The sequence below is a fragment of the Eublepharis macularius genome, chromosome 1 (genome assembly GCF_028583425.1).
Source record: "Eublepharis macularius isolate TG4126 chromosome 1, MPM_Emac_v1.0, whole genome shotgun sequence".
Classification (NCBI taxonomy): Eukaryota; Metazoa; Chordata; class Lepidosauria; order Squamata; family Eublepharidae; genus Eublepharis; species Eublepharis macularius.
This window is the reverse complement of record NC_072790.1, coordinates 221,743,238-221,873,072: the sequence shown is the minus strand read 5'-3', so window position 1 is coordinate 221,873,072 and position 129,835 is coordinate 221,743,238. Positions and strand designations below refer to the sequence as shown.

Below are 129,835 nucleotides of genomic sequence, written 5' to 3'. Positions count from 1 at the left end.
TCTTCCTCTAATTGCAGCTGGGCTGTTTTGTGTCCTTTTTTTTAAAGCACCATATGAGCATTTATTCCAACATTTCGTTTTTTAAAAAATGCACTCCATTCTAATAAAGTTGCAAAAGCACACCAGAGAGCGAGGAGAGCTTCTTGATGAGATCACAGGTGCCAGCAAATCAGTGCTGTGTACAGCCCTCTCTGTGGTAGCAAACTCATGGAAACTGACATTATAGAGCAAGGTGTTCACCCACCTGCAGTGCAAGGAGCCTGCCCCCAGCATGCTGCCTCCACTTCAGTTTCAGCTTTTATTCATTCCAAGAACAGTGATATAAGTTGCCCGAGATGTTTGGGGTTTGAGAGTGGTGTGGGGAGCCCCCTGTCCCCTCTTGGCCCAGGGGGTTGGACTACATGTTCTATTCTGCCCCTTTGTGATTATAATCAGTCTCCCCCAAATTGAATATTCCTTTTGCCACTGGACAGAATGCCCTCGCCTGGATAGATCCAGAGGAGTTAGCCGTGTTAGTCTGTAGAAGCAAAATAGTAAAGAGTCCAGTAGCATCTTTAAGACTAACCAACTTTACTGTAGCATAAGCTTTCGAAAACCACAGTTCTCTTCATCAGATGCATCTGATGAAGAGAACTGTGGTTCTTGAAAGCTTATGCTGCAGTAAAGTTGGTTAGTCTTAAAGGTGCTACTGGACTCTTTATTATTTTGCTCACCTGGATAGCCCAGGTAAGCCTGATCTCATCAGATCTCAGAAGCTAAGCAGAGTCGACCTTGGTTAGTAATTGGATGGGAGACCTCCAATGAAGACCAGGGTTGCAGAGGCAGGCAATGGCAAACCCCCTCTGTTAGTCTCTTGTCTTGAAACCCCCACTAGGGGTCGCCATAAGTCAGCTATGAATTGACAGCACTCTCCGCCACCACCGCCACCGGGCAGAATCAGAGGCACCCTTTGCATCCAGCTTCATGGAGGCCACCTGGCTGTGAATCTTTTGCCTCTCTGTGAGTGTATTAGAGGTTTGGGCAGTGGGGGTGGGAGGAAGGTGGATACTGGCAGCATTGGCATACATTTGCCTGTGCCAAGTCACAGTGTATCAAGTCTGTGAAGGGCCACAGCTGTGGCTTTCTAACTTCAGATGCTAAAACTAATGTGTGCTGGGATGAATAGAAGCATTTTTAAAAAAAAATATAGCCAGGCTCAATGGTCCTCAGAGCTTTCTCGTTAGCAGTTTTAGCCATTGTGCCCCTAGTTTACATTTTCCTAGTTCAGTTTCAAATTAGGAAGATGGGAACAGGCAGCTAAAGGCCAGCTCTACAGTTTTATATGGTTTGTCTGTGGCAATCAGCCTCTACACACTTTGCATTTTAGTGATCTCCACTCTCCCATCAAACCTGGGCTGAACACAGAGAAGTTCACAAACATAAAGGAGAGTTTAGGAGGTAATGATCAAAGACAACTGTGTGTGAGAGAAAGAAATCCCACACCATTGATACCTCCCAAAATGGGGTATGAATGAGCCAAGAATTGCTCTCATGACTTGCTTCAGCCACCTGCCCTGCCTCTTATTTATAATTGAGAGCAGGCTGTGAAAGGCGAGTTCACACTTGTGGGTTGTGATTGTAAGCCAGGAGTTAGTTACCTGTGTGAAAAGATCCATTGCACATCGAAAGACCACAGGCAGAACTTTAATAGCAGCTGTCATCACCTCAAATACAATATTTCTCCAAGCAGCCGCCATGAGACAAAGGTAAAAGCATGTGCGAGTCAGCCTGGGACTCATCAAAACTCCTGACCTTGGAGATGATAAAGCTAAGAGAGGTGTGAAGGTTTGTGTTCATTTGTGTTCTTCTGTGAGGAAGGAGAGAAGCCTAGGGCTTCTTGGCAAAAAGAGTGGGGGGCACCTCTTTTATTCCTTTCAGGCCCTGTTTTTCAGTCATGGATCTGGGAAATCCAAGACTGAATCTTAACTCTTTATGGAGCTTGCTGGGTCACTATCTCCCATCCTACAGTACCTCACAGTTTTTGTGAAGTTGTGGGAGAATTATGTTGTAAGATGTTTTGGGTCCCTGCTAGGTCTAAGTAAATCAAGGTCTAAGTAAATAAATAAATAAATAAATAGCTGTTTGATCCAATTTCCCAGAGAAAGGCAATCTTATTACACGTATTTCTCCATTGGTTTTGAATTCTGGAACTTTCTACTCCAAAGGGTATGAGGGCCACATGTATCTATGTTACGTTTCTTGGTGTCGCATGCAAGGCAACGGGGGAGGGAGAAACCTTTCTTCCAAATCACAGTTCTAGGTCTAATGAAAACAGAATGGAATTAATACTGGAGAAAAGGAGCTAAAGAGCCACAGAACAATACCCCCCCCACACACACACACACACACCGCAAGCTACCAAACGGCTGCTGTGAAGTTGATACAAACTAAATCACACCTGACAGAACCGATAGCTGTTTCTTTTGATAAGTTTACAAACAACATAGAACTTCATGTGATGAAATTTGTTGGGGATGTTATTAAAGAATTGGCGACAGGAGCTTGTGAAATCTGTCTTGGCAAATGAATGAATTCAAATTGGCTTCGACAGGACCACAGCCAGACAGGGCTAAAATGACGAAGCTGAAAGGATGAAACTTTGTGCTGAAATGGGCCTTGTGTAAACTTGAGTCTCCCCTTTTGATAAAGGAGATGAGGGTGATTGTGGCTTACATTGAACACGTTATCTGGGGAAGGAAATTAGGCAGTTCGTTAGCTGATGATGCTGTGAATACGTACCTATTTTCTCTTACATTCTGGACCAAGTATGTTTTATTTCATATACAGTATCCAAAAAGGAGCAATAAGATAATTTTTGTGATTAAAACTGTGTTATGTGATTAAACCAGAATCACAACTCGTCCCCTGGGGTCTAATTGTCACGGGTGAGACTGGAAAGAGATGGAACATTCTGGTGGAGAGGTGGCCCCTGACCCCGTGGGACTGACAGACCTCAGAGAATGAAGGAGCCTAGAATATCTCTGTCCTGTGGGGGAGGGACATGTGCCACAGTGGACTCAGGGCCTTGCTGGAATTCTCTACATATTTACAGTTTTCCAACTAACGAGACAAGCACAGGCACTTGACCAAAAACTGAGATAAAACTGAGGATCAGAGAAGCCAACTGAAGTCTGTTCCAGGCAGTGACAGGGAGACAAGATAATATGCCTTAAGCTTGCCATATCTGGGCTGGGAAATACCTGGAGGTTTGGTGGCAGAACCTGAGGAGGGTGGAGTTTAGGGAGGGAAGGGAGCTCAATGGGTATGTGATGCCATAGTCTCCAGGAGAAATGATCTATGTCATCTGGAGATCAGTTATAATTATGGCCAATCTCCAGGTCCCACCTGAAGGCTGGCAATCCTAATTATCAGGGAAAGGCATCTGGTCCAGGGAGTGATGAAACAAAAACATATATGAGCAAATCAAGGAAAGGAACCTGTAATTTTGGAGACTGAGGAAGAATTGGGGCCCCAATTTCCTGTGCCTATCTCTAAGGACTTAAGCAGTCATGATGAGCTATTCTCAGTTGACAGCGGAGTGGAGCGCATTCAGCAGTCATGCATATTGTACCAGATCAAGGGCCATTTTGGAAACATTACTCACACCAAAACTGAATGAGAGCCATAGACCTTGTTTTTGAAGTAGCATTGAACACATGAAGCAGCTTTATACCTAATCAGGCCATCAGTTCTAGCTCAGGATTGCCTCCATTGATCGCCTGTGGTGCTCAGGCAGAGAATGGCTTCCTCAGCACTTACTGCCTGGATTCCTTTACCCGGGAATGCCAATTTTGCGCCTAAAGCATGGGCTCTACACTGAGCTGTACAATCAAGGCTACCACAAGGTAATCCAATGAAGGCTAAACTGGATCACTTTTTATCACACAAGGTGAGCAGAATCCCAGGCTATAAAAGAGGGCTACCAACATTTCATTTCCGTCTCCCACTGCCAAGGACTCTGGGCAGGGCTATGGCTAGTGAAGCAGCCTTGAGTCCTAAAATCCTGGATCACCAGAATCAGGGGTTAGCATCTCTTTATTGTGCATCTCTTTATTGAGTTCAGGAGCAGGTGTAAGCAGGTCTTAGAGCGGAACTACAAGTGACAAAAGGCACAGATTGGATACTTGTCTGCTTCCCTCAAGTTTTGATGGGAAATGTAGGCAGCTTGGCGGAATGTTGGACAAGTGACAGTTGAAAAGTCCATTAGACAGCAGTCAGAGAGCGAAGCTGCGAGACCAGGATGCCTACATTTCCCATCAAAACTTGAGGGAAGCAGACAAGTGTCCAATCTGTGCCTTTTGTCACTTGTGGTTCTGCTTTTAGTCAATGTCGCAGAACTCCCAGAAAAGAGCTTTTAGGATTGTGCTAAAGTGTTACTCTTGGTACTCAAGTGTTTCTCTTGAGGACACTGCTGAGAGAGGCTCCAAATCTGCCCAGCTTTCTCAGATGGCAATCTTGCGAGAGTGCACAGTATATTTGTGCAAGAATATATACTGCCATTACCAGAGTCCCTCCCAAGCTGCAACTCTTCTTTCCACACACACACTGGTTCTACCAAAGGACAGACAATAAATACACTTTCCGTGCACTGCCATAAAAGGAATTATTGACTTGCAGACTGTAACTGTGCAACTATTTCAATGGACTGACAGGGCTATTTAATTCTCCCCCCCCCCATCCTCTTTCATGGTATTAACTGGTTAAGAGCTGCGAGATGTCATGAGTGTGGGGTACCCAGTAAGTGGGGGGCTCATCTGCAGCCTTGCCATTTGCCAGCTCCTGCCCAAACCCTTTTGCCTTTCCTTGGTTCAGCCTCTCTCCTATTGACCACCACCTCTCCTCCTTCTGTGCCCCCCATGATGATGCATTGTGTCTCCTTCCAATTCTCAGCCTAGTTTACAGAGGAAAGCAACACAGGAACGAATCAGTTGCCTCTTACCTTCTGGTTTTGGGGGGACATGCGCTGTGTGCCCCAGAGAGAATGCTGGGAAGAGGCCCTTGGCTGGTTGGCTGGCTGGCAGGCAGAAGAGATAGCTAGCTTGTCGGAGTGAGTTCATTTCCATCTCTGTCATGTGATGTACTGCGACTCGCTTTGAGGCTGTAATTTCAACATTTTATATCTGTCTTTGAGAGAGTAAAATGTGATTGAAACAGACGTAAAACGTCCTCCATAAAATTTGCCTTTTACACTGTGATATGGGACATAAAATGTGTTCCTTAATAGAGATGCCTGTGATGGAGCCCTGCCAGTCTTCTCTCTTTCTTCACAGTGCTGAAGCCACTCTGAGAGTAATAAATTAGAATCTGGGGCAGTAGGAAGCTGTTTGAAGAGCACAAAGGCCTGGGGTGTGACAGTGCCACAGCGCGAGGGAGACGAGCACACACTGGCTTTGGTTCCTGCCCTTTGGTTAAGGATCCAGAACCAAAAAGGATACATAGTTGGGTCAAGAGATATGCCAAGATTAATACAGAGAACAAGCAGAACAAACATCCGGATGAACAATCTCCTGTAAAAGCTGAAGTCAGCTAAAGACTGGAAACAAAAATACTATTTTACATTATATTTCTTTGGGGAAAAGCAAAATGCAACTCTAGGAATCATTATGGGACCACATTATGGGACAACGTTGACCCCCAAACAATTCCATGCTACCTTGAACAGGTGATGCATCAGTCCAAGATGTGAAGCAAGCAACAAAATGTCATTGCTGCAATTTACCACTTCTGGATTGGGGTTCTCCATGGTTTCCAACTCTAAGGTTCTTATAGAGAATTGTACATAATGTTTGAGATTATGGTTAAAAAGTCAGACAAACTGGGGAGCTCCGTAACCTTTCAACTGCAAGGAAAAGGGCCCCCTATGCCGGCGATCTTTCTTTCCTGGCAGGCACGTACAACGGGTGAAAATGTAACTTTTTTTTAAAAGGCAGCATGATTCTTCCCCCTCCCGTTGGCAAGACTTGGAAGGGATGCTGGTCCCACAGTGGAGTGTCTCCTCCAAAGTGGCAAGTGCTGCTTCAAAGGGGAGAATTTCCAGCACAGGGTACAATAAGAGCCTTTCCTTTCTCTTTGCAAAGTCCTTGATAAAAGAGGAGGGAAGGATGGCACTGCAAATTACTCAGCAGAAACAGTCTTTTTTAACCCATGGGAAGATTTGCCTTTTGGCATTGCCTTCTCCAAAATGGCAACTTGTGCATCACAAATCAACGCCAGTTCCAAGCATTTAGTGAAATACTGACTCCACATGCATCACTTAGAAATATCACTCACCTTGTTCAACCTGCAAGTGGGGGGGGGGGGTCCCATGAGCCAGTATTGTGAGAAGGTTGCAGTACTGGAATGTATGAAGCTTCCTGAGGGCTTGTCACTCTCTCTCTCAGCCTAACTTACCTCGCTGGGTTGTTGTGAAGCTAAAATGGAAGAGGGGAGAACAATGCAGCCTGCCTTCAGTTTCTTGGAGAAAAGGTGGGATAAAAAATGTAAAGAAAAGAAACTATTTGAATGTTCCCTCACATCATAAACTCCCTGCATGAGGAAAGCTAGCATGACATGGGCGATGCCAACACTACCCTTTTACATGCAATGCTATTTCTGTACGCACCAGGTTTTATGGGGGAGGGGGGTCTTTCTTTTTACAAGGGAAAGCATTCACACATGCAACTGCCCCATACACCTGCATGGTTCAGCCCCAGTGAGTTATTGTCATCTGGGCTGTATCATACAGATGTGCATGGGGGGTTGAGTGTGTCATTCTGTTGCAAACCTTACATCTTTCCCCACCACGGGGAGGATATCTCAATTACTTCACTTTATCCCTTTGTTGTATTTCTGTTTGCCTTGGACACCTAACAGCCAGTTATATGTCCCGGCAGCAGGTTTTAATACCATACTAACAGCAGACAAACACTGTGCCCTCAAGCTGTGCCCAATGACTGAATCTCTCAAATGAGAAATTCAGAGCAGTCATTCAACACCTGTTTGGCTGGCCGGGTGCCAGGTTACCATAAAAGCTCACTTCAATGATGGAGGCGGGTTGGATGCCAGGAGATAACCTTGAATTTGGCTTTTAATCACATTAGAAGCTAATGCCCTGGCCCAGCATGTGTTCCGTCTGTTTTACAAGAAGACAAAATTAAGCAGACATGATGGCAAGAAAGGAGTGACTGCCCTCCGGTCGAGCACAGCGAGGGAGGAAGATTCTGCACTCTGGAGGGCATACCGAAAGCAAGGAATCTCTATAATGCTGACACCACAGGCTCCAAATCCGGTTCTGCAGTCATTAATCCACAACCAGTTCCTCTTTCTCCACTTCTGCATCAGAAGTTACAAACCCCCATTTTAACCACAAGCATGAACGAAAGGTTAGGAATGGTTCGCCTTTTGGGAATTGTAGAACAGGGCAGTTCAAGCATGTGGAAAAGGTAAATCCATGTAAACAGCTCTTCAGCAGGCCTGGATATCTGTAAGACCCCAGCCCCAAACAGCTGTGTGCAGTGGCCCAGGAACACATTCTGGTTTTTTTTTTCCCCCTTGCCTGCTAGGGAGTGTAATAACAGTGTTGCAGACCACAAAACATGGCTGCCAAGTTGTATTTAGTATGGTAAGTTGTATTTGCTTCATCTGAAGGAGGCAGCACAGTGCAAAAATAGGTCTCTCCCCCCTCCCCTCCAATATTTCTTTATTTTTATTTTACAATCTGCCACATCATGACTGTTTGGGAAGACAGCAAACTCAGTAAAACAATACGTTCAAACCTATAGTCCCTAATACTAGGAGCCAGTGTGGTAGACTGTGAAGACCCGGGTTCAAATCTCCACTTCGCCATGGACACTTGCTGAATGTCCTTGGACCAGTCATGCTTTCTCAGTAGGATTCCCAATTGCCTGACCCAATCCCCCACCCTCAAGAAACTGAGGAACAGGAGAAAAAAATGGCCTCCATGGTGATGCTCTAGGAATCTCCCCTAGTTTCTCTACTATAGAGATGAGGGGAAATTCCTTGAGCGTCACCTGGAAGTGACATCACATCCTCTCCTTACTTTCCCTTCCACTACTGAGTGCATTACAATGCAGTTTGGCAGGGGAAGGGGGGAAGGGGGAGGAGCCCTTTGAAGGTCTAAAGGGGGAAGGTTGGTACATGGAAGCAAGCTGCCCTACATCATTCTGAAAGCAGAGCCAAGCTCTGCCCTCCCATTGGTGGGAATATCCAAATAGATACTCCACCCTCCTCATTTTCATGGATTTTGCTTTTCTCCACCTTAAAAGGGAAAGCCTGAGAAAGGACCACAATATCCACTGGCCATTGGCTTCCTGTGAGGAAAGATCCCTGTATGGAAGCAGTCATGGTCTTAACTTAAACAACGCTTATGGAAAATGTCCACAGTGAGATTTTGTGGTGTCTCTAACAGAAGGGAAGATGCTAGACTAGATGGACCCCTCATCCCTGTCCAAAGAGCATCTCTTAAGGTCTTCTACGGTGGCCTAACTCTTATAAGGGGAACCTGAAGAAACCCCCCTCTGTACAAATATTTTTAAAGCTTTTGGGGGTTATTGTATTCTTTCTGAGCTCAAAAGATATAAGCTTTTGCACAAGGCTGTTCAACTAAATACATTTTTCTTTAAAGTTTTGGGTGGGAGATTTCCTCCCCCCCCCCCCCCACTTCCCCAAATTATAAGCCTACATGGTTTCTGGGAAATACACCTCTATCCTGGGAAATTAATAACAAAATAAAGAAAATGTGATTTTTCTGTATCAGTTTTAGTGCCAGCGTCTAGGGCTCCTTTTTGATCAATCCATTTGCATGCCGTTTCTCAAAGGTCAGTGAGGCATAAATTGAGAATTTTTGATCTGTTCGCTTCCCACCAACCCAGCCGATTAAATCCATTGCAATTGCTGGAAACAGCTGGCAACATTCTGCTGGCAGTTTATTCTCCCGGAGCGGAGGTGGAAATAAAGTGACAGCTCCAAGCATGGCGAACAATTTATCCTGGCACTAAACCTTATATGCAGAAATAAACAGCTTCATTTGCCCATTTATTTATACTCCAATTTAGTTTATTGTGTGGAAGGGAGCAAAGCACAGAAGGGACAACCACTAAATCTGGAGTTCTTGCTCCCTATAAGCAGGGCTTTTTTTCAGCGGGAATGCAGTGGAACGGAGTTCCAGCACCTCTTGAAAATGGTTACATGGCTGGTGGCCCTGTCCCCTGATCTCCAGACAGAGGGGAGTTTAGATTGCCCACTGCTCCATGTGCGGAGGGCACTCTAAACTCCCCTCTGTCTGGAGATCAGGGGGCGGGGCCACCACCCATGTAACCAGTGCTTTTTTCCTGGGGGTACGCAGGGGTACGCAAACCCCTAAACATTTTGTGAATCTAACGAGAGAAAGTAAAAATTTTAAAATGTTGGAATTCCCTCTAAATCAACTGCAAACATATTATTATGGATATTTATGTGATTTGTTAAGTTTTATGTAGCGTATGTTGGCAACAAAGATGTTTAGTTATATTTAAACTCACTAGGAGCGCTGTTCGCCTTACAAAAAATGGAACGTCTTTGAGCATCGAACACGCCACTGAGATCGCTGGCATAATCGGTGATCGTTAGGGTGCAGACAAATACAAACAAGTCTTCTCTAAGCCACTTGGAGCTCTAGTAGTTGGAATCTAGCACGGTGATTGGTCAGTCTTGTTGCTACCCCCGATGGCGGTGACCAATTTGTGTATTTGTGTACGTTTCGTGCAAAGAGTGCAAAGAGTTTGTCTATACCGAAACTCTTTGGTTGTGCGCACTTGTCACTATAGAGGCCCTCCTTTGAGTTTGTTTAAGCCTTCAGTGTATGTAAATTCATGGTTTAAAAGGATGACATCTGGCGACGGACACCAAAAGCAAGCAGAGGAATCGGGAAGATGTTAGTGAACACAACCTGATGCCAATCTGGAAGTTATTATGAGCTGTGTAATATGAGGTAATGCATGTTCTTGGTAATTTTGTCCATTGACTGCATTTATTTTTTCTGATTTGAACTATAAAATGGTGATTTTCTGAGTCAAACTGAGAGTACCCCTAAACATTTTTTTAGAAAAAAAGCACTGCATGTGACCATTTTCGCCAAGGACAATTTAAACTTTAAAAAAGTCCCCCCTTGTTCCAGCTGACCCAAAGTGATGTCATTGTGTGGTCCTGAGTTCCACCACTGAGTTCCACCACCTCTTTTCCCAGAAAAAACGCCCTGCCTATAAGGATGCTCAGCAGCAAAAGGTGATAATTAGATGCCCCGCAGGACCACACCCATTTTTTAAACTGGTTGAGTTCCTTTCTCCCTTTTTTCCTTTGTATATTTATTTCGGTTATACCCTGCCTTTCTCCCTATGTAATGGGGACTCAAAGCAGCTTACATCACTCTCCTTTCCTGCGTTTTGTTACAACAACCCTGTGAGGTAGGTTGGTCTGAGTGTGAGCGACTGGCCTGTGATTACCCGGCAGGCTTCCACTCATGATAGAGTAGGGATTTGAACCTAGATCTCCCAATCCTAGTCCAACACTCTTATGTAGCCTACTTCACAGGGTTGCTGTGAGAATAAAGTGAAAGAAGGGAAAGGCCCATCCTGAGCTCCTTGGAGGAAGGGAAGGGCAGATTAAAGATGTACTAAGTACATCAAAAATGTAGTGCAATCCCAGGTGCATTTACTTAGAAGTACCACTGATCAGAGCAGCTTACTCCTAGGCAAGCAAGCACAGGAAAGGAGATATCTGTATAGCAACATGAATACACCAAACCAACATCCATTGAGTAGATAGACCCAGTGCCTGTTCTGCTCCATCCTGTCTCTTGAGTTTCCAAATAAACTTTATAACTCTTCATTATTCAAATTATGCAAATCTTGAGCAGAAGCTCTGAGAGTAGAACAGATGCCAAAGAAGAGAGCCGAGCTCCAGCACCTTTTAGTAACTGTGGTTCAGTGGGGATATGGGCAAATCATGTTTGACTGCCACTGAAGCTTCCTTCTCTCACAGCGTTCATGGGGGGTCATGCGCTGAAGTTGATTTGTGATAGAATCAGTACAGGCAAAGGTCTGAATACAATTACAGGAAGGACAATTTCAATAATTAACTTATGAAATCCAAGCCATAACAAAGGCCATGAGCTTCAAGGGCTTTTAAAAATGACTTCATTCTTGGAAGATACATCTCTCGATATTTTTTTTAAAATCATGCCCTTCTGCCAAGGAGTTAGGGTAGGATAGCGCATTCTCCCCTCCTGGGGTTCAGTTGACTCTTGCAGATGCTGTGAAGAACCTGGGGGTTGTGCTGGATCCAGCATTGCTGCTGAGAAGCAAGATAAGGCAACTGCAAAAAATGCCTTCTCCAAACTCAGTTTAGCCTGGAAGATGGCCCCCTCCACCTTGACAGGACAGATCTGGCCACTTGGATCCATGCCACAGTAACATCAAGACTAGACTACTGTTAATACACTCAACATAGGTCTTTCCTTGAATCAACTTAAGAGTCTCCAGTGGCTGCAGAACACCACAGCTCAATTATTATTAGGAGCCAGACAGCGCATGCATATTAGTCCTGCACGGCCGTCATTCCATTGCCTTCCTATCAGTTACTGGGCTCAGTTCAAAGTTTTGGCTCACACGTAAAAAGCCCTTCATGGTCTTGGTTCCGCCTATCTACAAGACTGTCTCTCTTCCTGTGTCCCACCACATATGGTCTTCTGCAGGTGCCACCCTGATCATGAGCAAAATCAACAGCTGCCCATCTGTGCACATTCTTTGTGTTGCCTCCACCTTATGGAATGGCCCCCTTGAAAAGGGCCGGAAAGCTTCTACTCTCCTGGCTTTCCACAAACGATGCAAAACAGAATTATTCAGGAGGGCTCTTTTACACAGGTTTTGTTCAGAGAGATACCTTGGAAAGGTATAGGGACTGTAGACTATGCTACTGGGTACCGTCTGTTGCTGTAAGTATGCTCCTACTGGATAGTTCTGCATCATGTAATATGTCATGTCAATTTGCTTATGTTTTGTTTCAGCATTGTTTTCAGCTCTGTATCAAATTTCAGTTTGTTTTCAAATTTCTGCCCACATTTCTTTTTCCTATTGTATGGTTTATTGAATGTCCCAGCCGTTGATTGTATTGACCTACACTGTGTATAATCTGCTTTGAGTCTCAGTGAGAAAGGCAGACTATGAATTGCGTCAAACAAACAAATAAATCCTCAGAACACTCCTTGGAGGTCACTCAGAGAGAGTTACCAGCCCAAAGTGACTTTGTGTCTGAATGAGGATTTGAACCCAGATCTCCTCCTGTCTGCCATGTTCACCACTAGTAGTTACACTGGCCGTTTAAGGAGGACAATAGGGTTGAGAGTGGAGGAACAGGCACAGTTATCTACCAAGGGGTAGTGAGACCAGGCCAAGAGCATGTCTGCAATCCCCTCCAGCTTTCTCTACTCGCCTCTGTGAAATCTGCAGAATTCCCTGCAATGAAAACCTGAGAGCCAGTTTGGTGTAGTGGTTAAGAGTGCAGGACTCTAATCTGGAGGGCCGGGTTTGATTCCCCACTCCTCCACTTGAAGCCAACTGGGTGACCTTGGGCTAGTCACAGTTCTCTGGAGCTCTCTCAGCCCTACCCACCTCACAGGGTGTTTTGTTGTGGGGATAATAATGACATACTTTGTAAACCGCTCTGAGTGGGCATTAAGTTGTCCTGAAGGGCGGTATATAAATCGGATGTTGTTGTTGTTGTTGGTGGTGGTGGTGGTGTTATTATTATTATTCATTTACACCTGATTTATTTATTTCAAGTATTTACACCTTGCTTCTTTAACTCAGCACCTCACAAGACTATAACACTTCACAGTGTAAAATCTAAACCTCACAGCAAAGTAACAGCAAAACAACTCACATGTACATACAGTTTACGTAGGAAACCGTGGACCAGCCAAACAAAACTGTCTTTGCCTACCTCCTGAACAACAAATTAGAAACCACATGGGGTCTCCCTCTGGAGGGCATGCGACAGTTTTGGTGCTGCCATTGAAAATAATAACAACAATAACAACAATATTTGATTTATATACAGCCCTTCAGGACAACTTTTGTGCGCCTTGTATAATTTACTGTAACTCTCTCATTTGGTTAATAGCTCTTAACCACTACACCAAACTGGCCAATGTGGTGTAGGATCTGGGAGACCTGCGTTCAATTCCCCGCTCAGTAATGAATCTTGCTTTGGGCCAGGCATTCTCTCTCAGCCTTGCCTACTTCACAGGGTGGTTGTGAGGATAAAATAGGGAAGAGAGAACTCAGCCTTGCAGCAACGTAGGATAAAAATGTGCTAGATCGAGAGACAGACAAGGCATCAGAAGATGACCAGAGTTTCGGCAAGGTGCAACAAATGAACCTGACACATAGCCAGGATCTTAGCCTGATCAAGTTGAGTGAGAAAAGTTGGACCTGACAACATTTCCTAAATAATTATAGGTGCCTAAACCCTGTCCCTCCGATTCATCTTTTTGTGCATGTGACTTTGGGTTTTTTTTCCTTATTTCATTAATTTTATTATATTCTGCTTTTCTTGTTGACACTCAAGGCAGCTCACAAAATATAAAATAAGAGAGCATAAAACACAGAATAAACAATGCAACAGGACTAGGATTACCATGCAAAAAGAAAAGGGTATGAGATACAATATATCATAAACAAATGCAGAAAATGGAATCACAAAAGTAGAAGACGATGCAGTAAGGACTTGATCGTCCTTACGATAAGCACTTGAACAGACTGCGATCCTGTTCCTTTTATAAAGAAACATCCCCCGTCCTGAACCATTCTATTATACGACAGCCCTATTCCTTTATTGAAACTGCCTCCTGAACATTTCTGTTTTACACTCTCTGAGGAATGACAGCAGCGTAAGAGGCTTGCTGACCTACTGGGTCAGGCCATTCCTCAAGGAACCCCACAAGACAGAATGCACATATATGGGCAGCTGTCAATCTTACTTAGGGTTCTCAGCTCTGGCTTGGGAAATTCCTGGAAATTTGGGGGCAGTGTCTGGGGAAGACTTCATGACCATATGATGCTATGGAGCCCACCCTCCGAAGCTGCTGTTTCCTCTATGGGAACTGATATCCATAGTTTGGAGATAATTGCAATTTCTGGAAAGTCCCTGGTCCCACCATGAGGTTAGTATGTAACCCCAATCTTACCCATTTGCGAAGTGACATCTTCAGAGGGCTTTGATCAGGTTAAGAGTCATGGGTTGGAGAGTCCTTGCTTAGTTTGTTTGTTGCCCGCCCACCTACTTCAATAGAGGGGGGTGGGGGTGAAGAATAGCACTGCAGCACAATGACTTGAGATGCATTTAGAGGAGCAAGCCTGTTTTGATCACGACGGGCAGAAGGTGTGCCTGTTGCTGTGCTTGCATCCTCCCTCCCTGCCCCTTGTGCATGGAACACACTGAAGGCCATAAATCAAGCCCAGATTTGCTGTGATGTCTGAATGCAGGCACCTGAGCCAACTGGGGTTTGTTTCTGACCCACAAACTTTCACTACAGTTCAGAATCCCATTTTGCAAGGAGGAAACAAACTCCAGTTGGCTCAGGTGTTTGCCTTTAGACCTCATGGTCGATGGGATCTTGATTCAAGGCTTCACAAACCAGAAAGCCTTCCATTACTCTTCCATTTGCAAGACAGTTGAGGGGGGTGCAGAAGCTTAAGAAGAAGCTGAGACAAAACAAGTGGCTGTTTATGAACGTAGCCCCTGTGTCTGCAGATGCTTCTATTCATGCCAATCAAAATTAGTCTTTTTTCTGCTACGGTGGTTCATATTTAAATTCTGCATCACTCCCAGGTAATTAATTAAGATGTTTCCTAGTGCCAAGAAAGATGCTGCTTGTCAAAGAAGAAGAAGAAGTGGAAGATGAGGAGGCAAATGCATTGTGACAGGCAAGGCGTCCAATAGCAGAAGGGCCCACTCACAATGATTCCAATTGTTCAAGCATCACTGGTTCAGCTTGCTTGCTTGCTTGTTTACTCTGCAACAAACATTTGTGCAGTTCATACCTATTTTTCTGATTCTCCAGTTGGGTGACCTTTTATAGCTATTTTGCTACAGGAAGCAACAACATAACTTTTTTAAAATGAAAAAAACAAGCCTCCTGGGCCCTTCCAAGACAATCCTAAATCCCCACTAACACTGGTAGTAATGCCAAGTGTATAGAGATTTCTGAATGTTCAATAGTAGACTGTGCTCAGACTACAATTTGTAAGGGGAACTTCTTATTGTAGGCTGCCCATTTCACCTTATAACTCTGCAACAAAAAGGGATAGATTTTTTTAAGCTGGTAACTAGCCAATTGCTATGGGTGACCCTTTCCCTATATAAGTCAGCAACAAAATAGGAAGGAGATTTTTTAAAAAATGAAAGTTGATAATTAGTACAGTGTTGCAATGGATCATTATCACACTATAGTGATCTAGCAAATCTTGTGTGTGTGTTTTAAACAAAGCTCTCAACTGAAAGGAAAGGAAGTGGTGACCATGGGGGAGCCCATGCAAGGAGACTGCAGGGAGAACAGTTATATCAATGCTCCATTGCCACTGCCTCTGCATTCTCAGCAGCAACAAGAGAACTGTTTCTTTGGGGAAGCTGCTTAGGTCAGAGCTTCAAGCATCAAAGGTACAGGAAGACGAGGAATGCAACATTAAGGAGTCAAGAGTTTCCTGCAACTTTATCCCCCCAAAAGCAGTGAATTAGATCTGAGAGTTTATGCTAATAACAAAGTAAAGATGATGAGCAAAGCTTTCCCCAAGGACAGCAACTTCTTCCTCTCTTTTTTTTTAAGGCAGAGAGAGGACCCTTCTAGCATGCGTTTATTTATTTTTATTTTACTTATTATATTTATATTCCGCTCTCCCTGCAGAGCAAGCTCAGAGAGGACTACATCACAATATAAAATGGGTAGCATAATAAAACCAGATTCAATTTATAAAATCCAGCGCCGCTCACATTGTCACTAAAACCTCACTAAAACCCATGGGGTGGGTGCAGGACCCCTATAAGAAAGGAAGGAATGGTTTTGTAGATCCTCAGTCATCATCACGGTGGACAAATAAGTAAAAGCAGCTCATTAATATCCCTCCTATGTAGCAGAATTCAGGATCTGGATGGGAATAGTTGGCCTAGAGGAATGAAGAACTAGGTAGGTAGGTAGGTAGGTAGGAAGGAAGGAAGGAAGGAAGGAAGGAAGGAAGGAAGGAAGGAAGGAAGGAAGGAAGGAAGGAAGGAAGGAAGGAAGGAAGGAAGGAAGGAAGGAAGAGATGTTCAGCCTCGTGGAGATAGAACAAGAAGCAATGAACTGTACAGAAAAGCAGAGTTAAATTAAGGATTAAAAAGCATTTGCTAACGCAGAACCAATCCAGATATTTCAGCCAGCTCATTCTTGCAAATCTGTTCACATGAATAATCTATTTATGTGAATAATCTATTTATGTGTAAAGAGCTTTTGCTCTTTAATCACAAAGAAAGAGCCACAGTCTCACAAAAAGCCACATGGATATATGAGGCTGTGGTGTACCGAGGCTGACCAGAGGAGCAGGGAGAAGTGAAAAAGCAAAAGTCGTATGGTCTGTCCCAGGGGATGGCCAGGGAAGACTAAAAAATAGAGTGGGCGGACTTCCGGTTTGGGATTCATGGAGGTCTAACGCAGCTCCATTTGCGGAGCTGACCGGATTGCCGTTTTAACCGGCCGGAGGGGTGAAAATAACCCGCGGCGACTGCTCTCAGGCGGGGAGCAGGCAAAGAACGCTCAAGACCCTAGGGTGAGCTAGATCTCGGACGAGGGGGGGCTCTACACAAGGAGTCTCCCCCCCGATCCTTGAGGTCCCACCTTGCGACGGGTCGGCTATAATCTCTGCGGCAATTTTGGGGCCAACTCGGCTGGCATAAGACCTACATACCCAAGCTTCGATCGGGGAGGGAAGTCGAGAGGAGAATTTAAGATCGAAACAGCGATTACAACCCGAGAAAGTTGAAGAGAAGGTAAAGATCGCTATCTCTTGAAACGGGACAGATTGACAAAAACAGAGAGGAAAGAAAGTAGATTTTTAAACTGCAACAGACTAGTGAAAAGGAGGTGAAGACTCGGCAGGAGTTGTATTTTAAAAGAGACTAAGTTTAAAGAAGTTATTACAAAAATCGGACTATTGTTTTGAATACCTGTGGTCTTGGAGCTGTGGGAAAAAGACACCATCGCGAGACCTGCTGTGGGAAGACGGGAGACAGGAAGTGTGTAATAACAATAGAGTGGCTGGAGGGAAGCGGCCCTTGCCAAGGGACAGGAAGTGGGGAATCGCCATTTTTGAAAGTGGAAGGGTCGTGGCTTCAGCGGAAGAGGAAGTAGGCCATCTTGGATTATAATAACATAGAGAAACCATAGAGAAAAGACGCCCGACATTTTGGATATAAAAAACTAATTTTGGCAAAGATTGGGACATTTGAAAAAAAAAGGAAAACGTTTAATTATACGCCACGGAGCTGAGGAAGAGAGCAGATTCGTGGGAGCGAGCTAAAGCAAGCCCCACGATGTCGAAAAAAGAGTGGCAATCGGCAATAGAAAATTTGGACAAAAAACTTATAGACATGATGAAAGAACTTAAGGACACGAAATTGGAGCTTATTAAAGAGGTTAAAGAAGTTACACAGACAGTAAAGTCGGAGCTGTCAGAAGTGAAAAAAGGCGTGGAAACGATTAGCAGTGAATTACAAGGAACGAAACAGAGAGTCAAAACAGTAGAAGACGCGATGGAGAATTTAATAGAAACGCAACAAACAGAGATGAGATCGGTAAAGGGGAGGATGTCAGTTGCAGAAACTAAACACATGGAGAAGCAGCTTCGTTTTCGTGGTCTGCCAGAAGTTGAAGGGAAATCAGCGCAAGAACAGATGACTGAGGTGTTGGCTGAATACCTGGGGAAGGAGGAGGAGGAAATTGTGGCTATCCTAGATGTGGCGTATCGTGTGAACTCGAGAATTGCAACCCAGAGGAAACTACCAAGGGATGTGATCGTGCAGTTTACAACTAGAAATATGAAAGAGAGGATTGTGACAAAACAATTTCAAGACCCATTGGAGATTGATGGCAAGACGATTATCATAATGAAGGAATTGCCCAGATCAGTGTTACTGGACAGGAAAAAATATAGAGTGTTAATTCAGACTTTGAAGGACATGAACATTAGGTACAGATGGGAGTTACCGGAAGGAGTGTCCTTTGAGTTTGGAGGGGCAAAAAAGCGTATCAGATCTGAGCGGGAGATGGAGAGATTTATTAAGGACAATGAAAAAGACTTACCAACAAAACCATGAATATGGAGAGTAAAGTATTATCTTGGAATGTAAATGGACTAAACTCACCGAATAAGAGAAAAAATATTTTTCATTGGCTACTAAAACAAAAATGTGATATTGTTTGTTTGCAGGAGACCCATATTAGAAAACAGGATGTAAAATATTTAAAATCTGGAAAATTGGGCAAAGAATTTGTAGCGGCTTCCAACAAGAAAAAAAGAGGAGTGGTGTTGTATATAAAAGAGGAGCTGCAGCCAAAATTTGTTATGAGAGATGTGGAAGCTAGATTTGTAGCAGTGGAATGTAACTGGAACTTAAAGAGAGTGTTGGTAGTCGGACTTTATGCACCTAACGGTGCAAAGGAAAGCTTCTTTGAGGACTTAAGGAAGCACTTAGACGATCTTGTATATGACCAGATAATTCTTGCTGGAGATTTCAATGGAGTGACAGATTTGGAACTAGACAAAAAGACTACAAAAGCACAAAAGAAAAGAGGATTATTGCCAAAGCTTTTTTTTGAGTTGATTCAACAAGAGACTCTCGAAGACGTATGGAGGAGAGAATATCCTAAAACCAGACAGTTTACTTTTTATTCTGCAAGGCATCTTACATTATCAAGAATTGATATGATCTGGGCCTCAAAGGACTTAGCGTTATGGACTAAGGAGGTAGGAATAATGCCGATGGTAGGCTCAGATCACAACCCAATTATGTGGAAATTTGGAAAAAGGAGAAAAAGGAAAGCCTGGAGAATAAATGAGGACTTGTTACAGGAAAGTGAGAATATGGAAACATTGAGAAGAGAGACTAAGTTTTTTATACAATACAACGTGAATAAAGAAGTACCAACCAATAAAGTTTGGGATGCGTACAAGGCGGTTGTAAGGGGCATACTAATGGACTTAAATGGCAGAGCAAGAAAAAAGAAAGAGGAGAACAGACAAGAGATTGAGGAGAAAATAAAAGCCAAAGAAGTACAGTTAAAAAAGAGACCAGGGAAAAAGAAAATATACCAGGAAATCAAAATTCTTCAAGAACAGCTAACAGCAATGAGTAATAAAGAATTGGAGTGGAATCTTAAAAGACTGAATCAAAAAGCGTTTGAGGGTGCTAATAAACCTGGGAAATATTTGGCATGGCAATTGAAGAAGAAAAGGGAAAAGAAAATAATAAATAAAATCTGTGAAGAAGATAAAACGTACTTGGAGCAGACTACCATTAGTAGAGCCTTCTATAAATTCTATGCTAAGCTGTATAATAAAAAAGAAGTAAACAAAGAATCAATAGCATCATATCTGGAGAAGACCAAACTTCCAGAAATCTCGGAAGCTTGGAGAAGTAAGTTGAACAGTGAAGTAACTGACGAGGAAATAAGCAAGGCAATACAATCTGCAAATCTAGGAAAGGCGCCAGGGCCAGATGGACTTACGGCTAAATTTTATAAGACAATGGCCAATGAACTGGCACCATTCCTAAAAGAGGTGATGAATGGAGTTTTTAGGGATCAAAGGATTCTAGATACTTGGAGTGAAGCGAATATATCATTGATCCCAAAGGAGGGCCAAGACCTGACCAACGTGAAAAATTACAGACCTATATCACTATTTAATAATGACTATAAAATTTTTGCGAAGATATTGGCGGAGAGATTGAAGGGGTGGCTCTCGGAAGTCATAGAGGAGGAACAAGCAGGCTTTTTGCCAGACAGACAAATAAGAGACAACCTAAGGACAGTGATCAATGCTATTGAATACTACGACAAGCGTTGTGACAAAGAGGTTGGTTTCTTCTTTGTAGACGCTGAAAAAGCGTTTGACAATTTAAACTGGGACTTTATGTTTGCCACTATGGAAAAGCTACAACTGGGAGAAAGATTCGTCAGAGCAATCAAGGAAATCTATAGAGACCAGACTGCAGCAATTGTAGTGAATGATGAACTGACCAAGAAATTGACGATTAGTAAAGGAACAAGACAAGGTTGCCCGTTATCTCCATTGTTGTTCATTTTAGTATTGGAGATTCTGATGATACAAATCCGACAAGATGAGGAAATACGAGGAATAAAAATAAAGGACTATTCATATAAGGTCAGAGCATTTGCAGACGACATAATGTTAATTGTAGAAGACCCACTGGAGAACATGCCAAAAGTGATAGACAAGATCAAGGAGTTTGGAGACTTGGCAGGTTTCTTCATTAACAAAAAGAAGTCAAAGATATTATGCAAAAACATGACTAAGCAGAAACAACAATTGTTAATGGAAACAACGGATTGTGAAGTAACTAGTAAGGTGAAATACCTGGGAGTTGAGCTGACTGCAAAAAATATAGATTTGTTCAAGAATAATTATGAAAAATTATGGACTCAGATAGAGAGAGACTTGATCAAATGGAATAGATTGAACCTGTCATGGTTGGGCAGGATTGCAGCAGTTAAGATGAATGTGTTACCAAGAGTAATGTTTTTGTTACAGACAATACCAATCATCAGAGACTCTAAACAATTTGAAAAATGGCAGAGGAAAATATCAGATTTTGTTTGGGCAGGCAAGAAGCCTCGAGTGAAAGTAAAAGTTTTACAAGATGCAAAGGAAAGAGGCGGAATGCAACTGCCCAATCTGAGACTTTACCATGATGCAATCTGCCTAGTTTGGCTAAAAGAGTGGATGACATTAAAGAATAAGAAACTATTAGCCCTAGAGGGATATAAAAAAATTTTTGGATGGCACGCATACCTATGGCATGACAAAGTAAAGGTCAACTCGATGTTCCTGCATCATTTTGTAAGGAGAAGTCTATTTACAATCTGGAAGAAGTATAGAACCTACCTACAAGAAGGAACCCCCTTGTGGGTGGTTCCATATGAGGTGATAGATCCGAGAGCTGTGGATAATGAACAACAATGTTTAACGTACAAAGAAATAACTAAGATTGAAGTATCTAAACTTAGAATAAAGACGCAAGAGGAACTATCACCTAACTATGATTGGTTCCAGTATAGACAGATTAGAGACTTATACAACTCAGACTTTGCAAAAGGGGGCATACGAACAGAGAACTCGGAACTAGAGCAGACCCTTCTTAAAGAAGACAAGAAAAGAATATCCAAGGTATACCAAGTATTGCTGAAATGGTATACTGAGGATGAGATAGTTAAAACACAGATGGTGAAATGGGCTATAAATTTCAATAAAGAAATAACAATGGAGGCATGGGAATACTTGTGGAAAACTACAATGAAGACAACGACATGTATCAATATTAAAGAGAACATTTTCAAAATGATCTATCGTTGGTACATGACACCAAAGAAGATTGCGCTAGGGAACTTGAATACTTCTAATAAATGCTGGAAATGTAAGAAACATGAGGGCTCCCTCTATCATATGTGGTGGTCGTGTGAGGTAGCTAGGCAGTTCTGGGGGGAAATAATAAGAGAAATGAGTGAAATTTTACAGTTTCAAATAAATAAGAACCCAGAACTCCTGCTGCTAAACTTGGGAATGGAGGGAATTCCAGCCCATCATAGGACGTTGATTTTTTATATGACTGCAGCAGCTAGACTTTTGTATGCGCAGAAATGGAAAGTACAAGAAGTACCAACTATTGAAGATTGGATCTACAAATTGCTGTATATGGCTGAAATGGACAAGATGACAAGAAAACTGAGAGATCTGGACTCAGGGCAGTTCAACACAGACTGGGAGAAGCTGAAACAATACCTGGAGAAGAAATGGGAGGTGGGAGGAAAACTGTGGCAGTTTGAGAACTACTGAAATATAATAAAAGTATAAAAGAGAGGGGTGACTTTACCGGGGGAGGAAGAGAAATGTGAATTTATAAGCAGTTAGATTAATTGATTGAGATATATATAGATATGTATAGGTCAACTGATAGAGAATAATTAATGATAAGGTTTAAACATGAGGATTGACTAACTAACAATATTTTCTTTCTTTGACAAGATTTATATGCACCAAACTGAATGTATAGAAGAGTTAAATTGATTGAGTATCTGAGGAGTTATATAGAATTACCATAAAAAGTTGAAATGAGTAATATATAGAGAACAAATCAAATTGTTTGATTTAAATGTGGGAAATTTTTATGGTTTATGATATATAGGTTTATATAGAATTACTCAAAACTGGAAAATGGGATAAATTGTTTGTCTAAAGACGTATAGTTTGGGTGTATAATAAGTAAAGGAGTTAAAGATGTACTGCTTAATATATTGGAGAATGTATATCTGTTTTAGACAGAGGAACTTAATAGAAGTAAGGGAAAAGGGACAGAGGGTGGGAAAGCTGTTGGAAGTCAACAAAAGGGGGGGAAAGGGAGGGGGTTAGAAAAGAAAAATTAGGGGAAAATTGACTGTAATGTAAAAATAAAAATGTTCTAACCCAATAAAAATTTTTCAAAAAAAAAAAAAAAAATAGAGTGGGCGAAAAGGGCTGGCTGTTCCTTCTCAGTACAGCCACTGTGAACCGCTCCTGCCACCCCATATCCCTCCAAAATGAAAGAAGGTGAGGCAGGTAGAGGCTTCAGTTGCCAAGAACATCATCATAATAGCCTCTGCCACAGCTCAGGCCACAACCACAGGCCACAGGTGTTGCTGGACCCCCAGGTGACTGTGAAGGAAGCTGCAGCCCACAGCACTGGATGCACACCTAGGGGAGGCATTCCCCTTCCCCATACTGCCACAAACTATCTGCCTCTGCCTGGGGTTGCTGCTGTGTGGGTCGCAAGGTACAGACAGGCCCTGTACAGCTTTTCCAGCTCAGCAGCCGGCCACTCTAGGAATAGCTGCCTGGTCCATGACCCCAGCCAAATACTGCCTCCCACTGGTGGGTTGACAGACTTCGCCTTCTCCTGCTCCACAGTTGCCCAGATGGCACCCACGTTGGCCCCCCAAGACCCTGATCATCAGCTTTCCTAGGGTCGGAAATGGCTGCTGGGGAGAAGAGGAAGCAGGGAATAGTTGTAATCTGCCAGCAGAAGTTTCTGGATCCACCTTTATGTTTGCCATTACTGCATTATTTTCAGGATGTGTTATACAGTTTTTATGTCTTCTAATTCTGTGATCCATGTTGAGTAAATGATATAAGTAATTGAAGTAAATAAGTAAAAATGCATAGCACAATAGAAACATGTGCCATCTTCCCATTGTAGTATACAACATACATAAAATTGTCATGCACCATGTAGGGAAGAGTATGAAATGAGAATCACTCCTAATGGCACATTTGGTTCTCCTTTCCTCAATACTGGTTTTCATTCTCTTCTTAACAACCCCTCTTTTGTTTTCTTCTACTGCTTTTGGACTCTTATTCACTGGCTGAATGGATTAATTTGGGTTAAACCGACAAGAACGAGCTTGCACGTTAGCCAACCCTAAAGCTGACAAGGAAGGGGGCTTCTTTGCAATGGGAGGATGTTTAAGTCACTTTGAAGCAACAATATTGGTGATCGAGGTGACAAGAGAGCTAAGCATGCAGGGTCAGAGCCACCCAAGCGGCAACCAATAACAGTTTAACGGACAGTTTAATTTACTAGGTAGTTCCTGACCTTATTCTATTATCAGTGGATTTAAAAATTCTTGCTATAGTTTGTACTTTGAAAACACCTTAATTGCTTTAGAAGCTGACAAGACAGGTTTTACAAAGATGCAGGATTTATGATTGCCAGTTTCCTTTTCAGAGGGCAAAGGGAGGAGTAATGTTTTGAGCGTGGTTCTTTGAACACCCATTTGCTGCTCGGGAAAACATACATATAGCCATTTGAGCTTTGAAAGCACATCAAGGGGAAATATGTGGGTCAGGCTGCCTTGGAAGCTGAATTCTGAGAAGAGGAACAACTGAGGCGGACTGGGAGGGAAAAACAACTCTTTTAGGACAAAATGAGGGGGACCTTTCTGCCATCCAGAGTTCCTTGGAGGAAGAGTGAGGTAAAATATTTATAGATAGATAGTCAGAGCCAGGTTGTAAGGAAAAGAGGAAAGCCACAGTGAACCCACAGATAACAATGGTCTGTCCACACACAATAGGTACAATCGTAGTTTCTTGGATTCCAAGTGAGATTTCTGTCCACCTGTATATTGGTTGCCCTTTTCAGACTGGAATTTTATTTATTGATCACTATTTATATTGGTGTGAGTTCTATTTTCTTTAAGAAAAACTTCTGTAGAGATTTATGCTCTACTTTTATCCTCAATGGAGACCCAAAGTAGCTTACGACATCATTCTCCCCTCCTCCATTTTAGCCACACAGTAACCCTGTGGAGTAGGTTAGGCTGAAAGAGCATGACCAGCCTAAGGTCACCTAGTGAGCTTCCATGGCAAAACAGGAATTCAAACCCAAGTCTCCCAGATCCAAATCCAACAATCTAACCATTGCACTACGCTGTTCGTCATGCATGCCGTCAAGCTCATATATGAGCCAGTGTATATTGTAGTGTAGGCATGGGTGCAATAACGTGTATATCAGATTCGGAAGCTGTTGGATGAATATGAAATCAAAAATTACTGCACTGTACAGCATCATGAGATCCAGCTGTACTAGTATTAATATGTCATGAAGACAGTGGTAGTGCATCTGCATAGCGTGCAGAAGGTCCCAGGTTCAATCCCTGGCATCTCGTGTTAAAAAGGATCAGAGAGTAGGTGATGTGAAAAACCTGTGCCCACCTAACACCCTGGAGAGCCTCTGCCAATGTATGAAGACAGTATTGACTTTGATGGTCCAAGGGTCTGATTCTGTATAAAACGGCTTCATCATGTTCCTATAGCGGCATGGGTTTATCGGTGAATCCAGTCATGAGTTTTTAGTTCTTAATCAGAAAAAAACAGTGCTTGTACATTTATGCCTTCCACTGGGGGAGGGGGCAGAGATAAAGCTGTGCGTATGTACAATTAACAGGTAATCTGCTGTAAATAACAACTGTGATGATAACGCAAACAATGCTGCACAATTAGCAGATTTAATTTTATCTGCTCCAACAAAAACAGGATTCTGGAGGGGGGGGCAGTCATTAGGTCTGTTTATTCTTGACTTGGAAGGGAAAGGCTTCAGACAAAACGGGAAATGCTATTAGGCATGTGAAACTTTGGTCACATGTTACAGTGAGAATATTTCGGTCTTATCAGTCCCTTCTCAGATTGCCTAGGGATCCTCATTGCGTGTGCAGCGTTATGATGAACGGGGGAGGCAGCTGCAAATGACTGGAAATTGTGAAACACACAGACATGTTTCAGCAGTTATTGCATCGCTTTGTGAAAAGGTGTGAAACTTTTGCAACAAAGATAAAGGCCCCTTGTTGCTCCCTCACTTGGAGTTCTGCTGAGTTATTTCCTCATAGTGATGATCCTCCTCAGAGCACTTACTTCAAGGAAAGGAAGAAAACACCACCCTGTGGATGCTCCATTGCTGCTGCTGCAGGGTCAGTTATGTCCACCTGCCACAGCTGTTAGCCGTCTTCTGCTGTCCATTGCTCCCAACGGCATCATCACTGAAAATGCAAGAGTTCCCTTGCCTTAGTAGCAGCGGTCGCCAGATCATTCTGCCTTCGATGAACAGATGTGTAAGATCCAATCTTCAGGTCTATTCGAAATGGCTAATCTTTGCTCCATTTTGTTATCCAAATGAAGTCTTCTGAACAAATCTGAAGAGGCTTTATTCATAGTGTCCTAAGGTCTCTGATTCAGGTTCCCTAGGTGAGGATTCTCCATTTCCATTTCCCTGTTGTCACTGCTGTGTATGGAGAGGATTTCGCACGAGCATCAAAGCATCCATATGGGAGTTTTGCGCACACTTTCCTCCATCAGCCTCTATTCCCCCTGCATTTTTCCTTCACCACTTCACTTTTGGAGGGCTTTTTAAAAAATCTGTAGTTGCCATTGAGCTATAGCGCAATAACGTTATAACAACTGAATATGTGACGCTGCCTTATACTGAATCAGACCATTGGTCCATCGGTATTGCCCACTCAGACTGGCAGCGGCTCTCCAGGATCTCAGGTCAAGGTCTTTTATGTCACCTACCCCTGACCCTTTCAGCTGGAGATGCGAGGGATTGAACCCAGGACCTTCTTCATGTTAAGCAGATGCTCTGAATCACAACCCCTGTATAATGAATATAGCCACCAATTGCCACAGCCTACCAGTTCTTCTGAACTCCTAGCTTTCATTTTTAAAAAGCCAGTCTCTACCCTTTTTGTTGTGTAGCTATATAATTGCTACAGCTCAACAGCAATTAACAATTTTCTTAAAAGTTCTCAAAAGGCCCTCTGGTGGTGCAGCAGTGGAAATGGCAACTGCGAAGGACTGTCAGAAGGGAAATGGTGCCTTTGAAAATACACACTTTCCCTCCAGATGGCTCGCTAACTCGATTGGCCTGTTCTTTCTGGAAAGATTGTACCAAATAAAGAAAAAAAATACACTGCATTTTAGAAGCCAAGATGGAGAACAAGCTCCAAGTGGAGGCAGCACATGCCTGCCTACATCTTGATCTTCCGTAAGAAAGAATTCTGATGCCACGTCTAACAACTCTGCACCCTAGATCATAAGAATATGAACTCTTTTTTCCCAGCAAGGAGTACCTTACAAGAGAGAAGAGATGCCCTTTGAGAAACATGCCTCGACATCCTTGTGCTGTTCACTGCAGGACATGGAGGCATTTCCTTATCTTCAAGGCTTCTCTATCCCTGAGCAAATCTTGACATGTTTATTTATTTATTTTCCTACAAAGGAGATGCCAAATGCAGGGGAGATAAAAGAAGGAGCACGAGGCAGGGAATCTATATTGAGTGTGTGTGGGGGGAGGGGCGGAATCAGACAAAGGGTGACATTCTCTTGGAGGGGGGACAGCCAATGCAATAAAAATGTTCCAAAGGAAATGCGCCCAGTACCGGTGGATTTTGCCAGTGTTGGGCAGCTCATAAATCCCAGACAGCATACCTGGCAAACAGTGCCCTTTGCAGGGCCTCTTACCTGATGGATGGTGACATTCCTTAATTAGCTGGTGGGGGGAGGGCTGCTGGAGCCCTTTCTATTAAGCCGACAATCATGTTGTCACAGGGGAAAAAAAGATTCATCTAACTGACGGTGACATTTGTTTCTCAAGCCTTCTGCTATGTATGATGGGTGTCCTAGTTTAATAAAACACTTTCCTTGTTCAATAAAACGCAATGAAAGATAGTCCTAGGTGGATGTTGTCTTGAAGAATGTTATGATGTGAATGCAGGAACTTTCTTCCAGTTTCTCTCTCTGGTCTTTTACGGTAATCTAACTTTGCAATGGGAACAGTGCCTTCAAGGTATTAGGGATCAGCCACACCTCATTCTATGGGGGCATTGTAGGGACATGCACTGGACTCAGCTGTCCACATGGTCCACCCAAACAGCTTTCCATACTTCAAGTTTCTCATTTGAGAGAAAGAAATATCTCTTCACTTTTCCAGGACTCTAAGCATCCAAGATATGGATGACCTAAGTCTGTTGCTGGCTATTAGCCAGAATAGCCAAATAAGACCTTCAGATTCAGAGGCAGAATGACTTTGATTTTCAGATGCTGGAGAACAGTTAGCAGGTGGAGGCTAATGCCAGCGGACCCCACTTCTAACTTCCCTGCAGCATCTGATGGTTAGGAACTGGATGCAGGAGTAGATTTATTTATTTACAAAATTTATACTGCCAAATCAAGGATACCAAGGCTGCTAACAAATTAAAAACAAACATCATGAAAACTTGTCTTAAAAACAAAAAAAACCCCACATAATTAAAACAATTAAGAACAAGGTAAAATACACAGACAAAACCAGAAAAACAGTTAAAACATAGGGAAGGGAGGGAAAGCCAGAAGAAACAAAAAAAATGGTTTTACCCACTGGTGGAAGACAGCAACAGAAGGGGAATCTCTCTGGGGAGAGAGATCCAGAGTTTTGGTATCATGACCAAGCAAATTGTCTCCCGGACTGCCACCCGTCTAATCTCATAAGGCAGGGACACAGAAGATGACCATAGTGGATGGGTAGGTTCATAAGGGAGAAGGCAATTTCCTTCATATATGCTGGTCCCAAACCATGTAGGGATTTAAATTACCACACAAGCACCTTGATTTGTGCCTGGAAACAAACTGGAAGTCAGTGTAGACAGGCCAAGATTGGAGTGATATCGTCCATACAACCCACTCCAGTCAACATCCTTGGTGTGGCATTCTGTATCAACTGAAGTTTCCAAACAGCCCCATGTAAAGTGCTTTGCAGTAATCTAATCTAGATATAACCAGGGCATGCACCACAATTACCAGATCTTTTCTGTTCAAGAAAGACCACAGCTGGCTAGCCAGTCAAAGCTGGTAACAGGCACTTCTAGCCGCAGCGGCCACCTGCTTGTTATTTGTTTATAATCTGCCTTTCTCACTGAGATCCAAGGATTACAGGGTGGGAGTGAAAATCCAATATAATCAAGCAGCTAGGAGGACATTCACTGAACAATGTATAATAATGAACCGGGAGCTTTCCTGACTTCCTCAGGCTGGCCATTCCATAAGGTGGGGACCACACCAGAGAAAGCACATGTGCGGGCAGCTGTGGTTGATTTTGCTCAACTGCAGGGTTGTATCTGCAGAAGCCCCTATTCAGATGAGCAAAGCGGCTGTGCAAAACATAGGGGGAGAGATGGTCTCACAGATAATGAGAGGCTAAGGCCATGAAGGGCTTTGAATGTGACAGTCATGTCCTTGAATTGAGCCTGGTAACTGATGGGTAGCCAATGGAGTGACTGCATACTGGGAGTGATATGCATGCTCCATCTAGCTCCTGAGAGTAAACAAGGTCCAGTGTTCTGCACCAGCTGGAGTCTCCAAGTCAGCTTTGAGCGAGGCCAATATAGAGTGCATTGCAGTAGTCTAGTGGCAAGGTTACTGTGCCATAAATCCAGGTGGCCAGATTGGCTGTACCAAGGTAGGGGACCATCCTTCAGGCTAGTCTGAAATGAGAGAAGGCCTTTTTTGCAGCTGCGTTTACTTGCTTCTCTAGCAGCAGTGCTGGATCTAGTATAACCCCTAGGCTCAACTGAGTCAGCCAGGGTCAACTGAATCCCATCAAAGGTTGGAAGCACAATGTCCTTGAAGATCTATACTTTTCCAGCCAGTATCACTTCCATCTTGTCTGGGTTCAATTTCAGTTTGTTTGCATTCAGCCAGTTGACAACAGCTGACAAGCAGTGACTCAGTATCTCTATGGCCTCCCCAGGGGATTTGGACAGTGAGATATAGAGCTGGGTGTCATCTGCATATTGAAATGACATCCAGTTCCTTAGCTGTGAATGAGTTCTCCTAAAGGTTTTACATAGAGGTTGAGTAACGTAGGGGATAAGATTGCACCTTGTGGAACCCCACAAGATAATTCCCACACTGAGGATAGCTGGTCTCCAATAGCAACCCTTTGAGTTCATCCCATGAGAAACAATTTAAACCAGTTCAAGGCACATCCCCTCATATTTACTCCTGCCTCTAAATGCCTCAGCAGGATGGTGTGGTCTACTGTGTCAAAGGTTGCATATAGATCCAGGAGGAGCAAAATGAAGCATGGTCTTTGTTTATGTTCAGACAGAGGTCATCAACTAGAGCCATCAGTGCCATCTCCATCCAGTGGCCTGGCCTAAAACTGGATGGAAATGTGTCCAAAGCACCAGAGTTGTTCAAAAGGCCTGGAGTTGGTCATTTACTCCTCTCTTAACTACTTTGCCCAGAAAGGGCAGATTAGAGACTGGGCGATAATTGGCTACATCATTTCTGTCTAAGGATGGCTTTTTAAGTAATAAATGGATGACCCCTTCTTTGAGATGCTGAGGAAAGGTGCCATGAGTTAGTGACTGATTTATGATAGACGGTGACACCAAAGGCTACTGTATGTGGATTTTACAGGATTTTAGTAGCTAGGATAGGCAAGGATCAGAGTACAAGTAGTGGCCAATATCCTTCACTGTGACTGGGTCAAAATGATTCAGAAACAGACTGGCTGGTGTGTTAAACGTTACTTCTGGCTCACCTATATTACAGGTGGCATCCAGATCATACTGTATTCAAACTATTTTATCAGTGAAGAACTTTGCAAATGTGTCACAGCAAATTGTCTGTTCTTGAATCAGGGAAGGTTCAGATTTACAGGTAAAGATGTCAAGGTATCTTAAACAGTTGGAATGGATGTGATTTAGCTGATACAATGGTTGCAGAAAAGTAACATTTCTTTGCCGCTATCACCGCTGCTTCATAAGTCTTCCAATAGGCTCTGTAGCATGCTCTATCAGATTCAGCACAAGTTTTCCACCAGTGTCTTTCCAGATGTCTTCCAGTCCTCTTTAGGCTACCCTGCTTTGCGGAGAACCATAGGGCTGGTTTCCATTGCAAGGGAAGGAGGGGTCAGCGAGGAGCAATCTTGTCAATGGCTTCAAGGAGCTTCAGATTCCATGTTTCCACCACAGCCTCAATAGGACCTGAGTTTGAAATTATAAAATCCCCCAGCACATTTTGGAATCCAGAAGGGTCCATGAGCCTTCATAGGTAGACCATTTTAGTCGGGCCGTCCCATTTTGTGGTCTCTCAGGGCCATGTTTACCCTTGACTTCAGGTAATGATCAGTCCATAGTTGAGGGCGAATCTCCAACTCTGAAAGAAAACCTTCCCTCAAAGGCTCAGAACAAAATATTGAGACAATGGTGTGGGCCTTCTCATGTGTAGGGCCTGTCACTATTTGAGAGAGGCCTAGGGCTGCTGAGGAAGCTATGAAGTCCTGAGCTGGACATGATGTGGAGTATTCAAGCATGGATGTTGAAGTCACCCAGAACTACATGTCTCCAGCACCATGTCCAAGAACATCTCTGCCAGCTGAGAAAGAGTACTTGTTGATGACTCTCTACATAGAACATCATTAAAAATTCATCTCTATTCTAGCTAATAGAAAGAATACCATATCCTGCTCTTCTCTTCATTGGAGACCCAACACAGCTTACAACATCATTCTTGTCTCCTCCATCTTATCCTCACAATAACAACCCTGTGAGGTAGGCTATGCTAAGCAAAAGTGACTGGCCCAAGGTCCTCCATGAAGCTTCCATGGGAGACGGGGGGATTTGAACTAAAAAGTGAAAGCCACCATAAAAACACATTTTTTAAAAGAAAAGCTGAAATTTCGGATGTATAGACAATTCTATGAGTGCACACAATAGACATAACCCTATCTACTGTGAAGGATGTGTCTCAAGACTGTGTGAAATCAAGTGCCAGGGTGGTGCTGTATTGGTATCAGACTCCAGCTGTGGAGTCCCAAGTTCAAACCCCCACTATGATCTTGGACCAGTAATTTTCTCTCAACCTAACATACCTTACAGGGTTATTGTAAGGATACAATGGAAGAAGGAAGGGATAAAAAAGAATTAATAAATCACATCCTAAATTATTGGAACCGCCTCTCACTGTATGTTCCCTGGAGGGTGCTCTGTTCAGCAGATAAACATCCCTGCCATTGATGTATTCTCTGATCTGTTCACTGTATTGATCTACTGTATGATTTCATGCCATGCTCACATAGTTGTGCTTTGTAATGTAGCCACATAGTCATGCCGTTCTTGCCTGCCTGAAAATGAAAGTTTTCACAGAACAAGTAACCAGCCTGTTATCTCTGAAAGTATGCTACACTGACCTTGCAGCTGGAACCAGCAATGTAACTGTTTCTCAGGGGAGAGAGAAAGACTTTGATTATTTTGTAATCTTCTGCCGTTTCTATCCAGATTAAGCTATTGTGTTCTAATGCAACTTCTTAGGTTTTCGCGCCTAAATGCAAACTGCTCCAAGGGAGGGGGAATAGTACTTCCTATATCAATAGTGCCTTTGCCTGTATAATCATTCCTGCCAACTTTCCCATCTATGGATGTACCCATGAACTTAACGGATCTCTAAATAAAGACCTTTTCAACCAATGCACTGGAGTGCTTGCTGTGAGGGGTTTGGGAGTCTATCTGCCATGGACTGCCATCCCTAATACTGATAGGCCATAAGGATTTTTGCCTTGTCTCAGCCAAAGCCAGGGCTTTTTCAGTCCTGGCACCATCCTGGTGGAACTCTCTGTCTGTGGAGACCAGGGCCCAGCGGAATTTGTTATCTTTCCTCCAGGCCTGCAAGACGGAGATTTTCTGCCAGTTTTATAGTGGTTGAGGCAGATGAAAAACCCGCCAGTCTCCTGTTGAAGGGGGGGGGGTCTGTGTTCCCCTTTCTTTGACTTCTGCGGTTCACATACCAGTTTGCCACCCATCCCATTCCATGGGTTCTGAAGTTGGGTTGTGCAATGTTTTTACTGAAACTGAAGTGTTGAAGTTGTTATCTTATATATTGTTTTTATCTTTTATTGTAACAAGAGATGGGCATGAACCGAAATATGAACCTAAGTTCGTCATGAACCGGGCAGGTTTGTGGTTTGGGAACCAGTGGTTCATGGCAGCTCATTTCTCATGAACCGTGATGAATTTTAGCCCAGTTCGTTTGGTTCATATTTCAGTTCGTCACCACAGACAGCCTGGCGCCAATCAATCAGTTTCCTAGGCAATGTGTGGGAGAATGGGCTCTCTACAGATCTTCTACTGACCCAGAAGTGACGATCCAAATGAACCGGTTTGTGAAATGGGGCAAGTTCGTGAAAGTTTGTAGTTCATGGCTTGTGAAACGCGCTGAACCACAAACTGCATGGTTCGGAATTTTCCCGGTTCATGCCCACCTAAGCCCACTTGCAGGGAAAGCGGGCTATAAATCTAAAAATAAATAAATGCAAAACTGAATTATTCAAAAAGGCTTTTTACTCAAATGGGACTGTATTGTAGGGATGGGGTCTCAGATGCTTCGTGAATGAGTTAAGAACTGTAGACTTCACCACTATGTTGCCTTACATATTATCTGTTGCTTTAAATATGTACTCCTATGTACTGCCTGTGCTTTATGTTTGCTTTATGTTGCCTGATGCCAGTCCTAGAAGTGATTATGTTCTGTTTCAGTATTTTCTTCTACTTTGTATTGGATTCTTGCTATTGCTATGTCTTTTTAAACTTGTATCTATTTACCCTATGGCATTGTTTATGGAAATGTCCTTGATGCTGTATGGAAATGTACTTGATATGGATTGTACTAATCTCATACTGTGTAATTTGCCTTGAGTCTCAGTGAGAAAGGTGGACTATAAATGACATACAATAAATAAATAAATAAATAAATAAATAAATGCCAGTTTCACAGAGTTGTCATAAGTGGAATCAGATATGCATAGTAAAGCAGTAGGCTGTTACAGATCTTAATCTGGTGGCTGGCTGGTTTTCAGGTGAGGGTGCAGTCATTGTGCCATCACTCAGCTGGGGCCAGAGAAACAAATTGCAGGGAGCTCTGCCTCACCACCAACAAAAGAGCACCACAGGGCCAGATGAATACCGGCTAATTTTTTTGAAATAGTTCCAGGTCAGGCTTGTTCTACAAGGAGCTGCAGTTCTCCCTCTGACACATCTGTGCACTGAGTGCCCTGTGAATATTCAGTAGCAGAGCTTCTGTCCAATGTATGCAAGTTGCTCACTTTGCATAGATTCAATCTGTTTCATCCTTTTAATTACGATATGCATTCAGAATCTTAACCAGCAGCCACACAATCATCAAATCATTCTTGTCGTCATACATTCACAATCAATGAGTGGCAAGAGGTCGGCTGAAAATTTTTGCGCATTCTCATGCAAATGTTCATTTGCAATCATGACATGCATTATTCAGCTGCAAAAAATGTACAGAATTTGCATGTTCCCCGTGTCTTAAACCAATATAGGTGAACCATCCTGGTATAGCTGTTTAATACATACTTTACTTTTACATATGCTGACTGACTGGCACTTCATTAAACTGATTGTGGACTAATAGGCCAAGGGCATGGGCTGATGTCTCTCCTATGGGAACTGATGACAAGGTCTCCCGGCAGCAGGTAATAACTTTTGAGCTTTTGGAGTGACAGACCCAACAGAGCCTGAAGATGATATCATTTCAGCTGAGGTACGTGAAATGAGATAGCAAAAAACAGTGAGTACAGAACAAGAGGAGAGTTTTCTACTGGGGTTAGCTGGAGAGCATGCATGCATGTGTGTGTGCGCACATGCGCATACGCGCTGTGCCAGCAGTTCTCTGGGGATTTTCTGCCTGCAATAAGAGTGCCTGTTTGCTTCCATTTACACTCCACTTCTGTATTTATAAACAAAGCACACTGAGCTGTTTCATCCCAAAGAAACTAAAGCCTGATGACTCACAACATAGAACATCACTCAAAATTCATCTCTATTCCGGCTAATAGAAAGAACACCATATTTTCTTTCTGCTCTCTGCCTTATAAGGGACTTGTGCTCTCAAGATAGTCCTGAAGAGTGCCAATGTGGAGTTATAGTTCCCAGTTCTATCTGAAAACCTATTGTGCACCCAGCACTTTCCAATCCAATCAAATTGACAACCATATCCTGCTTCCCACCACCAGTGCTCAACATGTGATGGAATGACAACCCATTCTATTCGGGCAGATCTAATGTCAGGTCTGTTGCCCACAGTCCCTCCATCTTCACTAGTTTTGCAATCCACCTATGTATTTGTGTGTAGATTCTTTTCACAGGCCATCCAGCTCCTGGGAAGACAGCACGCTTATCTCGGATGGCTCACCACAGCAGCCTTGGGACAACTCCTTTCTCTGCTCCCACAGACTATGCCCAGCTGGTTGGGCACTGAGGGTGGGGGGCTTACAGGGAAGGGCTGGAACTGTGTAGCAAGCATTCTTTACGTCATTCTCAACAAGTGTTCTGTGTACAGCCAGACGCTATTATTGCTTCTGTGTATTCTATGGACACATATATGCTATAATTTGCTTTCTCAATAAAGAACCTTGACTCAAGAGAACTTGGATTTCTTGCTGCAAGGGGGAAGTCAGATTCCACATATCCTGTTTTCCATAGACTGACACCTAAAACCACCCCAGTTCTTTTTCAATGGCTGAAAAGCATCCAAGGACAGGGCAGGATTACATCAATACTGCTAAAAAGAACTTTAAGCAAAACGTCCCCTGCTTACTCCGGTCTGGAAAAGCCATCTGGGAATAGGCAATACTGAGCTAGGCTGCTCGTGTGCTTGCCTTGTTACCTATGCCTCTCCATTTCCTCTCTTCCATTATCAGAAGATAGATGGTAAGTTCCATTCGGGCAGAAGAAACCTGCTTGCTTTTTTGAACCGAATCTGTAAACAAATCAACAAAACCCTTCGTCCTCCTTCCCAATCAAAACTAAATTTACAGTAATGTGCCCACCTTTCTCCCATTCCTACCCTGGTTCCTTCCTCCCCTCTCCCTGTTATTTTTCCTGTCTGAGATTGGAAGGTCCTTCAGGGCAGAGACCTATTTTTTCCCTATGAATCACTGTAATGAATGGTGCTGCTAAGTAACTAATATTTCCAATGATTGGATTTTTGCAGCTTCACCACCAGCCTGCTTTTCTCTAACCTCTTTAAAGGACCACATTCTGTTGACTGACAATAAATTAATTTAGAGGAGGGGGAACCAACCTCTCTAGAGAATTCTGAGCGCCAAAATGTGCCCGAAAGCTTTTTGAAATTTAGGGAACCAGACAATAGTTAACTTGCGGATTGATGTTATTATTAACCCTTTTCTAACGATCTAGTTGGACTTTACCCTCCAGGCTGGAGCTGGAGAAGGGGAAAGGGCATGGCTGGGATATATTTTGCAGCTAGTTCTGCACTGGATTTAAAAAGCAAAGGTGCAAAACACCAGCTCTCCTAGCATAAAGGATATCAACCATGTCCTCCACTCTAGAATTTCTCTCCCCTACCCTGAAACACTTGCTCCTGTTATTACTAGCTTTTGTACAGGACTTTGGGACAGGAAAGTATGGGAAAGAAGAGAGGAAGTAGAACATGGTTCTGAGCCCATAGCAGGCACATTTCAATGGGTTTTATGCACACTGGTTTATCTATAATTAAACGCTTGGGAGAGGATGTGACTTAAAGGGCGGAATGGTATGATTTACGAATCCCTTCTCTTCGGAAAATGAAACCATACAGTGCTGAGGTCAAAGCATGGGCTTTGTGTTTGGGACAGCTTTAGATTTCTGACTTAGCCAAACCCTAGGAATATTGGGCCAGTTGCAAAACTAGCACATTTCCAAGGTCAGACAGCCCTGCTGGTCAGACGCTGAAATGATCAGAGGGCAGCTCCTTTTAATCCCAGTATTTGCACCATTGTCAGTGCAGGAGTTCTGAACAAACTTCTGTGAAATACTTTAAGGGACTGTATAGCAATGGTGTGTGATGGGTTGGGCCCCTCCAACAACCAGTCTGAAGCCTAGTTTACACATACTGAAGAATTAGGTAAGTAGATACTATTTGTAATGTCCCCCTTTCTCAAAAAAAAAAAAAGTCCCAGCAAGTTGAAAACTAGTTACACTGCATATTAAAGTTCCAGCCCATCTTTCCTGCTGTGCTCATTTTCTACTTGCAGAGATCTTTTTAAATGAAAAGGAAACATTCGTTCATGCCCTTTCCTATTTGGATCCTGCAGTGGTGCAGTCCATTCTACCACCTCATCTTGCTGGATGTGACCTGATGTAAGACATTGTGGTGATTTGAATGTTGTCAACTCCTGGATGGGAAATTCATGGAGATTTGGGGACAGAGCACTGTAGAGGATGGAGGTTTGGGGACAGGAGAGTGCTAGGCTGGGACGTGATGGAGTCTGGAGAGAGAGCTTAGTGATATCATAGAAGTTGCCATTTCCTCTTGAGAAACTGATCTTTATGGACTGCAGAGCAGCTATAATTCAAGGAGAGTGCCAGATCCTACCTGAAGGTTGGCAATTCTACCACGGCACTTCCTATGGATTGGGCCTGCCTGTAGCTGAGATGTACCTCTCTTCTACTTTGCCCCATCTTCCTTGTGCCCCAAATCCACCATCTGCGGGTGCTCATAAAAGACAGCTGCAAACAGCCCCTCCGTTAAAGGCAATTTACCAATGATGGCGTTAATCCCTGAATTCCCAGAATCCTCAGCATCTGTGCAGTCCTATCTAGCCGTTTTATGTAAAATGATTCATGGAAAAGCTCCCTATTTCAGCCAAAAAGAAAAAGAAGAACAAAAGGAAACATGTCAGCAATTCAAGGAAGCTCATAAAGCAGATTTACCAGGACAAGCCAAGCAACGTTGTTGAGCAGCAAAAATTCAAGGATATCGGAAAGGACATCTGCACTGCCACAGAGATGATGAGAAGAGACACCGAGATGTTGAAAGTCTTCAGTGCAGAATGGGATGGGGCTGGCCCATTCATTCATCAGAACGATAGCACATCTGTTGTTAGTGATAGGGATCTCAAAGCAGGGCCAAAGCCGGGAGATTACTAATGGGTATATCTGCCAACCTAGAGTGCTGGCTTGCCCCATCAAAGAATTATAATGACCTCAGTCCTTGGACACTGTCCTGGTTCAAACACAATACTGTCAAAGCAAAAGAACTTAATAGCAATACCTGTAGTTTGTTCTATTGTTTAGTAAAGCTCATTTTAAAAGTCCACACCCAACTAAACTCTGTCCCAAATCTGGCATTCCAGAACACCAGTCTAATATGCAGCTGTTACTCATTAACCCTTCCTTTTCTGGAGAGAAGCTGTCATGCAGTTACAACACAGAGAGGTCATCATGAGCGGTGTCCCCCGCCCCCCCGCGCCTCTTCTTGGGAGCTGATTCAGCAACTTCCGTTCAGGACCCACCTTGGGACATTGCTGTTACTTTTGTAGGCTACTCCAAGATCCTCTTTCTCTCTCAGTGGTTTTTGGAGCAAGATTTCACCTGTCTTGTCAAGGTTTTCTCTTCAGTGTTAAAAGAAGTCGGTCACAATGGTAAGAATATTTGATTTCACTTCAGAGAGGAATTGTTCTTGAGTAAAGGAGGGGGTCCAAGAGAGGAGACATGAACTTTTGATGAGCCACAAGAAAAATAATTGATGAGAATAGAGGAGTGAATTGATAGTAATTAGAGGATTGAGCCATTCCTTTGTTAAGCTTATAGCTCAGAATGCTTATCAATGGGAGCTAACAATAACTGGAAAGATCTGAGTGTTTTGGAGGAGATAACCATCAGGGAACATGACACAGAAGGCAGATGTAAAGTGCTGTCAAGGGAACAAGAACTGGCACATTTGGAAGATAAGAGAGACAGAGACAGACAGAGCTGCCAGTTGCCTGAAGTGAAGCACCATGAGGTGCAGTTAGGTAAGTACCTGTGTTGGAAGTATCTGTGTTGGTGGAACAGCAGGCTTTGAGTCCAGTGGCACTTTAGAGACCAACAAGATTTTCAGAGTGTAAGCTTTTGAGAGTCAGAGCTCCCTTCTTCAGACATGAAACTGTGTTGTGCAGTCTCTCTCTTTCTCTCTCTCTGTCGAGATCTAACTTGGGGTCATGAATCTTCTTCCCTGTAGAAGTGACTCTTGCCCTCCTTTTCAGTTTGTCCATGTGTAAATAAGAGCAAATATTGTCAAGATGCCACAAGCCACCGGTGAATTCTCATCCGAAGAGCACCAAACCGAACAGCATTGCCACTTACGGCTTCGCAATGAGGAGTTTTACATGGTTGGCTTGATCATTGAGATTAAGTGGTCAGGGCAACCTGAGAAAGAAGAAGGGATCTTGTGACATGACTTTGAGAAGAATTTCTTACTGGAGTTAACTGAAACTGGGATACACTTTTATGAGAGTCTAAACAACTTGCTCTGTGGGGATCTGCTAACAGCTGTAGGAGTAAAATAGTAAAGAGTCCAGTAGCACCTTTAAAACCAACCAACTTTATTATCGCATAAGCTTTTGAGAACCACAGCTCTTTTTGTCAGATGCATCTGACGAAGAGAGCTGTGGTTCTCAAAAGCTTATGCTCCAATAAAGTTGGTTAGTCTTAATGGTGCTACTGGACTCTTTACTATTTTGCAACTGCAAACTAACACGGCTAACTCCTCTGGAGCTGTAGGAGTGTTTGCTTGCCTTCATTGTGCTCTGCTTTCTGTACTTGGTAAGTATTGCAAAGATGCCCCCAACCTCCCATGCTTTCGCAGCCAAAGGAAATGCAACCCCATTCCACCCCCACCCCACGGAACTTCTCACCACCTTATGAGCATATAAGAGCATCATGTCATTGGAGATCACTGTGAAGCCCTAAATGGACCACCGTCTTCCATGCAGACGTATCCACTTACTGAGCTCATCTGCAGAAAATGCTGCTCAGAGTCCTCTTCCCACCTTCTTCTGCAAGGAGGGTGGTCTCAAAGTACTGTTGTGATATTCCATCATTTGAATGCCCCCCGCAAAGCCACTCACATGGCACCAGCTCTGATGAGTTTTCACCCACAGCACCTATGTTTTCATCCAGGTCTTTCTCTAATTTTATAAAATGTTGTTTACTCTCCACTCTTGGCTGCTTGTTTAGCCCTGCCTGTAGCATTTGAGGTCAGATGCGGTTTTTTTCCCCCCTTGGGTTTCTCCTTCTTGGTGTTTATTTTATCTATACCGGTTATTATTCAGATTTTTTTCAGGTTTTAAAGAGAACTGCTGTTATTTATTTATTGTAATATTGATGATATGTTTCTCCCGTGTATTATTGTAGTTATGCATTGCTGTTATCTGTGTCTAGAAGTCATCGAACTGAGAATACGGTTTAAATCATTCAGCCATTAGATGTTTTACATTGATGGTTTATATCATTGTAAGGGCCCACAGCTCAGTGGTAAAGTGCACACTGGGCTTGTAAAAGGTCTCAGGTTCAAAACTTGCTGTCTCAAAAAAAAAATCTCCCATAGCTGATCTGTGAAAAAACCTCTGCTCAAGACTCTGGGAAATTGCTGCTCATCGGGATGGATAGCATTGAACTATGTAGCCCAGAAAAGTAACAGTATAACACAGCTTCATATCCATGTTCATGCTGACTTGCTGTTTCTTTGGATGTGATGAAAGATGAGACTATCAATGGCTACTTTAAAAGGCGGCTTAAAGGTAGACCCTCCAGCTCAGAGAGAGTATATATCTGAATATCAGATGCTGGGGCAGACAACAGAGGATATGAGAGTTTCTCTACATGAGATGCCTTGGTGCGTGTTCATCAAGTGTAGGGAGATGCAATGTTAGCCAGGAAGCATAGTTTGAAAAGACAGAGCCAGCAGAGATCATTCCTCAAAGGGTATCTTAATTTCATTGTTTCCCCGAAATTTCACCTCTTCAGTCTAAAACTGTGTGGGATTACAACAAAAGGGCAGCGAGGAATGGGAATGGGCTGGAGCTGCCTTCCAGAGCCGGGCTTGGACCTGGAGAGATTATAATGGGCTGAAGTTTCCTTTCTGGCATTCCACAGCCCCTTCACACAGCTCCAGTGTATAGCAAAGCCTTTGCCCTGCCGCCAGCTCTGTCTTTTTAAACTACCCTTCCCGGATACCATTGGATCTCTCCTGACATGTGTTCTTCATGTCTCATGTAGAGAGTGAACTGTGATAGACAGATAAATTGCTACAGATGGAGCTTTTGCATGTCCTAATGGCAGCAACTCAGACACAGTTCTTTTCATGCACTTGGCCAAAAGTGAAAAATGGTCTACTGATATATCACATATGAACTAGCCCTAAGTTGGGAAACCAGCAAGTAATTCCAGGAGGGACATCCCCATGCCTGCAGATCTCCATGAAAATGCCTCCACTTTGTATCTTTGTGTATTAGGTACATGCCCAAGGAGGTGTGAAATTCCAGAACTGGGCTAAGACTTATGGCTGCTCTCCAGAAATGTATTTCCAGCCAAGTACGGTGGAAGAGCTCAAAGAGGTAAAGAAAGAATGTTATGTTGGTAACAAGCTTGGAGTGATCTTTCTTCAGGGGTAGGATGAACTGCTATAGGTCAAGGACTGACTTTTGAGCATCCAAATAGCAGCTCTGATGTTTCAGCATGATACAAGCTGTAAGCTTTTAAATTGTAAAGAACATTTGGTGCAGTTAAGAGTGGAGCTTACGATATAAAGACAGGTGCCTGCATGGCAGCCCTACCACTTGCCAGTCTCATTAATTCTATACTTCCTCATCAATGACAGAATAACACTTTGTACATGCTCAGCTTTATACTACTTCATATCTGCTGGCAGCCCTAAGTGATGTCATTACACTGGCTGCAGGAGTGCCCCTATGCTTCACAGGGGATAATTTTGGCTTCAAAACCCGGGAGCATTTCCGCAACCAGCATGATGATGTGACTTCCAGAAGCAACTGCTCTGGGGCCAGGAGTGTGTATGTGCAATGCATGTACACGAAGATCATGCCCCGGTGAGTACTGGTCCCACACACCTCCTTCCTGGATCCTATGGGGACCTGGGAATCCTAGCCTGGCTAGAAGCATGCATGTATGAAGGAGGAGAAACCCATTAATTACCAGCCCCCCCCCTTTAGGGTTGCCAGCCTCCAGGTGGTAGCTGGGGATCTCTTGGAATTACAACTGATCTCCAGGTGACAGAGATCAGTTCCCCTGAAGAAAATGGCTGCTTTGGAGGATGGACTCTATGGCATTATACCATTCTGAGGCCCCTCCCCGAACCCCACCCTCTCCAGGCACCACCCCCAAAATCTCCAGGAATTTTCCAACCTGGACCTGGCAATCCCACCCCCCTTCACTGGTTGCCAGGGAGACCTGGCAAGCCTAGGCCTGGAGATCTCCTGGAATCACAGCTAATCCTCCAGATGACAGAGATCAGTTCCCCTAGAGAAAATGGCAGCTTCAGAGGGTGGACTTCATGGCATTATACCCTGCTGAGGTCCTTCCCCTCCTCAAATCCCACCCTCCCCAAGCCCCATCCCCAAATCTCTAAGAATTTCCCAACTTGGTGTTGGCAACCCTGCCGAGCACCCATTTTGGAAACTCACTATAAGACTGCCCCCTTCTCTGAGCATGCCTGCTCTTTCTTCAGCTTTGCCACTCGGTGGCAAGAAGCGCAAACATATATTACAGAGCTGGGGCATGGTTATTGGAGAGAGCTTTAAAGCCAATAGCACTTTTAAAATTTATGCCACTGACTGGTTGGATTAATGGCTCTTATTAGGTGGAGTTTGATTTTACTTAATTGATTTTTGTATTATTCACATCCTTGAATTGTGGGTTGTAAATTATTGATGGCTGTTTCTACAAAAAAAGCTATGCCGTTTAGAGCTGTGTAGATTCTGAATTGTGTGACCTATTAAACCAACTGTAGGTAGGGTTACTAGGTTCCCTTACACTCCCAGCGAGAGACACTCACTTTCTCCATCATGCACATTCCTGTTCCTGCACGATGATGTCACCTGGTGACATCATTGCTCAGGTGCAGGAGCATGTGTGCCATTTGCAGCAGGCCAATTCGGGCCCCAAAGAGGCCCAATTCGGCTCACTGCAAAGCATGGCGTTCTCTTGGGACTGCATGATGATGTCACTCCTGAGAGGTGATGTTGTCTCGCTGCCCCAGGAGTGCACCCAGGAGGCTTGTTCATGCGCCTTTCCCCCCTGCCAGCCAGATGAGTGGTAGCAGGAGATGAAGGGTGGGAGCAGGGGATCCTCTGCTCCCACTTGGGGTAACCCAAGCTGTAGCAACTATAGTTTGTATTTCAAGCGGAGCTTTAATGTTGTTAGATTCATGCTTTGTGTTGTAATGGTTTTACTAGGATCTGGGATAGATGGATTCGAATCCCCACTCTGCCATGGAAGCTTGTTGTGTGACCATGGACAAGTCACTCTCAGCCTAACATGCCTCACAGGGTTGTTGTTGTAATGAGGATAAAATGGCAGAGAGGATAATGATGTTGTTAGCTGCTCTGGGTCCCCACTGTACAGATAAGTGGAGTATGTATGCAATACTTCCTTTTCTTTGAGGCCACCTGGTAACAGTGAAAATTCTATGTCTCAATATAAATGTAAGCAAATCGGGAGAGGGAGGATGATCTGGTGCTTGACTCTCACGGCCCTTTCTGATACGCCCAGGGTAATGATAGGGATCTCATTTCCCCAGTGGGGGTGGGGGACCCCCTGCTCTCACCCTCTGCTCCCTGCCAGCACTCACCTGGTCGGCAGGAGGAAATTCGTGGGAATGGGCCTCCCAGGTGCGCTCCCAAGGCAGTGCAACAACATCACATACCAGGAATCATGTCATTGCACCGCCCTGAAAGCACTCCCATGTTTTGCAGCGAGCTGATTTGGGCCCAGAGTGGGCCAAATGAGCCCATTGAGAAGCACGCACATGCTCCCATGCCTACATGAGGATGTCACTTGATGGAGGTTATTTTACCTTCCTCTGGTAATAGAGTAGGGGCCACTGGGGGGAGGCTGAGGGGGTGGTAGCTGTGAATTTCCTGCATTGTCCAGAGGGTTGGACTACATGACCCTTGGCATCACAGCTCTATGTTTCTATGTCAGATTAGAACTATTAAAATTGATGCAATTAATTTAAATTAAAAAGGATTAACTCTACCACTTAGAGCAGAACCACAAGTGACAAAAGGCACAGATTGGACACTTGTCTGCTTCCCTCAAGTTTTGATGGGAAATGTAGGCATCCTGGTCTCACAGCTTCGCTCTCTGACTGCTGTCCAATGGACTTTTCAACTGTCACTTGTCCAACATTCTGCCAAGCTGCCTACATTTCCCATCAAAACTTGAGGGAAGCAGACAAGTGTCCAACCTGTGCCTTCTGTCACTTGTGGTTCTGCTCTTATAAGACTTGGAGATTGCTGTACATTCTGTGTCGTTCTTATTGAAGCAGGGCCTAGGAGGAGTGAGGAAGTTTCCAGGCTGTAGAATATGCTTTGAGTTGTTGCAGGTGGGGCACAAAATGAGACTTATCTTCAAACAGATTGTAGCCAGGGCATTTTAAGCTCTTTCTGATCAGCAACCAGCTTCCAGAAGTCCCACAACCACCACCAAAATTACAGCAGAGCTGGGATGGCATAAGATGGGCCTCAGGCTATCTAAGGGTCAGCCCCCGTATAAACATGTGGTATCTCTGCAGATCTTGGACCTGGCCAGGCAGAGAAGTAAGAAGGTGAAAGTGGTTGGGGGTGGACACTCTCCTTCGGACATTGCCTGCACAGATGACTTCATGATCCAGATGGGACGGATGAACAAAATCCTGAAGGTAGGAAAGATGCTGAATGTCAGGACTGCTGTGGTGGGTTGGACTTCTTTGGCCCGCATAGCTCAGATTCAACCCGACAGCGGCAAGTCAGATTTTCTGGAGGTTCACTGCTTAAATAGGATATGATGGCCATTCTCAGTCATTAGTCTCTAGCATCTTGAAGGTATATGTTTCTGAAAGGGGTGATGCTTTATTATACAGGGTTTTTAAAAAAATCCACCCTTCCAATAATTTAGCTGACTTACAATAAATAAATAAACAATAATAGGAAGTGTGCATGGCAAACAGGCCTAACAAGTAAATAATAAATAAGGGGGCAATTGGTCAGTTTAAAATTTGTTTGTCAAGACCTTTTAAGGGCCAGTGAAAATATTTAAGCCAATTGAAGATTTAGCTAGGAAAACAGAACTTAAATTCAGGCATATAAAAAAGAGACATTAAACAGCATTATAATCAGTGCTTTCATCTTATCAATAGATGCTGGATGCTAGTCCTCCTCAATACACAAACTTAAAAGTTTGAGACTATGGGTTTACCTAGATTATTAAGGCCTCCAAGTGTGTTTGTGGCTCTGAATGTAGGTTTTTCTGGAACAAATAGACTATCTTAAAAATCCTAAACACAGTTAATCCAGTCTAAGCCCATTGATTTTAATGGGCTTAGACTGGAGTTAACTGCTTTGGATTCCACTGTATATCAGTTCTTCAAACCCAGTAGTACTCGCTTGGTGACTTGTGGAGTACTATACTCACAATTGCCATCATCCAAAACAGCCACATTTACTTCTATCCTTGGCATGAGGCCAGTACCTCAAGGAGGCTTGTGGCTTACCCATTCCTCTGGTAGTGTTTGTTTCAAGGTGGGACTACCTGCCAACCACACCCACAAGCCCCACTGGGTAAGAGCCTAGCCTATTTTCCTGAAACATGGGCAGGTGCAGGGCTTTTTTTCAGCTGGAACGCGGTGGAACAGAGTTCCAGAACCTCTTGAAAATGGTCACATGGCTGGCGGCCCCGCCCCCTGATCTCCAGACAGAGGGGAGTTTAGATTGCAATCTAAACTCCCCTCTGTCTGGAGATCAGAGGGCGGAGCTGCCAGCCATGTGACCATTTTCTCCAAGGGCAACCCATTGAGTTCCACCACCTCTTTTCCCAGAAAAAAAGCCCTGGGCAGATGTCACATTGGGGAATAGTGCTCAGAAGAGCCACTGGTTGTATGTCAGGGAGCCACATGTGGCTCTTCCTGAGTCACTAAATAAGTATCATTGTTCTAGCCTAAAACTTATGAGATGATTCTGTTCAGGTCTGGGCCTCAGTTGTTAACAAAAGCCTGTCTCAACATTTGCAGATAAACAAAGAGAAGAAGCAGGTGACAGTAGAAGCTGGGATCCTTCTCTCTGATTTGAACGTGGAGTTGAACAAACATGGCCTGGCTTTGCCCATGTAAGTGCCAGTTGTGCTTGATGAGATGCCAGACATAAACTTTTCAAGATATGGGTCAGACACTGCCTGCCTTTTTGTGACGCAGAGACATAGGTGCCCCTCTAGACCACATAGCTGAACTTAAAGAGCAACTAACTTTTCCCCACAAAATCCAGATGGAAGTTACAGCAAAATGAAAAAGTAATCTTGGGGTACCTTTAAAGGTTAACACATTTATCATGACATCACAACTAGAGCTGGCTTGTGTCTTCACATACATGTTTATGCATATGGGAAAATATGAGTTAAAGAGAAAGCAATGCAAAAGGTACATATTATGACTTTGGTTGCATGGAAATAGCACCCTCTGCACATCTCGCGTTTTCTGCCTTTTGATTTTGCTGCTTTCTTTGTGTGCAATACACACAATTTTTCAGTCCAAGGATACATTTCCTTCTGAGAAGCTTTTATGCTCATAAACAGGAGAATCTTTAAGGTTTCACGAGGTTCCTTTTTGCCTAACTATTCCTCAGTGTCTGGCATACATACCATGTGCATTTTATCAGCTAAATATAAACATACATGTGACAGCCACAGTTCTCTTCCAGTCATATAGAAAAGATGAAAAGAATCCAGTAGCACCTTTTAAGACTAACCAACTTTACTGTAGCATAAGCTTTTGAGAACCACAGTTCTCTTCGTCAGATGCATAGAAAAGATGGAGAGCCAGCGAGATATGGTGGTTAGAGTGTCAAGCTATGATCTTGGAGTTCCAGGTTCAAATCCACTCTGCCTTGAAAGCACGACACTTGGGGATCTTGGGCCATTCTCTCTATTGGCCTTATAGGGTTGTTGTGGTGAGGATAAAATAGAGGGGAGGGAGAACAATGTCATGATGACCTGCTTTGGGTCTCCATTGCTGTGCAAAAGCGTGGGTATAAATTAAAATAATCAATTTGTATAAATGGTTAAAAGATGGGGTGGGGACTAATTTCTAAAAGCAAAAGGAATGCACTAGAGAAGACTGTAGAACTATCCAAGTCTGGGTTGCTAGCTGAGAGCTGGCACCCAGCAGAAGATGGGGAGGGGGGGGGAAGAGAATTTATTACAAATTTCTCCTGTTGCCCAAAGGAGCAGCTGAAGGAAGAGCAGGTTGCTGGTGTCAGGCATCCCCCTGTAGAGGGAAACCTGGTAACCCTAATCCCCGCCAGGGCCAGATTTGGGCTAAAGAGCAGGCCAGGTGACTGCCCCAGCTCAGACCTGGCCAACACCAGTGTCGCCCATGAGTGCAGATTTGCCGAGCTCCCACAATGCCCCTGGCTAGGACTGAGGGCTCAGCCTCAGGCAATGGCAACGCAGGAAGAGACAATGGGCGAGCCTAAGCCTTTGTTGTCACCACTAGTGGTTGGTTCTGACTGGAGAGGCCCTGCAACAGACCCAGCAGTGCTGCAGCTCCTCTTGGCTTGTTCTTGGCTGGTGGCAGCCCTCAAAAACCGCAATACGCCATGAACTTTCTGATCTGCCCCTGCTCCTAGCACTTGCGGATTACCGCTCCAGAGCCTCATTCTCTCAGTATTTTTCTCCCAGCAGGGAGAAAAAGATTTGGAGAGAGGCTGCAGGCTTGGAGTTGCCATGTTGTGTCATTTTAATAGAGGTTTCATTCAGGGTTGGATCGAGGGGGGGCAGGGGGGTAGTCTGCCCCCGGCGCCGCCAGGGAGAGGGCACCGGGAGCAGCTGCCAGCTGCCGGAGCGCGCAGGTGGCAGCATGGGCAGCCTCGCAGCCCCCCATGCTGCCTTTTGCCTGCCCTGTGGGACAGGGGGCGGCCAGCTTGCCACGCACCCCCTGTCCTGCAGGGCAGGCAAAGGGCAGCGCAGCCACCCACACCATTTGCCTGCCCCGCAGGAGAGGGGGCAGCTAGCCGCCCCCTGTCCTGCGGGGCAGGCACATGGCGCGTGGCAAGCCAGCTGCCCCCTGTCCTGCGGGGCAGGTGAAAGGCAGCGCGGGGGGCTGTGAGGCCGCCCACGCCATTCGCCTGCAGAGAAGCGAATGGTGTGGGCGGCTTCCCAGGCCTGCACGCTGCCTCCGGTGCCCCGCGTGATGATGTCACCAAAATGATGTCATCACGCCACGCTGGGAGCACGAGCGTGCACAGCGCACGCGCGAGGCCAAACTAGGGTTGCCCCGAGCACCAGCAACCCTAGATCTGGCCCTGGTTTCACTTACCTGGATAGCCCAGGAGAGCCTGATCTTGTCAGATCTCAGAAACAAAGCAGGGTCAGCCTTAGTTAGTAATTGGATGGGAGACTGCCAAAGAAAACCAGGGTTGCAGAGGCAGGCAATGGCAAACCACCTCTGTTAGTCTCTTGCTATGAAAACCCCACCAGGGGTCACCATAAGTCAACTCTGACTTGAGGGCACTCTTCACAATGGGGTATTATTTACCTGTTGGTGTTGTTTATCTCCATGCCCTACCATCAAGCCCAAGGATTCAAGGCACAAATACATTTATTTGGGAGTAGGCACTATGTCAAGCCATTTCAGCTGGGAATACTGGGTTCAGGATGGCAGTTTTGATCCAACTGCCTCTGAAGAACCAATTCTTATGGCCTACAAAAACCCACTACAGAGAATTCTTCACCTCAGTTGCCCTCTCTTTAGCCGGGGTAGCAATGAAAAGACTTGGTAGGAAGTGAGCTCTTTTAGGAGCAGAGGTGAGTTCTTGGTGTTACAAGCAAATTCACTCACATTCCCTGACATGAGAGAAGAAGGAGGTCTTTAATTACAGAAGCACTTCATAAGATTGATCTTTTTTGTTCGATCTGAGTTTATCTTAGAGTAATTACAAACTAAGGCATTCAGAGCTGTTATTCCACTGGGCTTGGGATGAAATGGGGGGGGGGGCTTGATTTTGCCAGAAGCAGCGGAGCTTATTGGTGGGGTGGTTTGAAAAAACAGAGGTACGTGCTCATTTTGTATAAATAATTGTTTTGGTTACACAGTACTCAAAGCGCACACAAACCTTCCTTATATGACCCTTCCAATTTAAGCAGGCCCCAAAAGAAGCTTCCTGAGTGTAAATCACTGTCCAGGTTTCCTTCTTTTTCGCAGTGTGCGCACTCTGTGGCTTGATGGACCGTGGCAAGTGTGTAGCCCTCGTTCTGGCATGTGCTGGATCCAAAGCAGCTGGCAATTAGTTACCTTTTGTTTTGAATGTCACATTCATTAATATCATCTTGTCAATGGTTACCCTCGGGAATTACAGCAACAAAATCCCCTTTCTTAGGACTGGAAACTTTGTATGATTAATGCATGGAATGGGAAGAAAGAGCACATCCATTGCCCACGTGTATACTTACAGAGCCCCCCCCACACACACACACACACTAAGTGTTGATTGTACAAATGTTCCAGCTGTGTGATTTTTTTAAATCAAGAATTAGTTTAAAATAATAGATGTTATTCTGTAGCATTTCCGGCACGTTGTGCATTTTTTCCATTGTCCATTTTTTGTTCAGTCTAGGCGCTGTTTCGGAAGTGGCAGCTGCCGGGGTCATTGGCACTGGCACACACAACACCGGCATCAGACATGGCATATTTGCTACTCAGGTGAGACTCCGTGGACTGTTTTCAAAGCTGCCTTGAAGTCTGCTTGGCTGTTGCAGAGTTGCAACTGGGGAAGCTGCGAATGTTGACACCAATGTGTTTGACAGTCTAAGTTACTGTGGTCAAAGGTGTTAATCAGATGCAAGCCCTTCATCCTGTCTGTTTGGTTCATGCCAAATGGCTATGAATGCCTGCTTCGCAAGTTTGCATTGGGGTTTTGTAAAACTGTACGTGCACAGACCCATTGTCGATTCAAACAAATTGGTAACCATTAGGGTCACTAAGGACTACCAAATACCAAATGGTAAGGTTTTATTAAAAGGAAGCACTTATTTATTTATTTTTAAAAAATATTTTATTAAAATAAAAAGTAATACTGAAAGAAGGGGAAAGAAAGGGGACAAGTAAAGCAAATATAAAGTTGTGTGCTACAAGGATTATTAAAATACAGAGTACAAAAATCATAACCTTTATAGATATTAGAATAATAATTAAGCCTATTTAGTGTATATTTTTCCAAATAAACAACATGTGCAGAATTCAAATCTATTTCTACTCCTTATTTTTTTAAAAAATTAAAAGCTCATTATTCCATTATTACCCCTATCTTATCATCACCTTATTTACGGCAGATTTATATGATTTTGCTTGGGGGGGGGTTGCAGTTTCAGTTTTTATGACTGATTTAACTGTCTATTTTAAAAAACGGCTGTGGACCAGTATAGACACGCAGCAAGGATAAGGGGAGGAGAACTCAGTTGGGCTGTGTGAGAACACACATATACAAAACTCCAGTTGCCCAATTAGGAAGGAAGGGATAAAGTAAAGCAACCTTCTGAACAGCCAGAAACAGATCGAAGAAGTGAGAGTTTGAATGGCAATTCCCGGCAGCCAAAATCCAACCCTTGCCAAACGTGTGTATCTCTTCTCATTCTCTACTAAAGTTCTCCTTGCCTCCTGCCCTGTTACAGCCTTGCGCCAGTGCTCTGTTTTCATGTTCCAAGGCTGTGAGAGGGCTCACTGCACATCTGCACAGATTGCCCATTACAGCTTCCCCCCAATGAAACCTTAACATGCCCCCTGAAATGCATCTCCTAGAGAATGGCATTTGGGGGAACATTTTGGGGAACAGCAGATGGGGAGAAGTGAGAGCCAAACTACAAGTGACGCCTGACACAGGTTGGACACTTGTCAGCTTCCCTCAAGTTTTGATGGAAAATGTAGGCAGCTTGGTGGAATGTTAGACAAGTGACAGTTGAAAAGTCGGTTGGACAGCAGCTGCAAGACCAGGATGCCTACATTTCCCATCAAGACTTGAGGGAAGCTGACAAGTATCCAACCTGTGTCAGGCGTCACTTGTAGCTTGGCTCAAGTGGAATCCTTCTGTCCATCAAAACGCTCCGGTGGATCTTATGCTTGGCTTGCAACCAGGAAATAATTCCTGCCCACCTAAACCCCTCCAAATCCAGCCCGAATTCCGGTTGGGGAGAGGTTTTGAGTCATCCTTAAGGGAAACTTTTTTAAAAAAAATTTTTTGATGCTGCTACTCAATGTTTGTTGTTTAGGGGGCTGGTACTGTGTACAGGGTCGTACCACTGGACAAAAAACACCGAGTATAAATATAAAGCTGTAATATTCTAAGTTAGTATTTTATGACAGAGGAAAAAAGACTTGACACAAGTGTGTGGGTTTTTAAGATGTGGGGTGGGGGAACTGTGTAAGTTCATTGATATGAGAAAAAAAGAAGTAAAACAGATGGTAATTTGACAGGGAGCAGGGTCATTAGAAGAGTTTCTGGGATATACAGTGATGGGAAATACAGGAAAATATAGGACAATTTTAAAAATCATTTGTCTTGCTCCAACTGCTCGCAATGCATATTTGCAAAATGTATGCAGAGGGAACTGTCATATTTCACAGCACTAGGCAGATATTCCCAGAAATCAAGAATTGTGAGCTGATAAGGTACAAAACAATGCGGACTCAGCGGAGGGCAGCTCAGTGTTCATGGCCTGCGTTCAAAAACAATGAAAAATAGGGACGTTTGCTAAGTGCTGCGGCACTGCGAACGGAGGACGCTGCTCCACACAGCTTATTATCTGGTGTTCAGCACAGAGGTGCTCCACCAGTTACCCCCGTCGTTGGGATGCTGCTGATAACAGGAGGCTCTCAACCCGTATCTTCACAGAGCACTTTAAATCTCTTAATGCATTGACCTCATCAGGTTGCAAATACCCCTGATCCTACCAATGGAAAGAACCGTGGGAAAGGCAAAAAGACATCTTGAAGTTGTCTCTCCTATGAATGCTTTTCATCATTCTGCCATCCTAAGCAAAGTTATACTCTTCTATGCGCACTGATGGCAGTGGACTTAGAATGGCACAACTCTGCTTAGGATTGAGTGGTTTGGGTTCCACAGTAGGTTCTAAACAGGAAGTCCATTTTCCCCATCATCTGCTCCAGATCTTATTCCATTAGATGGCATGATAAGATTTATGGCGCATTGCAAACTTTTTCTGCCTGGAGGGGTGAGAGAGAACCAGACGTCTCCTATATTTAATATATTTAATATACATTCCTTATGGCTCACTGTAGAGATCTCAAGTGGCATAAGCGTACTGAACTTGGAATGTCTGAAAGATGTAGCAAGGCCTGCTCTTGAATTAACTATTGAGCATGCTATGGCTGTGGTGCAGGTGTCCTACCTTCCATTTCTCCACTATGATCGTGGTCCTCTATTAGTAATGTCACCATGGAAACTTAGCAGTAGAATCAAGCTTTGACTGCATAGAGCACAGGTTCAAACTCTGGTACCTCCAGTTAAAATATAAGATGTAGCAGAGCAGGGAAAGATCTGGATCCTAGAGAGCAGCTGACTGAGTACCAGGCTTGATGGATCAATGTTCAGCCTCAGGAGCTGGATAGGGGGCCACAGCTCACTGGCAGAGCATCTGCTTTGTATGCAGAAGGGCCTAACTTCAGTCCCCACAACCTCCAGTTAAAAAAAATCATTTATGTGGAAGACCACTGCCTGAGACCCTGGAGAGACCCTAGAAGTCTCCCTTATGCAACACCATGGTCATAGATCCAGAGGAGTTAGCCGTGTTAGTCTGTAGTAGCAAAATAGAAAAGAATCCAGTAGCACCTTTAAGACTAACCAACTTTACTGTAGCATAAGCTTTCGAGAATCACAGTTCTCTTTGTCAGATGCATCTGATGAAGAGAACTGTGATTCTCGAAAGCTTATGCTACAGTAAAGTTGGTTAGTCTTAAAGGTGCTACTGGACTCTTTTCTATTATGCAACATCCACACTCTGGAATTTCTGGAAACTCTATGGTCTGACCATTGAGATATTGGATATTCCTAGAGCTACTCACTGTCACTTCTGGGTCCCCCCCCCAGAAGTGATGCCACCACGCTTGCAATGTTCCCCCTACCATGTCCCTGCCTGGCAACCCCAGTGGTGGAGGATGACTTGTATTAGGAAAATGCATGGGGGAAATACTAGCTTTCTGCATATGATTTGAATTCCACCCCTGTCCACACACAGATCTCCCATGCTCACATGTCAGTTGGTCTTTGGGTAACAAAAAGAGTAGGGGAAGAGAGAGTAGAAAACACCAGGGAAAGATGGTGTCCCTTTTTGAAGGAGTGGTTTGATGGTGAAGAGGCAGGTGACTGCAGGTTGTAACTAGCAGAGAGAGAGACTGACAGAAACACAGCTTTCTACTCTAAGAAAAGCCCTGACATTACTTGTTTCTTCATTTCTGCTTCCACTGCTCCACCAAGCAGGAGCCTGAAGCAGAGGGGGCCTGGCAGATCTGGCTGCTTTAACCGACTGGCATACCACTCTCTCCAAGTTACACATGAAATGCTGGGGATTAACTGCTTGGTGACAAAAATGTGGATTGGAACCACCTTGCTGGGAAAGTATTGACTGGCTTGTGTCCTGATCAGAAATGTCCCTAACAACTACTTTAAGCACCAGCAGGATGGGGGGGGGGGTGTTGGGGGAGGGACAAGTGCCCATATTGCCAAGACATAATGCAGGCAGGAGTGGGGACATATCTGATCAAGGAAGCAGCATAGGGGGCACTTTAAAAAATATTTCAGCAATGTAGCAGCCTGATGCCAATCTCAGTGTCATATAGTGCTTTCTTCTGAGGCTGTCAGTGGGGTGCTTTACTCCCAGTGGGTCCTAGAGGTGGGAGCAAAGTCTATCTAATTTTTAAACCTTGATTTTACTTCAAGGACCTCAAGATAGTGTGTATATAGTTCTTTTACCACTTCCATTTTAGCTCCACAACAACTGTGAGATAAATCAGGCTGAGAGAGGGCCTGGCCCAGTGTCTCCCAGACAGCTTCCAAGGCAGAGTGGAGATTTGAACTCAGTTCTCCCTAGAGTTAGCCCAACATGCTGGCTCACACTGCTTTTTAGATCCCTGCCTCTTCCTCACTGGGTCAGTGGAGAAAATAACACCTTTGGGCCAAAATCATATTCCTAAGTTTGCATACTCCCCCAAAATCCCTACTTCAGGGATAGAATAAATCTAATTCTCCCCATCATTGTGTTGCTGTATGACCCTGGATCCTAGCAATCTTGTGTACTCCCTACTGGTGGGCTTTTGTCTGTGGGTGTTGGGGGCTTCGTGCTTTGGTGGAACATAGAGCAGCACCCCCCCCCCAATTATTTATGATGTCATTAATATCCTCTCCTGGACTGTTTGCAAAATGAATTGCTCTTCTCGACTGGGATTGTGGCTGCAAAATGGATTTATCTGGCTTTCAACGTGACTGATAAATTTCCTCCAGCAAAATTCAGTGAATTAAAAGAAATGACAATGGGAGGCAGTAAAAAAAAAAGAGAGAGAGAGAGAGAGAGAGAGAGAGAGAGAGAAGGCTAATAAAAGGGGGCGGGGGATCGATAGAGAGACAAAGGAGCTGGCAGTTCTGCCTTTCGGGAATCGACATGACTTAAAATTCATGAGCAGCCATCAAAAACAAGCCTGTGAAATAACTTAACAGAGAAAATCCTAAGAAATGAAGGGTGACGGTGGAAAGGGCAGGCTGTAATTCTGCTATTACTCTTGCCACTGAGCCAACAGAAGCCCCACGATTCTTGCTAAGAGAAATAGGAGGGCAGCGCCATCACTTTCCTCTTTCCTATTGAATTGGTCCTTGGACACACGGACACGTGACACTTCCGTATTCGGAGTCAGATCTTTGGTCTATTGAGGTCAGTGTTTACCTGTGCTGTGTTTATCGGGGTCTCAGGGCAGAGGTCTTTCATATCACCTACTTACTGCCTGATACTTGTAACTGGAGACAGCAGGGATTGAACTTGAGAACCTCTGCAGGCAAAGCAGATGCTCTACCACTGAGCTTTGGCCCATCTCTCAAACTACAATGTACTGGAACCATGAGAAAGTCTAGTCTAGCTAGACCTACCCATTTATTTATATAGCCATTCGCTGCCTTTCTCCCTAATGGACACCCAAAGTGGTTTACATCATTTTCCTCTCCTCCTTTTTATCCTCACAACAACCCTATGTGGTAGGTAAGGCTGAGAGTATGGGGCGGTTACAGAGGTATCACTGAGGTTATAGAGGTTTATAATATATGGAATAATGTGGAGAAAATAAACAGAGAAAACTCTTCTTCTCCCATAAGGTTAAAATTTGGGATCCCCCATTCAACCTGACTGGCATTAGGTTAAGGACTGAATAAAATAGGTACTTCTTCAGACAATATGCAATTATCTGATGAGATTCACTTCCGCAAGAGAAGGCAGCACTGACTAGCTCACGGAGCAATTCTCTGATCAAGGACCTGTTTTTCTTGTGAAATAACCATCCGTTTCAAACGGCTGTGATTTGAATGGTGGCATGGCAGGAGAGAGATGGGCGTGCTGAACCTTTGGCTTGCCAGTTGCTTTCCTGCTCATAAGAATGTAAGAAGAGCCCTGCTGGATCAGAGCAGCGGTCCATTTGGTACAGCATCCTGTTTCACACAGTGGCTAACCAGCTGCCCTGGAGGGCCAGCATGGCCATGGCTTTCACCTGATGCTGTCTCCTAGGACTGATATTCAGAGGTTTGCTGCCACTGTTTATGGAGGTTTCCTTAATCACCATAGCTGGTGGCTGTCAATAGACTTCTCCTTCATGGATCGGTCTAACCCCCTTTTAAAGCTATCCATGTTCGTGGCCATAATTGCATCCACTTGCAGTGGATACCACAGTTTAATTACTCGTTCAGTAAAGAAGTACAATAAAAGCTTTTCTACTAGGTGCTTCTGGGGAATGGGGATTTCTAGTGAATCAAATGTGCCAGATACTCAGGCTGATTATTTATTTATTTTAAAAACATCTGTATGCTGCCTCCCAAATACGGTCCCCAAAGCAGCAAACATTAAAATGTTTTTAAAAAATAATTAAAACATTTTAGACAATTTTAAACAGCATTTAAAAGTAACGCCATAAAACACACACACAAACAGGTAACACCAAGACCGGGAAGGAGGGCCAATAACAAGTACGCCAAAAAAAGTATTCACCCACTGGCAGAAGACAGCAATAGAGGGGGACTGATGAATCTTGCTGGGGAGGGAGTTCCAATAACCAATCCTTGGCAGGGCAAAAGCCCTGGAAGGGGAGACAGTCCAGCCCACCAGAGGTAGCGGAGGGTTGTGAGAGAATCTGTCCCATCCAGAACAATCTCTGCAGGCTCTGTCATTTAAAACTACTCTTCCCAGATAAAATTACATCTCCTGACACATGAAGAACATGTGTCAAAAGTCTTGCATAGAGAGACTCTCAGCCAACAGGCATCACCCAGAGGGCAAACTCGTCTCCCTCAGCATCTTTGGGCACACGCGCACCCCATTGCCGCCTCTCAGCCAACCAGCTGGGAGCCTCCAGGAAGTGAGCTTCAACTGTACTTCTTTTGGCCTGTGCTGAGCTTGTTGCCCATCACCTTCATTGGGTGCCTCCAAGTTTCTCCACCACATGCATAATTTTATAAATATCATGCCCCCCGTTTTAAGCCAACTTTCTTCTAAACTGAAAAGTCCCAGACTCTCTCCAGTCTTTCCTCATAAGAAAGGCGATCCGACCTCACCCTCTTCTGCACTTTTTCTAGCTCTGCTGTTTTATTTTCAATTCTCTTTTCAGTCCCAGCATGGAAATTGCCTTTTCCGCTGCTGCCGCATACTGAGTTGACTTTTTCATGGACACCTTCATCCAGTACAAGGCCCAGGTCTCTTTCCTTTTGATCTTAGCCAGGTCAAACCCCATCAGTATATTTTGTTCCAATGCTCATCATTACCTATACTTAGCAACACTGAACTTCATTTGTCATGTTGTTGCCTGCTCGCCCAGGTTGGAGAAATCTTCCTGTAGTTTTTCACAATCTGCCGTGGTCTTCACCATCCTGATTCGTTTTGTGCCATCCACAAACTTGGCCACTAAACTGCTCACCACAGTTCCATTTATGAACTAATTTTAATTGATGAACAAATTAAATAGCTTCATTCCCATATTGATCCTTGTGGGATCCCAGCTATTTACTTCCCTCCATTGCAAGATAACTATTCATGTATTTCTACTCTCCGTCTCCTGTCCTTTAACCGATTTTTAATTCATAAGAGGATCTGTTCTCTTATCCCGTGATTGCTAAGGTTACTTATTTGGTGTGATGTACCTTGTCAAAAGGAAGTCCAAGTATATGGTGTCTACTAGATCACCCTTCTCTGCATGCTTATTAACCTGTTCCAAGAACTCTAAAAGGGTGTTGAGGCAGGACTATCCTTTGCTGATTTTTCCTCAACACACTTTGTTCCTCTGTTTGAAGCCAGCTGGGTGACCTTGGGTCAGTCATAGCTGTTCCAGAGCTCTCTCAGCCCCACCCACCTCACAGGGTGATTGTTGTGGGGATGATAATAACGTACTTTGTAAACCGCTCTGAGTGGGAGTTTAGTTGTCCTGATTGGTGGTATAGAAATTGAATGTTATTATTTTATTATTATCAATGTGCTTAATAAAACTGTGTTTAACAACAGTTAATTTACCTGGATTAAATTAACTGGCCTGTAATTCCTTGGATCAGCTCTGGACTACATTTTAAAAATGGGTATAACATTGGCTATTTTCCAGGTCCCTTGCACAGAGGCTGATTTTACGGACCAGTTACATATATTGGTTCAACAGTTTCACATCTGAGTTCCTTAAGAACCTTCAGGTGCATGCCATGTAAACCCAGAGACTTACTCATTTTTCTTAAATTGACCAGTAATCCTGGAACTTCGTCACTTGGGAAACCCTGCTGTGAGAAGCAGGCATTTGTGGGAGGGGGGTGGCCAGATTTTGGATGGAAAAACAGCCTGCAAGAAAAAACTGAGCAGCCGGTCTGTACCCTGTCCTGCAAACTACTAGAAATTCCAGGGTTTGAAAGCTGTTTTCCATTTTTAAAAAAGTATCCAGTTTTTGCTACATGCTTTTGCATGTAATGTGTAAGTCAGTGATTAAAATGAGCTAGATAAATTCATAGAGATCCATCAAAATATTTTAGCCTTGATAACTAAATGGAACATCCATGCTCAGAGACAACATATCTTATCGATTTATATACTGCCTTTCAGGACAACTTAACACCCACTCAGAGCGGTTTACAAAGTATGTTATTATTATCCCCACAACAATCACCCTGTGAGATGGGTGGGGCTGAGAGAGCTCTGAGAGAGCTGTGACTGACCCACGGTCACCCAGCTGGCTTCAAGTGGAAGAGTGGAGAATCAAACAAGATTTTACACAAAGCTAAGATGGCATAAAAGGCTGGGGCAATGACAAGGCATTACCTGCCTTGCGTCTCTATTTCTGGGAGACGAACAACTGTCTGATGCCACGCAAGCAGAACAGTAAATAGCTACATAAGGAAATGACAAAAACCACAGCTGCAAACTTTGCAGAGTGATAGACCAGTTTCAATTGCTTTTCTGTGTGATTTCCCTCGAGCTTGTTTTCTAGCCTGAACCTCTTTGACCTTAGAAAATTACCTGTGGGGGAGGAGGGAAGGGGCCCGGCACCTCCTTCAAGGGCGTTCAGCTCTGAATTCTTCCCAGCCCCATTTTGTGTTTTCTCTTCCTCCCTCCTTTCCCACAGCTGAAGTAAAAGTGCTTCTGGAGGAATTCAGTCAAACTGACACTCTGCTTCACCTTGAGCCTACAGATACAGCAGTCAGGACAACAGAAAATAATTTTCATTCATGCAGGCAGGAGATTGTATAGAAAGTAAAAAGGGGGAGTACAGAGACGGGAGGAAATTTGGGTTGTAGTTTTGGTGGGAAGGCTGGGATGAAAGTTAGCCCACGGGCGCCTTCTGCTGGCGCCAGCTTCGTAAGTGAGCAAGAGCTCAAAAGAGGTGACTAAGGTTTCCTGGATTTCAAACAAGGAGCAATTTGAGTCTTAAATTTGGGCTCCGGGTTGCTGTGTTGAAGCTGAAAAGAGAAATACTGCCCAAAATTCATACAAACAATTGGCAACAGAAATGTAACTTACCCAGCATTTCCCAGAGGGGTAAACAGTGTAGTTTGTTGTAGCAAATCCAAACAGGAGTCCCTTAAAACAGGGGTGGGCAATTGTTTTGGTTCGGGGGCCACTTTGTGGGAGCGGAGGTTAGCGGAGGGCCGCACCTTTTAAAATGATTGCATTCATTAGTTAACTTTGCATTTCAGAAAAGGTATAAATTGTATCATAAAAATCAATAAATATAAATTAAATAAAATAGTGGTAGTTTTATTCAATTTATTTATCGTGCTAATTTCATATCATCTATAGCTGCAAGCACATTTAATTTTAGAATCAGTTTAATGAGACAAATGTACCCTATCACACTTTTCTACTGTCTTGGCAGGCCACAAAAAACTCTGTAGCGGGCCACATGTGGCCCACGGGCTGCAATTTGCCCACCCCTGCCTTAAAAGGCTAACAAAATTTATTCCAGCATAAAATTTCAAGGGTTAGAGGTCATATCATGAAGTGCATAGAAGTACCCATCCAAAGTAGCTTCATTTAGCATTTCCCAGTTTATTTATTTCACATGCTATCCTGCCTTTCTACCATACTGTAGCTCAGGATGTCATATGGGGGCTCCCAGGAGAGCTCCCTGCTTTCCAGTTAGTGTTGCCAACTGCCTGGAGAAAAAAATCTCTTGCCCCAATGGGCAAGAGAAAATAGGTAATATTATTTACTTCTGTGCCATAAAAAATCTCACCTGCCCATTTCCCCACATTAAGCCTCTGTAAAAGGCACGGGGCATTTTCCTGTAGGCCTGTTGGCAACTCTAGACCCTGCCCTTGCCAGACCTGTTTCGTTTCAGTCAGCTTTCTGGACCAGGTCCCCTCCGCCATCCCCCCAGACCTCAGTTCTCAGATTCAGGTCTGCAAACTGTAACAGAAATGGAAAATGGGAAGATCAGCCATACCAACACCTCATATGTTCCTCAGCCAGAACAGAAGCAGAACCATAATTTGAAATACTTGGTTGAATCCAAAAGTGAATTGAACCAAAACAAACAAAAATCCAGTTTACTGATTCAGAATAGAGCTTCACTAAATATCCTCCATTTTCAGTTTGAATCACAGACAGCCATGTTAATAGGGTGCAGGGCTTTTTTTCTGGGAAAAGAGGTGGTGGAACTCAGTGGGTTGCCCTCAGAGAAAATGGTCACATGACTGGTGGCTCCACCCCCCTGATCTCCAAACAGAGGGGAGTTTAGATTGCCCTCCGCACCGCTCAGCGGTGCGGAGGGCAATTTAAGCTCCCCTCTGTCTGGAGATCAGGGGGCGGGGCCACCAGCCATGTGATCATTTTCAAGAGGTTCCAGAACTCCGTTCCACCACGTTCCTGCTGAAAAAAAGCCATGATAGGGTGGAAACCACCCCCACCATCCCCACAATCCTTTGTGTGAATATTTCATTTTTCCTACTGCTGTTTTCTGCTTTTTGTTTCCCTTGCTGTTTTTCCTCCCCTGCCCTTTCCAAGTCACATAGATGGTCCTACCCAATCCTCTCCCCCCAGCGGTTCTTCTATAGCTGGGGACAACTAATTTTCATGTGGGTCTAGAAGCTGCAGTGTGGAGTGGGAAGGGGGTGAATTCGCCCTTTCTGTTTCTTCTGTCCGTGCAGTTTTGCTGATGGGAGAAGAAAGGCAATTAATGCTTTCCTCCTTCTCACTATTGTCTACTGATCCACATAGCTATACGAGTCCATACAGATCCTCTGATCCTGGGGATAAACTTTCCTGAAATCAGAAAGAATTGCTGTGGGGAGGGTAAATGCAGCAAAGATCTGTGATCGTGTGGATTGCTGATTCTAACTTCTAACCCAGTGCTGGTCAACGAAGCCAGTTTGACTTAACATGTTCAGCTGTTGCTAGGGTGGTTGGGTCTCCTGTTCTGTGGACCCAGTTGTCCTCTGCACTTGGTAGAAAAGCAGGGAGATTTAGGGGTGGGTGAGAGGTGATGTGTCAATGCCACTACATCACTTCTGGCACAAATCTGGAAGTGGCATCATTTTTTCAGCATGATGCTAGAATCTTCCCAAAACTCTAAAGTAACACCACAGAGTTTCAGGGGAATCCTAGTGTGTTGCAGTGACACAATGACGTCACTTCCATGTTTGCACCACAAGTGATGTTGAGGTGTCAGTAGAATGCCTGTTTGCATATGCCTGCCTTCTAAACTTCCTGCTGGTTGCCAACAGTAAGCTGGCAACCCTAGCTGCCACTCATCAAGTTGACAGTGACTAAGCAGCAAAAGATCTGGAAGTTTATATGCGTGTAGAATAGCTCCATAGAAAAGCATTGCATCTGAGGTGTTATGGACGTTCTAGGCTTCCCTGTTACTGTATTATATCCATGACTGCTCATTTGCACATTTTACAAACTGTGAGCACACACATTCCAACTAGCCCAAAGCTGAACTTCAAGTCAAAACTGAATAGGAAAATGTAATTGATTGACTGATAGCCAAACTCACATTTGTTTTCTTTCCATCTTTCCATGGCAGGTAGCATCTCTGACATTGCTGACAGCTTCCGGGGAAATCCTGGAGTGCTCCGAATCCATGAATCCTGAACTTCTCCAAGCTGCCCGTGTACACCTGGGCTGTTTGGGGATCATCCTCACCATTACGTTCCAATGTGTGACCGAGTTCTATCTGCAAGAGACCACCTTCCCATCCACACTCAAGGAGGTATCTCGTTGTGTACAAATAACAGCGTCAGGAAATTGATCTATTGCATTTTTAATCCTGGTTTTCTTCCAAGGAGTTCAAGGTAGCATAAACAGCTCTCCTCGCTGTCATTTTATCCACAAAACAAACCTATGAGGTAGATTAGGCTGTGAGAATGACTAGTCCAACATCATCCAGCAAGGGCAGAAACAGTGGAGACAAACATCGTATCTCAACCTCCATCCATAAGATATCCTTGCAGCCTCAATTTGCCTTGGGTTAACCCTTCAACCTCCACTCCTTTTTGCTAATTGGAATGGGGCTCCTCTCTTTATTATCAGCTTTTTAAGGAAAAAAGAGTAAATATCTTTTCCCCTTTACAATGCTAATAGTAGGGTGTGTGTGTGTGTGGGGGGGTCAATTTCAGTTACCTAAACAGAAAGGTTAAATCCTCCTCTTTCCTGCAAAGCACCAAGGCAAAGCCTAAAGTTTGCATTTTGTAGATGGACAGAGATGCATGTTCTTTATCTCTTCTGGTTGAACACTGAGCTTCATGGCACAGTGGTGAAGCTGGATCTTCATAGCTCTGGTCCAGAACTCTAAACAATGTACAAGAATGGTTCCAAATCAGACTAACGCGGCTTGCAAGGCGTATGTCTATATTATAAATACAGGCTTAAAGAACAGCTCTTGGCAGGACAAATGGTTCTAGACCAGTTCAGTCAGCATGCAATTGCAATTAGTTAATGAATATTCTTCCCACACACCCACAAGCTCTATGCGTCTCATTTGTTAGGAAATCTTTTAAGCTGAGGGCTTTAACTAGGAAGATTAAATGGCTTGCAGGGAGTATCTGTTCTTTGGAAACTGATTTTTCAGTTCCTCCAGTGTACATATTTCTCTCCCTTTTTCTCTGTGTTAGTGCTCTTCATCAGTTCTGTGTCACGTGCAGGGCAGAGTGATGTCTGTGCTATGTTTTTGCCACTTTCACACCGTATGGAGTGTGCTACGTGGCACACAGAATTCCGAATTCTGAGCATTACACTTTCACTTCATTTCACATCAAGGTTATAGCTCTTACTGTTTCTGAGATAAATTTGAAGCATAGGATCCATTCTTGCAGAAGCCTCAAAACCCAGCATGGGATGCAGCATGCAGACAGAGAGATTCCAGTAGTCCAGAAGATGAAGGTGCCCTTTTGCTGCTTTTCCTTCCCTAGAACACAGAACCAGAAACCATAGTGCATAAGATGCACTATGCAAGCCTGCTAGTTTCATGTTGCTTGCTCCATTTGTTTTTGTAATTTCTGTCCCGAGGGACCATTTTTCACATTGGCAAGTCTCTGCCGAGGAACACCCGAGCATCAGCTGTGGATTCCTTGTGCATTGTTGGGGCTTGTTCTCATATGCACGATCAGTTTCATGAGGATCACTTCTGAGTTGCACCACTGCCCATTGTGAATGGAAGGTGTGCAGGGGAAGATTGGTAGCTTGGGGTCAAACCTTCTTGCAGGAATGTTGGCACAGTGATATTTATCATGTTTCTGTCTTGCCATTTTTCCATAATGGAGCATTACACAGGCAAGTGGGGTGGTAGGTTGGCATCCCCACCCCAAAGTCTACCACCTAAGACAATTCTTTCAATTGGCCTCATGGTACAGCCAGCTCTCTCAGTTCCTTCCTCACTCAGTCTGAGCCAGAGGAAAGAGACTAGCCAAGGAAGAAGATATATGTCAGGAGTTTTACTTATGACAACTGAAATATGCCCAGCCTCTGGAAGCCAACATTGTAAAAACAAATCAGAGCCCAGAGAATCTGTTGACATGCCCTTAAATGTGCAGACATTTTTATTATATTCTCTCCTCAGTGTAGAGGATGGACAGTGCTAAATACTGCCTCTTCTGGCTATAACGGCATGAAAACTCTTTGCAGTATAACTCTGAACATACAAAGCTTCTGTCTAGTGAGATGAACAGTTGGTCCGACTGGCCTGGCTTGTTCTAATTGGCAAAAGCTCTCCTGTATTTTGATGCAGAGATTATTCCTAGCCTGACTATATGAGACCCATTTCACTGGGGAGCAAAGAGACTGGCTTTCTACACAAGAGCCATATGTTCTGTCTCTGGGCTATGGATCCTCCACCCTCATTAAGACCAAAACAGTAGATCTGTGTTCACTTGACAGTAATGAATTGTGTTTGCAGTTCATCATTAGCGGCAATCACTGGTATAGCAGAAAACAGCAGCCTTTGAAAAAAAGTTGGAATGGGTGGAGGATAACAGACTGGAGAGGCCAGAAGGGGGCTATTTATGGGCAAGACTAAAGCTAGTGCTTTGGCTTTGTGTGTACAGAACGGAAGAGGGAGAGAACAGGTTAAAAGAGTGCTCCATTGCAACATCACAAAAAGGATATTAAAGAGATGGGAAAGGTGCCAAAAAGGATAGTTCAAAGGCATCCTCTGACTTCCCTACAATGAAAGTCTAAAAAGTTTTGTACTTTTAAGTTTTCAAGAAAGAAGACGACTAGCTGTGCTGTGGCTAAGGTCAGTCACAGCATAGAGCCAAGCTACAAGTGACGCCTGACACAGGTTGGACACTTGTCAGCTTCCCTCAAGTTTTGATGGGAAATGTAGGCATCCTGGTCTTGCAGCTGTAATGGAGAGCCAAGCTGTAAAACCAGGACGCCTACATTTCCCATCAAAACTTGAGGTAAGCTGACAAGTGCCCAACCTGTGTCATTTGTCACTTGTAGTTGTCAGAGCCAAGTGTCACAGATGTTCTTCCAACAAAATCTGGGTGTGAACTGAGACCTTAAACACCATGCAAGGAAGTGGAGAGGCAAGCTCTGCCCCTCCAAGGGCAGGCACCTGGTTACAGTGGCAAGTACTTCCATGGATTGTCGAAGGCTTTCACGGCCGGAGAACGATGGTTGTTGGGGGTTTTCCGGGCTGTATTGCCGTGGTCTTGGCATTGTAGTTCCTGACGTTTCGCCAGCAGCTGTGGCTGGCATCTTCAGAGGTGTAGCACCAGAGGTGCTACACCTCTGAAGATGCCAGCCACAGCTGCTGGCGAAACGTCAGGAACTACAATGCCAAGACCACGGCAATACAGCCCGGAAAACCCCCAACAACCATACTTCCATGGAGTTGGTTCTTGGCTTTGTGGGTCTGAGGGGTCATTTGAGGAGAGACCTCAGGTGCTGTCGTGGATTCTAGGGTGGAGGGCTCAGGCTCTAAGTCCAGATCAGAAGGCAGGGCTGTATCCCAGGGAGAAAGGGTTGACATGGTCTCCTGGGGCTCCTCTCGCGCATCCAAAGTCTCAACTGTCTCATTCTGCAGTGCTCAGCTGCACCCCCACCCCACCTGTGGTCTCTTTGCCTGACAAGGAGGAGTCTGTATTCTCATCTATGACATGAAGAAATGACAGATAAAATAAACATGATTACAAATTTATGGTCTTCATAATATTTCTCCTTTTCCTAATATGTGTCTCTGTGTTGTGTGCTGTCACGTTGCTTCTGATTTATAGCACCTCTACAAATTAACAACCTCCAAAACATCTTATCATTGACAGCCTTCTTTGGGTCTTGCAAACTGGCACCTGTGGCTTTCTCTGCTGAATCAATCCATTGCATTTTGGGTCTTTCTCTTTTCCTCCTGCCTTCAATTTTTCCCAGCATTATTGCTTTTCCAGTGAGTCTGGTCTTCTCACAATGTAACTATTAAATAGTGGGTTCAGACTTGAAGTAAACCAACAGCTCTTTATTCAGTATAACCACACACAACACACACAACTGACAGAAACCCTCAATATATATACATACCAGTTTTCCCTCCCAAAGAGTTATAGCCAATGAGAACACGTACTTTAGAATACCCTCGTTTGCATAACTCACATACATTGTAACTTATTTACAGCTCAGTGATTGGTCTTTATCTGGCTCTCCTGATTTGCTGCCACCCGTACTTAGTGGCCACTGATAGCAAAGCCTTGAGTTCTCTATCAGCTACAGTTCGACCAATACATTACAGTAACCAAAGTATGACAGCCTCAATTTAGTTGTTCTAGCTCCTAAGGAGAAATCAGGCTTGATTTGATCTACACGTATCCATTTTGCCCCTCCAGTCTTCAAGAATGATTTCAGTCTCAAACGGGTTTATCAACAACCCTTGATGCTGTGTGCTCTCATGACACTTCGTAGTGAAGAAATGAAGCAAACTAATTTTGATAACCTGATTTTCAGAGTTAACCTCACCTCTGATTATTTTGGTCTCTGGTGTGCCATTTCGGACCTGCTATAAATCAGCTTCAAAACTCAGTCCTGATATGTTTGTGTGTGTGTGTGTGTGTGTGTGTGCATGCGTGCGTGCACGCGCGTGCGCCATACTGTGTCCTTATCTTACAGTTTGGAATCAGTCATTTAAGATGAAAGCTAAAGAAAAAAATTCTCTGTTCAGCTGGTAAACAAGTTTTCATTGTAAAACCATCTATCTTCCTGTATTCTTTTCTTTGGAGGTCTGTTATTAATCAGCAAATTATTTAGAATGCTTCTGTTAAACTGTCTCTAACAAAGGGAACTTTGACTCAGGAAAGCTCATACCCTAGTAGAGCTAGTTAGTTTTTAAGGTACCACTAGACTCAAATCTTGCTGATCTACCAGCGCAGACCAACATGGCTACCCACCTGGTATTTAAATCATGTTGTCGCTCTCTGCTACTAAGCTCAAGCTTCTAGGCCTCGCTGAGGTGACTTAATCCTGGTTGGGTAACAGAATTGCTGAGAGGATCCACATGCAAGTGTGCAGGGAACAAGTCTAAGGGCCAAGCTAGACACGATCCAAAGGACTTGTGAGTAGGATTTCTCTTAAGAACTGATTGGCAGCCCCATATGGGAAAGATTGTTGCAGGAGGATGTTTGACTTTTTTCTCCCCTGCTTTTTCCCTGGGAGGATTTGTGTCACATTTTTTGATTTAGTTTGGTTTATAACTTGATTTGTTTGGAACCCCCAAAATAGATTTTGAACAGATGCCTGCTAGAGCATCTTTTGCTGCCATGGATGGCTTGCGCCTGTCTGCATGATATCTAAAGGAGGACGCTATCATCTGTAGCTCACGGCACCGCATGCCAAGAGGACTCTTGAGCCAAGCTTGAACGGAGAGTAGCTAGCTGATGTGCTTGTCTCAGGTGGCTGCAGCTAGCACACGGGAATAGCCAGCCAGCCAGCATCCCATCTCACAGTGATATATTTACATCATCTTCTTTTTCTGCATTAGCGAATCTGTGAATCAATTCTCCTTAATAATAAGATCAAAGCCTGTTTTGCAAGTGACCCTTTTAGACTCCAAGCATCATTGCTATGAGAGGGAAATGGTGAAAACAGCAATTCCTAAATTCAGTGCTTGTTCTAGTCAATGTAATGCCTTCCCTTCCAATTTGTAAATATTCAACATTCAACAGAGTTTTCCACAGGGGAAGCATCCAAACGATTTTGTGCAATGGGTAGAACCAAATCCAAATCATCAGTTCACTAGGAAGTTCACTGGGGCAGCATATCACCCTCCTAAACCATGGCTTGTAAACCACCATTTGATTAACTCCTGTTTAATGTGACATCCCAATGCTGGCCACCCCACTAACACTAGTTAACAGGACAGACACAAACCAAGGTTAATAACCGTGCGACATCCCAGCTTGTGAACCCTGGTTTGTAGTATCTCCGGTTAGTTCTTAGGTCCAAATGCAGAAATCATGCCTTAATAGTGCAATTGTAAGCAGAGTTACAACCTTCTAAGTCCACAATGGACTTAGAAAGGTGTAAGTCTGTTTAGGATTGCATTGTTAATCTCTACTTGTTCAACAGCACCTCTCCCAGGGTACAGAGTCACAGTTACAGAGCAGCAAAAATACTATGCTGCTTCTGCTGCCGTTGGCTCTCACTGGCCACAACATAACTGGGATTTCTGAGTGGGCTCTGGTTGGTTTGTATATATCACTATTGGATTCCCTGTTAATTCCATATATACTTGGAATGAACTGTGTCCATTATTCCCTCTGGGAGAATCTTTCCAGGGGAGAGTGGAGGGTCCATTTTCCAGGCAAACTACATCAAAATTACAAAGGCTGTCTGTCCGTCAAAGACCCCCCCCCCTTCAAGTTTCAAGTGAATCAGACCAAGGGGTCCAATTATATGGGTCCCTGAACAATGTTCCCCCAGCCACTTTCTATTGTAGTCTACTGGGAATGCAGGGAGAATTGCATGCTTTCTCCAGGGCAAAGAAGGCTTCCCAAACACAGAAGATCAACCACTGACCCAAAGCCTCCTCAAAAGAACTAAAAGATCTGGAGAATCCCAGCAGAACCTACCTGGCAGAACTCCTCACCCTGAAAGTGTGGCTTCGTTCCTCCCACTTTCTTTCCTTTTCATTGCTTTCTCACCCAAGGAGAGAGGGGTGGGGAGGGTGAGGGAGGTGATTCTCAAAGACAAATGGCATTACCATGTTAGTGAGAGCTGCTGCATTGTCTGTCCAATCATGACAATTCTCTCGTGAGAGAATCGTCATGTGATTGGACAGATAGTGCTGCCGATCGGAGGTGAGAACTTTTTAAGCCACTTTGGGTTCCCCCTGGGAAGAAAGCCAGGGTACAAACAAACAAACAAAACCTGCACCATCTCCAGCTAAAAGGATCGGGTGAAAGATCTGAGATCCTGGAAAGCTACTGCCAGTCAGAGTAAAGAATGCTATTCTTGATTGGCCTGACTTGATTGGAGTGATTCAATATTATCAACTTTATGTGTTTGTGGCCAAAGCGGGAAACAAGATCCTGGACAAGAGGTACTTTCTTGCACTGATTCAGCAAGACAGTGCTTACGAAGCTGGCCATCATATTCATTGTACAGACAAGGGGACTGAGGGCCAAGCTACAAGTGACGCCTGACACAGGTTGGACACTTGTCAGCTTCCCTCAAGTTTTGATGGGAAATGTAGGCATCCTAGTCTTGCAGCTTGGCTCTCCGACTGCTGTCCAATGGACTTTTCAACTGTCACTTGTCCAACATTCTGCCAAGCTGCCTACATTTCCCATCAAAACTTGAGGGAAGCTGACAAGTGTCCAACTAGTGTCAGGCGTCACTTGTAGTTTGGCCCTGAGACAGAACACTTGCGTAAGGTTGACCAGTAACTCTAAGGATAAGCTTCCATTTGAACCCAGTTCTCTCACTTGATCCTAATACAGGACACCTGGCTGTCACAGATCTATTTGTTTGTTTGTTTGTTTATTCAATTAATTAATTAATTAATTATAGTCTGCCTTTCTCACTGAGATTCAAGGCAGATTACACAGTACATGCTTAGTACAATCAGTATCAAGTACATTTCCATACAGTGTCAAGGACATTTCCATAAACAATGCCATAGGGTAAATATAAACAAGTTTACAAAGACATACCATTAGCAAGGATCCAATACAGAGCAGGAGAAATGTTGAAACAAAACATAATGAATTCTAGGACTGATAATAGACAATGTGATGCTGAAACAGAACATAATTCTAGGACTAACATTTGACAACATGAAGCACGACAGTGCATAGGTCTGTCTGTGTGGCTGCTGTCCCTTTAACATACTCCGTCACCGTTTCTCCCGGGGAGAAGTCCAGAAGTCTTCCTTTTACCATTTTCCCACCAGTTACATAAATGCTCTTAAATATTAAATCCTTTCCCCTGAAGCCTTTCCGTTGTATCTCCATGGAACTGAGTTAGGCGGAGGATTTTTTAAAACTCCTGTCCCTGCTTCTGCTGCATGTGATTCCCTTTGGCACTAATGCATTATGTGTCTCATTACTCCTGATTTTGCGCATCGGCCTCTGGAATGGGTTGAGCAAACAGATGCTCCTTTTACGTTCAACAGAATCGCTGTGCTCCACCGGCTGTTTGTCCTCCCAGGGCCTCTCTCCGGACCGCTATTGCCCAATGTGTGTTTTGTCTTCTCCTTCATTTGCTTCATCTAATTTGTGCTTGTTCGCTTTCCTGTCCCCATAGCCTTGAGCACAGGATGATGATGGTGATAATGAGGGTTTGGGAAAAACCTGGGGTTATTTTATCCTTCAGTTGAGACAAGCTCTTTTTTTCCCGTGATGTGGAATTGAAAAACACTGTGACAAAGTAGCTGCAAAAGCCAAGTGGGTTCAGATAGTTTAAGATGGAATAGTTATTTAAAAGATGCACTCGGATGATCTGGATTGCTAGACTCATGCCCTGAGTTGGAAGAAAACCCCCTGCTTCATCTAGCCCAGGGATAGCCAACTGGCAGCCTGCAGGCCAAACTTTGCTTAGGAAAGCAGTTATGTTCTGTCCTATCAAAATTCTAATTTCAGTTTTTTTAAAAAAATTAGCCCACTGTTTGACTTATGAAAGGAAAATCTCTTCCCAAAGTTGTGTGGGAGCAGGAGATATTCCACTTTTCAGTATTGCTTCTCTCTTTCTCTCTCTCAGGAGTGGTGTCAGCATACCCTGAGGTGGGGCAACTTCTGGGGCCCAGGGTTTCTGGTGGGGCTCACTATCATAGACCCCCCCCCCGCCACACACACTCATGCACCTCCCCTGTCTCCTGTCCATGTGCCTTTCCCTACCCATTTGCATGCAAGTGCTCCATCCCACATGCTTCCAGCTTTCCAGCATGGATGGGAAAGTGCATGTGGACTATGTGCAGCAGTGGCAGTCCTGAAGGCCACAGCAGGTACACTGCCAACTGCGCACACCAGTCAATGCTGTTGGGGAAGGGCATGAATGTGACACAGGTGCCTGTAAGTGCAGGCAGTGGGAAAGTTTGTGAGGGAAGGGAGAATGCACAGTCAGGTGGGAGGGGGCAGAAAAGGGAGGCAGGAGGGGGACCTGCTGGTGGGCAGAAGGAGGCTCCAGGGCGCTGTCTGCTCAAGGCCTCCAAAACCTGGAACCTGCACCGTTCTGGGTTTTAGGTGCAATAGTGTTCTATACCTGAGTCAATGTGCCTTGTAACAGTGAAGTCCTTTTTCAATGCAAGCCTGCAGAGGTTGGATGACTCTGTTTCTCTCATGACAAAGCTTTCCCCTAATGCAAGGAGACCTGCACCAGAGACTCTTGCATCAACGAAGTGTCCTTGTGCTGGGGGAATGCTCTACCATTAGCAGAACAGAATTGCTAGCTCCAAGGTAGGTCTCAAGTAGCTGTTAGGGTTGCAACAAGGAACAGTAAGTAAAGCACTGAGCATTATAAGTGGACACCATAAGTATTAACAACAATGATAACATTTTATCATCTCTAGTAAACAGGTTTCCGTAGTTCAAACTCCAGCAAAAACCCATTTGACTGAGGCAGATAGCACAGCGAAGTGAGAAATGTGTGTTTAAACCCCAGGCAGCAAGGCCTATCATAGCAACTTCAACTCTTTTATTAACCAATATCCATCTTGAGCTGAGAACAGAGCAGGTGGTGCAAAATGCATTAAATGAGGGAAAGTGTAAAGTTCTCCAAGAAAGAACGAAAGGGAATCCGGAGGTGAGAGCTCTGGAGCAGAAGGAAGATTTCTCTTGTCCTAGAAATTATGCTTCTGAAATCAGAGCTAAAGGCCATTGGGCTACAGAGACATATCTACAGACAAACAAATGCACATAGAGGGGGAAATGGATTTTGTCCACACTGGCCCTCCTGTGCAGGACTATGTATGCTTATTATACAGCAGGCTCAGCATCTGTGTGTGTAGAAATTATATGCACATAGGCTGTATCCTTATGATGGGGACTATTAAGGTTGCCAGGCTGAGACTGGCAACCAGTGGGAGAGTTGGGGGGCAGGGACATGTGAGGAGTGATGTGAGTGATGTCACTGTATGGTTTTACCATAGAGTTTCTGGCAATTTCCAGAGCTACCCATTGCACCCGGAAGTGACATGTCAGCACAAAGGGAGGCAGCTCAACAGCAGCAATCTGTGGGAGGCATCCCACCATAATGGGAGGCCTGGAGATCCTAAGAACTTTGAACTATCAGATTTTCCTGTCATAGGAACATGGTCTATACCCATGTCAGGGCAAACATATCCCCGTGGGAAGGAGTCGGTACAGAGTTGTTATCAGCTGTGAACGTGTATTCTGTAGTAATAAAATTCAGTAGTAATAAAATTTACTGCATATATCCAAAGGCTGTTAACAATCAAGTTAAATTAAAAACACAATAAAAACAGGTTAGATGGAAATTAATAAGGAACAAAAAGATAGCCTGGTCCAGAAACACAAATTAGGCTGCAACAAATTAGGCCCTGAACATGACTTTAGCTCAGGTGTTCATAGCAGGCAAAGCAAATAACGAAGCTGTGCAAGAGACATGCGGAGCTGTATCATCCTTGAAGAAAAAATAATGTTCTCTGTGGCTGAGCCTGGATCAAGGTTGGCTAAGAGTGCCACGAGAAATTTAGATCTGGGCTCTGGACAGAGAGGACAGGACAAAACACAGTGAGGAAGATTATCCACACCTGGGACTCCTCAGGGACATAAGCACTGGGCAACAGGTTTTCAGGTGCAATGACCCTTTACCATGCTTGTTGACATAGTTTGGTGTGCTGGTATAGTGCGAATAAACAAAAGGAAATATTTGTTTACTCAATGAGTATTGAAATCGTGGAATTCGCTGCCATGGACATAGTGATGGCCATGTGAGCATGAATGGCTTTAAAAGGGCTTTTTGACAGATGCATGGAGGAGAGGTCCAGCAATGGCTACTACCCATGGTGGCTAAAGGGAACCTCCATGTCCCATGGTAGCCTCTGAATACCAGTGCTACGAAGCAGCATCAGGGGCAGGCCTCGTCCTCTGTGCCCTGTTCATTGGCCATCCAAGGTGAGCCACAGTGTGGAACAGGGTGTGGGACTAGATGGATCACGAGTCTGATCCAGCAGGGCTCTTGTTATGATCTTATGTTCTATTAGCAATTCTCATAGCTCCAAACCAACAAGAAAGAAGAGCAGCATTCCTCCCAGTGTGATATCTCCAGACATCATCCTAAAACTGTTGGCTGCCTTTCCGTTCAAACAGTTGTGTTCTAATTAGAATGAGTAATTCTGAGGAACAAAGAAGACAACATAGAGATCTTTCTTTCCTGGGCCTTTATACATTCCTGCTCTGCCTTGAGGGTCAAAATTCTCTCATGCTTCACCGCCAAGGCCCAGCGTTCCTGACAGGGGTGATTTTGAATTTTGACAACTGTTGTGCTTTCTGTGGCAGAGAGCGCCCTTTAGTCTTGTTCAAGCCAAATTGCCACTTAATTCCCATGTTGTAATTCTGGTGAATTCATTTAGAGTACAAAAAAGAAGCCAGGGATGCTCATCTGTCTAGAGCATTTTTATCCTGTGTTTCTTGCAGGGAGCTCAGCCTACATAGTTTTACCTTTCTCAGTTTATCCTTATAACAGCCCTATAAAGTGGGTCACTGTGAGAGTGAGTGAGAGAGAGCAACTAACTCAACATCATTCAGCGAGGTTAATCACAGAGTGACCTCCCAAATCCTAATCCAATACTCTAACAACACAACTTGGCAAACTTTCATCATGTCTCACTTAGGCCTCAGGAGGTAACTTTCAGAAACTAGGCCCACTGGAACTACCGTTTTATGTTTTAGCAGCTATTTTGGTTTTTGCCTTCAAATGGTGCAGCAGCATCCATTACAGTCAATAACAATAGCGTGATAAATAGATGTAGTAATTGTTCCATTTATCTACCTCTCAAGTGCTTCATATTGTCAGGGACTTCCCTGACTCAAATCTAATTTTAAAATTATTTTTATTTCATTTATTTTTATTTATAGTCCACCTTTCTCACTGAGACTCAAGGCAGATTACACAGGAATTTGAAAACAAGCATAAGTCCAATACAGAAATGAAACACAGCAGAAACAAAACATAAGTAAATGGATATGACATGTTGAATAACACACAAACTCCCAGTAGGAGCATATGTGTACCAACAGTATGCAGTAGTATATTCTATAGTCCTTTTCCCTCTACCAAAACATCTCTCTGAGCTGTTTTTTTACAGTACAGTCCTATTACCCAAGTAATAATTCAGTTTTGCATAGTCCTGAATAATTCAGTTTTGCATAGTCTACAGAAATCCAGGCGAGCTGGAGCCTTGCTACCCACCTCACGTTAAAGCTTTTTTGTTGTTGTTTATCTTCGCAAGGCAAGTATCCAGTCTCATCATGACTTATTTGTTCTGGCTAAGCAAAGAGGCTTGGATACTAGGCAAGATGTAAAGAGAAAACCAGCTTAAAGCAGAGGGACAGCCCACAACAGTTATCAGCAGTCAGGTGAAGTGAACAAGTTTGACAACAGAGCATGTTACAGATACCTGGTTCAACACAGGCTTTGTGGGACCTTGGAGAGCTCCTAGGGACCACAGGAGTTCATCCAATGGCTCTTGGATGCTCACTCCAAAAGCAAGACTCAAACTCATGTAATAAAGCTAAGCCAGTTGCTGACTTACATCCCTCAGACAATGCATGCAAGATCAGACGTTAATACCATGGCCTGAAGAAACTGCTTTCCATTCTTTATCTTTTTTATAATTTGTAACATCAAACCTGATGAAGAGTTCTGGAGAGCTTGAATTGACACATGATGTATTGTGTCAATTCGGATGGAATTATATGGGTTTCTGTTCTTGTTTTGTTCCAGTTTTTGGATTTTGTAGGCACTGACAAGGCTGCACAACTTTTTCAGTGCTCAGGCTGGAATGACACAGTGCACAGTGCAGAGAAGATGGGACTCTGGCCCAAAATGGCTGCCCTGTGCTGAGTTCTTCCCTTCCACTTACCCTTATAGGATGTGTCTGGATGTCATGGATGTGTCTGGATGTGATGTTATCTCTTCTGATTCCATCATCAGTGGCCAATAATCTATAAAGTGTGTGGGGGGGTGTACATAAGAATATCAGGACTGGGGTAATTTAAACAGGGAATTGCAGGACAGTGAACTTGACAGAGCCTGCCTTTTCAGCCAGCCTTGTGATCTTTGTAACAGGTAGGCCTCATTTTCATTGAGGTGGCCAACCTGAGTCTGGCCCATACCGTGTCAGACTTTCGATGGGACTCACACGCTGTCTTTCATACAAAAATATTCCTTCCATAGAGAAAATAGGACCCGCAAGGAGAAGTGTTACAACAGGGGTTTCTCTGGCATGCTAACTCTTGATGTGTAGGCATCTTTATTTTTTAAAAGGGAGCACTCGGTCAAATATTTAAAGGGCTGTCACAGAAGGATGGAGCGGAGTTCTTTTCTGATGCCCCACAGGATCAGACCAGGAACAACAGGTTAAAATTAAAACAAAAGGGGTTGTGGATAAACATTAGAAAGAACTTCCTGACCGTTAGAGGCTTAGAGCAGTTCCTCAGTGGAACAGGCATCCTTAGGAGGGGGCGGGCTCTCCTTGGGAGGCTTTTAAGCAGAGGCTAGATTGGCCATCTGTCAGTGATGCTGATCTCATGACTTAGTATGAATTTCAGCAGATTGTGAGAGGGAGGGCGGGAAAAGATGAGCAGTGTAGAGCTCTCATGGCCTTTTCATATCTGCCCAGGGTAACGCCAGTCACCACTTTGGGGTAAGGAAGGTGTTTTCCTTCAGGCCAGGTTGGCCAGGGATCCTGGAGGTCTGTGGCTTTCCTCTGGGAGTACGAAGTGGTAGAGGTCAGGTGTAGGCTCACACTTCCAAGAAGACTAAATGGAGTCCTTACATCCTTTAGTGATTGCCTCTCTTGGAAGTCCCCTCCATCCACAAACCACTCCAGAGCTTGGGTGGAGCAGAACAGAACAAGTCTTGGCTCAGTGGAGCAGAATCAGATCATCCCAACTGCAAGCTATCAACAAATCTAAGGAAACCGCCATTGTGGCTGATCTTGGACCCTTTATCTGGGGGCAAAAGCCTCAAGAGTCCCTGATCATTGTGCGCGCGCGCTCTCTCTGTCTCTGTCTCTGTCTCTGTCTCTGTCTCTGTCTCTGTCTCTGTCTCTGTCTCTGTCTCTCTGTCTCTGAGCCATGTAATGAAAAGCAAGGCTGAAGAGATCTTCAGCTGCATCTGAAAACAGTTCAAAATCCTTTACATACAAACCCACAAAATCAATTAATAAATTATAAAACAAAGTTTGTTTTACTAAACCAAGAAAAAGAAGGTCACTTCCTAAAGTTTGGTTTCCTGGCAATTTCTATCAGCCAAGGTACTGAGGGGATACAAAGCCTGCAAATCTTTCCAGCTCAGAAGTGGTTGTACAGATACCAAGACCAGATCCACTTCCATTCGAAGAGGGACAGCATCATGTAAATGATCATCTCCCCATTAATCTTGTGCATCAGGGGCCATTTCTTGGTCTCCAGACTTCGTGTCGGAGGGCCAGTGAACTGGAAGGGAACAAGGGAACGAGAAGGTGCTTGAAATATTCATGATGAGCAAAGTGATGTCTTTTGCGGTGGTAGGGAATATATGTGTGGTTGGAGGGCCCAGGCTTTTTGTTGGCAGTGATTCATAGTTACATAAGGCTCTGTTTCTCTTCCCTACGGCTGCTGTTGTTGAAGGTTATAGCAATAATATTTGGCTACCAAGTTCAGGATGATATCAGTTGGGGCAGCAAACAATTTTCCCTGGAAGCATTTCAGCTTGGGTCAAAATGAGCAGTCCCCCCTCACCCGGGAAGCTTGCAAAATGAACATCCGTTCCGCCACCTGCACCCCCTTGGAGAAAAAAAAGAGAGCACACACTGTTTTCTTTACAGTGTTTGGTAGCATACTTGGGTATGGCATCAACGGCCATGAGATCCCTGGACTCAGTGATTTTATTTCAACACCTGCATTTTTATTATAATTTCTACTTATTGCTGCAGCATTTTTTTCCCTAGGAAGAGGTACAAAGCAGCAGAACAAGTTAATTCGATTGGATGTTATATTTCAGAAGATGAATTTGGGGGTGTTATTTATTGGAGCAATGTATAGGTGGTGTATAAAGCCCTTTATAACAAATCTGTGGTGTAAGTTAGGTGGAAAGAGTGTTCTATTGTCATTTTCTTCCCAAAAGTGGTTGTGATGGTTGTATATTTTATTGCATAGTAGCTGTGCTGATTTGAAGTGCCAGTGGAGAAAGCAAATCACTGCTGTTAGAACAGCTGCTAAGTTCCCAATCAATTTTTAAGACTTAAGAGAAAATGGGCTAATCTTGCCTCAGTAGTACCTACCTTAATTCTTTACCCACATTCATCCTAATTTGGAGATCAACTCCCCCCCCCCCAATACTGTCTTCTCTACCAGACACATTTATGATGGACTGTTCCTGAATATGTTCAGTGCCAGCAGTAATTGGCTCTGGTAAACTTATTAGTCCTTCAAAAGATTCAGACAGACAACAGCAACAACAACAACAGGCTGAATAGTGATGTAACTGAGAACAGTTGCTTGTGATGGGGTATTTTGTCTTTCTAGATTAGGCAGCTCTGTTGTTAATTTGCTGACTTTAACAAGGTTACACTTCCTAGCACAGACGACTAAATTACATCATTATTTAGCTCTCCCTCTGAATCGATATTTTTTTCTTGCCTTTTAAAATGGAAGCATTATGTGCAACCAGCCAGTGTCAAGATGAAAAACAGGAGGATCCATCGTTCATGCACTGGTAGGCTGAATTTTGTTTTAGCCCCCAAATGCCAGGAACGAGGGTGTTTAATGCCTGGAAGTTCTTGATAGCGTTGCCAACTGATGAGTTCCCCCCACAAAACAACTCCCAGCCAAGGAAGGGGTTGCTTCCCCTTCTTCAGGACAGAAAAGCAGGGGGCAAGATGGCTTTTGTACGAAGTTCTGCCCCTACTGTGTGTGTAAACTGCTGTCAAGTCACAGGGAACTTATGGCAACCCCTCAATGGATTTTCTAGGCAAGAGACAAACAGAGGTGGTTTGCCATTGCCTGGTTCTGCCTAGCAACCCTGGTCTTCCTTGGTAGTCTCCCATCCAGGTATTAACCAGTGCAGACTTCCCCAAGACCAACTCCAAAAGCAGTGACTATATCCCTGCATACATTGGGTCTTCTCCCCAGATCCTGCCCAGATAGCAAAGAGTTTTACTGCAGCCCAGGCTCCCTACATGGAGGATGGCCACAGAATGCCCCCAGAACGGTGGCTGGGAAGAGTCCTTCCCTGATTCGCCACTGGCAGTGATGGTCAAATTGATTTACATTTACGTCCACCTTTCTTCCAAAGAGCTCAGGATGGCACATGCATGTGTGGGCAGGAGTTATCTCACTTTGTTCTCAGAGCAGATCTGCAAGTAGAGCTACATCCCCACAGTGAGGATAGTTTACTGAGCATTCAAAACCTTTGAAAGGCAAACTTTCCAATTCAGATATCACACCAACGCTCTTGGATTGTGTTCTTTCTGTAAAGGTTCTGGTACAGCAGGTTGGAGAAAGAGCACTCTGAGGATGGAGAAAACCTGGAAAGGGGAGAATTAGAGGATGATACAGGGTTTCCAGGTCTCCCTACCCCACGGGTGGGAGGTTGGAGGTGCACCCTCCCAGCCTGCGTGATGACATCACTTCCAGGAAATGACATCATCGTGCTGGCCACGTGTTGCCCTGGGAGTGCTCCCACGTTCTGCAGGGGGGCAAATCGGGCCCAATCCAGCCTGATTTGGACACAGATTGGCCTGGATCGGGACACTGCAGAGCTCAGGAGTGCTGCCGCACTCCACAGTGGCACAATTAGGTCCGAATCTTGCTCAATTTGGCCTGATTCAGGCTGAATTGGGTCCGAATTGGGCCACTGCAGTGCACAGGTGCATGTAGTGCCAACCAGGTGTGAACCCTGTGATGCACATTGCCCCCTCACCAGCCAAGTAAGTGGGGGAGGGGTGGAGAGTGTGAGTGGGGGATCCCCCACCCCTAGCAGAAGACTGGTAACTTTAGGATGATGCTATAGGAGTCCTTCAACCCTCAAAAAAACTTGCCAAAATTGCTCTTTGGAAGCCAAGGCAGAGAAAAATGGCCATGGGAGAGCAGCTGAGGCTGTGCTGACTGAGCCCTCTGGAGGAGCTCTCCTAGTACGGGCAGGCTAGCTGACCTTGCCTAGTCACCTGTCCTTCAACTATCATTGGCTGCTGGGTGGGTCAATTAAGCCAAATCCAGTAACAGCCCAGAGGGAGGACAGGTATCAAGCATAATTTCTTTGGGCCTGGTACAAACATACAGCATAGTGGGCCTTACCCTATGTCAAGAAACTGGCTTTTGCTAGTAGGTTTCTTGGCTTTTAAAATTTTGGTTCAGGTTTTTTGGGCCCAGTCTGGAAGCAGAAAAGAAACTTCTGGAAACTTACTGAAACTTTGAGTTAACCGTTCCCAGAGATATAAGGAGATGGAACTAAGGCATACATATGTGGGAAAGGTCATGAAGAGATTCAAGGCAATAATATAAAATGTGTATCACACTTAACAATAGCTCTGTTATACCACCATAAAGTCACTGAAAAACTTTGGACCTGTATACAGTGAAGAGCTGTACCGCTATGATGAGTCTAGATTCTATTTGGGATAGCAAAGGTATGGCAAAGAAAGTGACTTGGAACTAGGGTTGCCTGGTCCCCTTACCCTCCAGGCAGGAGGTGGGGCACTCCTGGCCTGTATGATGACATCACTTCCTGGACAGGTCACATCCTGCCCCTGGATGCACTCCCGCGCACCTCAATGGGCCAAATCAGGCCATCACGGAGCAGCACGGGAGTGTTGCCAGGGCTGTGTGACAGGCCTTGGAGTACTTCTATGCTCTGCAGCAGCCCAATTTAGCCCGAATTGGGCCAGATTTGGGCCAAATCAGGCAGCTGTGGAGTGCAGGAGCACTTCCAGGGCAGTATGACAGGCCCTGGAGTGCTCCTGTGTGCCGCAGTGGCCAGATTTGGGCTGAAATCGGCCTACTGCTGCACCCAAGAACATGCTGCGCTGCCCAGGAGCGTGCCCTAGGAGGTGCATTCCCTTGCCTTTTCCCCCACTGGCCATATAAGCGGGGGTGGGTGGAGGGTGGGAGCAGGGGATCCCCCAACCCCAGCGGGGGACTAGCAACCCTACTTGGAACAATGAATGAGCTTTATGCATGCTACATAGTCTCTACTGTAGAGGGCATTTCGTCTTCCACTTCAACCTTTTTGCAGAAGGACCAACTAAAAGCCATTAACCGAAATTTTAGAGGAAGTATGCTCTGCAGCAGAGAAAATCTAGCATGCATAGAACTTGTTAATTGAACCTAAGCTAGTACCTACAGGAGGTAAGGTAGGGTGGAAATCAGGCCTATTGGGTGAAAGATTGCATCCTTGCTAGCTAGCTTCTCTGGTCCCTGGTTGATGGGATGGAAGCTGGGAAACAAGAGAAAAGAAGAAAGAAGTTTGTGATTTAAAACCACTTGAAGGTTTTTCATTTTTTTAAAAGTCAAAGTCAATCTACTGTTATTGTCTGACAATTTTCTGTAATGTATGAAGCTAAGCTTTTCTCTTTTTTGGTCAGATAGGGGGCAGCAAAGCAAGAGATAGCTTTGGAGGGGTAACATCTTGGACTTGTCCCTGTTACCTGTTCAACCTTTGGCTTGTTGACGTTGTATGGTTTAAAAAAAAAAGTTACACCAGCCCCATTTGGCATTCCTTCAAGCCTAGAGTACCAGGGACAATTGCGGAGGGGAGGGGGCTTTGCACAAATTTAAAATTTAAAGCTTATTGATTAATTTAAAAGAATAATGCAAACATTTGCCAGATTCAGTGTTGTTCAGTATTCACAGGGAGGTTCCCTCATAAAAATCCTAAAAGAAATTCCACTTAGAATACAAACTGAAATTTTTGGTAGCACATTTCAGTAAGGATAATTTCCCCTCAAATTAGTTTCATTTGGAGGTGGAGGGGGGACTCCTTGATCCATGGACTTTCTGTCACCTGCATCATTTTTTAACACAAATGTCTCTGTAAGCTTAAATTTGGGTCCCTGTTTCCTGGGTTATCAGGGGCAAATGATCTACCCACCCATTTGTTTAGTCTATAGAGGCAGAAGGAGGGGTAAGCAAGAGAATGAATAAATCACAGCGGGGCCAGCAAATCCATCAGAGATCCTTCCAACTGTGGCTGGAGGTGATGCATGAAAAATAGAGCAAGCATAATTTAAACAGCTCCATCTTCTTAATGATGCTCATCCAGGCAGTGGAAGTCAAAAACAACCAGCCAAGGACAATTTCTCAAAATGAAAAAACTCCATTGCCCACAAAACCCATCTCCACGCATCTTCTCCCATCCAATAAATGTAGTGTTAGAAAGAGAACAGAGGTAACAGAACTTTGGGTCTTTTGCATAAATTTCAGATTAGGCAAGAATTCAGCTTCTCTTTCATCCTGGCTCTGGGCAACAGGTATCAACCCTCATCTCCCTGAACTGGGGTTGCCAAATGCAAACCGTTCATTTTTTTTATGAGCACTTCACATTTGACAGCGCAGAGGAAATCTATTATGGATCCATTTGCCCATATTTCATATTAGAGCCATTATGGTGTACTGGTTAGATTAGGACTGGAGAGGGCCAATCACTCTCTCAGCCCAACATACTTTACAGGGTTGTTGTGAAGACAAAAAAGAGGAAGTGAGGACTGTATACACTGCCCTGAGCTCCATGGAGGAAAGTTCAGATGAAAATGTATAAGATAATGAGGTGAGCTCTTGCTCAAAAGGATGACATTCCAGTGATAATAATAACTAAACTTATATCAAAAAGAGTCCAGTAGCACCTTTAAGACTAACCAATTTTATTGTAGCATAAGCTTTCGAGAATCAAGTTCTCTTCGTCAGATGCATGATACAGAGACTGGTCAAATACAGAAGAGGAGGGAGAGAAGGGGAGGAGAGAGAAGAGGCAATTAGAGGGGGGAAGGGGGAGGGTGCAATCAAAACATTCCTTTGCTAGTATATGTAAACATCTCTTTTTGGTGTGTGTATCAGTTGGCTTCGCACACAGTCCTTTGGGTAGAATGTCCAGTTTTTTGCATTTAGAAAGGAACATGATGTGCCAGTTTCTTCATGAGGTTGATGGATTTCCTCTCCATATGGCTGAATGCGGTGCTTTCCATGGTCATAGATGCAGAGGAGTTAGCCGTGTTAGTCTGTGGTAGCAAAATCAAAAAGAGTCCAGTAGCACCTTTAAGACTAACCAATTTTATTGTAGCATAAGCTTTCAAGAATCAAGTTCTCTTCGTCAGATGCATGATACAGAGACTGGTCAAATACAGAAGAGGAGGGAGAGAAGGGGAGGAGAGAGAAGGTGCTACTGGACTCTTTTTGATTTTGCTACCACAGACTAACACGGCTAACTCCTCTGCAGCTAAACTTATATACCACTCTTCTAGGGAGATTAGTGTCCCTAGAAGAGTGGTGAACAAGTTAGTGTTATTATTATCCACACAATATAGCTGGGGAGCTGGGGCTGAGAGGAGTGGCTTCCCCAAGGCCACCTACTGAGCTCATGGCAGTAGAGGGAGTCGAACTAGCAGAGTGGTGATTTGCAGCCAAACCACTTAACCACTGTGATAAAAAGCTCATTTCATACTCGAGATTAATTACAACTGACATGCCATTTCCCCTCTTGTTTACATCTTAAAAGCTGCCTTCCTTTTCATTGAATTTATTTCTATCCCTGTTAATTGTCATTCCTGCATTCATTTTGTTTTCACATGGTTCAGTGGAATATATTTCTGGCGTCCATGTCCATTTCATCTCTTCTGATTCCGACTAACTCTGTCCCCTTCCTCTGACCTCTTGAACTCTCCAAACCAGATTGCTTGGGGTCGCTGACATTAATGGAAGGAATGGCATTTGCTCATGCATTGATATTTTCATTTGGTTTCATTGCAGTATGGCAAATGTGGGGGAGAGGTTTTTTTCATTTGTTTCCAAAGGAACGGCCGTTCCAACTATGAGCCACTTTTGTTGAAGTTGTTTAAATACCCCTGCTGCTGATTCTGTATTAGTGAAAAGTTTTCCAGTTCCATAATAACTTTAATAATATTCATGTTTATAATATGGTCACAATAAACCCCTTGAAGTTCTTCCCATTTAGTACCAGTATCATGATAAATGGCTGGACTGTTTGCAAGGCCAAGCTACAGAGAGCCATCGTGGGCTCCAGACAGATTCCTGCTGCCGTCTTCCCCAACTTGACCCAACCCAAAGGTCGTAAGAAAACAAATAATGTCACTCACTTAGCTCTATGGGCCCCCATAAGAACGTAAGAAGAGCTCTGCCTGATCAGACGAGTGGTCCATCTAGTCCAGCATCCTGTCTCACACATTGGCCAACCAGTTGCTTTGGGAAGCCAACAAACAGAGCATAGAGGCCAAGTCCCCCTAGCACTGTTATTCAGAGATTTGCTGCCTCTTTACTCACCATGGCTAGTAGCCTTTGATGGACATCTCCCTGAATTTGTCCAATCCCCTTTACAGGTATCTATGCTAGTGGCCATTGCTATATCCACTGGCAGTAAATTCTGCAATGTAATTACTTGTTGAATGAAGAATTACTTCCTTTTGACCATTCTGAATCCATCAACTTTATTGGTGTCCCTGAATTGTTATGAGAAAGGGATCAAAAGTTATTTTTATCCACTATCTCTACCCTATGCATAATTTTACCCCATCCCTGGAATATTCCCTCCCCCTACTCTATCAGCAGGCCTCTAGCCAAGTTTAAAAGTAGCAAGCCCTCCCAGGCAAACTTTCCCCTAAATTGCTCTTCATTTCTGGCCATTCTCACAGCATAATCTGGTTGCAAAAGCCAAATAAAGGAAGATGCTGGCAGGGACAGTCCAAGTGATTCTGGGGTCCTGTCCAGAGCAAAAATCCAGGATGGGACCCTAGAATCATGGACACCCTTCTGATCTGCCCCAGGTTCAAAGAGGTGTTGCTGAAGCCCTAGAGTTGGAAGGCACTGAGAGTGTACATCACTGCTAAGCTGTCTGGCAGCCACCCATTTGTCAGAGCCACCGCCTGCTCTTCTTCTTTTTTTCTCCATCAGAGAAGTGGTGGGGCCATAGAAGAGCTACTCTGGATACTCCATGGCTAAGATCCGCCCTGGGTGCTGAGAGTTCTGTGTAAGAGAGTCTCAGTGTTTTATTTTGTATTTCGTAAGTAGCTGGTGTGCACGGCCTAGAGGCTCTGCTCTGGTCCCTAACTCAATGGCCCAGTAGGAGCAAAACTGGGAGCGGGGAATGAAAGCATAGCATCATGCAAAGTCATTTCACTTACTCTCCACTGCTCAAATGTTCCCACTCGCAAAATGTTTCCTAACAGGGCCCCAGTTTTGATTGGGACTATAGTTCATGGAGCGAGAAGATTTAAGCTCCCCCCACTGCCCCTGCCATTTACTCAACTCAAAGCAACCCTTTAGGGCTACTATTTGACTCACTGGGCCAAAGGGTTACCAACTCTAGGAAATTCCTGGAGATTTGTGGGGAGAGACCACCTCAGTAGGATATAGTGCCAATAGTCTATCCTTCAGCCATGTCTCCAAGGAAACTGATCTCAGTTGTAGATCCAGAGGAGTTAGCTGTGTTAGTCTCTAGTTGCAAAACAGTAAAGAGTCCAGTAGCACTTTGAAGACTAACCAACTTTATTATAGAGTAAGCTTTTGAGAACCACAGCTCTCTTTGTAGGGTTGCTAGGTCCCCCTGTACTCCCAGTGGGAGGCAGGGGACCCAGCACCTACCTTTTGGATATCTAAAGCGCACACACAGCCCCAGGCCTGCACAATGATGTCACTTCTGGGAAGTGAAGTCATCATGCAGGCCGTGGCCACCCTGGGAGTGCTCCTGTGCTCCACGGGAGGCCGAATTCAGCCCAGATCAGGCTTCTGCTGTGGGAGGAAGCACTCCCCCATGTCATAGCAGCCCAATTCAGGCCGATTCAGGGTCAATCTGGACTGTTTCAGGCCCACGGGAGCACGCCATGCCTCCCGGGAGCATGCCTGTGAGGCCCATACTTCTCCCACTGGCCAGGTAAGCAGGGGTGGAGGGCGGGAGCAGGGGATCCCCCACCCCCAGTGGGGGAATGGCTTGTCAGATGCATGCATGCGTCTGACAAAGAGAGCTGTGGTTCTCAAAAGCTTATGCTACAATAAAGTTGGTTAGTCTTTGAGGTGCTTTTGGACTTTTTACTATTTTGATCTCAGTTGTATCTCCAGAAAATGTCCTCGAGGTTGGCAGCCCTAAGCCAAACATACAGGCCCTGTATTCTTAATACTCCTGCATCACAGTCTCAGTCCAAACCAGGGCCTTGAGTGTTAGCTAATTTAAATTTTAAAAATCGTGGAAGCTCCAGATATGGAACCCCCAGCTTCCTGTCTGGTTTGGCCCTAGACTGTAACTATGAGGGCCCAGCCAACATATTTAATTTTGTTAACATTCAGTGCTTAGTTACTCTAGCAGTTATAAAAATAAATGAGGATGACAAACCGGCTTTTGATGAGGCCTACTTTGTATGCATTCTGAATCCAACACACAGTGCTCTTGATGCTAGTTTTGGTTTCTCCTTTCCATCAACAAACCTGTGTTTGAATGGTAGGATAGGTGTCTGTTGTCTTCCAATAGAAATCTGAGAACCACACAGTTTTGGCAGTGGCTGTTAACTTCCCTAGTGTACTCTCATCCCCTTTCAAACCCTATTTCAATTATTCTGGGCTCCAAGTGTAAAGCTCTTGCGCAGTCAGGGAACTACGGAGCAAGACTCAGTCAGTGTTAGGGTTTTTTTTTCTTTGAAACTGAATTTTTGGACACAGTTGAATTTTCCTTAGGATTTGAGCAAAATCACCTTTAATAAACACCTTTTGTCTCTCACAGGTCCTGGACAACTTAGATAGTCACCTGAAGAAATCTGAGTATTTCCGTTTCCTGTGGTTCCCTCACAGTGAGAATGTCAGTGTCATATACCAGGATCACACCAACAAGGTACAACCCATCATATATGTGGTGAATAATGGAACGGATGGTGGTGGGTAGGGCAAAAGGGCAGGTATCCTGACACCCCCTGCCTCTGGTTTGGCACAAAAGAGCCATTTCAGTATTACAGATCAGAACTAGAGGAGCAAGTCTACGCTTCCTGGCTTCTGAGCATGGCGTTGATATTGATTTTTTCCTTTAGTCAGCCATGAACTAAAGATGAGTAAAGGAGACTGATTTTGCCATTGTAACTGCAACTCCCACAGCCAATAAGGGAAGCCGCTTAAATCAAGAGAGGGTTGCTTGATCGTCTGTGGGAGCTGCAGTGGGAAAACTTTAGAGAAAACTTCACACATGGTTCCTTAACACATGTGTTAAGAGGCTATTTTATAGACTTGCCAACCTTCAGGGGCATCCTGGAGATCTGGAATTACAGCTGATCTCCAGATGACAGGGAAGTTGGAGCAAATAGATGCTTTGGAGGGAGGACTCAACCCCTTTATACCCTGCTGAAGTCTCTCCCCTCCCGAAATCCAGCAGTCCACAGGATCTACCCCCAAAGCTCCAGGAATTTCCCTACCTGAAGCAGTGTAACTTGAGAGCTGCTGTAGCATAGTAGTTAAGTGGTTTGGCTGCGAATCAGCATTCCACTGGTTTGAATCCCACTGCTGCCATGAGCTCAGCAGGTGGCCTTGGGTAAGCCACTCCTCTCAGCCCTAGCTCCCCAGCTGCATTGTGGGGATAATAATAACACTAACTTGTTCACTGCTTTGGGTGAGGCACTAGTCTGTCTAGAAGAGGGGTATACAGGGCTTTTTTCAGCTGGAATGTGGTGGAACAGAGTTCTGGCACCTCTTGAAAATGGTCACATGGCTGGTGGCCCCACCCCCTGATCTCCAGACAGAGGGGAGTTTAGATTGCCCTCCACACCAGCAGCACGGAGGGCAATCTAAACTGTCTGGAGATCAGGGGGCGGGGCCACCAGCCATGTGACCATTTTTGCCGAGGGCAATTTAAACTTGAAAAAACTCCCTCCTTGTTCCAGCTGACCCAAAGTGATGTCATTGTGCAGTCCTGGGAGCGTGCGCGCACTTTGCGCACATGCATGTGGTACCAGGGGCACCACCTCCCGCCAAGAGTTGTCCCCTGTGCTGGCAACCCACTGAGTTCCACCACCTCTTTTCCCAGAAAAAAAAACCTGGTGGTATATAAGTGCAGTTGTTGTTGTTGTTGTTACTACTCTTTTGAGTATTTGGCACTTAATCAAAATTCTGCAAGCTTCATTATTTCTGCAAAGTAATTGCATGCAAATATCGTTCTTACATTTTAAGAATGGCTTCTGCCAGGCATGGAAATGGCAGCCCAGGGAGCCGATGCCATTTAGAATATTTCGCAGTCCTAGTTAGGCTCTCCTCCCTTGGATTTAGGCACTTTCCCCAGGGGTTGCCTACGCATTTTCAGATCTATCCATTATCCTGCAATGTTCCTTTCTCTCCTCCGCAATGGTAGGGAAAATGATACCAGGGAAGGCGTAGAATGAATGTGAAGCTTGTGTTTGTGTCTGTGTTGCACCACTGTATTTCACTGTGTCTAATTTTTGTGTGCAAATGACTGGGATTCTGCCCTTTAGACATTCTCCCCTCTGTACAGGAGCTTCTGGCTCGTGAGTGGCTTCCACTTGGCTGAAAGAATATTTAAATAACCGAGCCATGTTGGCAGGGGCCAAGCACATGGGTCTCCCATGGAATCATGCCACACTGGGAGGGGAGAAGTCCCATTTCAAAAGAAAGACCAATACAATCTCATTTTACCCAGCCAAGCAAGAGCTGCTTACAGATCAGCTGTAGCTGAGAGAGGATATTTATGGCTTTAAAATGTGCATAGAGTCACAGACAGAGCCAGTTAGCCTCACATGGGCAAAACAGGAGCAGGATGGCCCTTCAGTTTGCCAGGAGGTTTCCTGAAGAGTCCGGTTCCCCAGAGGGCCTCTGGCAGCCGGGAAGGAGCCAACTGAGCCCCTGTAGCCCTGGCAGCACTGCAGGGACCTTTCAAGTTGGACCCAGATGACATCAGCAAAGGAGGACCCATTTGGCAAGCCTGTACCCCTCCCTGTCCAGGGCCACAGGAACTGTTCGGCTCAGCTTGTTCCCGAGGCCGTTTTAACAGTCCACTCCAACCAGGTGTGAAACTTGTTTGGGCAGGAGAGAAAGTGGAAAGGAGTTCAAAGGCTGCTCCTGCAAAGTGGTGAGAGGAAATGGGAGGGAGCTCAGGAGCAAGGGAGGCAGATTGACTCCTAACTAAAGTACTAAGCATAGGATGTGGGTAATGCTGAGCTTGCACGATCAGTCAGTGCACACCACCAGTTTGTTTCCAGGCTAAATTCAAGATGCCACCTCGGGACTTTGAAGCTGTGAGTAATCTGGGCGTGGGCAAGGCTGCTAAAACGAGAGTATAAAATCCCATGGGGTCCTGAGGACAAGCAAGGTGCCATTGGGAATAGTAGCAATATACCTCTTGTTATCGGGTGGTCTTACATATGTTCTTTGGAATATGGGGTGTTGGTGCTGACGGAATATTTGCAGGGGGTTCTTTGGAGTACTTGGCAGCACTGACACTTTAAAGGATGTTTGCCACATGTACCTTCCTGCCCATGTGTTACACTAATCAGGGACCACCACTGTCATCAATGAGGTTGTCCTAGCTTTTTCAGCAGTGCCACTGATCATTGTGTATAAGTCAGGGGTGGCCAAACTGTGGCTTGGGAGCCACATGAGGCTCTTCTAGACATATTATGTGGCTCCTGGAGGTCTCTTATCGCTGTGGCCATACATTTTAGTTTAGTTTATTTCCCTCCCTTCCCTTCCTTTCCTTCTTTCTTTCCATGTCTTTCCCTCACTTTTCCTTTTTCCCTTCCTTCCTTCTTTCTTTCCATGTCTTTCATATTTTCACTAAAAATGTTGGGGTTGCCAGGTCTGACTCAGAAAATAACTGGGGACTTTGGGGGTGAAGCCTAGCAAGGATGTGACGTCACTTTTGTGATGTCACTTCCAAGTCAAAGGTCCCAAGCTCCACCCCTTCGAATGATGTCACTTCCAACATACTGCACCAAAACCCGGCCCCTTCCTGTGATGTCACTTTCAGGACACTTCCCCAAAGTTGCCTCTTCATCTGAAGTCACTTCAATGCATCATGTCTTGCGGCTCTCAAACATCTGACATTTATTCTATGTGGCTCTTACATTAAGCAAGTTTGGCCACCCCTGGTATAAGTCATACTGTCAGCCAATGGCACTTGGGGAGATCTGCAGTGAATATTAAAGATCCCAGATGTGTGGAGGTTGGCTGTGGCTGCTGGGTGTCGAGGGAATGCTCGTCCACATATCAAGCCTGCAAACAGAGGCCACGTGCAGTAGCATTGTGGCCAGCCAGGTTCATGATCCACTCTCCTGGTTTTCTGGCCTGCCATGATTGATCTGTTTTAGAGAGCAACAAAAAAAATGGAGGAGGAATGAGCTCATAGGTAGCATACATTTGGATGTGAATAGGGTTGCCAACTCTGGGTTGGGAAATTGCTGGAGATTTTGGGGGTGGAACCTGAGCAGGGTGCAAACTTATTGGAGTTTGTGTCAATGGCAAAACTTACTTCACTGATTAGGGAAAAGACATTAGTTACATTTTTGACTGAATGGAAACCGTTTATAGACTTTTTACATGAAGTGGATAATAAGGATTTGATGACATCTGGATTTATGGATTAAGAACCATGAACAATTGAAAAAATAGGGCTTTTATGTTTAACTTAGAATAAGTTAACTTAGTTTAAATAAAGAAAAATTATAACTGGAACCTGAGGAGGGTGGAGTTTGGGGAGGGAGGGACCTCAGCAGGTTATAATTCCAGAGAGTTCACTTTACAAAGCAGTTGTTTTTTTTCCCCCAAGGGAATGGAAGTTATGTACAGATCAGTTGTAATTCTGGGAGATCTACAAGCCCCACATGGAGGCAGGTTAGCCTTAGATATTGGAGCATGTTGAGCACTTAGGGAAAATGCTCTGCATGCTCTAAGTATTCGTAGCAGTACAACAGGACCAACCTATTCTCAATGGGGAATGGTGCCCCATCTGGGATACTGAAATGTATGCTGCTATATTAAGATGTGACTTTATTGTTTTACTGTTTTATCTGTTTAACTCTGTAATCTATTGCTGTAACCCGCCCTGAGCCCGCTCGCGGGGAGGACGGGCTATAAATGTAATCAGTCAGTCAATCAACGTGCTTTCCTCTTCTTTTCTGCATCTTTGCAGCCTCCATCTTCCTCAGCTAGCTGGTTCTGGGACTATGCCATTGGGTATTACCTGCTGGAGCTCCTTCTCTGGATCAGGTAACTTTCCACTTGGCTTCACATCACAGCCTACTGAGTTTCAACACAGCACACTTCCACGTGGAATTTATCTGTTTGTTTTTGCCTGAATGCTAAGTCTCTATTCTACTGATAATGCGGAGTTTTCCTGTGGCAGAAGGAGCTGATGCGTCAGAAGGAGCACTCTGCTTTCAGTGGAATGGAGCTGTAGGATCCACGCCTCTATTTCTACCCTGTTCTTCCATCAAAGAACCCACAGAGGCTTACAATCAGTTCCCAGTTGGCCTGCCATTCAGGCACTACTCAGCATTTTGCCTTCTTCGTTTTGGCATTTCTCAACTGGCAATTGAAAGTGTTCTCCGTGCACTTTCAAAAGATATAGATGCACCAGTACTGAGTAAAATCCAAAATTGAAAGTGATGTATATATCATCTGTTATTAAGACCACTCCAATCTATACAACTTGCAGTGTGCAAGCTTCCCAGTTCTCCTGAACTCTTCATCAGGCTGGGGTGTTTGCAAGCTATCTCTACAGGGGATAGCTAATAGCTAGCTACTATTGTGCTGCCACCTAGTGGGTAGCAAGTGAAAACTGTTGGTGTTGCTCAGTTGATCTGAGAAAGACGCACATCCACAAATTCCAGCAAATTGCAGCCAAAGGATTCTTGATTAGACCGGATTCCCAGATGCACCCCTAGTAATACAACAGGAAGAAGCAGCAGAGACCATTTAATTAAACTTCTGTTCAAGTTTTTTTTTTAACTGTGTGGTATGTAAACTCTGATGATTGTGGAATAACTATTGCACCATGACAAGAAGAGGTCCTTACCCCGGCAGCGTGGAAAGGACACTGATGAATGTTGCCATTTCCTCATCCTTCCCATACCATATCCTTTTTCTTCCTCCTGCTGAACTGTGCAAGGCCCTGTACAGCTGCAATGGCAGAAGCCCAACTACATCACCTGAATCGACTGTGCAACATCAGGACTGCACAACTGTGTGTGACTCCAAAGGCTGGCCCCCCATCACCAGGCAAAAGACCCACAGGGCCACCTCCCTAGCCTTTCCTGGTAAAATCTACTGATACCTTGTCACTGCAGCCTCCCAAACTCTTGTGTAGATTTCCCTCGTTGCTAGCTATTGATACAATTCATTGCAAAGTCTCAGAGGTGGCACATAAAGAATTTTTTAAACAGTTTGCCTTCTCGAGCTGGAGCACCAACACCATCTTCTCAGTCATGTGCTGTCCAGCAGGAGAGTTGCGTGAGGGTAAAGCCTTCCTTCAGCAAAGGGTGCCGAAGAAGGAAGTTTCCCCTATATGATCCTTTTTCTTACCTGGTGGTAGCTGCTCTGGGATATAAGGGCTCAGGGATCCCCATTCCAATTTGTACCTGATGACAAGAGCTTTGACTCTTGAAAGCTTATAGCCTGGAAATCTTGTTGGTCTTTAAGGTTCTACTGGACTCCAATCTTGCTATTTCTTACCAATGCGCTGTGGCAGGGGGAGATGGCTACACTTCATTGCATCCATTGCATCCAGACTTCATTGCATTCCTGCTGAAGTCCATTGCTCATGTCACGTTCATTCAAGCACGATCTATATTCTCCCATCCCTGCCACTTTGCCAAGGGACAAAAGGTAAACTGACAATACTTCCTGTCTCCAGGATGGCCCCCATGTGCCAAATTCCCAAATATTTATCTTCAAACCTACCTCTTTCTTGCTGTCCTGCAGCACGTTCCTGCCCTGCCTGTTGCCCTGGATCAACCGTTTTTTCTTCTGGCTCCTCTTCACCAGCAAAGTGGAAAATGTCAACTTGAGCTACAAGATCTTCAACTATGAGTGTCGTTTCAAGCAGCATGTGCAGGACTGGGCAATCCCCATGTAAGCCAAATTGGGTCCTACTTGCAGACTGCAATGGGAGATGGTAAAGAGAGAAGAGTTGAATGATTTGTATACTATGAAGCATTTGAACGTCAGATTCCTAGCCCCCAAATTTGAATATATTTAATTGCATGATCAGTGTCTTGTGTTATGAGACACAGAGCAAAGATCGAAGCAGATTGACCTGAAGCAAGGAGCTGTCTGGCAGCAAGGAATATGCACCAAGGTCCAAGAGGCAGGGTGAAGTGAGGCTCTTCAGGACCTTGGAGAGCTCCCAGAGGAGGCAGATGTTGTTTTAGCAATGGTCAGAGCCCAGCTGAGCTCTGAGAGTTAGAGGAGTCGGCCAACACTTGTCCTTTAGCTGAGGGCTACTAGGAATTTAGTTTTGGCTTCAGGCTCTGCTCTGCAATATAATTGGGAAAACTCCGGCTTGATTTTCCAGCTGGATCTTTTAGGAGAGCAGACAGCCTTGGGTGGTTGGCAAAATACTGCAGCTGCAAATGCATATTTCTCACTGGAGAGCTGGCACCATGCTCTCTTCTTGAGGGGTGGGGAGGTGCTTCTGAGGAAAATTCTTGCTGACCCATATCTATATAGGCCCCTTCTGCCCCAAAGTCATTGAGCTGGATTCAGCCAATGTGCTGATCAAAGGTTGAAGCCTTCCTCCAACTTCAGTCAGTCTTCCACTTTGCTCATCACAGTGGCTAGATCAGAAATATGCAAAGACCGGCACCCACAGGCAGGTAAATCAGGTCATTGAGTTGCCACTTTCAGCAGCCAGGAATTGCCAAAGGTTTGGTCCTGAAAAGAGAAATGCTAAACCATATCCTCAGTTTAGAAAACTTGTTTCCAAACCACAGGTATGTAGAGATAGGCTATGCTTACTTGGTGATGAAGGAATGCTAGGCCACATATCAAGCCTCCAATCCTATACAGCTCAGCGGCTTCATGCAATTTTCTAAGCCAGGTATTGTCCCCACCCAGGTGCTTAACAAACTCTTCAGGTTTTGTGGCCTGCCTTGGCTCTCTGGGGTGGGGGCTGCTGGTGTTCTAATAAATAGCATGCACTTGCACATCTGTCAGAAGATTTGAGAAGGCAAGCTGTCCCAATGCCAACAGGGATATATGAATGGATACCAAGCGCATTTTACCTTTGAACACACATGAAGCTGCCTTATAGTGAATCAAACCCTCGGTCAATCTAGCTCAGTAATCATCTACTCATACTGGCAGTGATCCTCCAAGGTCTCAAGTAGAGTCTTCCACATTGCCCACCACCTGATCCTTTTAGCTGAAGATGTCAGGGATTGAACCTGGGACCTTCTGCATGCCAAGCAGATGCTATACCACTGAGCCATGGCCCGTCCCCAAGACTGGAATGTCCATATGAAGTTGTTTTATGCTGAGTCAAACAATGGTCTCTTTAACTGGCACCGTCTACTCAGATTGGCAGTAGCTGCCCCGTGTTTTCCAGGATGGGTCATTCCTTGCCTTGCTAAGAGAGATCCCATAACTGGAGATGCTGACAATTTAAACGGAGGCCTTCTCCATGCAAAGCATGTTCTTTGGTCACCAAACCATGGCTGAAATTGTTTCACTCTTTTTGGCTGTAAGGTTTCTAGGATAAACACACTGCGTAGGTCTTCGTGTTTCATGTTGTTTGGATGGTGGTGTTTGTATTGTCCTGTCGCAGTGAAAAAACAAAGGAGGCTCTTTTGGAGCTGAAGGGGCTACTGGAGAGCAACCCCAAAGTGGTCGCCCACTACCCGGTGGAAGTGCGCTTCACCCGAGGGGATGATATTCTGCTGAGCCCCTGTTTCCAGAGGGACAGCTGCTATATGAACATCATCATGTACAGGTAAAGAAGGGGAGGGCAAGATCGAGGCTGTTTGGGTGGTGTGACGAGTGAGGCTTCATTCCGCATGAAGCAGAGCTAAAGTGGAATTGACTGGATGCGATGGCTGGTTTGGGTCAAAGGCTTACACTGTTGGGGTTGGATCCAGGCTAAATTTTCCACTAACGGAAGGGAAGGTATAATTTCTACCAATTTCCCCTTCCTCCTGCAGACCTCTGGGCATGGGAACTCCCCAGATGCTGTGGTGGGCCGCAGGGTTCAGGTCATTCTGTTTTGCATCCTTTTCCAGGCCCTACGGCAAAGATGTCCCACGCCTTGACTACTGGCTCGCCTACGAGGGAATCATGAAAAAGTCTGGAGGGAGACCACACTGGGCAAAGGTACTGATACAGAGTGGTCTTGTTTTGCCCCCAGCCTGAGTTAGATTTTCCTCTCTGGCAAACACAGACACTCTGAGATATGGAGGGGCCACTCACTCCAGCCCTCTAGTATTCCTGCAGTAAGCTCACCCTCTTGGATCTGTTTGGCAAGCAAAAAACTCCAAACAAAACACCTGGGAGCTTCTGAGCTGTTGGGAGCAAAGACGGCATCCACTTGTCAGCATCTGAGTTGTTGGAAGTCAAAGCTGCCTGCTTCCTATGGGCTCCAGGAAAGGCAGGGGAACACCAGAGTGTCCTGATTCCTCAACCTCCACGAAAGCCACTTGGCTGTTGCTTGGCCCTGAAATGATAACACACAGTCTCGCTGAGTATTTACTACCACTTGTTGTCACTTTGAGGCAGAATGTAACAGGCACACTTCTGCTCTCCCCCCCCCCCCTGCTCCACATTATCATCCAGCCAAACATGCAGCCTGGCTCATTTCAGAGCTGGCCAGCATATAACCCAGTGGGCAACACAGGTTCTCTTACGTTAAAAAAAGGTTAACTTTATTTGGGAAACAGAGGAAGGAGGGAAATTGCCTATAACTCCTTGATAGGAGCTGGGAAGGATTTCAGACACAGATGGTAAGCAGAGTTAAAATATTACAAGACATGAGTCCAACAGCAGCACCTTAAAGACCAACTAGATTTCCAGGATATGAGCTTTCGAGAGTCAGATAAGAGGAATGGGTCTTTATATAAGGGATTATAAGGCAGGAAGCAAGATGTTCTCTGGCGCTGAGTTACAGCCTCTCCTCTAAATGCATCCGTTTCAATTGCCATATAATGTTTCATTTGCAAAATGCAGATGTTCAAAATCTGTATGTGCTTGGAAGTCTGTAAAATCAAGTGGTAAATAGTGTGCTAGCCAACATAGTTCCAGTTGGCAGGAAAATCCCTGAGATTGGGTAAATATTCAGTAGACACACAGGCAACTTGCGAGGAATTTCTGCCCTCCAGCTGCAACATGAAGATACTAACCCATCTTTCAGGGCTGTTACATAGGCTATAACAAGATACTGGCCTTTTTCAGTACCCGTGCAAAGGGGAGCGGGTCTGCCGGCCCTGTCTCCAAACATGTTACTGAATATCTATATAGCACTTCCACGGATTTAAAGCACTTCACATCATTAGTCCTGCTCAGGTGTTCAAAATCACATACACTGTATGTGTGCCCCAGGTAGCAGGATTCTGCCCGCCCCCCACTGTGAACATCCATGCATACAAAGGAATGCCTGCGGCACATAAACACGTGAATCTGCCTTATACTGAGTCCAATGATTGGCCTGTCAAGGTCAGTATTGTCTACTCGGGCTGGCAGCAATTCTCTAGGGTCTCAGGCAGAGGTCTGTCACCTGAGCTGCTCCCAGTGCTTTTAACTGGAGATACTGGGAACTGAACCAAGGACTTTCTGCATGCAAAACAGATGCTCTGCCACTGAGCCATGGCCCACTCCAAAGCTTGACACGTACAAGGGTATGCACAAAGGCTCGTCCATGCTATTGGGAAATCTGCAGCTATATCAAATGTATATTATCATCAACTTAATGAGCAGGTAGGTATTGTTAGGATTAAGATTCCCAGGGCCAGTTTTAGAACAAAATGAGGCAAAGCAGTGGTGTCCAGTGGTGGATTAGGGGGTGGCAGATGAGGAAGGATGGCGCGTTCGCTGAGCCATGTGGAAGTATTAAACAGGGAGGTGGCGGGGGGGCCTTGGCGTCAGACAGCCAGGGGCAGTGGCCTCAGGTGATCTCTCTTGTCCAATCACCACTGAAGACTCCATCACAGCATGATGCTTCTGTCTCTTCCGCAACATCAAGAGAAGAATGGCATTAAACCAATTTCTTTGTTGCCAGGCCCACACAAGCACCCGGAGGGACTTTGAGAAGATGTACCCTGAGTTCCCAAAGTTCTGCTCCATCAGGGAGAAACTGGATCCCCGGGGAATGTTTCTGAATGCCTACCTGGAGAAGGTCTTCTATTGACAGGTGGAATGAAGGTGGTAGTGATGGGGAAGTATCTCCAGCGGCCATTTGCAAGATCCATGGGCAATACTCCCTTAGTGAGATCTGGGACCAAGCCGAACTACTGGAGGATTCATGATGCTATTCTGTTTGTTGAAACATTTCTCCCCTCCACAAGATTGTTAAGTCTTAATTGAAAAAGCTGCCTCCACTTTTCTTATAAACCACAATAAAGAGTGAACTCATTTAAAACACATCAGGAGGGCTTGTCTTTCTATTCTATTAAACTGTATCTGCATAGTAAGCTTTTGTTTTGGAGGGTTTTTTAGTCCTTACAATATACAGCAGTCAACATATCCAGAATTAAGCCAAAGTGAGCTGTAATAGAACTGTACTGAGATTGTTTGGCCACAGGAGGGCATGCCTGTCTCAATGTAAATCGCAGCAGTGATTCTGCCAAACCAAATGGGAAACATTTAAGAGCTTAACAAAAGGGACCAGGAGCAAGGGACACTGATAATTTTTTTTTAAAAAAACTGAATTAAAGAATGGATTTTGAAATGCCAGCAAATCAGACAGGGTGAGATCTGGGTGGGCTTCCTATTTTCCTACAGTCATATATCCAGAGGAGTTAGCCATGTTAGTCTGTAGTCACAAAATAGTAGAGTCCAGTTGCACCTTTAAGACTAAGCAACTTTTTTGTAGCATAAGCTTTCAAGAACCACAGTTCTCGTCGTCAGATGCATCTGATGAAGAGAACTGTGGTTCTCAAAAGCTTATGCTACAAAAAAGTTGCTTAGTTTTAAAGGTGCAACTGGACTCTTTACTATTTTTCCACAACTCTTCTTATCCTCTGGTCAGTTGTGCTCTATCATCCCATATTTAGCATTCCAGGGTCCCCAAGTGTCTTTGTGAATGTGCAGCATTGCCCTGAACCGCAACGAATCACAGGCTTTGTAGTATCTATAGCTGCTGCATCTTGTAGCTTTTCTGGCCACAAAAGGTCTGGATGTAATGGGACTCTGCTCGTCTGTGAAGTCATAAAGGAGTGTGAAAAACAAAACTGAATCAGGTGATATCTGACAGGCCAGGTGGACTTCCTACAGAAAGCACCAATGCATCACAAGGTCAAAAATATTCTTAGCAGAATCCCCCTGAGGGAGAGGGGGTTGTCCATCCCTAGAGCAAAGCAGAGATGGGGCTAGAGCCACATTCGTTGTCAAATGGAAAATCCTCTGATGATAATATATCTTTACACAATCTAAATGTATAAAGTGTAATGGAGATCCTGTTTACGGCATGCTTTAGTGTTTTCCCCCCACAACATTCTGCAATAGAAAATATGGACCTATGCTTACAAATAAGAAATCTTTAATTGGATATATCTGCAGCTATTTCATTATTGTTCTTGAAGAAAGTATCCATCATTATATTATGCCTGGAAGGGCAGCTGGGAAAGTCGAGCTTGTATATTGCAAGGAGTTTGGGGGGAGAGGTATGCCTCTGAGCCTTTTGTGCAGACTGTCTATACCCACCACGGGCTCCCTAGCACAGAGGATCAAGCCACCCATTGCCCAGGTGAAGGACAGGTATTATCTTCATTTCAACTCTGCAATTTTCCCCATGGGAGTGAGTGCCAGCAATTCATTTATATGAAGGAAAGGGATGCACACGTGTTCTCTGCCCACACTCACTCCAACGGTTGAGTCTAACCTGGACCTATCTGCATAGTCCTGCCCCTCCACTGACATGCCTGCGTCCTCATTTCTGTTTCTTACTCATGTTAACAAGACAGATTTTTAGGGACTGGATTATATATGTAATGTATTCATTGTCATCACCATACATGGTGCTTTATAAAGCAATGTAGGCGAGAAATGGGGCCCTGTTCCAAGGAGTGAACAATCTGAATTTCAACAACAGGGGAGAAAAGAAACGGTGTAGACAAAAGGAAGGAAAGATGGAACAAAGGGTTCTAAGCATGATATCACTGTCATTCGTCATTTTGTTTATTTAGCTTATTAGTCGTCATCATTTATATTTCAGCCAGGTGGTAGATATCAAATACTCTACTTTCCCCTTGCCTGTATTTGTTGTTTACATAATTCTGCGCTCAAAAGAAGTTCAATCATAATTACAAAAAAGTTCTTCAGAGGACAAACCTAAGCGAGTCTACTTAGAATCCTACTCAGGTCTATTCAGTGGAGCTTACTCCCAGGAAAGTGATCTTAGGAATGCACTATTAGAATCCTTATAGCCTTAACCTTTTACAATAACCTTGCGGGGTAGAACATCACCCCGTACCAACTTTACATTAGAAACTGAGGCTTAAGAGCTTGTGACTTGTCCAAGGCCATGTGGCAAGGTCGTGGCTGAGCAGATGTCTGAACCCAAGTTCAACAGGTGCAGGCCCCGTGCTCTTGTCAATCGGTCCACAACTGAAATACATCCATGGACTATCCACTGGGCACTTAATGTTATTCCAGCAAGTCTGGCTTGTGGTTCTTGGATGCAGAGCAAATGCAGCATTTCCTCTTTGGAGACTAATTCAGCTATGTTGATTGTCCCTTTCTGCATCTTCCTACTCGGAATCAGAAACACGGCTGGATGGTGGAACTTCCCAAGGTTGGCTTTCAAAGAGCGGTGATGCTGGAATGGACAGAAAGACAAAATAATGAACCATGAGAACCAAAGGGAATGTAGACATTCAAACCATTAAAGCTTGGCCAATCAGTTCTCCACACAGTCTTCCCTGAGTATACACAAAACAGCATTTGTCTTGAGCCACGGGGCCACCCATGGGAAAGCAGTCTGTGTCTTTTCTTCCCCCAATACTTTCAGACCACTGCACAGTTTGCTTGAATTTCTACTGCTCCCCTGGGTACAGCTGCCCCTCTGTACCCCAGCTTGGCCATTTTTTCTACACCCGGAAAACAACTCACCACGTCTATCACTCAAAAGACTCTATTTAATGAGAAGTTTGGTGACATTTCAAATACTTGGCCAGCCCTGCGAGCAGAATGTTGGGATGTAACGCACTGACAGGATTATCGTGCAACCCTATGCAGAGCTACTCCAGAGTAAGCACATGAATTATTGGAGCAACTCTGCATAGGATTGCATTGTCAGTCTGTTGCAGAAAAATAAACACTGCCTTAACGACAAATGAGATTTATTCTTGCATACGCTTCTGTGAACTAGAGCCAAAACAGAATGTATCTGACAAAGTGGGCTCTAGTTCATGAAAGCTCATACTGGAATAAAATCTCTTTTAAGATGCCACTAGATTCCTGCCTGGTTAACCTAGCTTTCCCCAACTGATCTCCCTCCCCTTTGATTTTTCTTTCTTCCATAATATATCTTGTTTTTGCTATTTAGACTGGGCAAGGCATATTTTTACTCTTAATTTTTAAACAAATCTGACCAATTTTAGCTGCAGTATTAATATGAATAGTGCAACAAATACAAGTATCATACAGGGAGTGCTGCTTTGCAGGCCCAATTACAAGTAAATCCCACTTTATTCAATAGGCCTTACTCCCAGGAAAATGTTTTTAGGATTACAGTCAATGGCACATGTCAGGGAGCCCTGATTAGCTTTGCTACCCCTCCTTGTGCATTCTTTGGTAAGTCCAAGTTTGATCCTCCTTAATGTGTGAAACAGATTTATCCTGTGTTCCGCACAACTGTTTTGTCTTCCATACAGCACAGCTGTTTTCAGGAACATCGACATGGCACAGTCCTCTATTTGTTCTGTTTCTGTGTGTCTTCCCCCACCCACCTTGCTGTGATTTGTGGGGAGGGCGGGGTATAAATCGAATAAAATCAATCAATCATCAATCAATCTTTCCTAAACTGTTTGGTATGATCTTTTGGGAAAGATTTCAGTCAAAACATCTTTGGATGTCACCTGGATGAGACACTTTTGCAGGTCCAACCCACATCAGCCTTCCGGCGATCATTTCCCTTCTTTACAAACCTCAAAGGGCTTTTTAAAAATCAGTAATTGCTAGACTGCATTATAGCATCAGAATAAACTATGGCCATGACCTATTGGTTCCCAGCTTTAATTTTTTTTAAAGTAAGCCTCTAGCCTCTGTTGCTGCAGAGTTGTAAAGAGGAAGTTGTAAGGGGAAATCTGGGGTTGCTAGATCCCTGATTTCTTTTTTTAAAGTTCTCAGGTGGTGTGGGGGCGGGGGGGAGGAATGTCTGCATGGACGCAGCTTCTGTTTGAAACCAGTAGCAGACAGTTTACTAACTTGGTGAGCTTCTGGTTGTTCTTGTAAAAGCCTTCTTCCCCTTCTTGCTCAGCTTTGGGACTGGACCCCGAACTGGTGCTGGTCGTATCCCAGCATTCCACTGGGCACTCTGGGCAAGGAGCTTAGCCGTTGTTTTGGTAACAGGATAGCCCATTGACTGGTGGGTAGCCCATGATGGACGAACTGGAACTTTTGGATGTGAGTCAAGATTTGCTGAGAGGGACATCTAGAAAATAAAGCACATAATATAACCATGAAAGCAAGAAAGACCATTTCTTCTGAAACAACATAAATGGTAGTTTTGTTCTGATATGCAGAGCGCTTATGACCACAGATCATGAATTGCAATCTTCTCCTGATATCCCCATTTCTCAGCCAAGCAAAGGACAACACATCACACCATTTCAATGTCTAAATTCCAATGAAAACGTGCAAGAGAGTTAAGGCTGCAATCCTATGCACACTTATTCAGTCTAAGGAATTCCAAATAAGCATGCATCCAAATAAGCATACATCAGATTCTGTTGTAAATTATTTTTAAAAATATCTTTGTGACATCCTTGTTAGGAAAATGAGAGCATGGAAATGGTCCAGACTAGTTTGGAAGCAACTGGGACAACCTTGCAGAATTTGATTTACAACAGGCAGACTGACTGAATATCAGTGGGCTGTGGGGGAGGGAGTGGGAGAAACTTTGCTTTGGAGAAAAAAAAATTCCAAGGAAGCGAAGGCTAATAAGCATGAATTTAGGATTATCATTTTGTTCACTGTATGCTTTAAGTGAATGACTGGTTTTGCTCTGGCTCCACGGCCACAGCTGACCCAAACCATGGGGTCCCCTCCATTCCGCCCCAGGACCCATATGGCTCTGCTTCCAGGTTCCTATCAAATACCAGGACTTTTTATTGTCATTATTATTTGACTCATGAGACAGATCCACTTGCATTGGGGAAAGGGAGTGAGGCCACAGCTTAGTGGTAGAGCCCATGCCTCAGCCTCTGGTATCTCTATGGAGAACAAACCGCTGTGCTGGTAACAGCCTTATTTTGAAATCCGGGTAAGAGTCCAGCTGTTGAAAAACAAATACAATGCCTTCCGAAGCAGCGATAACACTCTTCTAAGCCCATTGACTTCACGGGGCTTAGAAGAGTGTTAACTCTGCTTCAGATTGTGTTGTTAAGACTACTTGCTTCCTTGTTCTAGTAGCTTACTAGAATCACCACTGAATTTTACATCTTCATGCCTCTAGCAAGGCACAAGGTCCTGGCTTCATCGACTTCTTTGCTACCCACATTCAGCCTGTTGCCAAGTCATATCACTTCTCCCTTGACATTACAAAAATATATGGCCTTCCCTCTTGATCGCCTTGATGAAAACTCTGTTTCATGCTCTGTCTGCTCATTGTCTCCTTTCCATCTGCTCTGTATCCACAGCCTTGCTGTCTCATACGCTCCCTCCTTGGAACCTTTGCTCCTTGAACTCCACCCTACTCAGTTGCCCCTCATGAAGCTGCCTTATAACTGAATCAGACCATCGGGCCATCAAGGTCCATATTGTCTACTCAGACTATTCAGGAGCTCTCCAGGCAGAGGTCTTTCATATCACCTACTATATGATCAGTTCCACTGGAGATGTTGGGGATTGAACTTGGAACCTTCTACTCTACCACTGAGCCACACCATGTCCCCATAGCCCTCCTGCTTCTGCCCTTTCCATGTTGCTGCCCTTAAGCCTAGAACTGCCACCCTGAACACCCACCTTTGGCACAACCCCTTCTGTCTTCCTCGGCTCCTGAAACTAGGCTTTGGCATTCAGAACTGCAATGAAAGCTTATTCTTCTCTTGTTTATCCCGACCTCCCTCTCCCTGGGTGTTGGTGTGTATCGCACCACTCTGTGCACAGAATACCCAGAATTTTCCTGCGTGCCTCTTCATTTTTGCAAATGATCTTTCAAAAAGATCATTCCCAGGATCAAAGGACCCACAGAGCCCATGTGGGTAAGGGTGGCTGGAGTGAGAAAGGACAAGGGGATGAAATTGCTTCTTTCCTATTCTGCAAGCACAGTTCTGCAGAGGAAAGGAAATTTATTCCCATGTTCTGCTTCACTCCAGCTCACCAATCCCTGGGCTGTTCTTCTGCACAGATCCCACAACAGTGGAAATGATCTCTCTGTAGGGCTGCCAATTCCAGCTTGGTAAATTCCTGGAGATTTAGGGGTGATACATGGGAAGCGCAGAGTTTGGGGCTCAGTGGACATGTGATGTTACTCTAGGACTTCCATTTCACCTGTGCTCTATGATATACCAGACTATCCACCCTCCAAACTGCTATTTCTTCCCGGGGAACTGATCTGTGTAGTCTAGAGAGCACTTGTCATTCTGGGAGAATTCCTCCTTGAAGGGTGGAAATCCTATCTTTCTGGGGGTCAGCACAGGCTGCAGAAATGGGGAAGAAAACAGGAACACTCACTGTGCACACATGTATTGATAATAAAAGCCATTGTTTCAAGTTTCAGACTGTAAATTCGTCAGGGCAGGGATTTTGTATTTTGTAAAGAGCTACATACACTGATGAAGCTATATAAACAAACAAGTAAAGAACACTAGCATGAGGATCAAAAATTAACCTCCAGGCTGTTTCCAGACACTGTTTTCCTTGTATCTTCTGGTCACACAAGTTGGTGCAGAACATGTTATACAGCGAACCAGCTGTGTCTGTTGGCAATAGATATGAATCCACATACTTGTCCCACTCACACCTTTCTCCCTGAAATGCTAATTTTCTATGTCTGGGGATGTTTGGGGTTTGTATAAGGAGCTTTCAGTTCCCACTTGCAGCTCAGATACAGATTTCTTTCTTTCTTTCTTTACATCACCCCGCCTTTTTCCCCAATGAGGACCCAAAGTGGCTTAACATCATTCTCCTTTCCTCCAATTTATTCTTACAACAACCCTGTGATGTAGGCTAGACTGCGAATGTGTGACTGGCCCAAGGCCACCCCGTGAGATACCATGGCAGAGTGGGTATTCAAAGCTGGTTCTCCCAGATCCTAGTTGGATACTCTAACCACTACACCACACTTGCTTTGGAGCTAAGAACCCTAGTTTCCCAGTCCAGCTCTACAGCACACTGGCTGACAGCCTCAGTGAGAACTAGGTCTTTAAATCTATGTATTGTCGAAGGCTTTCACGGCCGGAGAACAATGGTTGTTGTGGGTTTTCCGGGCTGTATTGCCATGGTCTTGGCATTGTAGTTCCTGACGTTTCGCCTTTCAGTTAGGTCACAAGGTCTACAGGAAACCAACTCATACTGATCAGTACTTACACAAAAACTCCAATCACCACCCCCGACAGAAAAGAGGCATAATGAAAACATTAGTGGATCGTGCAAGACGGATATGTGAGCCGCACTTTCTCAATGAGGAAATTAATCATCTAAACCACGCACTTCAGGCAAATGGCTACTCCAGAAATGAAATCCGAAGAGCAATCAAACCCAGGATGAATCAAACAACCAAGGAAAAACAGTCTCCTACAGGAAAAGTGTTTGTGCCATATATCAAAGGAATTACTGATCAGATGGGAAAGCTTATGAAAAAGCATAACCTTCAAGCAGTATTCAGACCCATCCGAAAAATACAACAGATGCTACGATCAGCAAAAGACAGTAGAGACCCCCTCACCTCTGCAGGAGTATACCGTATACCCTGCAACTGTGGACAAGTTTACATCGGGACCACAAAGCATAGCATCCAGACAAGAATAAAAGAACATGAAAGACACTGCAGACCTGGACAACCTGAAAAATCAGCAGTGGCTGAACATAGCCTAACTCAAACAGGGCACAGTATCTTATTCCAGGACACCAAAATACTGGACAACACTTCCAACTACTTTGTCAGACTGCACAGGGAAGCCATTGAAATTCACAAGCATAAGCAAAATTTCAACAGGAAAGAAGAAACCTTAAGAATGAACAGAGCATGGACTTCCGGTTTGGGATTTATGGAGGTCTGAAGCAGCTCCATTTGCGGAGCTGACCGGACTGCCGTTTTAAGCGGCCGGCGGGGTGAAAATAGCCCGCGGCCGACTGCTCTCAGGCGGAGAGCAGGCAAAGAACGCTCAAGACCCTAGGGTGAGTTAGATCTCGGACGAGGGGGGGCTCTACACAACGGGTCCCCTCCCGATCCTTGAGGTCCCACCCTGCGACAGGTCGGCTACAATCTCTGCGGCAGTTCTGGGGCCAATTCGGCTGGCATAAGACCTACATACCCAAGCTTCGATTGGGGGAAGAAGTGGAGAGGAGAAGCTAAAATCGAAACAGCGATTACAACCCGAGAAAAGTGAATGAGAAGGTAAAGATCACTATCTTCCGATACGGGACAGATTGATAAAAGCAGAGAGGAATAAAAGTAGATTTTTAAACTGCAACAGGCTAATGAAAAGGAGGGGAAGATTCGGCAAGAGTTGTATTTGAAAAGAGACTAAGTTTAAAGAAGTTATTAAAGAAACTGGACTATTGTTTTGAATACCTGCGGTTATGGAGCTGTGAGAAAAAGACACCATCGCGAGATCTGCTGTGGGAAGTCGGGAGACAGGAAGTGCGTAATAACAATAGAGTGGCTGGAGAGAAGCGGCCCTTGCTGGAGGGCAGGAAGAAGGGAATCGCCATCTTTGAAAGGGGAAGGGTCGCGGCTTCAGCGGAAAAGGAAGTAGGCCATTTTGGATTACAAAATCATAGAGAGACCATAGAGAAAAGACACCCGACATTTTGGACTCTTTAAAAATTAATTTATGCAAGAAGACCGGGACATTTGAAACAAAAAAGGCATTAAATTTTACGCCACGGAGTTAAGGAAGAGAGCGGACTCGTGGGAGCGAGCTAAAGCAAGCCCCACGATGTCGAAAAAAGAGTGGCAATCGGCAATAGAAAACCTGGACAAAAAACTTTTAGAGGTGATTAAAGAACTTAAAGACACGAAATTGGAGCTGATCAAAGAGGTTAAACAGACAGTAAAATCGGAGCTGTCAGAAGTGAAGAAAGGTATGGAAACAATACAAAATGAATTACAAGGAACGCAGCAGAGAGTTAAAGCAGTAGAAGGAGCGATGGAGAATCTAGCAGACACGCAACAAACAGAGATGAGACTGATGAGGGGAAGAATGGCGGTTGCGGAAAGTAGACACATGGAGAAGCAGCTGAGATTTCGCGGCCTGCCGGAGGTGGAAGGAAAGACAGCGCAAGAACAGATGACTGAGGTGTTAGCTGAATACCTGGGGAAGGAGGAGGAGGAAGTTGTGGCTATCCTTGATGTGGCATATCGCGTAAACTCGAGAATTGCAACCCAGAGGAAATTACCAAGAGATGTGATTGTGCAATTTACGACACGAAACATGAAAGAGAAGATTGTGACTAAACAGTTTCAAGACCCATTGGAGATTGATGGCAAGACAATTATCATAATGAAGGAATTACCCAGATCAGTGTTACTAGATCGGAAAAAATATAAAGTGCTAATCCAGATGTTGAAGGACATGAAAATCAGGTACAGATGGGAGCTTCCAGAAGGTTTGTCCTTTGAATTTGGAGGGGCCAAAAAGTGCATTAGATCTGAGCGAGAGATGGAGCGATTTATAAGGGACAATGAAAAAGACTTACCAACAAGACTATGAGTATGGAGTGTAAAGTTTTATCTTGGAATGTAAATGGACTAAATTCACCGAATAAGAGAAAAAATATTTTCCACTGGCTATTAAAACAAAAATGTGACATTGTTTGTTTGCAAGAGACCCATATTCGAAAGCAGGATGTAAAATATTTAAAATTGGGAAAATTGGGCAAGGAATTTGTAGCGGCCTCAAATAAGAAAAAAAGAGGAGTGGTGTTGTATATAAAAGAGGAGCTACAGCCAAAATTCGTAATGAAAGATGTGGAAGCCAGATTTATAGCAGTGGAATGTACTTGGAATTTAAAGAGAGTGTTGGTAGTCGGAGTCTATGCACCTAACGGTGCAAAAGAAAGCTTCTTTGAGGATTTGAGGAAGCAACTAGACGATCTTTCATATGACCAGATAATTCTTGCTGGAGACTTCAATGGAGTGACAAATTTGGAACTAGATAAAAAGACAATAACGGCACAAAAGAAAAGAGGACTATTACCAAAGCTCTTTTTTGAGTTGATACAACAGGAGACTCTAGAAGATGTATGGAGAAGAGAATATCCCAAAAGCAGACAGTTTACTTTTTATTCTGCAAGGCACTCTACATTATCAAGAATTGATATGATCTGGGCCTCAAAAGACTTAGCGTTATGGACTAAGGAGGTAGAAATAATGCCGATGGTAGGCTCAGATCACAATCCAATTATGTGGAAATTAGGGAAAAGGAGAAAAAGGAAAGCATGGAGAATAAATGAGGACTTGCTACAGGAAGGAGAGAATATGGAGATGCTGAGAAGAGAGACAAAGTTCTTCATACAATACAACGTGAATAAAGAAGTACCAACTGATAAAGTTTGGGATGCTTATAAGGCGGTTATAAGGGGCATACTAATGGACTTAAATGGTAGAGCAAGAAAAAAGAAAGAGGAGAAAAGACAAGAGATTGAGGAGAAAATAAAAGCCAAAGAAATACAGTTAAAAAAGAGACCAGGGAAAAAGAAATTATATCAGGAAATTAAAATACTTCAACAACAGTTAACAGCAATGAGTAACAAAGAATTGGAGTGGAACCTTAAAAGACTGAATCAGAAAGCGTTTGAAGGCGCAAATAAACCTGGGAAGTACCTGGCATGGCAATTGAAGAAGAGAAGGGAAAAGAAAATAATAAATAAAATTTGTGAAGATAATAAAACGTATTTGGAACAGACTACCATTAGTAGAGCCTTTTATAAATTCTATGCTAAGCTGTACAATAAGAAAGAGGTAAATAAAGAATCAATAGCGTCATATTTGGAGAAAACGAAACTTCCAGTAATCTCGGAAGTTTGGAGAAATAAATTGAACAGTGAAGTAACGGAGGAGGAAATAAGTAAGGCAATACAATCTGCAAATTTAGGAAAGGCGCCAGGGCCAGATGGACTTACGGCTAAATTTTATAAGACAATGGCCAATGAACTGGCACCATTCCTAAAAGAGGTGATTAATGGAGTTCTAAGGGATCAAAGGATTCCAGATACCTGGAATGAAGCGAATATATCATTGATCCCAAAAGAGGGCCAAGACTTGACTAATGTGAAAAACTACAGACCTATATCGTTACTTAACAACGACTATAAAATCTTTGCGAAGATACTGGCGGAGAGACTGAAGGGGTGGCTCTCGGAAGTTATAGAGGAGGAACAAGCAGGCTTTTTGCCAGACAGACAAATCAGAGACAATTTAAGGACAGTGATTAATGCTATTGAATATTATGATAAGCGTTGTGACAAAGAGGTTGGTTTCTTCTTTGTTGATGCTGAAAAGGCGTTTGATAATTTAAACTGGGACTTTATGTTTGCCACTATGGAAAAGCTACAATTGGGAGAAAGATTCATCAGAGCAATTAAGGAAATTTACAGAGACCAGACTGCAGCAATTGTGGTGAACGATGAAGCGACTAAGAAATTGACTATAAGTAAAGGAACAAGACAAGGTTGCCCGCTGTCTCCACTGTTGTTCATTTTAGTATTGGAGATCCTGATGATACAAATACGACAAGACGAAGAAATTCGAGGAATAAAAATAAAGGACTATTCATACAAGGTCAGAGCATTTGCGGATGATATAATGTTAATTGTAGAGGACCCATTGGAGAACATGCCAAAAGTGATAGATAAGATTAAGGAGTTTGGAGACTTGGCAGGTTTTTATATTAATAAAAAGAAGTCAAAGATATTATGCAAAAATATGACTAAGCAGAAACAACAATTGTTAACGGAAATAACGGACTGTGAAGTAACAAGTAAGGTGAAATATTTGGGAATTGAACTGACTGCAAAGAATATAGACTTATTTAAAAACAACTATGAAAAACTATGGACTCAGATAGAGAGAGACTTGATTAAATGGAATAGGCTGAATCTGTCATGGTTGGGTAGGATTGCAGCAGTCAAGATGAATGTGTTACCAAGAGTAATGTTTTTGCTACAGACAATACCAATCATCAGAGACTCTAAGCAATTCGAAAAATGGCAGAGGAAAATATCAGATTTTGTATGGGCAGGCAAGAAGCCTCGAGTGAAAATGAAAGTTCTACAAGACGCAAAAGAAAGAGGCGGAATGCAACTGCCCAATCTGAGACTTTACCATGACGCAATTTGCCTAGTGTGGTTGAAAGAGTGGATGACGTTAAAGAACAAAAAACTACTAGCCCTAGAGGGATACAAAAAAATATTCGGATGGCACGCATACCTATGGCATGATAAAGTAAAGGTGAACTCGATGTTCCTGCATCATTATATACGGAGAAGTTTATATACAATCTGGAAGAAGTACAGAATTTATCTACAAGAAGGAACCCCTTTGTGGGTAGTTCCATATGAGGTGATAGATCCGAGAGCTGTTGATAATGAGCAACAATGTTTAACTTACAAAGAAATAACTAGAACTGAAGCATCTAAACTTAGAATAAAGACGCAGGAGGAACTATCACCTTATTATGACTGGTTCCAGTACAGACAGATTAGAGATTTATATAATTCGGACTCTGTAAAGGGAGGTATACGAACAGAGAATTCGGAACTAGAGCAGACCCTTTTTAAAGAGGACAAGAAAAGAATATCTAAGGTATACCAAGTACTGTTGAAATGGTATACTGAGGATGAGATAGTTAAAACACAAATGGTGAAATGGGCTATAAATTTCAATAAAGAAATAACAATGGAGGCATGGGAATACTTGTGGAAGACTACAATGAAGACAACGACATGTACTAGCATTAAAGAGAACATTTACAAAATGATCTATCGTTGGTACATGACACCAAAGAAGATTGCGCTAGGGAATTTGAACACTTCTAATAAATGCTGGAAATGCAGGAAGCATGAGGGCTCCCTCTATCATATGTGGTGGTCGTGTGAGGTAGCTAGGCAGTACTGGGGGGAAATAATAAGAGAAATGAGTGAAATTTTGCAATTTCAAGTAAATAAGAACCCAGAACTCCTGCTACTAAACTTGGGAATGGAGGGAATTCCGACCCATCATAGGACGTTGATATTTTACATGACGGCAGCAGCTAGAATTTTGTATGCGCAAAAATGGAAAGTACAAGAAGTGCCAACTATTGAAGATTGGATCTACAAATTGCTGTATATGGCAGAAATGGACAAGATGACAAGAAAACTGAGAACTCTGGACTCAGGGCAGTTTAACACAGACTGGGAGAAGCTGAAACAATATTTGGAGAAGAAATGGGAGGTGGGAGGAGAACTGTGGCAGTTTAAGAACTATTGAAGTATAATAAAATGTAGAGGGGGGTGACTTTACCGGGGGGGAGAAGAGGTAAACGTGAATCTCTAAGCAGTTAGGTTAATAGATTGATATATATGGAATAACAAATAGAATATTGATAGAAAATAACTAACCATAAGGGTTAACTATAAGGACTGATTAACTAATAATATTTTCTTTCTGGTAAGATTTGTATAATGTACCAAACAGAATATGCTTGTTTGAAGATATATATGAGTCAAATTGATTGATTATATGATGATAGTTATATAGATTTACTATTGAAGGGGAATAGAAATATTAATGTAATTAAATATAACTAAAATAGAAAGAAGAAGATAGAATGAGTAACATATAGAGTATAAGTCAAATTGTTTGATTTATATGAATGTATGATTTATATGGTTTATGATCTATAGAAATATTTGAAATTGGAATTATGAAAAATGGGATAAATTGTCTATCCAATATGGAAATAAGGACTCATAGTTTGGGTACAGAGTATTAAAAATAGTTAAAGAAGTATTGCTTAGAATAAAGGGAGAATATACATTTGTTAGATAGAGGAATTTAAAAGGAGTAAGGGAAAAGGGACAAAGGGTTGGAAAACTGTTGGAAGTCAACAAAAAGGGGGGGAAAGGGAGGGGGTTAGAAATTGGAAAATGGGAGAATTGATTGTAATGTGAAAATAATTGATCCTAACCCAATAAAAATTTTTCAAAAAAAAAAAAAGAATGAACAGAGCATGGTTTCCAGTTCTGAAAAACACCAGGCTCACAAAACACTCTATACTCGACAATAGCCCTGCAGAGAAGATTAGCACATCAAGCCCCAATCCATATGCAAAAGAACCTCCTCAGGATACAGTGAAGCCTCCCGCCATTAGCATTCCACACCCTGGGAAACTCTTACAGGATGACTCAGCTCAACCCCACCCCTCCTGAGTAGATACAAATGACCTGCCAACATCTTTTCCACACTGTGACACTGGGAGATCTCTGTCTTTTGGTGCTACACCTCTGAAGATGCCAGCCACAGCTGCTGGCGAAACGTCAGGAACTACAATGCCAAGACCACGGCAATACAGCCCGGAAAACCCACAACAACCATCTTTAAATCTGTTTGCTTAATCTTTAGGAGAATCTGGAGACAGTAAAACACTTTCTCAGAAATCTATTCGGAAGCAATAAAGGCAGATAATGGCACAACTGTCAACAGTCAAATGTCAACTTGAAAGGGCTAGAATCATTTTCTGTTTTCCTAACAGGCAACTAGCAACGGCTGGAAAACACAGACAATGTGCAAAAGGCAGGGCTTAATCCTTACATTGAAAAAGAACAGCATAATGGCCTGCAGAGATCAACCTAAACAGAAGCAGGAGGGCATGCAAGAGCTTAACATGTCAGAGAGGGATGCTGATGGTGCATAACACACAAATGGATGACAGGATGTGGCAGGCACGGTACAGCTCCCCACCCCACCCTCCAGGAATGAGACTAGGATGCAAAGGATTACGGGCAGCAAATGTTTCTCATATACCTGATTTCTACCCTCCTGCATTCTTGGCAACTCAGCACTAGATTGCTGGAGGACAAGGAAGCAAAACAGATTTAATCATAACGCTTTTTAGAGATTCTGCATACAGTGACAGACGCACACAGCTGAAAGCTCTCGCCTCTGTGGCCAGACATGCCCGGGTAAACAATCCTATGGCTTTCTAATACGGTAACCCACATAAGAAACTAATACCCCAATGATACCCAAAGTTGCCCCCATGAATGCCATGGCATCTGCCAATGTGTTTCTGCTGTGCCCTTCCTGCTTCTCCAAAGCAAAGGGCCAAGCCTGGTGTTCCTCCACCTCACTGGAGCAGAAGGTTCTTCAGAAGATCCAAGGAGGCACCCCTTCAGCAACTGCTGCCCCCATCATAGGATGATGCTTGGCTTGGAACCTCCCAGTGTTTTGGGATTGGAACTAGTTCCTATGATAGCCATTTTGTGGTTGCCTGTACCCCACTCCTTGGCAGCCATTTTATGCTGGCACCCATGCCTTACTTTTGCATGATTCCAAATGAATACTTTTCCAGCTCTGTGAGAATCAGTCAGCTTGGTAAAAGAACCCAGCATACTCAAAGAGAGCATCCGTGCCCATGCCCATAACAGCCGAGTGCTAGGATACCTTTCTGAGTCACACTCACTTTTATCCAAATGCTGCCACTGGCAAAGATGCTCTCTTCCTTGCCAACCTTTGCAGTGACTGAGGGCTGCATGTGCCAGTGAGTTTGCTGATGAGAAGGTCAACCAGTAGCAATACTTGCCAATGACTTTGCTTTCCGGAGTTTGTATGTTCCACTGCTTGGTCTCCTTTTTTTCGGAAAAGCTTGCTTGCTGAGGTCTGGGGTTAGCCCTCCCCCGTTTTTTCTACTGCAAGAGAGGGGGGAAATATGACACTTGCACAGGAGGTGAAGACAGATATACACAGCTTGTTCAGTGCCCCTTCCATGGATTTACACTTACTCCTTTCAGGGCAGAGATGTACAAACTTACAAACTGAACTGAGCTCAGCAGCAATGGGTCCTTCCTGTTCCAAGGAGAACCTGGCAGTGCTGAGTGCTGATTGGCTGGCCCTGGCGTCAGCCACTTACCTCCCATCTTCCCACTGGGTTGGGTTGTGCACAGTGCTGAAAAGCCAGCCAATCACAATCTACTCTGATACCTCTCCAGAACAACACAGTTTTTATAAAATGGCTTTTAAAAGTACTAAACAAACATTTAAATGGATCAATATACCAGCTGCCTTTAAAGATGTCTTTTAAAAGCCAAAAGCCTACCCAGAGGCATGAGGGGAAGGAAGAGTCAGGTACGTGTTCCAGTGAAGGGAGTGAAAACCAGCGTGTTAGGGCGTCAGGCTAGAATCTGGGAGAACCCAGTTCCAATCTCCAGTCTGCCATGGAAGCTCACTGAGTCAGTGAGCCAGTCACTCTCTGTCAGCCGAACCTACCTCACAGGTTTGTTGTGAGGATTAAGTGGGGGAGAGGGGAACACTGTGTACCACCCTGGTCATCTTGGAAGAGGGGTGGAATAAAAATGTACTAAACAAATAAAATAGATGCCAGGGAAAACAAAAGTCACCTGGCAACTGAAAACCCTGCACTTCCTCCTCGAGAGAGGGGCATCTCTCTTCAGTGCAAATGTTGCTGATAACTGGAGCTCATTCAGACAGTGCTCATTTTAGCTTCTGAGCGTGCTGCTGTTTGGCTGACAGGCTCTGCAGGTGCTTCGGCACACATTGTTTTCTGCAGAGTCACCTGTGCACTGCAGGGCATTCCGTTCCTGTACACCTGAGGAAAAAAAGATACCTGCCCCTCCAGAAAGCTTCTTCTTGGCTTTGTATTACATTGCTAGTAACTCAGGAAAAATGCCATGCCAGGGAATCTTCAGTCAGCAAAGTGTCTCCCACTTGAAACTGGGGACGTTTAACATGGAGAAAAGGAGATGGCTTTTCTTCACAACAGAAATTAGAAGAGAGTTGCCCACACGATTTAAAAAGATGTCAGAAATAGGAGGAACAATGGCTCATCCATTGTTCCTCCTGTAACAGGTAAGGAATTTGAAGTAAAAAAGGAAACATTTACAATAAACAGTGAGAAAAAATATCCAGACCAAGAAAGCAATGACAGCAGACCAAAGCTCCAAGAGAGGTTGTGGCTGCACCAATCCTTGGCAAAATGTTACTGGATAGCTGTTATTTATCCAATCTTTCCTCTGTAGAGGTCAAGTACGCATGGGTCTGGCCTCTTCCATTCTCTCCCCACTCCAGCCCTGTAAGGTAGTTTAGCTTGAGAGAGTGACTGGCCCAAGGCCACCTAGTGAGTTTCCATGGCAGAGAGGGGACTTGAACCCACCTCTCTGCAGTCCCAGTCCAAAACTCCTTGCTGTGTTATATGTCAAAGGCATGCCTTAGGGTTTATGGGATGTTTCCCATCTCCCTGAGCATGCCTGCAGTGGATTGCAGAACCCATTCAACAATCGACTGCAGAGTTCTGGCCTAGAATCATTCATCCATTCTAGGCTCTGGCCAAACCTTTTGGGATTCATGACTGGCCTCGTTGCAAAGAGAATGTTATGTTTGGTTTACCGCTAATCATAAAGGGGTAGACTGGTCTTGCAGCCTCAGTTCTCATTGTTCAAATTTGTGAATAGTTATGAACCATAACAGACTACTATGCCACTGCTATCTTGAGGATGAATGAGACACCACTGTCGCCGCCGGCCCCATTCTGTTAATAATTTAGTCTGACAAAAAGAAAGAAACAGGATTTCAGGGTGTGTCTTACGCCTGTCTCGCTTGCTCAATAGGATCATAGTTGTCCAAGTAATTGAATCTGATGGTGTCCATTGGATGCTTATCTGAAGAACGCCATGGGGGGAGCCCCCTTTTCTCCTTGTCCATCTTCTTTCCTAATTGTAGGACTGAGGACACCGACTGTTTTACCTCTGGGGCCTCTTTAGCTACTGGCTGAACATCAACCACCACAAAGTCATTTTTTGGGAGTGTCTAAACAGGAAAAGACAGGTAAGAACAACAAAGTCCAAGCTGCTATAAAACTTCCCTCGTCACAAATCTTTTCCCAGCTGGCCACCACAGTGAGTACACTCACAGCCAGAAAACCATGGTGGAAGGGAGCAGCCCTCCAGCAGGTCACAATGCTAATGGCTCTTTGTTGCAGTTTTAGATTACCACAATACACACCATGAAAGCAACAAGAATAATCATTTGGAACTATGAGGTTAAGAAATTAAAAGTTCATCAGGCAGCCCCATCTACCACATAGCCCATAAAAATGTAAGGCCTCCTGGATCAGACCAAGGCTCCATCTAGTCCAGTGTTGTATTTCCAGCACTGGCCAGACAGACACTTCTGGGAAGCCCATAAGGAAAGTATGACTCTCTCCCATAGCCTGTATGCCAGCAACTGGCATTCAAATATAGGCTCTCTCTGTACAAGAAATTTCATTTAGCCATTATGGCCAAGAGTAATCTTAACTAAAAAGACCTATAAACACTTTAGCATTATCTTCTGGGAAACTGCTCCAACCATTTGCATCATTTTTACTGCTCTTTTCTGCACCTTTTCCGGCCCTCTGATGAACTTTTTGAGACTGAGCAACCTGAAGTCTACAGGCCACACTGTCATGGAATGCTTTGCTATGCAGTTCATATATGGAATTTATTGGTATATTTGACATGCAAGGCTTGACTGCATCTGGCTTATAGAATTTTTCAGGTTTCTTGTAAAAATTACTCTTCCTTTTTTCAATGATGAAGGAAGAGGCCAGTTAAGAGATGTATTGTTTATTATTAGAATGAATTATGAAAGCTTGATCATCTGCCAAACTAGCTCTCAACACAAAGAACAATGCCAAACAGTTGATTCCATGCCCAGAAAAAATCCCATTGTGAAAACAGTGTCTATCAGAGCATGTTCAGAGCAGCATCATATCATACCTTTAGAAAACACAATAATATAATAGTTTCTATGTAAGATGGCCATACCCTATAACCCCTGAATCTTTCTGATTTCAAATTCAGTGAATTTTGGCATAGCTCTGGATAAGAGGCTTTGAAATGTAACTTTTTTTTTTAAAAAAGTCTGCATTACACATATGTTTATATACAATTGATTTCTATGTGGTATGCCAGTGACCTGCTTCTCTATTAATAATGCTTTGTTTAATCACATCTATATTTATCAGATTATTTTACAATAAAAGTGTAATTAACACACTGACTGTTTATTGGCTGGAAAATACAAGATTTTACTTTGAACCCGGAACAAACAAACAAACAAACCTCAATATTTCACTTAGAAATTGAAGGCTTTGACCTTCAAAGAGTGAACGTTTTAAGGGAGCATACAGTTAGCAAGCAGGACTGTGATTTAGCAGTAAATGCATTGTTTTAATTCAGTCAAAGAGGTTTTAATCTTCATGTGACTGTTTAAAGTAATGTCCTCACACACACGGGTCCACCACTACAGTATGGTACTGCCTGTTCTCTGTTGTTTAACATGTTCAACAGACAATTCAGGAACATGTCTGCATGGAAATTTTAGAAGACTCGGTACCCTGAGAGCCAATGCAAACACATGAACTCATGCAACTTCCCTATACTTGATCAGACCACTGACCAATCAAGGTCACTATTGTCCACTTTGACAGGCAGTAGCTTTCAGGTCTTAGGTTGGAGTCTTTCACATCACCTCCTACCTGGTCCTTTTAATTGGTGATCCCAGGGATTGAACTTAGGACCTCCTACATATCAAGCAAATGCTCTACCCCTGAACCACAGCCCTACCCCAGATCTTTTAGGGAAGGCATGTGTTACAGTTTCCTAAGACTGGGCCACTTCAGAATGCCATTAAGGGCTTGTGCAAATTTGGATGATCTTCATGTCCGAAAGACCCTGCATATGGAAAGTCAGAACATCAGATGATAAAACTAGGCTAGAAGCTTTCGGTTTCTCTCCTACAAGAATCTCTCAATGATTGCAGAGGTACCGTAGGCCTGGTAACGAGGAACTCTTTCACCATCTCAATGTAATGTCTCTTCCAGATTCCCTGCTCAAATGGGGTTGGAGAGAAGTTGATGTACCACCCAAAACGCAGACATTTTAGCATCCAAAGTTGATCCAACTCTGTCAAGTATTTCCAGTGCCAGCTCACCTGTGAATGCCAAATGCACCATTATTATTCAAGGTTGCTGTCGTAACAAATAGCTCAAGCACACTTTCTAGATGGAAAATCTGCCTCATAGCTCTCAGAGAACAATACAATTTAACTTCTGCAACAACTGCAGTTCATTTGTTGGCAATGTTCACATCACTCTAACCAAAAGCACAGGCTGATTCAAACATATGGCAGTGGAGCAAAATTCATAAATGCAAGTCCTTGGGCTCATGCTTGCCTATATTCATAAGGATAAAGCAATATCTAAAATGGAAATAACCACGGATTCAGTTACAAGCAATTGCAAGCAATGCCACAACATGCATGAATTGGCCTTCTGGATAGATTGGTGTACCAGAGTTGGTGCTCAGTGGATTATTTAGTACAGCCTCTCCCTGCCTCACACCACATTCATAGATGTGGCATTCTGTAACTCGGTTTTTCCCAATAGGAACTTGTCCAATGGAAGAAATTCCCATCTGGAAGAGCAGTTCTCCAGTAGAGGGCCTAGGGGGTTTCTTTCATTGGACAAGTTCCTATCAGGAAAGACTGAGAACCAAGCTACAAGTGACGCCTGACACAAGTTGGACACTTGTCAGCTTCCCACAAGTTTTGATGGGAAATGTAGGCATCCTGGTCTTGCAGCTGTAATGGAGAGCCCAGCTGTAAAACCAGGACGCCTACATTTCCCATCAAAACTTGAGGGAAGCTGACAAGTGTCCAACCTGTGTCAGGTGCCACTTCTAGCTTGGCTCTGAGTTGATCCTACTGAAGCCATTTTTTTTCCCTCAATGGACAAACCCTATCCTGCCTTTACTCCCTTATCTGAAGACATCACATCTCTGTTAAGCTTCTTTTCTCTAGGGTAAACATACCCAGTTTGTCTCTTTGCGCTGACTCCTTCCCCACGTCTACTTCATGCCCATTGAGTTTTACCTGGGCGCATCGACACAGGCTCCGAGGGTCCAGGAAAGAAAAGATGTACAGGGACAATGCTCTGGGGATCTTTGTGGTGAAATCCAGCGCTTCAACTGGGACACGATTATGCAGCTGCTTGACACAGAACTTCAGTTGTGACAGAGAGCAGCGCTCTAACAGATCCATCAAGACTTTTCGCCTCTGAATGTCTGTCCATTTATCAAACTGGGGTGGCAGGAGAAGAAAAATGGTGAGCTACAGTTTTTGTGGCAGAAGGACAACCTTAAGTAAATGACTACCTAGCATGTTTTTTCAAACATCAAGCCACAGAGTCTATGGGACTCTCGGTTCCCTGATTAGTAAGAATACATGATGGGTAGATCAGATCAAAGGTCTGTCTAGTCCATTGTTCTGTCTCCAACACAAACCAGCCAGAAGCCACTGAGAAGCTCATAAGCAAGACATGTAGGTGATAGCTCTCCTCAGTCATCTCTGGCATCTAGTATTTAGAGGTATGCTGCCTCAGTTCATGGAAGTTGCATTTGCCTATCATAGTTTATTCCTTTTGTGAACAAAATGTACATCCAGTCCAGCTTCTCTTTACAAAAGTGACCGGCCAAATCTCTTTGGATGCTTGCAGCTGGGGAATGAATAATATGTAATACTAGTAACAAAGCCCATTGTGGGAAAATATACAATGGGCTCTAGAAAGGGGAGGGCAGGCAGGCGAGCATTGCCTCCTCCTCTGTGACTGATCCTAGCCAGGTGAAGGGAGCAGGCATTGACTCATGCTCTGTGTCTGATTCCGGTTGGGTGAATGGGGGTGGGCATTGCCACCTGTTCCACTACTGATTCCAGCCAGGTGAAAGGGGCAGGCACTGCCTCCTGCTCCACACCTGATCCCAGCCGGGTGAAGGGGGGCAGGCATTGCAACCTGCTCCATGCCTTATTCCGGCAGGGTGAAGGGAGGGCAGGCATTGCCACCTGCTCCACTCCTGATCCCGGCTGGGTGAAGAGGGGAGCGGGCATTGCCTCCTGCTCTGCTCCTGATCCTGGCTGGGTGAAGGGGGTGGGTATTGCTGCCTGTTCCACATCTAACCCCAGTTGGGTGAAGGGGAGGTTGGGCATTGCCACCTTCTCCGCTCCTGATCCCAGCTGGGTGATGGCAGGGGGTGGGCATTGTCACCTGCTCTGCTCCTGATCCCAGCTGTGTGAAGGTGGAGGGTGGGCATTGCCACCTGCTCCACACCTGATCCCAGCCAGGTGAAGTGGGGGTGGGCATTGCCTCCTGCTCCGCTCCTGATCCCAGCTGGGTGAAGGCAGGGGGCAGACATTGCCGCCTGCTCCACGCCTCATCCCAGCCTGGGCTTCCCGCCATGGCACACTCTCAGAGGGATGGCTTGCCTCTTCTGAGTTTCCGTCCATGGCAGCACCCTCTGGTGGTGTACCAGGGTAGGAAGTGAGTTGTCTAGAACACGGTGAGCCTTTTATATAGTAGGATGCACATATTCAAATTGGCCTACCCATAATTTTGAATCTCGAGGGCGGGAACCCATCATATAAGAGATTTCTCAATATAGTTTGCTCATCTGTCAATATGTATCAAAACAAATGGAGATCTGAGGGTCAATTAAAAAAGAAAAGATTACCCATTTCCCCATCAGGGTTCTTCTTTCTTCAAATACCTGTAAGGAACAGACTCAGTGAGGAAGAAAAATAGGACATTAAGAAATGACTCAACAAACAGTTAAAGGGTAGACTGAAGCAGCAGTTCCTGTGTAGACAACTACCTGCCTTCTGAATGTTCAGCTTTTTAATATAAGGTTTAATTGGACAGTCTTAGGACAAATTCATAAAACCATCTTAGTGTCTGTAACAACAGGGCTTTTCTCCTCAGTATTCATCAGCTCGCAAAGGGGTCCCACATGATCAAAGCTGCAAGAAGAGCTCTGCTCTATGACTCCAACAATTCATCTTTTCCAGCATCTGATTGTCCACAGTGGCCAGCCAGATGCTCCCGTGAAAAACAAAAGCAGGCAACAACTTTTCCATGCTGTTTGCTCCCAGCACTTGACTTAGGAACTGTGGCTAATGGCGGTTGATAGACCATAATTTTGTTGACTTCTCCCTTTAAAGACATTTAAGGCCACAGCTGTCACCACATCTAGTAGCAGCAAATTCTATATGTTTATTACGTTTTGTGACAACCTCCTGTTGACTTTCCTGAAATTCCTTTTCTTGGTGGTTTTGAGTTCCACTGAGAGAATTTTTCCCCCTCTACCTACAAATCACAACGTCTGCAGAACAACAAGAAAAGGGTCTTGGTTCAAAGCTGCGGAACGCCCTTGGTGATGAATGTTAACTTGAAATGCAATGGGGCATTATGTTTGTTGAAGAAGCAGAACGCTACGACTGATGTCATTTTAGATTGCATCATTTTCTTTCATTGTGTTGTTCCTAACAGATCCATGTAGAACAATTTCTTCTTTTTCCTTTTCCTAGAAGAATGCTGCCAGCAGCCTCAGCTGACTCAATGTGGGCCATGCTTACACCCCACCTTTGTGGAGAGAAGTGAAAAACTAGATCTAAATGCATTAATGGGCTTTCTCCCTCCATGCGTTCTCAAGACACTTGTCTGAATGAACCGTCGCCTGTGCCAGCCGCTGCCTCTGTTGTGGTGGCATTTCACAATCTTCTTTGTTACAAGAAATGATAAATGGGCCTAGGATCACTTTTTGGTTCAAATATTTTAAGTGGGAAAGCAAAGGAGTTGTTTGCGTTGCTCAAAGCCAGACTCGGGGGGCTTTGATCACAGAAATATACGTTTGTTTTCCAAGCTCTTATGAATACACCTGGACCCCTCTTGTCATGACACTCTTCATTAGAAAACAAAGCGCACGTAAGTTAATCCCTTACGAAATAACCAGACGCCAGAAGAGCCATCCCAAGGTTTCTTTTTAGCACAACAGGTTCAAACTTCTATCCCTCTGGGTGAAAGTAGGTGGCACATTTGCCAACAGTTATTTAGAGTCATGGTCTTTAACTCATGTGCTGGGACCCTCAGGTGGGCCAGAGAGCCTAACCTTCTGAGTTGTGAGCCCCCATTCAGACCACATATAATTTTTTGCCATTTTTTGGAAGAATCCCGTTAGTGTGCATGCATATCACATTGCCTTCCCCTCTAAGCAATCACAGAGAGGTGCAGCAGGATAGCAAGCTGAGGTCACTCAGTTACTTTTATAAGCTCTGCTAATGAGAGAAGGTGGAAAGCAGCATGGTATAGCCTGATCTTGTCAGATCTCAGAAGCTCAGCAAGGTCAGCACTTGGATAGGAGACCACCGAAGAAGGCTACAGAGGAAGGCAATGGCAAACCATCTCTGATGGCCTTGCAAGCCCCTTGCTGGGGTTGGTTGAAACCTGACAGCGCCTATGGACGTAATGAGAGAAGATACCATTGCCTAATTTTGTACAGACATTAAAGCCATTCACAGCATGCTCAAAGACTATTCCATGAGCTGGAGATGGAAAAATCTTTTCACAGATTTAAAGTTAGAAAAAAGATGATGATTTCTGGGGGTACCGCATTCTGAAAGATTCTCTTCTGACTAGTTGCAGAAGGAAAGAATCTCACTGGATTTAAGATAGCTATGAAAGATAGTTTGCAATTTCTATTCTGTTTCCTCAGTTAGGAACCTACCCCACTGGGGTGGATCCTACCCCTATGTTACCAATCCACTCAGCAAAGCTTATTCATTTATTCTTCAAAATATTTATACTCCATCTCTTCTTTTGGCTCAAGTCTGAAGTCTTCCTCTATTCTAAGCAGCCTTCCTCTGAGTTGAGTGGCTCTTCAATTGGAGGAAAGCCACATAAACTGGAGAAAAGCTACTTCGAGGATGGTTGAATCCACCCCACTATCACTGCCACAGCTGTCCCAAACTAATCATACTTTTGGTACTCTTTATGAATAATGTTTACACTCATTCATTTGCGTTGCCCTCACACTCAAACATCCTAACTGTACTTCAGTGACTGCCATATAACCAGATCGACTTGGGTATGAGGGGTTGCAATGTTATCCTGTTCACTACTTACCTTGCAATCCTAAGCAGAGTTACTCCAGTCCAAGCCCATTGATTACAATGGGCTTAGACGGGAGTAACTTTGCTTAGGATTGCACTGTTAATCTTTAATTGGGAGGGACCATCCTACTAACTCATCCAGGAAACTGAAGAAGCAGGTGCCAGGAAAAAAGTTAATGTTAGGAGTTTTCTTTTTAAAATCGCTACTCTGCTAAAATTCTATATATTTAATTTGTATCCCACCATTCCCCAAGAAACTCAATCCTCCCCTTCTCTTTGCATTTTATCCTAAAAACAACTTGCAGGGTGGTTTAAGCTTAGAAAGAGGGACATGGTGGAACAGGGATTTAAACCGAGGCCTAATTCAACACACTAACCACTATACCACACCGACTAGTTTCTATCTGAAAATCAAAACTGGAGCTTAGATACAGACAATCATCATTTGTTTTATCTACCACAAAGGACATAAAAGAGATCAAAATGTTCAACACGAGTTCAGCAGACTCTTTAATGCACTCACAGAAACCACTTTTTTTGCCAGATGGGTTGTCATGTTAGTCTGTAGCAGCAAACTAGATTCCAGCGGCACCTTAAAGACTAACATGTAGTACCATCCTAAGCAGAGTTACCCCCTTCTAAGCCCACTTACTTAAATGGATTTACAAGGGTATAACTTGGTTTAGGGTGGCACTGAACATTTATTCTGGCATAAGCTTTTGTGAGTCAGAGCTCACCCCATCAGATGCATATCCATTCGCTTGATCCTTGTAGATTCACTTTTATTTTACAGCTGTGCCAGAAACACTCTGAACAGGTAGCTGCTTGATATCTTAGCCATATGATCTCCAAATACTCCCTCAAAGGTATAATATCCACATTGTATTAGCTTAAACCAGGAAGTGGTGGTTGGGGCAGACTTACGGAAACTGTCCCACTCTTTGCAGAACAGGGTCTACAATGGAAGATCATGACCAGGGCTGCTGAGTTCTCCTCAGACAGAATTCAAAAGTGGAATTCAGAAATTCTATCTGAACCAGAATTTGGCCTAAACATTCCAGTTGGGGCAAAACGTTCTCAAAATAGAACAGGGGCTTCCCAGAATCTATCAGAGGGCCCAAAGAATTCCAGCAAGTCTAGTTCCACATGCACAGAGTTTTCTAATGTGTTACATGAAGTGATTTCACCAAACAACACTACTGTGCAGTATGCCAGAGTTCTTTGTGTTGGCAGAATTAAGGTAGTAGAATGACACTATGGCACATGCTTTTACAACTGTATAGGACTCACCTTATCATTCATAAGCTGATGATTCAGGGGGGTCCATGCACTCATCTTGGTTTGCATCTTGGGGCCCTCCAGGATTTTGGGAGGTGCAAATGCCATTATTTTTCTGCAGAAGACGTTGGTTAGATTCAAGGATCAATATTCATTTCTAAACATTATCCTTGTGAATGCTTAAACTATATTCTAGAAACTACAACTGGCTCTTGCAGGAAAGTGTTTGGGTTCAGGTGCCTGAATGTGGGAACTTGGGAGAGGCGTTTTAAATTCTGAAAGAATATGTGGAAAGGGCTAAACACCCTCTTCCCCAGTGACCTTCCCCATCTTCAAAGCAACCACACAGGGCCAGCAAATTAGCATTTTCAGAAACTGTGGAAGACCAGCATCAAGCCTAATTTGCCCCAAAACGACAATTGGAAGGTCCTACATTTGCACAATGTGATAATCTCACAGTCATTAGCAACACCAGCATTTCTTTCCTTTATCCTTTAGAGGCTTGATACACAGATCTTTAGCAGTGAAGTTGTTTAAGCCTTTTGCTTAAAGAATGTAAGGACTGATACAAATTTTTCTATAGCTGCTGTAACTTCAGGATCCCTGTCACTCAATAAAAAGGGCATTGCCTCAAACACACATAGTCCAGGCCAATCAATTGAAAGAGGAGTAATATAACACAATCGAAAGTCCTCATAAACAGGGCAGTCCAACAACTTACGTGCTAGAGAATAAATCAAACCAGAGGAACACACACAGGTTCTTTCTGAGTAAGATAACTTAATATATCTAGTTTTCATGACCACAGAAGGACGGGCATTTAATCTGCCAAGAAAAAAATTCTTAGAAAGCCTGGAACTGTCAAAAAATAAGTACATGATGGCAAACATCTTTGGAGAGGAATATCAAAAAACCGAGATGAGCAAGCACAATGAGCTTAAATCACCATGCAGGCATAATCAATATATTATTATGAACTTCCAGTTTCCCAAGTTCACTAATCCTATCTGAGGATAAACCAATCAACGACAATTTCTTACCAATAGTTTTTTTGCCAGAGGGACCTGTAAGAATCCTGCCTCAAAAGAGCTAGGTATCCCTCTGTACTAAAAACAATTTAAGCCATATCTTAAAAGCAACCAACCAACTAGCATTTCTTCATAGTCTTCATTATCAATTGCACTATAAAAAAGAGGGAGATACCACACATTCTTCCTGATAGTTTTTAATATTTATGAAAATGAGCTGCAGAGTCTCTCATACACAGGAGCAACTAACCATGCACCTGAAAAGGCACTGCTGTTTCTGCATCACGTATAACCTCTCTGGTCAGCTATTACCAAGGGCACACATGAATGATATACTGCAATTTAAGTTTCTTAACTCAGGTTCTGTTTCCCCAGAACGTAAACATTGTCATGCTCCCAAACAACCCCTGAATCCTGCGCCTCCCACCATACACAGACTTAGGACTGACCTGAGCATTTAGGTACAATCCTTCAGGAATGGGCTGTACCAGAGTGGAGATGACAAACTACATGACTGAAGGTTCATTCACTCTAAACAAAAAAATCTCCATGCCTGTTAGAAGTTAGTATCTCAAGAAGTAATACAGCAGATTCTTCTCCCTGCTGGGGTGCTTTTCTGTGTGCAAGAGGGAGCATTCAACATGTAGTGCCTCAACTATATTCTGAAATGCCACCACCTGAGGAGGAATACATTTTGGCTTTTGTCGGGGCATAGAGTGTTCTCAGAGGCCAATTCCATCACAGGTGGGCCTATAATCTTCAGCCTCCATTGAAAAGGACAGGAAATATTTTCTAAGATGATCTTAAACAGAAGTGGAAAAAAGAGTGATTTTGGAAATGGCAACCACCAAGAGGCAGACTACAACACTGTACTCAGTGTTACTACTATCTCCACAATACAGCTGGGGAGCTGGAGCTGAGAGGAGGCTTACTCAAGGTCACCTGCTGAGCTCATGGCAGTAACGGGATCTGAACCAACATAGTGCTGATTTGTAGCCCAACCACTTGACCACTATGTACTAGGAGTGTATAAAATCTTAACCCTGTCTGTGAAGGCTGTCCACCATCCTGTTTTAAATGTGTCATTTTTAATGTACATGAATTTTTAAATTGTATTTTTAATATGTTGTTATCCGCCCTGAGCCCGCTCATGGGGAGGAATAGAAATCTGAAATAAATAAATAAATAAATAAAATATGCTACAGCATAATACATTATCATTATAATTTACTTTTCTAATTATTAAGTTTGTTAGGACCAACATAGATACTGCTATCCAGTTTCAGAAATAACAAATATAGTTGTTAAAGAGAGCGATTCTGCAGCTGGAAGAAAATTATCTTAACAGGTGACATTGCTTATGAGGGTTACATGCCCTCCAACCAGGTTGGTGTAGCGGTTAACAGCGGCAGACTCTGATCTGGAGAACCGAGTTTGATTCCCTACTCCTCCACTTGAAGCCAGCTGGGTGACCTTAGGTCAGTCACAGCTTCTTGGAACTCTCTCAGCCCCACCCACCTCACAGGATGATTGTTGTGAGGATAATAATAACACACTTCGTAAACTGCTCTGAGTGGGTGTTAAATTGTCCTGAAGGGCTATATATAAGTCAAATGTTATTATTATTATAAGCAGGGCTTTTTTCTGGGAAAAGAGGTGGTGGAACTCAGTGGGTTGCCAGCACAGGCGGCAACTCTTGGCGGGAGGTGGTGCACACATGCTCCCAGGGCCAATGACGTCACTTTGGGTCAACTGGAACAAGGGGGGAGTTTTTAAAAGTTTAAATCGCCCTTGGCGAAAATGGTCACATGGCTAGTGGCCCCGCCCTCTGACCTCCAGACAGAGGGGAGTTTAGATTGCCCTCCGCGCCGCTCCAGGCCTCCAGCAGCATGGAGGGCAATCTAAACTCCCCTCTGTCTGGAGATCAGGGGGCGGGGCCACCAGCCATGTGACCAGTTTTAAGAGGTTCCGGAACTCCATTCCACCGCATTCCTGCTGAAAAAAAGCCCTTATTATAAGTAATTATAGTTAATTTGACTTCTACTGACTCTTTGCTTAGTGTATCATGTAAAAATAATTTCTGTTAACATAAGGAATACCTCACTTTTGTCTTGCTTTCTGCCCTATGAGAGATCTGTGTATTGGGGAGACAACTGATTAACCACTAGTATTTACAGTTTTCAAAGTGTGAGAGCCTAATTTCATGTTTTTGTTTGGTTCCTTTTGCTTCTTTCTCCCAGCAGCCTTCATTGCATCTTGAAACCTATTTTAAACCAGCACTGGCCCCTGTACTCCATTTTAAGACTGCTCCCAAATACAGGCTGGACATTGAGAAGTTCATGTTACCTTTCCAAGTTATGAAATGACTGCAGGTGAAAATGAACAGCAGTGAGGCTTGGCTACTGCAGTGATGCTTTGCCCAGAAAAGGGCTGTAACTTCGGAATAAAGCACCTGCTTTCTAATGCAGACGGTCATGGGTGCAATCTCTAGCATTACCAGTTAAAAGGATCTCAGCAGGTGCAAAGGGCCCTTCATTGATGGACAACCACTGCACTGAGAGTAGACATTGCACTAGATAGAACAATGGCCTAGAGCAACTTAATGTGTACAATCTCTCTCTCCCTTTCCATTTTACTGAACTTTACCCTTTGCCTTTTAGAGGTACAGTAGGACATGTGCTTCTTTGATTAAGCAAATCACTAAGCAGCCAGATCATGTTACAACAATTGTTAAAATCTTGAGGTAAAGTATACTAGAGTTACAGTGATCCAGAGGAGTTAGCTGTGACGAAGAGATGAAGAGAGCTGTGGTTCTCGAAAGCTTATGCTAAAGTTGGTTACTCTTAAAGGTGCTACTGGACTATAGAGTTACAGTGCAGTCCTAAATAGAACCCCATCCTTTTAAAATTATTGTGGGCTTAGAGGGATGTAATTCTGTTTAGGATTGCACTGTTAGCCTTGCTGATCTAAATAGATCAGATTATTCATCTGATGCCATCAACTTTGCACGACATTACCATGTTATAAATTGATGATGTTAATGTAAATTGGCATGACATGTTCTTTGCCGAGAAGATTTCTGGCTACTTGTTTGACCAGAGAATTGGAAATACTCCCCACTATGGGAAACCTATACTATTTACACATTTGGAAGAAAGAAGAAATGATAACATGTTTTAGAACAGCCGCAACACTTGTAATGCTATTGCCTGCTTGTGGCAAAAGTTTTAGATGTGAAGTTTGACCAGCTGCCAACAGACCTGCTGAAAAGGAACTATTTCAGTGGGAATTCAAGCCAGCTGTTAGCTTATACACATAATTTGATAATGCTTAAGAAAGATTAATGCACTATAATGCTCATATCATATTAACCAAGGGCATTAGAGTGATTCCCTGGATTGTGTTAATCCCAGTTGAACCCTGCAAAAATGTTAAGCCAAGTCCTCCAACAAAGACCAGGCCTGTTCTATTAATAGTTTATGTAAAAAGCTTTCATATGAATAAATTCAACAAAGCATTGTTTGGAAAAGCTTTAAGAAATACTTATGCACTTTACCTAGTGACCATAATCCACATGTTGACAATGACAGACAATGCTAAATTTCCTACTTACTTCATAAAAATTAAGAAGTATTTAAAACTGACAAGATTTTAAATACTGGTTGGCTGGATATCTACCAAGAATGTCATCTTTAATCCAGATCAGGACAGCCAGGACACAGAGAAAGTTACTCTTGCTAGTTGTCACACAATCTGTGGAACTCCCATTCACAGGATTTGAGTTCAGTGGCACCTTAGAGCTTTTGAGAGCTCTAAGCTTTCAAGAGTCAGAGCTCCGGACACTCTGAAAATCTTGTTGGTCTCTAAGGTGCCACTGGACTCAAATCCTGCTGTTCTACTGCAGAACCAGCACAGCTACCCAACTAAAATTATCCCATTTACAGGACATCCATATGTGAGTCAACAGACTTTCTTGTTTGCGTTTCCTTTTGCTGGCCAGAATTCAGCAGACCAATGAGTATGAACACTGGTCCATCTAACCAAATAATATCTACTCTATATAACAGTAGCTCTCCAAAGCTTCGGGCAGAGCTTTCTACCTGAGATTCATTTAACAGGAGATGCAATCTGGGACATTCTGCCTGCAAAGCTAATGCTCTCTGCCAAATTAACTGTGGCCCATGTGGCCATACTGTCTTTGAGCCAATGAGCCTGGGTAAGCCAGCCATATGAACAATTTAAAAAAAACCTTCTTCAAATATCAGCATTCTATTTCATAATGAAGAAGTTAGCCAAATTTTCTATTGTTGTGCGTAGAAATACTATTTTCTTCTTCCTTCAGCAGCAGATACTCCTCACTCCACCAAGCAAGTAAGAGGCCAAAACTGACCAGCTTAGAGAGTAATCCTAAACAGATCGACTCAAAGGCTCACTTGGGTCTATTTAATGCGGATTACTCGCAGGAAAGTGTTTTTGGATTGTTAGTTCAGTGGGAACAATTGTATGCAGCAGCACAACACAGTCTACATAACAGATGCAAATAGCAGGAAACTGCAGTACTGGGTACAAGTGTATAGATAAGCAACTAGTACACATTGGGGGGGGGGTGTCTGGAGGAGAGCAGTGAAGAAGTGTGGGATGATGTGATGTGCTGTTACAGTACATCTGTTCTTTTGCCCACCCCCTTCTCAATATCCTAAACAGCAGATAGATAAACCAACAGGCCAGAATAGGTGTTGCAGTCCAGATAGAGGGAAAGTAAACAAGGCCCTTGCATAATGTGGTGCCTTGTAAGGACGAAAATAACTATACTGTTTTATGGCTTCTGCACTGGAAAGAAGAACCAGGTACAGTATGCATTCATGTATTTTAAAAGATTCTGAAGTGAAATCAGAAATGACCCAAGAAAATCCCACAGAGTTCCAGAAAATCAATCTATCCATTGATTTGCTTCTAGTCAGTGTCCTGTATAAGAGAGATCAGATGAGAGTTGCTGTAGCATAGTGCCTGAGCTGCAAATCAACACTTTACTGGTTTGAATCCCACTACTGCAGTATTGTGGGGATAATAATACACTGACTGTGTTCACCTGCTCTGAGTGGGGCACTAATATGTCTAGAAGAGCAGTATACGTGCAGTTATTATTATTGGTACATACTGAATTATATAAAATACAGTCTGTCTATCTCATCCATACCTACGCAATCCTAGATTCGTAGAAACTCTCACCTGGAGTCCTTGGTGCTTTATCTACAGGATGCCACGGAGTCGCTTCTCAGCAGGGGGGGGGCGCTCCTCCCAGCCACCCCCACCAGCCTCCCCCTTCCCCCAGCGGCCGAGGCCTTCTTCTCCTCACCACCTCCCGCAAGTTGATCCCGTTGTTCAGGGAAACCGTTGCCTAGATGCGGCGGCCAATCAGAAAAAGCGAACTACCTTTCCCTTTTCTACCTAGCAACCGGCCCGGCTGGCTGTGACATGATTGGCTATTTTTTTCCAGTTCCCCCGCCTTGGGGCTCCTGAGGGGGCGGGGCACGGCGCGAGAGAAGAAGGCGCGGCGGCGGTCGAGGTGGTTAGTTGGCTCCACGACCTGAGGAGGGAGATTGAGGGCCGGAGCCTCCAGCTCGCAGGTAACAGGGAAAGGAGGCCAGCGCAGCTGGGATAATTTCTCTCGGCTCTGGTCAGCAGTGTGGGCGGGAGGGGAATCTCCAGTCACTTAGGGAACCCCTCACGGTGGGCTGAGGCGGGTTGCGCCCTCCACCGC

At 44.1% G+C, this 129,835-nt stretch overlaps 2 protein-coding genes across 2 annotated transcripts; one reads left to right on the top strand and one right to left on the bottom strand.

Moving 5' to 3' along the window:
* Positions 1-38,231: 38,231 nt before the first annotated feature.
* Positions 38,232-96,611, top strand: LOC129334009 (L-gulonolactone oxidase-like). The gene is made up of 12 exons (XM_054985935.1): positions 38,232-38,355; positions 41,209-41,310; positions 44,508-44,633; positions 45,981-46,075; positions 49,571-49,661; positions 61,719-61,904; positions 85,775-85,882; positions 90,176-90,252; positions 91,966-92,115; positions 93,809-93,973; positions 94,260-94,350; positions 96,248-96,611. Exons 1-12 carry the CDS (start codon positions 38,353-38,355, stop codon positions 96,374-96,376), a joined length of 1,323 nt encoding a protein of 440 aa, XP_054841910.1. The 5' UTR covers positions 38,232-38,352; the 3' UTR covers positions 96,377-96,611.
* Positions 96,612-98,368: 1,757 nt separating this feature from the next.
* FBXO16 (F-box protein 16) lies at positions 98,369-129,389 on the bottom strand. The gene is made up of 9 exons (XM_054991110.1): positions 129,304-129,389; positions 123,059-123,161; positions 119,335-119,370; positions 117,704-117,910; positions 116,600-116,764; positions 114,378-114,598; positions 112,359-112,464; positions 100,615-100,840; positions 98,369-99,004 (listed from the first exon to the last, which is right to left on the bottom strand). The coding sequence occupies exons 2-9, from the start codon at positions 123,152-123,154 to the stop codon at positions 98,937-98,939; spliced, it is 1,125 nt and encodes a 374-aa protein (XP_054847085.1). The 5' UTR covers positions 123,155-123,161; positions 129,304-129,389; the 3' UTR covers positions 98,369-98,936.
* Positions 129,390-129,835: the final 446 nt, after the last annotated feature.

Excerpts from the sequence above, each read along its gene's own strand:
- LOC129334009 (XM_054985935.1), top strand. Across the intron at positions 90,253-91,965 it reads GAGCTCCTTCTCTGGATCAG|CACGTTCCTGCCCTGCCTGT; the intron begins GTAACTTTCCAC and ends GCTGTCCTGCAG. Across the intron at positions 94,351-96,247 it reads GGAGACCACACTGGGCAAAG|GCCCACACAAGCACCCGGAG; the intron begins GTACTGATACAG and ends CTTTGTTGCCAG.
- FBXO16 (XM_054991110.1), bottom strand. The coding sequence starts at position 123,154 with ATGGCATTTGCACCTCCCAAAATCCTGGAGGGCCCCAAGATGCAAACC. Across the intron at positions 100,841-112,358 it reads TCCGGAAAGCAAAGTCATTG|ATGTCCCTCTCAGCAAATCT; the intron begins GCAAGTATTGCT and ends TTTATTTTCTAG. Across the intron at positions 99,005-100,614 it reads AACAACCAGAAGCTCACCAA|CATCACCGCTCTTTGAAAGC; the intron begins GTTAGTAAACTG and ends TGTCCATTCCAG.